This window comes from Peromyscus maniculatus, chromosome 6 (assembly GCF_049852395.1).
Source record: "Peromyscus maniculatus bairdii isolate BWxNUB_F1_BW_parent chromosome 6, HU_Pman_BW_mat_3.1, whole genome shotgun sequence".
Lineage (NCBI taxonomy): Eukaryota > Metazoa > Chordata > Mammalia > Rodentia > Cricetidae > Peromyscus > Peromyscus maniculatus.
This window is the reverse complement of record NC_134857.1, coordinates 4309523-4453701: the sequence shown is the minus strand read 5'-3', so window position 1 is coordinate 4453701 and position 144179 is coordinate 4309523. Positions and strand designations below refer to the sequence as shown.

General features: G+C 42.4%; 4 protein-coding genes and 1 pseudogene across 15 annotated transcripts in view; 2 read left to right on the top strand and 3 right to left on the bottom strand.

Moving 5' to 3' along the window:
- Positions 1-6017: 6017 nt before the first annotated feature.
- Positions 6018-51650, bottom strand: Mccc1 (methylcrotonyl-CoA carboxylase subunit 1). The gene is made up of 19 exons (XM_006971102.4): positions 51468-51650; positions 48636-48682; positions 47009-47145; positions 43028-43123; positions 40856-40977; positions 40194-40341; positions 39989-40110; positions 37833-37944; positions 36561-36642; positions 25611-25738; positions 22265-22448; positions 21513-21622; positions 19984-20200; positions 18298-18384; positions 14559-14608; positions 11215-11352; positions 9828-9935; positions 7088-7159; positions 6018-6329 (listed from the first exon to the last, which is right to left on the bottom strand). Exons 1-19 carry the CDS (start codon positions 51542-51544, stop codon positions 6219-6221), a joined length of 2148 nt encoding a protein of 715 aa, XP_006971164.1. The 5' UTR covers positions 51545-51650; the 3' UTR covers positions 6018-6218.
- Positions 51651-61213: 9563 nt separating this feature from the next.
- LOC102908704 (ankyrin repeat domain-containing protein 26-like) lies at positions 61214-98487 on the bottom strand. Of its 10 annotated transcripts, none has more exons than XM_076573852.1 (13): positions 98382-98487; positions 95901-96047; positions 94850-95042; positions 90607-90790; positions 88556-88693; positions 82384-82454; positions 81808-81901; positions 78247-78537; positions 77910-78155; positions 76958-77172; positions 75044-75272; positions 64269-64314; positions 61214-61491 (listed from the first exon to the last, which is right to left on the bottom strand). In XM_076573852.1, the coding sequence occupies exons 2-13, from the start codon at positions 96022-96024 to the stop codon at positions 61436-61438; spliced, it is 1887 nt and encodes a 628-aa protein (XP_076429967.1). In that variant the 5' UTR covers positions 96025-96047; positions 98382-98487; the 3' UTR covers positions 61214-61435. The 10 variants fall into 10 exon arrangements, with proteins under 10 accessions (XP_076429967.1, XP_076429968.1, XP_076429966.1 ...); XM_076573853.1 differs by having other exon boundaries at positions 95901-96151; positions 98382-98477; XM_076573851.1 differs by lacking the exon at positions 98382-98487 and adding an exon at positions 97446-97577.
- Positions 98488-108823: 10336 nt separating this feature from the next.
- On the top strand, positions 108824-133557 carry Acad9 (acyl-CoA dehydrogenase family member 9). The gene is made up of 18 exons (XM_006971101.4): positions 108824-109046; positions 112325-112418; positions 113701-113802; positions 115545-115651; positions 116438-116538; positions 117309-117387; positions 118296-118470; positions 120092-120165; positions 122208-122283; positions 123852-123922; positions 124153-124272; positions 128122-128250; positions 129595-129674; positions 130299-130425; positions 130651-130728; positions 131137-131265; positions 131894-131966; positions 132725-133557. The coding sequence occupies exons 1-18, from the start codon at positions 108858-108860 to the stop codon at positions 132823-132825; spliced, it is 1905 nt and encodes a 634-aa protein (XP_006971163.1). The 5' UTR covers positions 108824-108857; the 3' UTR covers positions 132826-133557.
- Positions 133558-142059: 8502 nt separating this feature from the next.
- LOC102907886 (protein yippee-like 5 pseudogene) lies at positions 142060-143187 on the bottom strand (annotated as a pseudogene).
- Positions 143188-143337: 150 nt separating this feature from the next.
- LOC102907590 (uncharacterized) overlaps positions 143338-144179 on the top strand; it is a 14853-nt gene continuing 14011 nt past the window's right edge. For 2 of the 3 annotated variants that reach the window (XM_076573841.1, XM_076573842.1), the window contains exons 1-2: positions 143338-143478; positions 144125-144179. The exon at positions 144125-144179 is cut by the window's right edge. The gene's annotated coding sequence lies outside the window, so the exon portion shown is untranslated. The remainder of the gene's footprint in view (positions 143479-144124) is intronic. The other variant, XM_006971100.4, reaches the window with a different exon arrangement.

Here is a 144179-nt window from a genome sequence, read left to right as displayed (position 1 = left end):
GACAATGAGTTCAGCTACAAATCAGCCCTTCTCCGCTGTCCAGGGAAGTAGTGATGTCTACCCACACTGAAGCCAGACACAACAGCATCCCTCCACTGAGAGCGATTGGTATGTTATAGCTAGCAAGCAGACAGAACAAATCCAGGCCCAGCCTTTGTGCCAGAGATGAGCTGCTCTTGGGACATACTGATACCCCTTCTGCTCAAAGATTCTAGTGACATGCCAGCCTGGCAAACACTGGGGGCTTTCCTAGAGAGACATATAATCTGCTTGTGGTTGGCAGATGTCATGGTGTCACTGGAATAGACTAGAGACAAGGGGGAAAAAAGGTGCCTAACCAACGCTCATCATCACCCAAGGCCGTGATGTTTGCAAGAGTAACCAGCTAAATTGAACTTAGCTCTCTTTCCCAACCCTGACCCTTCTTTCCTCTCTCTACATGAGACCCAGAGTCTTGTGCATGCTAGACTAGCACTCTACCCTGAACAACACCTCTAGCCTGGAAGAATACTTCTAAATTAAGGACTGGGTGTAATGTTTCAAGCCTGTAATCCTAGTATTTGGGAGATTGAGGTAGGAGGACTACTATGAGTTCAAGGCCAGCCTGGGCTACATAGAGATCCCATCACAAAACAAATATAAGAATGGTAGCTCATACCTGTAATGTTGGTACTTTCCTGCAGAGGCAGATGATTCAAATTTCAAGGCCACCTGGTCTGTGTTGTGTAACAGTTTCCTCGCAGATTGAAACATTTCAACCTGCAGGGAAGTTCTTTAAACAGGAAGGTTGCATAACTCAAAGTTAGCTTCAGGAAATTCCTGAAACCTATCAGATTCACGAGGCCCCTTCCTGCCAGAGTAAGCAATAAAAGTTGAGAGTTATTCTCAGACTGACTAAGCTAAACTGCAGAGACTCTCACACAAGCCAGTATGAAAAGAAAACTCTGAGATCAGACCAGCTGCCTGGAAAAAACAAACAAACAAACAAACAAACAAACAAACAAACAAACAAACAGGAACCAGCCTGGAAGGGGTTTAGACCAGAGTCACTTGGAAAGGACACTGTCCAACCTGTTGAGCTGCCTGCAGGCTGTGCAGTGTGCTCCAGGTCCCAGCTTTGTGAGCTGTCTGTCACCCATACTGGAGTGGGCTTTGAAGATACAGCGGTCTCTGAGTCATTTCTGCTCTTGGAAGTGACGCCTAACCTACAACTAACCCTCATTAAACTCACTGGTTCACCAATTGACTTTGGTGATATCTGTACTTTGGTCTGTAGTGAGTATGTGAGTTGGATTCCCTCAAGGAAAAATCTTGTCACACCACAGTTTACATAATGTGTTCCAGGCCAGCTTGTACTACCCAGCAAGGCCCTGTGCCAGAGAAAAATAAATAAAAAGAAGTTAAGGTGTATATATACCAAAGTTGGTCTTCCCTTCTCCCCCAACCTTAGGCCCTGCATTTGGTCTCCTCTGGACTGTCTCCACATTCTCCAGGGTGCACTCAAGATTGTGCACATTATACAACTTGCAACCGTCAGCTGTTAGGAAGTCTTCAGCAGCCCCCAGGCTCCAGGAACGGTCAGCAACACAAAAAGCCTTTGCCTTGGTGGGCAGCTGCTTCCTTGTCAGTTGTCCAGCCCATGCTGGAGCACTCTGCCCCAATACACTGTGGCTTTCCGGCCTTCTTCTTAGCCTCTGCTAGTCCGTATGCCTGAAGTGTCTTGGTACTACCCACCCACCTACCATCTCTCTTTGCTGTGTGGCAAATGGCCGTCCTCTAAAGCTCAGCTAGAACGTCACTCCCTCTCTTACTGTCTTGATCTCCAGTATGTTTTCTACTTCTTTGGTCCCCATAGCATCTAGTGCCCGGGTACTTCTTACTAGGATTGACTACCTTTTCCTATGTGGCTGCCTCCCTTCCATTAGATGGAGCCGGAACAGAAGCAGTTCTTCCCATCTTTGTTTCCAGGGACAGAAGCAAACATCAAATGTCTGTAGAGCTGACACGCATGCGTGCATGAGGGCTTGCTACCGGATCAAGCCTGCTGCTCACCTCACAGGGAGGGGCCCATTCAGTTGAGAGAGAGAGAACAAGAAAGGCAACTGTTTCAAGCTGACTTAATGGGAAGATAATGACTCCTGTCCCAAGCCCATCTTGCAGGAAGGCTGGTTTAGGAATGGTTTGGATGGGCAGAGGGTGTTTCCACACTGGAGGGCTGTCTTATAGCAGCCCAGGGATGCATACTCGATCTTAACCACCTAATTGTAAAGTGCTTTTCAATTCTGCAAGAACAAAGATTATATCCTTGGGTTTTTGTAGCACGAATCTTAGAAGGTCTTATTAATAAAAACAAACCTGGAGCCAGGTATTGGGGTGAATACTGGAAGATCAGAGAAGCAGAACAAGCCACAGCTTCCTCACCTTGCCAATTCCCCAGCTGATCTTGTTTCCTCAGATTGGAAGCTTCTGAGTTCTCATCCAAATGGATCTCAGCTGAACTGCTACTCAAAAGCCTAGAAGCTTAACCAGCCAAATGCTTCTAGTTTCTGGTCTTCACGCCTTAAATACCTTTCTGCTTTCTGCCCTCACTTCCTGGGATTAAAGGCTCACTTCTTGGCATTAAAGGCGTGAGTCACCATGCCTGTCTATTTCCAGTGTGGCCTTGAATTCACAGAGATCCATGCCTCCAGAAGGCTAGGATTAAAGGTGTGAGTGCCACCATTTTCTAGCCTCTGTATCTAGTGGCTCTTCTGTTTTCTGACCCCAGATAAGTTTATTAGGGTGCACAATATTTTGGGGAACACAATACCACCACAGGTTTTTCACCTTAAAGCAAAAACCATAAGGTTTCATTGTGTAGACCAGGTGGGCCTGCAAATCACAATCCTGCTTCAGAGTGCTGTAATTACAGGCATGTGCCACCACACCAACCTCCCCATCACTGATTAGTGCACTGCTATCCAAGTCCTGACACAACCTGAAGACTGGAGGAGTATCTGTCCCATGTCCCTTTTGCTGGTTGTCAAACTTGTACTAATAAAAGAAAAAATATACTTTTCTTGATTACTTCTCTCCAGCTCCCACCAAGCCCCGGCAGTCCCGCAGCCCACTTATAAAATAAACACACAGACTCTTATATTATTTAAACTGCTTGGCCTAATGGCTCAGGCTTCTAGCTATCTAGTTCTTACATCTTAAATTAACCCACTTCTATAAATCTATACCTTGCCACATGGCTCGTGGCTTACCAGTATCTTACATGTTGGCACTCATGGTGGTGGCTGGCAGCATCTCCTGACTCAGCCTTCCTGTCCCCAGAATTCTCTTCTCTGCTTGTCCTGCCTATATTGTCTGGCTACTGGCCAATCAGCATTTTATTTATACAGAGCGATATGCACAGCACTGCAGTGTCCAATGTGTGCCCAAACCATATTCTCCCTTTGTTTGCCAACTGATTGTAATGTGGCTATGAATCATGTGTGTGTGTGTGTGTGTGTGTGTGTGTGTGTGTGTGTGTGTGTGTGTGTTGACCTTGCACACACTAGGCAAGTGTACTACCAATGAATTTCAGTTTACTGTATGTCTAGTGCACAAGTGTATTTGGAGTTTTCTAGAAGTAGAATGTTAGATTATAGGGCATGGAAATATTTAACCTTATGAATACTGTCTGTTTCTCAGAGGGGCTCTAAATGCCAGATAGATTTTTCCCCCTCAAATATCACTGTGTTCTGTTAATCCCAATAGCGAGAATAAGACCACCACCACAATTTGAGCCAAATCTGAAGCAAACTTGATTTTTATTGGGGTGTACCCAAGAGCTGGCTAGCAACTGCCTCCTAAGTCAGGTTAGAGAGAGCAGCCCCGAATCCATCTCTTGGGCCCCTTTTAAGGAGTAACATCACAAGTAGTTTTACAGAAGGGAGACAATGGGGCCCTAAGTACATACAAAAAAATCTTTAAAAGAACATCATGTGGTCACCCATGTGATTAGGGAGGGTCAAGGAGGGTAAGGGTATTCTCAAAAACAAATCAACATGGGTCAGGTTCCAGGAACCAGAGAGCAACTCAACTCTCATAGTAAATAGAAACTTTTTTAAAATACAGTATAATGACTCCTGCCTTCAAAATGGAGTCAGGTAGGTTCCTTGCTAAAAAAAAGTAATTCTGTATAATCACTCCTCACCAGTTTCTCACTTCATGGCAGGATTTTTCCTCAGCCTCCATTGCACACCTTGGCATCTCTAATTGTGCAAACCTGCTCAGGCACAGGACACCAGCTCACTGTCCAGTTAGGCGCTGCTGCTGCTGCTGCTGCCACCTCAGACTTCTTAGTCTAAAGCCTCCACCCCCTGGGTTTTCCCTAATGCATCTTACCCTGGTCACACCAGCTCACAAAGCTTTCACTGAAACACCCATTTCCACACCAGCCAGCACTCACCTTCAATGACATCCAGGAGATGTTACCTTGGTGGACGAATGGCCATCCTAACTAGGGCAGATAATTGGACCGAGGGAGACCCACACTCCTGACTCTGCCACCGTTGTCAATACTGCCTTTGGAACCACTCCCTTGACGTCCAGGGCATACGTTTTGTAAATTCTGACATGATTATGCCCACCTCCGATTAGATTATTGACCAGCAATCCTCACCTCCTTAACACCCAGCCCTGTAGCAGAGTGCTTGCAGATGCCTCTCCTCCAGCCCTAATTCCATCCCCTAGGACTCCACAGAAGTTTGCTGCTCCCCAGCCTTCCTCCTTCCCTTCAGCCCTCCTCTCTAGTCCATCCCCATTCCTTTGTGTCAGCCATGTGTGTAGAGGCCTGAAGTTGATGTCCGGGATCTTCCTCAATTGTGCTTCCTCCTCACTGTGAGGCCAGGTCTCTCAACCAAACTCAGAGCTCACTGCTATGGCTAGTCTTGCTAGCCAGCTCATACCAAAGATCCGGTCTCCGCCTTCTGAGGGTGGATTTGCAGGCAAGATGGTATGCTTGCCTGGCATTTTCAGGGCACCCTGAATCCGAATTCCAGGCCTCTTGCTTTTGTGTAGGCACCTGAATCACTCTGCCATCTCCTTGGCCCTTTAGCCAATCTGTGCAAAACCATTTTTTTTTTAATTTATCCAAATTAAAGATAAATAACATCCGAGTGTGACACAAACGCTTTCTAAGATGCCTGCTTAGCGAGTGCAGTACTGCCGTGGCCAGCACAGCTCCAGGGGCAGACCTGACTGGGGTGGTAAGGGAATGAAGAAAAGACGAGCACCAGAGACACCAGGGAAGACCGGGACCAGATGGACTGGACTCTCCATCCATGGAGAAATCACATCACCTTGGATGCTCAGAGTGTTAATTACACCGAGTTGAACAAGGAGGCGAGGTTATTGTATACCAGTAAACAAGGAGGCAGCGTTTATGGTATACAGCTGGATCGAGGCCACAGGTTAGCTAATCTTGGTAGGAGTGGTCTCTGCAGGAGAGCAGGCTGTAAACATCCTGGGGTAGAAAGCTATGGTGGACAATGTTTGCACACAATATCAATATCTGCACATGAAACAGAGGAAGGCTTTGTTCAAAATTCCCCTGAGCCTCACCCCCCAAGGGGAATCTCAGGGTGGGGGTGGGTGGGGTGCCATTTTCCTTGGGTCTAAGGCTAAGATTATTGACATGGCCATCAACAGCACACATTCAGTCAAGATGTCATTCACTCGGGGCTTCCTGGGCTGCCCACAAATACAATGAAGGCAGAAGAATCTAAAGAGAAACTTTCCAAACACAAGGACTAGAAACAAGTGACACTCATGTCTTAAAATACTTAATTAAGTGACCCGTGGTTGAGTTCAGCTCTGTTACCCTGCCTCTGAAGTATGTTACTGTATTTTCATCAGGGGAAACTGGAAAGCCATTCACTTACATGACTTTTCCTTTTAACTTCTCTTTTGATCAAGCTGCTGCCTTCTACCCTTCTCCCAAGAGTAAACATACAAGATCTATGGCAAAAAAAAAAAAAAAAAAAAACAACCAAAAAACTCAGTTTTATTTCTATGAAATCTTTTGAGATAATTTGTAAGTATGAAAGGGTTTTACAATCACATGATCATTTATTTAATAAAGTTCCTCTTCCTGGGATCTAGAAATTCAAGAGGCACTTGCTGTATCCAGGTAGGTAAGATGCTGGGCAGCTGCTTTCTTTGATGGACACAGTTCATTACAACTTGAATTAGTCAGATTCCTCCTCAAACTCCACTAAAGGTGCATGTCTGTTGGCCTGGGCCCCTTCTCTGAAGAACACCTTTTTTATCCTGCCGTCCTTTGGAGCTTTTATGGTATGCTGTAGGGATATAAACAACAACGGTAGTCATGCTATTGAGGGCCATGCCCACACCAAGCCATGAGAGGCAGACAAAAATGAAAAAAACAGCTAATACTTTCAATGCTTTATGGTTTCTCAGTTTGTTTGTTTACACACATCACCATCCGCAGAGAAAATGGAGACACTTTTACAGCTGAGAAGAGTCAGTACTGAGCAGTCACACTATCAAGGACGAGACTGGGAAGCTCCTGTCTAATGAGCAATCTCAACCAGGTTTTACAGCACACTTCCATGTGGGAAGCTTATGTGAAGGACTAGGACTTGGGGTGCCACTGAGTGCCCACCTATCTGCACGGAGCCCTAGGATCAACCCCAGCATTGCAATGTGGCCTTCCTGCTGGAGGGCCCAGTTCAACTCTGGAGGCAGGTCTACAGAGCTTCCAAAGTGAATTTAGTACTTGGGAGAGCCAGGAGCTACTGGCCTACAGTCTAACACTTGTCATCCTTAATTCAGCTTTAGGAAATAGCCACAGTGAGTGTTGGGCTGCGATACTGCTGATGATAATTTCAGTATGTTCAGAATGGCAGGTATGGCTTCACAAGATAAAATGAATTTACTAGAAGGATGGTTGCTTTAGCTTTTGCAATTAATACTTAGAGACAGTTCATGACTCTTAGTATTTAAAATGTTATTAACCCATCAAATAACGCAAAGCACAGCTAGGCTGGGTTGCTCCCAAGGCTTACTGGGCAACTGAACTTGGGATTTCACATACCTCCATCTTCATGGCGATCATAACCATCAGAGAGTCTCCAGCTTTTACTCTGTCTCCAGCTTTCACAAACACCTAGAGATTGAAGGATGCGTTGAAACACAGGTCCTTCTTGTTCACAGAGCTGGTATGTGAACAAATGGAACAGGAGCACAGGCTTACATGTCGGGGTTATTTGCCAAGGACAGATGTACCAGGGAAACTGGAGTCTGCCAGGTCCACCCAGCACTGCTAGCACTGTTGAGTGTATGTGCTTAGTCTCTTTAGGTTGTGACCTAGCTTTGCTTGACTCAGATGAGTGGATTTTTACATAACTTTGAACTGTTTCGTTTTTTCATGAATATTATCAGGACAGACCTGACGTCTGATACAGGAAAATGTATACATATAAATGATACAGGGAAGGATGGATACCTGTAAATGTCTCATACAGGGTGAAGGATGAGGCTCTTGACTAGTTTTCTAGTTTGGGAGTTGCTTATGATGGCCTTTCAAAATGCTGAGTCTGTGTTACAAGTGTGTAACTAGTCCTCACGTGAGAACAGGATGTCCGTCCCTCTCTCCAGTTCTACCAGACTAATGAGCTGATGAAGACTAAGTGTCCTCTTAGTTAATACAGCTACTGACCAGTCTATAAAGACACCAGGGAGTTAGCTCTCACAGTCATAAGCAACAAGCATCTCTGGATGCTCCAAAGATCACCCAGTCCTTGGTGACACTTCTTCAGTACAGTCTCACAAAGCCACTGTGTGTCCATCTTCAGATGTAAGATGACTATTCTCTGCAGGCATCCCTCACTGTGGAAGGCTGGTGTGAATAGAGACTGACCAAGCTAAGGGCAGATCTAACTCTGTCAGCTCACACACTGGAGAACAGTGGGAGACTAAATAATTCTTTTTCTCTCTCTTTTTTTTTTTTTTTGTTTGTTCTAAGAATATACAGCTGAGTTTTACTTTTTGCAGTGCTGGTGAATGAACCCAGGACTTTACCATATGTGAAGAAGGTTTTCTGTCACAGCCACATCTCCAGCCACAATGGAATTGGTATGACTTAATGTATTGGGGAGACCAGATATCTACCCCAAAGAAATTAGATCGTCTTGTGCTACTATGTGAATGTCTATATCCTGCTGAAATTCATGTTGAAATATTAAACCCAAGGTTTGGAGCTAGGGTTTCTCCAAGGTGATTAATTAGGTCACCAGGGATCTGTACTGTCACTGAGAAAGGCCAAGAGAGGTCCTGTGCCCTTGGACATGTGGGGACACTGGGAGGAGAAGACGGTCTATCCACTGTGATACCAAGAAGCAAACTCACTAGTCACATGATCCAAGATTTTTCCCAACCTCCAGAACCATGAAGAATAAACTTACGTAGTTTTGTGTGTATGGAAGTGAGTGCCAAGTGGCAGCCAAGCGAGCGCCCTGGCTACATCCTTAGACTCTATCAGATCACGTGGTTTGCTGGGTGTGGAAGTGTGTGCTTGTCATTTCCTCACTCGGAGGAAGGGCAAGACAAGCGTTCCAAGTCTGAGGCCAGCCTGGCCACCCACTGAAACCCTGTCTCAAAGCCACAAAACAACTTCCTCTCCAACCTACACCCCACCCTGAGCCACGTGGGTCCCCAACCAGCCTTCCAAACTCATTTTAACACATAGGCAATGATGTCATTATTTCATGACAAAATTGTATGTTGTTAAATTTCACATTAAAACACTGACTTTTTAATGTTTGGTGAACACTCCATTTTCATTCTTAAAAATACATTCTGAGTTGGGGTTTGTGGCACCTGAGAAGCTGAGAGAGGAGGATCACTTTGGCCCAGGATTCAAGAGCAGCCTGGGAAACATGACACTATAAAGAGGAAAAAATGCACTGATCTGTCCTTTATCCACCCCTCCTATTCCTTCTCTCTTTCTTTTTTCTGGCACTGGGGACTGAAGCCAAGTCCTTGGGAATGCCAAGCACATGCTCCACCACTGAGCTACGCTCCTAGATGGTGTTAGTTGTACTTCTTTCTTTTCTTGTGACAGAGTCTTGCTGTGTTTGTTGCCCAGGCTGGCCTCAATTTCAGGTGACCCTCAGGCCCCAATCTGCCACGTTGCTGACATCACAGGCTCACGGAACCAGGTAGGACACACTGTACCATGAAGTAAACTCTTCCCTTCAGACACACTGTACCATGAAGTAAACTCTTCCCTTCAAAATAGTGGCCTCAGAGCTGCAGAGGTGGATCAGTGGTTAGAGCACTGGCTGCTCTTCCAGAGGACCCACATGGCAGCTCACAACTGTCTCTAACTCCAGTTCCAGGGGCTCTGATACCTTCTTCTGGCCTCTGTGGGCACTGCACACATGTGTAGCAGACATGCAAACAGGCAAAACACCTCCACACATACATAAAATTAAAATTATAAAACAAATAACCTTCCCCAGCAGTCTTGGGGTGGAGCTCAGGTGTAGGGTTTTCAACATGTATGAGGCTCTGGATTTGAACTCAGGCTCATGCATGTAGCACACACATACACATCTCCAAACAAAAACTCACTAATCTTTATCAAAAATTGGTAGTTATGTACATTGAAAGTTGAACCATTATATTTCATTCTTCTTATTTTCTTGAAGTGACTGCTTTCCAATGAACAAAATTTAGGAGAGGAAAGGATATACAAAGAAAGAGTACACCAAGCTCCAAAAGGACATTTATGAACCATTTCGGGCATCATTTCACAGATGCCCCCTAATTACCTTTTCAATGGTTCCAGTCATAGGAGCGATGGTACCGCCCTGAGTTCCTTCTGAGCTCGCTGAGGCCAAGTACTTGGGTACTGGAATGCCAATTTCAATACTTCCTTCCTATAGAAAACAGTGAACATAGAATCAGCATCTCATCTCTTTATGTTCAGTAGGACACCCAAGGGATTGATTCATGCTATTAGTGACTATTAGTCGCCACGGCCACCTGGGTTCTAGTGTGGTTTAGTGATCTTAAGAGGCTATGAAACCTCGATTAGTCTCATCTCCCATGACACAGAGGTCATGGTATAGATGCCTGGTCAGGGATTAAGAATTAAAGGACAGGACTGTAGGGGACAGGATGGTCGCTTTCTGGAAGTGATTTTCAGTGGCATCTTTACTGTGGAGAACATAATCTACAGTAAGAACTTTACACTTACATACACACTGTGCCATCACTTGTCTCGATTCTATAAAGTAAGTCTGCTAACTAGTCAAGGTTATAGACGGCAGAACCCGAGCCTGGAAAGTTTAACTGTACAAGGTCACACCGCTGCCGGGTGGCAGGGCCAGGGCTTGATCCAGGACAGCTTTACCCTCCAGAGCTGTTTGCCCCTCCATGGCCTGCCTCTCAGCCTGGCGCTGTCCTGGCAATGTTGGCTGCAGAAGGGGGCTGCTGGGAGAGCTGCGCTGTCTTTGACTTTAGGCACAGTGCAGTCACTAAAGCCATTTCCCCATAAACACCGTGGTCTTGATATGCCCCATCTCTCCAATGGACAGTTCTCTCCACTGCCCAGAAGCTCAGGGCTCACTGGTCATCAGGCTCTGAACCAAGGCCAAGCCAAGCTCGCCCTGACTCTCCTCTGAGCGCCAAGTCACTGCCACTAACCCCATCCACTTTCCTATTGCCACAAGCATCTGGTCCAGACTGCTCTCCCATGGTCACCTCGTCCCCAACCCCAGGATTCCAAGTGCCACAGGGATGGGTCCGAGCACAGTATCGGGGAATGGCCACGCCGAGAGCAGAGCCTCTCACAAGGAGAGGGCAAGCTTCATTTCTGAATTCTAAGAAGAAAACTGTCATGTGTAACAATGAGAATCTGCGGGAACAAAATAGATGAATAGAACTAGAGAGGTAGGACTGTGGCAAAGAAATGTGGAGAGGGAAACTGGGCAAACATGATCTCAGTGGCTGAAGGAAGTGGGCCTTTCAGTGAAATGCTTCTGGTTAATCAATTCCATCCCAAACCCCAAGAGGGCTATCATCAAACCCAGACATGGTAGCCTACACCCAATCCTAGAACTCGGGAAGCTACGGCAGGAGGATTTCCATGAGTCCTAGCCCAGCTTGAGCTGCAGACTGAAACCTCATCAAAACAAGACAAGAGTGAGACATCACCATGGAAAACAGGTAGATGGTGTTGTCCAGGATGACGAACTTGGATTTACTGGCTACTCCGTCAACAGAAGACTTCAGGTAGGTACAGCCTCCCTCACTGCAAAGGTCACCAAGGACTCGGAAGGTCTGATTTTCAATCTGGGGGGAAAAAGGTTTTAAAATGGATGACTATGTAGAGTTAATAAAGTCAAAATGTCTTCATCATTAGCAGTTTCAAAGGTATATTTTTCAAGGAACCATGCAGAACATGCCCCCAGATTCCTAACCAGAACAATTTAGATACAGTATGATAATTAAAAAAAAAAAAAACTATGTTATTCATATCAGCATAATGCCACAGATGAAAGTTCATTTAAAAATGGAAAGAATAGCATAAACATGTCAAATAAAAGTTCACATCGAAGGGCTAGAGAGATGGCTCAGCCGTGGAGAGCGTGCTGCCTTTACAGGACCTGAGTTCGGTTCCCTGCACCATGTCAAGCACCTCACAACTGCCTGTAACTCCGGCTCTGGGGATCCGATGCCCTTTTCTGGTCTCTTCAGGGAACTTCACCCAATTGAACACACTCCACCCTCTACATACATATAATTCAAAATACAACTAAATTAACAGAAACCAGACAAAATGATTCAATTCCCCTGGGTATATTACATGCTGGTACTCATTCCTGAGTTCTTAAGTTAAATGCAGTTTTCCTGTGCCAAGGTCAGCAATGAAACAGAATGAAACTAGACCCACACAGAGGGCACTTCCTTTATCTCAGCAGCACATAGGGCTGACTCCGTGGGCTCTGGTTGTGATTTGAAAGGACAGACGAGCTGGGGACTGGTCACAGTTGTCTTGCTCTCAGGGGCTATGTCAGAAGACAACTTATGTCTCAAGGGAGCTGGTAAAAGGACACATTTTCCTGTTTTAAAGACCATTTTCTTGAATATACATGCAAGAGAAAATTTCCCTCACACAGAAAATCCATTTAATCTATGTTTTTCTTTCCAATTCTCATCATATTAGTACAGAATCTGTATCTATTCTTCACAGATATGCTGCTAGGGCTAAAGTGAAGTAGGTTACATGGTGGAATCTGTATTTGTTCTCATCTCCCTTAAGTTAAACATGACACTGACTCCACCCTCCAAGCTACTAAAACAGCTATGTGAATATCTGTGAAATCTCAGGGTATAAAAGTTTTGTCTAAAAATTCACAAAAACACATTTATTCCCATGATCCAAGCAGGGAAATTGTCAATTTACTAGTCATCAATGAACAAGAAAGGATCCCCAAACCAGAGGCCGATATGAAGGAAACATAGTGCACGTATCCAAAGTGGGTGACTTCCCATGGCTGATCTGAAGCGCAGACAGAGGGAACTGCTGGGCCTCAAAGTGCTGGGAATTCTACCACATGTAACTGGTAAATCCATTCAGAATTGGAAATCCTTCAGTTCATATTAATGTGATATATTTACTGAACTTGTAGCTAAATTCCTACATTTTAACATCCTCTTAAGGAGCTAGGCAAGATGGCCCAGTGAATGGCGTCTACTACCACGCCTGAAGGCCTGAGTTTCATGTTTGATTCCTAGGACTCCGGGGAAACAGAGAACTGACTCCTGTGAATTGTTCTCTGACTTCCACACAGGCTCGAGACTCATGAGTAAGACATCCACAAATGAATAAATAACAATAAGAACCTTCTTAGCATTTCATTTTGCCAACAGACTTCTTTTAATTAAAGGCTAGCCTAAGCTTTACCCTGGAGTGACAATGACTTAGATTCCTTGAGTTTTCCAACAGCCATTTAGAGAACCTGCAAAATTAAACTGTTTTCATAATAGGACCAAGATGCTATCTATCTTTTAAAACATTTCCCCCCATAAGTATGGAGGAAAATTCTGTAGAAGCCACTGGACCTGTGAGAATATAACACTTATGATGGCTAATGTAATGGGTACTTGTGTGATACTAGATTTTATATTTTTTTCTAGTTTTCCTACAACTCAACAGCAACAACAAAATAACTGGATTAAAATACAGATAGGCAAAGGTTGCAGAGAGAAATTTCTCCCAAGAAGACATACCAATGACCAGCAAGTACACACACACACACACACACACACACACACACACACACACACACACACACACACACACAAGCAGCAGCCACCATCCTTATGTCATTTACAAATTAGAGCTTCAGTGCCTGACCACTGCCACCTATTAGGATGGTTGTTATTAAACTGGGGGGGGGGGGGGGGACACCACAGTACTATGGCCGGGATGCAGAAACAGTCCTGTGCGCTACTGGGGGGAATGCAAATGCTGCAGCTGCTGCAGGAAACAGCATGGTACTTCCTCAAAAATGAAAAACAGAATCACTGCATGATGTAGCAATCTACTTGTGGACACACACAATTAAACAACTTTGAAGCACTACCTGTGCACCTGTTCCTAGTGGCATTTTTCCAACAGCCATACCTGCACAAGGCCTGCACAAGACTGGTCTCTTTAACATTTCATCATGGATGGGGGAAGGCCTATGAGGCCCCAGGTCTACCAGGGGAGAAAGAGGAGGAGGGGGGAGAGGGGCGATTGGCAGTTAATGGTTGCTGGGAAGGGGTATCATTTCCTTTAGTGGTGTAAGCAGCTGTGAGTTGCCTCTAGCAAATAGCTCCCTACCGGTGCTTATACACGCAACCCTAACTAACTCAGTGGATTTAAACAAAGACATGACAGTTGGGGGGGGACTAGGTGGGAAGAAGGAAGTGTTGGCGGGTGGGGTGGAGGTGGGGAATAAGAGAAGGCAATGGAAGAGGTGTTCACAATACATTGTATTTATGATGGAAATTGTCAAAAACTAGAGGAAAAGATAGGAAAGTTTTTGTTTTATCTGTTGATGGGTGGTGGCAATGGTTATACAACAAGAATATATCTGTGCCAGTAAGCTGTACACCTAATTTTCTTAAGTTTTCTAATAGCTCTTTGCACATCTGACCTCTCAATAATTTTAAGTGTGTATTGGGTTCCTAATCTCAAAAATCTGAGTGCCGCTATTTTGGTGAAATGTGCACACATACCTGAGGGGCTTATTAGCTGTTTAATTCAAGGTTATTCTTTTTGCTAAGTTTTTATGCTTACAGAAATCATAGCCAAACTGAATAAACAGGTTAGAAACAATACAGGGGTGAGTCCCTCAAACTGCTCTGAAATAGAAGCACATGGCATTCTCATTACAGTTACAATGGTCAACGGCTTAAGGAAAACCTGAGAAGGAAAACCAACCCTACTCAGTATGAGAAAGATAGGATTTGGCTCTGAGCTACAGACCAGAACCAACAAGGCTTACCTGCATGTCATATGACCCATCATGGTTATACGTCACAGCTATGACTATATCTTTATGGAATAAGGGAAAATTGAAGAAGAAAAAAAAAAGAAGAAAACATTATGTAAACAATGGAGATGATGAACTTCCCCCTCTCAACTCTTAAGTTACTCCGGTATTGCAAGAAAAGGCACCATCTTAACTCCAGGGGAGACAATGTTTTCCTTAGCAGCCCCTGACCAGGCTCAGCACAGGTAGATTGGCAAACCATTCTCTTTTGAAAATGCACTTTTAGTATTTTATATATTTTCACCTGCACACAAAAGGTTATAGTGATAGTGCAGAAAATGCAATCAACTAGCAAAGAGAAGGTCTGGCTTGAGACCCAAACCTCCCATCTGATTGCCTCTGTGGTCTTGGCTAAGTCACGCTGTCTGTGTCCCTTCATTGTCTGGCCAGTAAGCAGGCATGGGAATGTTAACAATAACATTTTTGTGACTAGAGCTGTACACGTTAATAACATTTCTTTCCTTCTAAAACCTGTCCTATGAGTCTCCTCCTTGCCTTCCTGATGTCCTTCCTGACCTAGGCTGACTGGCTCTCAAGGCATCTTCTGGGCCCTCCCTGCTTCCCATCTCAACCCTTTCATTTCCATATTCAAATTACTGTCCTGGGAATTTGTAATTACCAGGAATTTTTAATTACAAAAATAATTCAAGCCAGGGTTCGACCCCACACCCTGAGGAATGTATACTTACATAACACTACATCCTGCTAAATTGCCACGCCTTGTTAAATGTATCACAAGCTGTTTAAGATTCTCTGGTGGGAAACAAAAATAACTGGAGTGGGGGAAATAACAATTTCACTCTGTGACGTTATCAAATCCTTACTATAATTCTGCTTGCATTCATGTCACTTAAACACTCTTAATGTTTTGTAATGGAAAGAAAATTGATCTGGTGTAATCGGAGGCATTTTCTCCTAAAAAACTTAAAGCATGTTCATTATATGTAGAGTCCGAAACTCTCAGCTTCGTTTTATACCTATCCTCTATGTGTGACTCAGCTCTAAGCAAATTGGAAAATGGACCAGTTGATACTCCCATATGCCTCTTTGCTCATGGTTCCTACTTCCCCATCTCCTCACATCACAGTGGTGTAAACTTATTTACACCAGGTTCACAGTAGTAGGTCTTTGAATTCACTCTTTTGAACATTAATAGACTTTTACCTATAAAACAGTTATGATTCTCTCTTCATCCCAGTTTATGAGAAATTTTCTCTTTAAAAAAACTGCAAAGTTGAAACTGCTTACAAATAAAGTCCAATAACCCCATGCCTGCACCTTCACGTACTACAACACCCACATTCCAACCATATACACTTCCTAATGGCAGAATCCTAGACACACACACACACACACACACACACACACAAACTAACTTACTTTTCTCAACATCTATCAGTTTAACTGTTTTCACAAGCTTTACACTGGGTGGGTGAAAATTCTCCACCCTACATATTATAAGCATGCTTTAAATTTTTAAATGCTTCCAATTACACCGATCATTTTTCTTTCCATTACAAAATATTAAGTGTTTAAGTGACATGAAAGCATATAGTAAAGGTTTGATTATAATTCCACAGAGTGAAATAGTTATCCCCTCCTCCAGTTACTCTTGTTTCCCACCAGAGAATCTTAAACAGCTTGTGATACATTTAACAAGGCGTGGCAATTTAGCAGAGTGTAGTGTTATGTAAGTATACATTCCTCAGGGTGTGGGGTCGAACCCTGGATTGAATTATTTTTCTATGACCTTTGGAAAATGATTGATACCTGAGTGGTCCTTGGCTAAGAAAGATTAGTTGTTGATAACGAAGGTGGCACTAGTAATAGCATGAATCTTATCGGCCTGTTCCAAAATGCAAATGAGATAATCTCAGGAAAATGTTTAATACTGTATCTGAAAACATTCAATAAATGTAAGCTATTATCATTATTATCGAGAGCCAACACTGGGTTCTGAAAAACATGGCCAACAGTAACAAAATAATATACAAAAATTCAGGTCATAAACATAGCATTGAAATACTTGGTCATTGTCTTTAAGAAAACTGAAAATTGCTTCTGCTTTAGATTCACAGATATGTTGGGGCTTCCTGTCTGGGATACTCTCCTGGCCACTGTTCATTAGCAGTTTTCAAGGACTCCTTAGAACGTTTCCAGTGAGTTATATTCAGAATCAGATTATCTTTGTGGAATAGTGGTAAAAGTATATAGTGAACAGCAATCATGTTGGCTTTTCAATTACATACTTATTTATTTTTAAATTAAAACATTTTTAATTCTAATAAAATTCAGCATAATTCAAAATACTACTCAGTGGTTTAATGAAGACCCATGCCAAATAGCACAGCTGGCTCATCTGAATTACAGTGGAATATGTGATTTGTCTGTTTAATTTAGGTTGCAAAGGTCACTGCAATTTTCCTCACTGATGTGTGCAGTCAGCATGCAGGAGTTGCTAACAAGACATCCTCAGATTTTAGAGGCTGCTTTTTAGGATGATATGAGTAAACACTCTAACCCAAGATGCAGGGATAACACCAGTTATGCTATGGAGTGGAGAGGTGTTTACAAACTTTCTTTGCGAAGGCTTGGAGATCACCCAGTATAGTTCTAGCAATGTCCACCTAGGCTGAGGGTGACATAATGGTCACAATGCAATCGCTTTGTGAAGAAGTATTTGCTACACTGTAATGATGTCTATGATATTTAGAGTCAAAAGGTCCTGCTCTCCTCAGAGAAGAGGGGGACTGATCTGCTGGAGGGAGCCGCTCTAGCCAGCTCGCCTGCTTTTTATGAGAGCTGCCAGAGCTCAAGGATACCTCACATCCTCGTATCCAGGATACTTTACCTACTCTGGCTTCTCATGCACACTGTCCTCTAGCAGAAGGGATGGTGACCGGCTATCACAGGATTAAGATCCTCTGTATCCTGCCTGGGCATGATTTATTAACCACCTTCTTCTGGCTTAGGTGCCACTGTCTTCTAACTTCAGTTAAAGTAAGTTAGTCTTTAAGCCTTCTCAAACGAGTACACAGAAAATAAAAACCAAACTACCTAACCAAAAACTGTTAGGAAAAGCATGGAGTCAGTTTCATAAGGAGTGGGCACCCATGATGCTCTGCCCTGCCTGGGCTTGCTAAGTTACCCTACTTCTGGACTTCAGCGTCACCATCCACATGTGAGCCGGGACACCCTTCGTTCCCCCTCATTATGTTGTGGTGAAGATAAACACTCATACAATGAGACATAGACTAAACAACAGCTCTTCAGTGACCCAGTCCACACGGATCTCAAGGCACTGCATGAACAGTGAGTGGGTGACCCTCTGTCCCCGACAGTTTTGAACACTGTTTTCTTATCTAAAAGCGATGTTCTTAGAGCAGAAAGCCCGCAGAGCAATAAAAAGTACCAAGAGCTGAGGAGAAAGGCCTTGCCTCAGATCAGACCCTGGTCTCCTCATTACTACTTTGTCACATTTCACTTCAGTTGTTTATTGGTATGACTTACGTCATATTTTTAGAATACTTAAAAGCTCAGAAGTAGGGAGAGAATGTACACCATTAACCCCATGACCCTGCCAATCAACTCCACTGGCTATTTAAAATCTCACAGCTGACTGAGCATGACCAGGCTAGAAGTGTTTTTGTGCTATGTTTCTACATTTCTCTTGTAATGAAACATTACTTACCATTTTTACCACTTCTCAGAATCATGTTTCTGGTGTAAGAGATATTCAGTCTTCTCCCACTGCTGAATGAAAACGGAGAGAATTGATCTAGAAAAAATTTAAAATGCAACAACAAAATTACAAGTATCAAGCTCCCAAGTATACTCTACAAAAGCAAATCTAAACCACAGGTCCTCAATTGGCAGCTCAGTTCTTACTATTTGAAATTTAAGGTAGATACTCTTGACTTACGTCTCAGAGACTTTCATATGACAAGTCCCAGCTTCTCTGGAAGAATCTGATTATTTGTAAGTCAGCTCTTGTCCTCTGGTGGCACAGCGGTCCCCACCCTGCCCCAGTCTCTAACATTCATTGTTTTCCTCTCACTGGGTCTCTGTGTCACTGGCTCAGCTCTATGTGCTGAGGTGTGCATGCTCTGCTGGATACAACCCAGAGACTGGTGTAACTAAACTGAAGCCATCTAGTGTGGAGCCTGTAAGTGTGATAATTATAAATTTAAGAAGTAAAGGAGCAAAGTAAGAATAGAGCAAACAAATCTAAAGACATAGCTGCATTCTTTAAGCTTTCAATACAATGATTTGAAAAAAATCCAAAATCAAAGATGCTAACAACAGAATCCGACAGGAGGCAAGAACATATAACAATCCCAGGGCTAAGAGACGGCTTTAGTGGTCAGCAGCAGCAGCTGCTCTTCCCAACAGCCTAGGCGGGATCCCACAGATGGAGGTTTACAACCATCCCTGAGTCCAGTCCCAGGGTCCCTCTTCTGGCCTTCACAGGCACTGTATATATACAGAGCACGGACTCAGATACAGGCAAAACACTCATACACATAAATAAAAATAAGCTAAAAACAAAAAATTTAATATAATAATTCTAATAATAAAAGAGAAATAGACTTAAAATTATGTTTAATCCAATGTTCAACATTATCCTGAGTAAATACTAGGGGAAAGTTTGAGAATGCAGATTTTGTATTAGCTTGGGGGTGGTGGGGGCAGGGGTTGGGGGACCTTTCAATGCAGAGCTGACTGGAGCTATAATACACCATCCTATGAGGCAACTAGTTGCCAGGAAAAGATTGGGCAACCATCAGAGCATGCTGGAGAAGGAAAGCATGTGACAACCAGGACAGATCCTTCCACAGCATATCTATCCTCTGACACCCTGAAGGACCGAAATCTCTATCCAGACAGAAATTTAATTATGGGATGGAAAAAGAGGAAGAAGAAACTCAATGAAACACAGCTAGCTCAGAGCAATCTGGATCTCCAGTGTTCCAGACTCGGGGCGACCAGGGGCTTTGCTGTAGGTACAGTGGGTACAATGGAGCAAACCACCCGGAGTGCTGAATGCAGAGTCAACAGGGATCAGAACACGATACAGAAAGAACCAGTGTTCAGTTAGAAAGAGAGCAATTTCTGCAATGTTAGGGCATTGTTCGAGCTACATCTACTGAGTTCAGTAGTGCTTATTTGTGCACTTATGATGTATGTACTTATGCTTATGATGCACTTGTGATACATGAAGAGTTCTATTCCAGAGTTCTTTTCCACACTGAAAAATATCTGCATATAATAGGATCAGTCAGTGGAAGCAGAAAAGGCAAGAAAGACACACAGAAAGAGAAGCATGTTTCTTGCTGATTCAGAGACTATAGCAAGGGAAGAAAAGTGTGCTCTGTACCTTGTGTGTGAAGTCTGAAAGCGCTGGTCATCTCTTTCTCTTGGAGGATGAGCCCCAAAGCTGCCTGGCATACAGCCTCTTTGGCTATGACGCTGTGGGTGGGCAGGAGTGTCTTGTGGTGCTGAGGGATGAAGTCAGTGTGCACATTTCCAGCTTCGAACTCTGGGTGGCCAGACAGCCGGAGCAGGAAGTCCACATTGGTGCGCAAGCCGACAATCTAGGAAGAGAAGCAAACTTGGGTCCTGCTGAGTGTGGAAAACAATATATCCAGAAAAGCATCTGCTCTAGGACCCACTGAGGTGTCACGTGGAGAAGGGTCACACTCAACTGTCACCCGATTTATCACTGCATATCTGGACTTACACTTCAAAATCCAGCTTAACAAGAGAAACAGGATGTGGGACGTGGGACAGCAGGGGTGTTTAATTGGCTCAGGTTAAACATTTAATTGGCTTAGGTTAGGGAAATGATGAATGTCAAAAACAGACATGGAATTTATTTTCAAGAGATCAAAGATTGTTATTTAGAACATTCCACAAAATAGGATGACTGCAAATGCAAATGCAATGTGATATTGGAGAGGAAACAAGAATAAACAGCTTGAAAGAAACTTCCTTCCAACACTAAAATCCAAAGTTCATACATGGATATAAAAATTTTAAAAAAGGAATATCATCAACCCTAATCACCTCCTCTCAAAAAGCAATGATAAGAGGATTCAAGGTAAAGGTGACTGTGGGTTCATGTGTTCATTCACTCAATCATCCATTCCTGATTTCATTTACTGAGCAGTTTTAGGTGCCAGGATCTGACACACGCTCTGGGGACAGTGAGAGAAAACAGTTGCAGCCCCTGCCTCCCAAAGGCTGCTACAGGGACCAAGGCTGGCCAAGGGGGCAGAGGACATCCAAGTGTCCTGCTCTAAACGGAACATCTGGAAATGGAGTCTGAGGAGTGAGCAGGACCGAGGACAGTCAGCAGACAGTATAAGGTAAAGACACGCCAAAGGGGAGGCAACAGACTTCTCCACACGGGGGCACTCAGGGGAGAGCAAGTATAGTCATAGTGTGAGAGCCACGAAAATTGATGCAGATTAATAACACCCAATAATTTTAAAATCATGTGTCATAAATCCTTCTATGAAGTGAAATTAATGGGGTTGGGACTTTTGCACCAGGAAAATTAATGTGATACAGAAAAACAAACTGTCAAATGGATGAAAGTAAGTATTGATTGTTTTAAAGAAAACTGACTACACTCACTTCTATAGTTGGCCTTATTTACGGATGCCTAGGATTTCACTAGAATGTAGCACTGACACTAATAGCTCTATGTCTATTATCCTTTTCCTCCTAACTGAAACAAAGATGTGCTCAAAGCCTACACTCGCCCTTGGGGACTTGCCCTGTGAAGACCTGTTTTGTGTCTGACATTGGAATGCAGGAGTGAGGTGAGAACAGGAGCCTCTGGGGAAGACAAAGGGTCACTCTGCCGAGGAAGGGCATCGGCACAGGCCTCGGCTCACTCACGTTGTACTGATGAAGGCTGTACCTCAGTTTCGACAGGGCTGACGGGCGATCTGCGGCCCAGACGACAAGCTTTGCGATCATGGGGTCATAATGCACGGAGACTTCATCTCCTGGAATTGAGAAACACTGTCCATGTCACCACTCAGGAATGAGGCAGGGCAGCACAACACATTCCTCCCATCACTTCACGCTCATCCTCACCAACTCCTGCATGGCAGGTGCCCTCAGCACAATCTGATTTCCAGGAAACCAAGGCTCAGGAGGATTTAAAAACTTGTCCAAAATCTAACAAGGCTTTATCATGTGCTTAAGTGACCCATGGGCCGGCTTTCCTCAGCCTATCTTTTTGTCCTTTCTCTCTGTGGAGGTCAAGGCGAAGCCCTACCCGCTCACATTAAACTTATTTCCACTCCTAGCTTCCAAGCCTTCAATCCCCTGTGCCCATAGGTAAGAAACCATTCCCGTATGTTGTCCCAGGGCCTCCACATGCACACATGGCATACATACAGCAACCCACCAAACCCCACAAAGTAATTAAATAAATAAAATGTAAAACATCCCCCCCCCACACACACACGAGATGATAATGCAGTTAAATCTGGGTATGGTGGTGTGAGCATTAGCAGGCGAAGGCAGGACTCACTTTAGCCCAGGAGTTTAAGTCTGGCCAACACAGTATGGCCTCATCTTAGAGAAAAGTAACTTACTGCGAATTTAGTTACAGCGATAGCTTTGATCTCACTTAGTGTTACCTTGCCTTACTCCAGTTTCAATCCTCGTAGACATGTCTGCCTGAGGGGTAGAGAGGTGAACCAGTGGTCCAGCCCCTGGCATAAAGCTATTGTCAGGGTCTTCTGCATATATTCTAGCCTCAAAGGCGTGGCCCTGCAGAGGAATTTCTTCCTGGCTCAAGGGAATCCTCTCTCCTGCTGCAATCTGGTAACAAAATAGAGCCTCTTGTGAAAATGCACGTTAGAGTTACTAACAGACTCACAGGTCAGTGGTCTTGCTTATACCCTGTGAAAATGGATGTCTGGATTCTATAAAGCAGTCAAATGAAATCTGTGCTGTCCATCCCCTTAAACAGAGTCAATGTAGGGATAATCTGTTAATTACCATGGGTTCCAGAGTTTTAAAGTAGAGAACGCCTAATTGAAGGCTAATTTCTAAGTATAAAAATCAGTGTTTAATACCATGACAACCTAACTTTCTTACTGGTAAGACACTGTTTACATTTACAATATAATACTCAGTTCCCCAATCATCTTTATATTTCACTCGGTGTCTGGAATTACATTCACACCCACAAAGAAAGTGTGAACAGCCTATCTACACTATTTTCACCAGCAAGTGAGTGACGAGTAAGGCAGAAAGAACAAGATGTTTGTGTAACTCAGATCACAAGATGGAGAACTATGATCATCCACTGTTACTATAATACTTATCATCTTGGCTCTTATATACAATTTAATATATTTTTACCCTTCAATTAGTATTACTTGGAAAAAGCTAATAGAGCAGTGGTTCTCAACCTTCATAACCCTGTGACCCTTTAATGAAGTTCCTCATATTGTGGAGCAATTATTTTAGTTGCTATTTCATAACTATAGTTTTGCTACTGTTATAATGTAATGTTATAATGGAATGTAAATATTTTTGGGGACAGAGGTTTGCCAAAGGGGTCATGACCCACAGGTTGAAAACTTATGTAATAGAGGATATGTGGACACATCCTCTCTTCAATTTCCCCCCAAGATTAAAATAATAATAATAATAATAACAACTCATGGAAGACACAGGAGAAAAGAGTAACAATATGATTCTGAACTGAAAAGGTAACCCCACAACAGAGATGAGAACATTCCTCAGAACAGAAAGGTCAGGAACCACACACAATACAAAACCAAAGTAGATTTAACTAAATCAAGTGTGTTGGTGGTGTTTCAGGCCACAGTCTCCATACCCACACTGCCTGGGCTCCATTGGCCCCACACTCACCCTGCCCAGGGAATTTTTCAAGCGTTTGTATTCAGAGTCTGGCTACAGTAAGAACCACAGAAGTCCTTGCTGGTGTCCTTTCCTTCTATGTTTCAAAATGAAACTCTTCTTGATAAGCTAGGGAGTTCTAATTGTCTTCACATGCCAAAGAAAAAAGTGTTGGCCATGCATTGCATCTTCTAGGATATAACCTTATTTCTTGTTATACAGACCATTTTCAAACTGGCTTATTTTTACTGGCTTTCTTTTTTCTTTTTTCTTTCTTTCTTTTTCTTTTTTTTCTGACACTGGCTTCCCATCAGAGTCCAGGAGAGACTGGTCCTAACCACACCTTCAGGTTGGGAATGCTGTGTTATTTTCATTCTCAGAGAGACACGAAGTAGCTGCAGATTTCCCAGCATCCCCCGAGTCCTGCTGGCGGCCATCTGTGCTGTAACCTGAACTCAGCTGTTGAATCACTGAGCCCTCTTTTTAAGAAGTCTCTGACTCTAGAGGCAGGCCTGAAGCCTCACTTCTCGACTCATCAACTGTCAAGGTCCCCTGCTTTCCCTATGTCCTTATGGAGCACCTCATGCCCCATGTCAGGCCCCAGTTCCTTCATTTCTGGAATGTGCTCTGGATGATGAAAGCTCGATTCCTTTTCTGAAACTCCTGCAATTTCCTAAGATCCAGAAAAAACATCCCTGGTTTTCCTTCTCATTCCTAAATGCTTAGGGACAAAGTTCCTCTATGATTTTAAAATCCTTTTAGGTGTCCAACGTTTTGACAATGCAACATGATGGTGTCATCTACTAAGTTCATGCCTGAGAACTTTGCAATGAAGTTATAATTAAAACAACAGCAGCACCAACAACCCCTCATAATGTTTTAAGTAACTACAATTTTTTTGTTGGGCCACATTCAGAAGTGTCTTCGGGTGCAAGCAGCCCATAGGATCACATGGTTACTGCATCAGGGAAAAAAATCCCTCTTCTTGATTCTAGAAACAAACACACTTGCTAGTTTTCTCCAACACTATTAATATTTAGTAGCTCATTGTGCCTGGATTTCCAATGCCACAGATAGACCCTGAAGGATCCTTTGGCTCAATCCAAACCACTAACCATTCACCAAAGAAACAGGATAATATTGTCCACAGAAGTTTTGAGAAGACAAAGCTACCCAAATGTCATGAGTTAATCATCAAAGTATGAAAAAAATACCTTAGACTCAGTACATGAAATGAACCAAGAATCCTCTGGAAATCAAGAATATTCACACTACTACTTTCATATTATTAGAACAGTTACAGATCGTGTGAGTGTGTGAGTGTGTATGTGTGTTAGATACATCAACAGTGTCAAACACTACAATACCTTCTGAACACTGGCTGTGAATGGCTACTACAATTGAGCGCCTACTCATGGGCTGACAGCAGTCTGCAGATGTACTGTACATGGATCACTCTACTGCTAGAAGACCATGCCCCTCGCTCTTCACTGCCAACTCCTTAGGTCATTTCATCCTGGCTAGCATGGCTTGCCTCTAAAATCTAACATGGTCCACAATGTTGCTGCCTTGGTAGGTTACAAGGCTTGGCCTGTGATCAGGACCAGATACAGTGATACAGCTCACCTGCCTATAGCCCAGGGCCTAAGCAGGGGATGAAGGTAATTGATAAATTTGGAATCTGTGTTCCTAAAGTGCCAAAAACATTGCAGCATCAGATGCAGTTTGTTTGTTTGTTTGTTTGTTTTTCAAGACAGGGTTTCTCTGTGTAGTCCTGGCTGTCCTGGAACTCGCTCTGTAGACCAGGCTGGCCTTGAATTCAGAGATCTGTCTACCTCTGCCTCCTGGGATTAAAGGCATGTGCCACCACTGCCTAGCCAGTTTTTTTTTTTTTTTTTTTTTTTTTAAATCTTACATTTTCCTGTCCTCATCCTAACCACAAAAAAATGAGTCATACCCAAAGTTGTTCACAGCATGATGTATTCTCAAGACTGATCTTATTTCTGGTAGTGCCAGGGACTGAACCCAGGCATCACCCATGCTAAGCAAGCACTCTACCACTAAGCTACATCCAGAGCCCACGACTGATTGTTCTAGGAAAACCATTCTTACCCTGAACTGCCACTCCACCAAGTCAGTTCCGGTGATCATTTCAGTGACGGGATGTTCTACCTGCAGCCTTGTGTTCATCTCCATGAAATAGAAATTGTGCTCTGAGTCCATGATGAATTCCACAGTTCCTAAGAGGTAAATACAGTTGTCATACCTCAGTGGTATATAATCAGCAGCAAATCAAGATGTCCTATCACGAGAGCTGGAAGACAGCTCAGTAGTGAAGAGCACTAGACCTCCTCCACAGGATTGATAGCACAGGCACACACACAGGTAAAATACCCATGCACATAGGAAAATAAAAATATCATTTAAAAATTTCATTAAAAAAGATTTTTTTACGATGCAACACATTGAGTTTTACTGCTGCAGACTTCATTTGTGGTATATGATTTGTATTTCATGAAGAAAACACCATATTTTGCAGCAACAAATGAGTCTCAGTTTAAGATAGAGAACTGTATGAAATGTAGCAATTGAAAATATCTTTGGAATTCTGAGCAAATGCTGAGCCCAAATTGTACACCAGTCTTATCTGCTGAGGTAATGAGAACACATTTGAACTGTGAGTTACTGTCCCAGCATCCCAACCCCAGAAGCCTCATACCATGACGCCCCAATTTACCTGAACTCTGGACAAAGCCTAACACTTCCCCCTTGATCCCTGTGGTTCCCTCTTAAAGTCCTTGTGAGGACTGGGGCTGTAGCTACATGGTAGATCTTTTATCTCAGATGCACTGGGCCCTAAGTTTAATCTTCAGTATTGTTCCCCGCTCCCAATAAGAAAAGTCCTTGTTGCCGGGCGGTGGTGGCGCACGCCTTTAGTCCCAGCACTCGGGAGGCAGAGCCAGGCGGATCTCTGTGAGTTCGAGGCCAGCCTGGGCTACCAAGTGAGCTCCAGGAAAGGCGCAAAGCTACACAGAGAAACCCTGTCTCGAAAAACCAAAAGAAAAAAAAAGAAAAGTCCTTGTTAGGAACACACTGAAAAGATTTTTTAGCTGTCCAGTATCTAAGCTGTACGCCAATCCACGTCTATTGGTAGTCTATTAAGATCTGCAATGCTCCTCCAAGCTTTTTCTTAGTAGTGCTGGGGATGGGTCCCAGACCCAAGTGCATGGTAGGCAAACATCCTTCAGTTTTATTAGGTTTAATTTTACACAATAGTTTAATTACCAGCCTTCTAGAAAATGTGTGTCTATATAGAGGAGGCCCGTTGGAAAATAAATAGGTGAAAGTAGAATGAATTCCTAGTTCATTTGCTTTAATTGCTGGCTAGGTGATTTAATGAACAGTTTAAATAACAGAAAGAGTGAATGTGACTATGTATGTCTCCATATATGTGCTTATGCAGAAAAAAGGAGAATGACAGCAATACCAGAAGGGACAAGAAGACAGTAGAGATACCTAACTATTATCATAAAGTACCTGCACTTATGACATGAAATGCTAACACTTGCTTTATTTATTTATGGTGTGTGTCTGTCCTTGTGTGCGTCTATAAGTAGAAGCACATGCACTCCATGGCACACACGTGGAGGTCAGAGGACCACTTCTGGGAGTTGGTTCTCCCCTTCCACTGTGGGTTCTGGGGACTGAGCTCGGATGGACAGGCTTGTATGACAAGTATCACTGAACCCAACAGATAACCTGACAAAACCCAGAAGCTTTCGAGAGCAAAGGATGAGAAAAAATGCTTCAGGCAAACACGCCACAGTGCATCTGGGGGTAGGGTACAGGTCAAAAACGAAGGACAGACGAAGAAAGCTCGGTTAGCACAGGCCTCGGCACTGGGAGGAAAGGCGGCTTACACACGAGACCTAGAATCTTGAATAGCACAAGACAGGAGGATTCCGCAGTGCAGTATCACTTGAGAGTATCTTGTCTGAGCTTACTGCATGGAGAGTCCTAACGGTTTTCTGAATCCAGGAACCCACACAAAGGTTATGCACACACCCTGGGCATCAGCCTTCAGAGCTAGTTTAAGAACAGGAGAGAGACTCTGAGGGAGACTGCTAAGAGGAACAAAGGTTGGGGAGGGGGGCACATGGCTGCATGAGAAACACTGGGAGCTACGTTTTGGAATATCAGAGAGGGGTTAGAGCTCCAGTGAAATCCAGCACAGCCCTCACTCTCCATCAAGTATGGGGGACTGACCCAATTCCACCATAGCATACTCTCCCTGACTCCACCTGTTCTCATTAGTTTTCTGTTGCTGTGATGAAACACTGTGAACAAGGTTCCCTGAACAGAAGAAAGGGCTTATCTGGGCTTACGGTCCCAGAGGGTGACAGGTGGCAAGTATGGCGGCTGGAGCAGGAAGCCGAAGGCGCACATCTGGAACCACAAGTGTGAAACAGAGTGCACTTGGAATGGCCCAAGGCTTTGAAACTTGAAAGCCTGCCCTTAGTGATATACTTCCTCCAGCAAGGCCACATTTTCTAAACCTAGCCAAACAGTTCCACCAACCGGGCATCCAGTAATCAAACATCTGAGCCTGTGGGAGACATTGTCATTCAAACCATCAACGAAGGTGCCAGAGAGGTCAGCTCTGCCTTAAGATGAACAGAGAAAGGGAAAGCAGTGGGGCCACCCAGAGGGGTTAATAACTGGATCTCCTCACAAACCATCCCCTTTGATTGATAGGTGAGCAAAACTCAAGAAAAGGAAGAGTAACAAAGGGCCTGTGCTCTCGTCAGAGGGCACGAAAAGACTTGCTCAACAAAGGCTGAAAACATCTACTTCTGATTTCTCAACTAGCCACCTTGGAGGAAAGGAAATGGGAAGTCTTATTAGATTTTGAGAGACAGTGAGCTCTCTTGTTCTCTCTCACTCACTCAGTGCTTACCTTAAAGAATCTAGGGTCACCTGGGAGACAGGGCCTCTGGGCATGCCTGTTGGGGATTACCTGGACTATAATTAACTGAGGTGGGGAGGCTTGCCCACTGTGTGTGGCGCCATTCCATGCCTGGTGTCCTAGACTGTGTAAGCAAAGAACGAGAACTGACTGGCGGCACAGGCATCATCCATCACTGTCTGCTTCCTGTTTGTACATTCAAGATGCTTCAAACTCCTACCCCTGCGACTTCCAGGCCACGGTGAACAGGAATCTTGAAGTGTGAGCCAGAACAAACCCTCTTTCTTAAGTAACTTTTGTTAGGTATTTTATCACAGTATCAGGAAACGAAACTACGACATCGCTGTTAAGCTTGATATATAGATTATATTAAATATAAACAAATACATGCTTCTGTGTAATATATGAACACATTTAAAATATTCTCTTTCTGTATCATTATTAAGCAACCCACCCGATTGCTGGTGAAACCCAGTCTCTGGAGGTAGCTACGCTGTATTCTGGATTTTCTGTATCCTGGATTTTCTATCAGTTACTGTCATAGCCCTGGCCTCAGCTGGAACACCAGCTCATGACGCCTCCATCCCTGCTTTTCCTGGAAATGCCAAGACCATCAGTGTGGGAGAGGAAACCTTTGAGAGAAGACGGCATTCTCCTGGTGGTAAAAACTCAAAGCTTTTTGATACAGACAGTAACCCAAAGCCACAGGCAGACTGGAGCCTGGACGGACCTCAATTCTGCTCATGCTTTTTCCTTTTAACATGTAATTTTTGCCTCTAAAATGTTATAATTGGATCATTTCTCCTTATTTTCCTTTTATAATCATCTTTCCTTCTCTCTGGAATGCTAACGAAGGATTAGGCCAAGGATAACATATTTCTGTGGTGTTTATATTTAATTTGGTCTTCTTTTTCTCTCTTTTTTCATTTATCACTTCTAAAATTTTACTTTCCAGCTTTGTACACCTTTAATGCCAGCACCTGGGAAGCAGAGGCAGGCAGATTTCGGGGGTTGGGGGTTAGCCTGGTCTACTTCTGTTTTAGGGTTTCTATTGCTGTGAAGAGACACCATGACCATGGCAACTCTTATAAAGGAAAACATTTAATTGTGGTGGCTGGCTTATAGTTCAGAGGTTCAGTCCATTATTGTCATGGTGGGAAGCGAGGCACCATGCAGGCAGACATGGTGCTGGAGAGGTAGCTGAGGGTTCTTACATCTTGACTGACTCACAGGCAATAGGAAGTGGGCTGTCTCAGTGGATACAGGAGACCTCAAAGCCCCACCTTCACAGTGACACACTGCCTCCAAAAAGGCCACATCTACTCCAACAAGGCCACACCTCCTAATAGTACCACTCCCTTTGGGTGTCATTTTCTTTCAAACAACCACAACACAGTAAGTTCCGGGCCAGCTAGAGCTACATAGTGAGTCTTGTCTCAAAAACAAACTTTTTTCCTCCATTTTTCATTTCCTTTCAAATGTTTTTGTTTTATTATTCTTTTGTTATTCCTCTTTTGTTACTTGTATTGTGCTAGTAAACACTTTTAAAGAGTTGTTGCAGTGTTTCTGTATCTGGATGTAATACGATGTCACTGTTTTCTTCTTTCTCGATGGTGATAGAGCTAGAGCCTGATGCCTTAAGCATGATGGAGGGATACTGTGGTCCAGAGTATACCCAGCCCAGCTTTAAGAACCTGTGCCTCAATCTAACCATGACATAGTTCTTCCTCAACCTTGATGTGTTCTTTACTTTCCTTGTTGCTGTGAAAAAAAAAAAAATCCCTCATCAAAGCAATCTAAGGGTTTATTTGGGCTCAGAGTTCATGGGGGATGGTCTGTCATGGCAGTAAGGCAAGACTGTCATATTTTGTCCAGAGGCAAGAAGAAGAGAGTACTGAATGCTGGTGCACTGACATGAGTCCTCCCACTTCCATTACTTAATCTAGATAATCCTTCATAGGCACATCCCTCTAGTCTCGCTGGTGATTCTGGACCCTGTCAAGTTGACAATCAATGTTAACCTTCATACTTGGCAGAGGGACTGATCATACACCAAGCCCCCAATTGATGACTGAGCCACACACAGTGAGCATAAGTAAGGAATGTTTGGGGCCCTATTTCTTCACCCCCATAGCAGCACACCAAGGAATGATCTAAGTTTAGTAGCTTCCATACACTCCAGACCACATGTGGCTGGCACATCTGGAGGAACACACACACACACACACACACACACACACTAAAGCTCTGTGGAGCCAGGCTTGGTGGCGCTCACCTGCAATTCCAGCAGCACCAAAGCTGAGCACAGAGGCTGAGCATGGAGGATCACCACCACATTAAGCTTGCGCTATACTGGGAGACTCTGCCTCAAAAACAAATACAAATAAGCAAAAACCCAGTTGAAAGAATCAACAGACGAGATCAAGTGAAGGAAAGGACACTAGGGCTTGAAGATTAGAACAGATTGTAATAAAGAAAACCAGCAAGAATGCACAGAACATGCAGGGCCACCGAGACACCAGAGAGAGGGTGACAGGACAACCAAGGAACCACGGTGGGTCTAATGCCACAGGAAACCCACTCAGCGAAGTAACAACAGAATTTCTCATGTCTTGGGAAACACAGACATCCAAGTACAGGAGGCATTTAGAACTCTATTAGACACAACCAGAAAGGAACCGCTCTATGTGTCCATTAAACTGCCAAAAGCATAAAGAACCTCAAAAACAGCAAGACAGAGAAGTACCACATCACTTACAAAGAGAAACCTGCCAGGATAACAGAGTTTTCTGCAGAAACTCTGAAGGCAAGGAGGGTATGGAATGCTGTATTTTAAACCCTGAGAGAAAAATAACAGCCAATGGAGAGCCCTGTCTAAAAGAACTATCCTTCATAATCAAAGGAGAAATAAAGGCTGTCAATACAGGCAAAAACTAAAGAAACTCATGGCCAACAATTCAGTGTTGTAGAAAATTCTCTTATTTATTTATCTATTTATTAATTTACCTATTTATTTGAGACAAGATCTCTCTACATAGCTCTGGCTGTGCTGGAACTTGCTCTGTAGGCTAGTTGGCCTCAAACTCACAGAGATCTGCCTGCCTCTGCCTCCAGAGTGCTGGGATTAAAGGTGTGCACTACCACACCAGCTTTATAGAAAATTCTTAAATGAATCCTCTATCCACAGCTGGAAGCAATATTAATAAGCATGAGAACAGGAGAAAGAAGAAAATTCAGTGAGAGGAATAATCAAGCAAATCAGGTAAGATTCAAACACTGTTAATTCATTAAACTAGAGCCCGTAATGCAACAAAGAGAAAGACATGAACATAGGCTACTGAAAACAATTAGAGGAAAGCATCATAATGACAAGAACTGGTACATGCCATTAGTAACAACCCTGAACATGAAGGATCTTAATTTACCAATGAAGATTGAGTGTTTGAATTAACAAGAACCACCAGTTAGCTGCCTACAAGAAACTCACAGCATCAACAAAAGCACATACAGACTAAAAGTGAAAGGGTAGAAAATGAAAGTAAGAAGAAACAGAATCAGAAAGCACACAGGAGCAACTATACTCATATTGTACAAACAGGCTTCACACCACAACTGCTAAGAAAGGATAACGGTAGACATATCAGTAAGAGAAACCATTCACCATGAAAACATAAAACTGTAAATATTTGGTACATATGCATCAGACATCAAAACATTCCATTTAAAAATAAACATGACAGAAAACTGAGGGGGAGGCAGACCCTAATATGTCACTTTCACCTAGTGCCAGTTAATTTTTGTCAACTTGACAAAAACTAGACTCACCAGGAAGAGGCAACTTGAGCTGAGGAGCTGTCTCCATCAGAACGGCCTGTGGGCATGTCTTTGGTGTTTTTCTTGATTGATGTGGGAGGGCCCAGCCCACCGTAGGCAGTGCCACCCTCTGGGCAAGCGATCTTGGATTATACAAGAATTGAGACTGAGCAAGCCAAGTGGAACAAGCCAGTAAATAGTATTCTCATATGGCCTGAAAGTAAGACTCTTGGGATGAAGAAGGAACTTAAAGAGGGGAAGAGGGATGGTAGAAGGGAAGGGTGAACGTGATCAAAGCATCATATGTGGGAATGTCACAGTGAAAATTCACTGATTTGAATAATACACAATAATTGCAATAATAAAAACAGACATCATATGGTATCTGCTCTCAAAAGACAGTGGCAATCAACTAGAAACCAGTATCAGAAATATACCTGAATACTAAAGAAAACTTTGGTATTTTATGAAAATACAATTAAAACGAATGGATGTAGCAGAGACAGTGAGACAGTGTCTATGGATTTATAGCTGCAAATGTGTAAGAAAGGAAGAAAGAGTATCAAATTAAATCTAATAATCCAGTAACAGAAGTCAAACAATACAAATCTCAACAGAGGGCTAGAGAGATGGCCCAGCAGGCTTGCTGCCAAGCCTGACAATCCTAGTTCAATCCCTGGACATCACATGGAAGAGAACTGACTCCCAAGAGTCATCTCCTGATCTCCTCTTGTGTGCTGTGGCACACCTTGTGCTTGTGAGCACACAGATACAACTACCTACTGATCTATGCTCATGGTAGCACTATTCACAGCAGCCAATCAAATGAGTGGTTAAAGAAAAGAGTGAGGCTGTAAAACGGGAATCAAAACATGTTGGGTTTCCAGTTCACCCCAATTAGACTGGCTAATTAAAAAAATACCAAAAAAAAAGTGCACACACATACACAGAGAATAAATGTAATAAAAGTTCTTTAAAAATTATAGCAGGCTGGGCATGTTAACACATACACTTAATTCCAGCACTTGCGAGGCAGTTGGAGGTCTGTGTATTCCAGGTAAGCCAAGGCTACATAGCAAAACCTTGACAAAATAAATAAATAATATATATCTAGAAATCAATGAAATAAAATCAATACAGAAAAATAAAAATAAAAAACAAAAACAGTTCCTTGAAAAGAACAATAAAATCAACACCATTTAGCTAGGCTGAGAGAAATAAACATAAATGGCCAATGTCAGAAATGGAAGAACATCAGCACAGGTCTCAAGGACATCAAAGGGATAATGTTGCCTTTTCTCTGTTTGCTGCTGCCTATTGAGCCCAGAACCTTCCATGTGGGAGGCATGTGCTTTCCCATTGACCTGCATTGCCAGATCTAAGGGAGTATTATCAACAACTCTTGGCTCATGAACTCAATGATATAGATAAAAACAGACCAATTCCTCAAAAGGCACAATTTGCAAATACACAAGAAACTGACATCTAACAATCTCAATCTCTCCTCCCCATACACACATACATACACACACACACACACACACACACACACACACACACACACACACACACACACACACACACCCATCAGGGGACAAGAGATGGCCCAGTGGTCAACAGCACTGGCTGCTCTTGCATGGGATCTGGGTTGGAGCCCCAGCACCCATATGGCAGATCACAGTCATCTGTAACCCCAGTTCCAGAGAATTAACAGGCTCTTCTGGCCTCTGCAAGCACCACACACACACATACTGTGCACACATACATGCAGGCAAACTATTCATATAAATAAAAATAAATCTTAAAAAATATGAAAAATCTGAATCAATTGTTGCGTTAATGATTCAGGAGAATAGCAAAGCTGGAGGAGTAACAGCACTCAGCTTTAAGACTTACTATAAAGGCTACAGCTAAACCAAGAGTGTATGGTATTGCTAAATGAGCAGATGAGTGGACAAGAAAAGCAAGCCTAGACGTAGAGTCACGTAAATATACTAACCTATGGCAAAGGGGCACAGGCAATACAATGGCACAGAGTCTCTCTATATTGTTGAGCTGGCTATTTGGGGTCCTTTGTCTCTTAATATAAACTTTGGAATTGGTTTACAGATATTCACAAAATAACTTGCTGGGATAATGGTACTTAAACAAAAACATTCAGAAGAAAAATAAGGAATCTAGACATAGATTTTATATTTTTCACAAGTATTAATTCAAAACAGACAACATGTCTAAATGTAAACTAGAAAGTGACATACAAGACTCTCTAGATAAACTGGGTATAACAATGACATTTACACACACACACACCAAAGGCACGGCCCATGGAAGAGCTGACAGGTAAGATTTCATCAAAATGGAAAACATCCCCTCTCCATAGACATCCTGAAAAAGTGAGTATTTATAAACCAAATATAAAAAAGACTAAAAAATAGATGAAAGACTCAGACCCTTTATCAAAGATATATAGATGGCAAAGAAGGATGAGATGCTTCATAAATAACTCAGTAGGGAGTAAAAATTAAAACAATGAGGGCTGAGATGTAGTTCATCTGTATACCCCTGCCTAGCATGCTCAAGGCTCTGTAGTTTATCCCCAGAATGCAAGATGAATGAATGAGTGAGTGAATGAATGAATGAATGAATGAATGAACAAATAAAGCAATGGGATAACAAATGGTCAACAATCTAAAGCACTGATATCCTAGTTTGCTCAGATGCAACTTGGGGAAAGGGTGTAATTCATCTTACAGTCCATCACTGAGGAAAGCCAAGGCAGGAGTTCAAGCAGTGGTGCTCACCATCTCACTCACTCATGGCTTGCTCACTTGCTTTTCACACAATCCAAGATGGCCTCCTCTAGGATGATACCACCCACAGTGCGTGGGCCCGCCTACATCAATCCTTAATCAAGAAAATGTCCCACAGACACGCCCTTAGGACAATCTGATGGAGGCAATTCCTCCACTGAGGCTCCATTTTTCCAGGTGACTGTAGTTTGTGTCATCATGACAAAGACTGACCATGCAAATGCTGCAGGAGATTGGGAGCAGGAACTGTAAACTATTAATGGGAATGTAAAAATAGTACTACATTTTGGAAGAGAGTTATTCTTTCAAAATAAACATGTGTGCCACATGATCTAACAATTACAATCTTTTCTGTTTACACAAACGAAATGAAAATTTATGTCCACAGAAAATTCTGTGTATGGATGTTTATAGTAACTCTATCTGTAATTGCTAAAAGTTGGAAGCAACCAAGCTTATCAAGGGATAAGTTATACAGACATGGAGTATTATTTAGAACAATAAGAAATGAATATCAAACTGTGAGATGACATGGAGGAAAGTTAAATAGAGAGGACTAAGAGGAAGGCGCCAATCAGAAAGGCTTTGCACTGTATGATTTCAACTACAGACATTCTTACAATGGTAAACCATGGAGGCAGGATGGAGATAGATGGCTGCCAGTATCTAAGGCTGAGGAAGAGCAGAGGACATCTACGTCAATGAAACTATTCTGTGTTACACTCCTAGTGCGAGAGTAGGTGCATTTATTACACATTTGTCAAAACTCGTAGGATGCATAATAACAAGAGTAAGCTCTAAACTAGGGGTAAGCTCAGCCCGTGGGTCTCCACCTCCTTGGGGGTTGAACAACCCTTCTACAGGTGTCGCACATCAGATATTTGCATTACAACCATAACAGTAGCAAAATTGAAGTTATGAAGTAGCAATGGAATAATTTCATGGTTAGGACTCACCACAACATGAGGAACTATATTAATGGTTACAGCTTTAGGAAGGGTGAGAACCACTTCCCTAAACTATGGACTAGGGTAGGGTGTGAACCATGTAGGTTCACACAGGGTATGACCTGGTCCAGAGATGCTAACACAGCTGGAGGCTGGGTGGGGCAGGTGATGTGTAAGTACAACTCCAGCTTTCTGTTCAGTTTTGTTGTGATCTGAAAGACTTTTGGGTGTATCTCCATGGTAACACTCTTGCCTAGCATAATGTGAGGCCCTGGCTTCAATTCTTAGCTCTGTTAAACAAAAACTATGCTCTAAAAATAAAAGTGAAAATTGATTTGTTTTATTTTGAAATAGAATAGGAAGTAGCAAACTTCCACGTATCTGATTAGGCTAAGGACTGGCTAGGAAAAGGTTTCTTAAAAGTGTACTTCTTACTGTAGATACAGTAAGAACATTTAGGGGGCCTGATTTATGTCCCTCTCATCTCCTGAAAGAAGAAAATTTTTGCAAGGAAGTTTTAACATACCTGCTCCCACATACTTGACAGCCTGAGCAGCCCTGACTGCGGCCTCCCCCAGCTTTCTTCTTACTTCAGGATTAATACCAGGCTACAGGAAGGTATTAAAAATAATTTCTATTAGTACTGATCTCTATACATTTCCACCAGAATGCAAAAACAATTAAAATGGACATTAGATAATAGTGTATATTAAATAACTGCATTAAAAGATAATATACCAATTTGTCTATCAATATACCAAAGTTTGAATGCTTCTGATAGTAATGTCTATGAACCACAGATATTATTCAGTACAATTACATATCTTTATCCCTTGTATTTGCATAACAACCTTCATAACTATATAAAAAATGACGAGTATTGAGCTGGAAAGATGGGTCAGCAGTTAAGAGTATGTACTGCTCTTACAGAGGGGTAGGGTTTGATTCCCAGAACCCATATCAGGCAGCTCACAACCTGCAGAGGAACCCAGGGAATCTGATGCCATCTGCTTCTACAGGCACTGTTTAAAACAATGTTCTACACAGAGACATTAGTAATCACTACTTAAAAACTGTCTTACTACAGTTGTTGACATGTACTTCAAATATCTCACATATTCTGCAAGCAAAATTATATTTTGAATAGTGTAAGAACTGGCTCACTAGAAACCCCAGACCCCTGATGTTTCAGAAATACATATAACACATATTTCACCAATGGCAGTTGTAAACTCAAAAATAGGAAGCCCTCACTTTGACCCTCATAGCAACCTGAACCAAGTAGGGGATAGAAACAGTATTAAGGGGAAGTTGGCAAATAGAAATTACATTTCCTCCACAGTCTAACTATTGGGCAAGAAGATGACTAATACAGTTTGGGAACATGCAGAAACAGTGGTTAAAACAAGACTCTTCTCTATGAAAAAGATGTCCAACAAACCAGATAATTCCATTTTATTCATGTAATTAATTCTAGTTAATGACAGTGTGCTCTAACATCACTGTCCAGTTGCTAACTCTTAGTCAGATACTTGCACCAAGGTAGATCTTTCTGGACTATGTCCAGAAGGAACATGGCTCACCTGTATCTCTGTCTTGTCCAGAACAATACCGCCCCCCCCCCACATCACACTCCCAACCCCCATGGATCCTCAGCTATGCACCAAAGTATTATCATTGCATTCCTAGTCAGATGCTAGGGATGGGAGACGTCAGCTTTACAGATCTGATGTGAAAATAGGATTGAGCAAGGTTTGCATTCAAGAAAACCTCAGAAATGTCCTTTCAGGTTCCTTACCGCTGGGGCCTCTTCAATGATCTTCTGATGTCGCCTCTGCACACTACAGTCTCTTTCAAACAAGTATACTGCATTGCCATGGTGATCACCAAACACCTGGACTTCCACGTGCCTATTTCAAGAAGAAACCAATATGTAAATATGCTTCAGTAAGGGTTCAAAGATTTCACATTTATCAACCCAAACTGTTGGCCAAAATGACCAAGATTCCTTCATTTTCTCTGAAGAAGATATGATCTTCTGGATTCCATGTTGTGGTTACAGACATAGAAGCATAGTTACCGTCTTGTAAAATCCAAGTAAGAGGGCTTCTACTTGGATGACAAACACCAGAGTAAACAAATGTACATGTCTGAAATGACTGTTAGGGAAGAAGAGTGAAAATACAGGAGATCTAAAATTGGAGTACATCACAAAGGAAAAAAAATCAAAGGCTGATAAACTTGTTTACAAAAGTTATTACAAACTATAGTTCATAAAAAGGTCAGCAATAAACAACTTTTTAAAGAAAACTTTTACAGTCAGACTCTACAAACATGGAAGACTGAAATCAAAATCTCATCTCTAAAGGAGCTAAAAAGTAAGTCAAACAATAAGTTAAAAATAGTAAGTCAAACAAGTACATTAAAAACATAGATCATTAGTATTTCAAGAGTGTCCTGACATTAAATCATGAAAAACCAAAAAGGCACTTTAATATTGAGTACAACATAAACAAACAAAACACCTAGCCGACTTCTGACACGCCACACTGAGAGCGCACATACGGAATGCCTATACAGTGAGGCTCACACATCACCTGGTCCTAGCTAGTGACTCAGGGCGAGTGAGGTCATGGGTCCTGGAGAAGAACACACAAGCGCCACTTTTCTAAACCAGTGTCTTCCCCAACAGCAATCGAAACATCTGCCTTCACCTCCACAGGCAAGTGTTGCTAGCCCTCCTCCCTCATCAAGAAAACTTCTTTTCGCAACAAATGGAGACCACTACAGAAAACCACAAATAAACAGAACACAAACTTGTGGATGCTATTCCCACATGGACACATCTACAAGTTACTCCTGCACCTAAGGCTCAGGGGACATTGTAGGAAACGGGGAGGGACGATGGCAAGGGGCAGAGGATCAAAGCAGCTGTGCTCTCCTAATTATTGATCTTTTCTGAATTGATTTATTTCTTAACAATCAAACTGCAATTAAATTTCATTTATTGTGTCAGGCTCAGGTAAAGTTCCACTATTGTTTTAAGATTTACTTATTTTTGTTTTATGTGTATGGGTGTTTTGCCTGAATGTATGTCTATGCACCACACGCATGCCTGGGGCCTGACCCACATAGCCAGAGAGGTCATTGGATCCTCTGTAACTTGACTTACAAATCGTTGTGAGCTGCCAGGTGGGTGCTGGGAATTAAACCCAGGTCCTCTGCAAGAGCAGCCAGTATTCTTACCTGCTGGACATCTCCCTCCAGCCCTCCAGTTCCATCTTTATAAGGTGTAAAACAAAACCAAAAACAACTCAGGGCCCTCTTTAAAGAGAAGATAACATTAAAGAGAGTTCTTCCTGGACTCTCTTCAAAAAAAGAACTTAGAGCTTCAAGTTCATTGCCTGCAAGGTAAAGCCTTTCTATGCATGGTTCACACATGAACTGTTGTTTCCACTAAAGTGTGTGTGTGTGTGTGTGTGTGTGTGTGTGTGTGTGTGTGTGTGTGAATATATATATATATATATTCATACTGATGTATATATACACATATATTATGTATATGTATACACACAGATATATACACACACACACATATATATTAGATACAAAAATCTAGGACATAGGAAATTTTACAATCATTATCTTATTTTTAAAAACAAGAAAAGCTAGGAATCTTTATGGTCCTCTACGGTGGTATCTAAAGATGCTCCTCAGTGCAGCAGTTTAGAATGTGAACTCTGGAGTGAAATTGCCTGCACTCAAATTCCAGATTTACAACTTAGCAGTTGGTGACCTCGGGCAGCAAGAGTTACTCTATTGCGTGGTGCCTTGACGCACAAACAGAAGTAGGAATACATTCCTGGGGTGGTTAGAATTAGGACAATAAGATCACCTAGAATAGGAAAACACACACACACTCCAAAGCCAAAAAACCCAAACCAGCAAGTCGACCTTGGGGTGTCCACGAACTTCTCGATCAACATAGCATCATCGTTGAAAGACTTCTTAGCTTCTCTCCGAGCTGATTCTAACTGCTCTTGGAATTCTTTTTCAGATCTAATGATCCTCATGCCCTAAGAAAGCAAGAATTGTGTGACCACGACATAAACACAGACCTCTAGTCGGAAATGGCAAGGAAGGGTACCCACAACCTTACTTTTCCTCCTCCACCACGGACAGCTTTGATCATAACAGGGTACCCGATTTTCCCAGCATGCTCTTTCAGGCACTGGTCAGACTGGTCCTCGCCATGGTAACCTTCCACGACAGGGACTCCAGCAGCAGCCATGATGGACTTGGATGTGCTTTAGAGTAAAAACACCAAGATGCCCCAGTTCTGTGATATCGACAAATCATAACTGTTTAAAGAATCATTGCACAAGAAAAGGAAGGACTTCAGCCTGGGATCAACCTTATAGCACACACTGAAACTCCTTGTTACACACTTGCCCTTATTCCCGTGGTAGCTCATCCCACCATCTTCGAACCCCAGACAGCTAATACATATTTTTAAAACACTAAGTACTTGTATGTTTTCCATAATTCAGTGGAATTTTCCTACATACCAGAAGAGTAACAACAAGAGTATAATTTAGAACACCTGTTAACAAAGCTGGCCAGATGGCTCAGTGGGTAAAGTGCGTGCCCTGCAAGCCGCGAGCTTGGTCCTCAGAACCCATGGAAAGGTGGAAGGCTTGCATGTGCATGCACACATGCACATGCACGCACACACACACACACACACACACACACAATAATAATTTAAAAAATATCTGTTGTAATAAAACAGACTACTTCAATTTGCCTTATGCTGCTTACCTCTTTATACCCATATCTCTAATTGCAGATGAAGGAGGGCCTATAAAAATAATCCCTTCTTGCTTACAAAGTTCAGCAAATTCCATGTTTTCTGAAAGAAAGCCATATCCTGGATGGATGGCCTATAAAGGAGAGAAAGTACATAACTTACTAGCTAGCAGGTGCTGGCGATGCGCCCTCCCCTGGGGAGATTTCTCCGGAGACAGCTGACAAGACACCAAGGGCTCTGTCCTTGTTCCCAGAGAGACGTTTACAGCATTCATGATGGAATATGAAGTCTATTGGCACCAGGAAAACCTGTTTCTTTCTTTCACCTGATGCTGCCTCACAGGTGCTAGGCAGTGGTCTACCACGGAGTCACACCCTCAGCCTTGTATCTTCTATTGTAGTGGTATATACGAAACCTACCAGGTACCAGTTCAGGCGATTTTAAGCATGTGATTCACAATGATGACGCCCTCCTATTGTTACCACCACCTATCTCCAAAATGGTATCACCATCCCAGACACCATTCCTGTGACCAAGCAGCCACTATCTTCTTTTCATTTCTATGAATTTACAAATCTAGGTATCTTCCATCGATGGAATGCTTGTCTGTGGCTTATTTAACTTAGCATGTTTTCACATTCTTTGGCAACTTGCACCAGAATTTCACTCATTTTTAAGGCTAATATTTCTCTCTCTCTCTCTCTCTCTCTCTCTCTCTCTCTCTCTCTCTCTCTCTCTCTCTCTCTCTCTCTCGGTTTTTCCAAGACAGAGTTTCTCTGTGTAGCTTTTCACCTTTTTCCTGGAACTCACTTGGTAGCCTAGGCTGGCCTCAAACTCACAGAGATCCGCCTGCCTCTGCCTCCCGAGTGCTGGGATTAAAGGCTAGGCTAATATTTCACTATCTGTAAATTCCACATTTGGTCATCCACTAATCTGTTCACAGACATGTGAGTTGTTTCTACCTTTTTTTAAATCTATAAATAATATGACTGAGAGCCTCGGTGTACAAGTGTGAGCCCCTAGTATAAATTCTCCACTGTACACTTGGAAGTATAATTAATAGGCTAGTGAGAGACTTCAGTGGGTAAAGTGCCCACAGGGAGCTAGACAACTTGAGTTTGATTCTGGAAGCCATAAAAAGGTAGAAGGAGAAAACTGACTCCACAAAGTTGTTCTCTGATCTCCACATTCACAAGCTCCCAACCCCCCATATCACACACACACACACACACACACACACTTACCAACATACATAAACACAGACACCCACACATATACACACACAAACATGCATACACACACATTTACAGACATACATGCACACATATATGCACACACATACATAAATAAATAAAACTTCAAAGTGGAATTAATGAATTGTGTGGTCATCTCTAGAACAATCTATCTTTATATACACATTAAAATTTTTTTTACCTTACACAAACTTTCTCAAATTTTTAACAACTGAACTTTGAGAATGCTTAAATCAAGAAGTGGCTATTATTTATTATAAATTAAATGTTAAAACATAATTAAGAAATAATTTTTCTTTTTTGTTTTAAGACATTTTTGGTTAAAAGAGTAATTGTTATGAAATAGTTGTTATTAGATCTCTTGTGTGTGGTGTGTGTGTGTGTGTGTGTGTGTGTGTGTGTGTGTGTGTGTGTTGTGGGGCATCCATGTAGAGGTCAGAGGACAACTTAGAGGAATCAATTCTGTCCTTCCACTGAACTCAGGTTGACAGGCCTGGCAGCAAGTGCCTTCACTGATGAGCCACATCCTCCGCCCTAGAAAAACCCACACTTTAATTTAGAACAGCACTGCTATTAAGGAGAGCAAAGGGCTATAGCCCGGGAGGGGGTTCTTACTGCTCTGTGAAAAACTGGCCTAAACCCAAACATCTGATGTTCCAAGCACCTGAAATTTGACGTAGAGGAGCTGAATTCTCTCTTAATTCTAATTTATAGTTTAGATTCTCCCTCCACCTACTTCCCAAAAGATTTCAAGTACAGGACCCAGTAAAATGGTTAAGGAAGGAGAAGGAATATATAAGTTTATGAAAATAACTCAATAATCACATGTAAAAACTCACTAAAAAGAGAAAATGTCTGCAAAGAAGTAATTTTGCATAAACTATACAAAATTTATTTGCTTTGCGTTGCAAATTTTTTCACAGTTCTTACCTGTGCTGCAGAGCTCTTGGCCACTTGAATGATTTTCTCCATTGCCAGGTAGCTCTGCTGAGATGGAGCAGGGCCGATGGAATATGCTTCATCTGCCTGTTAAAGACCACAAGGCTGGTTTGCACTGGTATGGTTACCTGCGGAGTAATGGTTTAACTAGGCAAAGATGTGTTACATTTGTTTACAAAAACATCAAGTGACCTGTCTATGTGAAGGTGTGTTACATTTGTTTCTGCTGCCTTTGTTAAATAAAGATGGAAGATGTGTTGCATTTGTTTCACCTCGCCTGCCTAAGGCACCTGACTGGTCAAGTGAAAAACTGAACCGCTAATAGTTAGGCAAGAGAGGGATAGGCCAGGCTTGTCGGCAGGGAGAATAAGTAGCAAGAGAAATCTAGGCAAAGGGGAAGAGAAGAAAGAGAACAAAGGAGAAAGAGAGGGACAGGCCTGGGACCAGAAGCTGGGCAGCCACCAGACGGCCGCCAGACAACCGCCAGACAGCCGCCAGACAGCTGCCAGCCCGCCAGACAGCCGCCAGACAGACAGCCGCCAGACAGCCGCCAGACAGCCTCCAGCCAGACAACCGCCAGACAGCCGCCAGACAGCCAGCCGCCAGCCAGCCGCCAGCCAGCCGCCAGCCTGCCGCCAGCCCACCAGCCAGCCAGCCGCCAGCCAGCCGCCAGCCAGCCGCCAGCCAGCCGCCAGACAGCCGCCAGACAGCCGCCAGACAGCCAGCCGCCAGACAGCCGCCAGACAGCCAGCCGCCAGACAGCCGCCAGACAGACAGCCGCCAGACAGCCGCCAGACAGACAGCCGCCAGACAGCCGCCAGACAGCCAGCCGCCAGACAGCCGCCAGACAGCCAGCCGCCAGACAGCCGCCAGACAGCCAGCCGCCAGACAGCCGCCAGACAGCTGCCAGACAGCCAGCCGCCAGACAGCCGCCAGACAGCCAGCCGCCAGACAGCCGCCAGACAGCCAGCCGCCAGACAGCCGCCAGACAGCTGCCAGACAGCTGCCAGACAGACACAAGAGGCAGTGAAAGTAAGACAGATAGAAAGAAAGACAGGAGGGAGGGAGGGAGGGAGGGAGGGAGGGAGGGAGGGAGGAAGGAAGGAAGGAAGGAAGGAAGGAAAAAAAGGTAAAAAGCCCCGAGGCAAAACCTTAATAAAGAGAAACATTAAAATAAGAGCTAAGATAAGGCCAAGCATTCATAATTAATAATAAGTCATGATTTGGGAGCTGGTTGGTGGCCCGAAAGAGAAAGCCTGACAGAGTTACTATTAAAAATGAAAACGCTGGGCACAGCAGACATGAATAGTATAAGAAGAAGAAGAAGCAGAAGCAGCAGTTTGGGACTCGATCCTGCATGCAAGGAGAGTCAAATTCAATTTTCCCAAATAAACCACAGTCTAGATTTAATCACAGTATTATAAAGATCGTAAATGTGTTTAATGCCTAAAGTTATAATCTGGAAACAGATACAAAATACATTAACTGAAACATGTAGCAAGAAAACATTACAAAGTTTATATGATCTCTCATAATTTGGGCATTATTCTACACTATCCTTTATATTTTTCATACAATCAAAGCATCCCTCAAAGTAGACCAAAATAGAAAGCATGAATTCATTTATGCACATGTGCCAAAAGCCTATTGTGTGCCAGGCTTTGGGTTGGGAAGTGTCCCTTACAGAGGGAAGACAGCCATCAAGCATTCACACACAAATGGGAACTGTGACAGAGGTCCTAAAGGAGAAGTCAGGGATATAACAGTAATGGGGTGACTGTCTCTGCTCTAAGGGTGGCCAGGATGAGCTAGCAGGGGCGGTCAGGGCAGGCCCCTCAGGGCTGGTAAGGACGTGGCCTGAGGATGGATGGAGAAAGTGGGCTTAGGAAAGGGACTGCAGAGCTTCCATGGACAGAACACACCTATGTGAAGGTCCAGAGGTGGACAGGAACCTGGTCTGTGTATGCGACCGAGGGTAACTCATGTGGCTGGGTCATAGTAAGTGAGTAGTCAAGGGACCAGTGATAACAGATTTCATGAGGCCTCTGGGAAGAAAAAATGTTTGGATTTTTTTCCTATTAAAATTCATAATGAGATTTGGAGAAAAAATACAAAAGCCAAAATAAATACCAAAAATTATATTTTAATTTCACAAAACACAAGTCCATTCTCATTCTGAAAAACATGGACAATAATACAATGGTAAATTGGCCTTGGGTACCACCCTTTCTTCACTACAGTCCTCTCCAGACATATTTTCCACCATAACCAACTTGGGACATTTTTTCATATCCATAATTGTATTTGTTCATATAAACATAAGCACACACAGTCTTAGTTTTATACAAATAGAATTATACTCTTTGCCTATCTTCTGGAATTGACTTTTGGGTGCTCCTTTGCTAACATACACGTGTACAGCTGTTAGAACAGTTGCACAGAATGGAGGTAGCACAGCTCATTTAATCACAAGCCTCTTCACATGAATTTAGGTTGCAGCGCCATAGCACTGGACACAGGCAAGACTGGAAAATTCTTTATATACCTCTATGCACATTTATATGTGAATGTGGCCCCTCTATCTTGGGGACACAGACCTGGCAGAATGTCTGCAGGACAGGGTTACAAATGTGTACATTTTAATAATTCCTGGTTCGTCAGCACTGGGATTTCGCTAACAAACATCTCCATCAAGACACCAATTATACCCATTCCAACCAACACCAAGTATTAGCTGTCTGTCTCTTAAAGATTTCCCAACTTGATGGATCATAAAGCAGTTAAACTATCCGAACAAACTTGGGTTCAGAACTTGGTCTGGCTGAAATGCAAAAAAGAGATCCTAAGAGGACCAGGAGGGAATGGGAAGAAGGCTCAGAGGCAATAGTAGCACTCTCCAGTCAAGACAAGACAGTGGCCTGACTTCCAGTGCAGGTAAGAGAAGGCAGGAGGAAGTGGGAGGAGTGTCTGGGAGCAGAAGTAGCAGCCCTTAGTGCTCTCTAAAAGCGAGAAGGATGACATGTATAAAGCGGGAAGAGGGGGGGGGAACATTCAAACATACTAGGTCTCTGCATCATTATTTTTACCAGCAAAGGTGTTGTCAGCTGGGAAGGGAAGTGTGGAAGAACATCAAGTTGAGTACAGATAAAAGAGCTGGAGTTCAGTGTCAGGACACAGTGGTTTGGTATCTGACAAATAGACAGCTGGTGTCCGCGGACACCCATGTTCAAAAGGAAGCCTGAGCTACAGACAGAAATTTGGGAGTTTTCCATAAAGCCAAAGGGCTAGGTAAAATGATCTAGAAAGGAGGGTCAAGACTAAGTCTTGACATCAGAACTTCAACATCAATGGTTGAATTCATACAGGTGGGTAAGGTCCAGAAAGAACACTGAGAAAGGGGGGAGGGAGGGAGGGAGGGAGGGAGGGAGGGAGGGAGGGAGGGAGGGAGGGAGGGAGAGAGAGAGAGAGACAGACAGACAGACAGAGAGACAGAGAGAAAGAAAGAAAGAAAGAAAGAAAGAAAGAAAGAAAGAAAGAAAGAAAGAAAGAAAGAAAGAAAGAAAGAAAAGGCAAATTTCAAAGGAGTTCAAAGGAATTGAGTATTTTTAGCTTGGATTTTACTAATGAACTAAAGTTCAAAATCATCAAGTGACCTGTCTAAGGTGAAAACGCTAACAGCAATTGTCTTGACCTTTTTGTCCTTGCATATCAGGGCCCTGGAATTAAGCAATCTTTGATGAGATCAAATACCTTGCATGTAAATCAGCTATGTGACTAAGCACTCTGGTTCACCCAGTGATACATCTTAAAAGTGTCTCCAAGAGGAGTGCTCAGTGAGTAGTTGGAACCTACTTACACAAACCTTGTGGAGACTTGCAAGCACCAGCTGTCACTGTAAGGAGCTAAACTGGACACAAAAGCAAACACATGCAATCGCTAACAAGATTTTGTTTCCAGCTTTTAACGACATACCATATCTACATGCATGGAATTCCTGTCGGCCTCGCTGTAAACAGCCACAGACTGTATGCCCATTCTTTTGGCTGTTCGTATCACCCTGCAAGCAATTTCTCCTCTGTTTGCAATGAGGACCTTGGCAATGCTTCTTCCTGTTAAGACACCACGAATTAAGACACAAGTGTTATTAGGAAATGAGAAATTAAAATACATTATTAGTCAGCTCCTGAGGGCTTGCTTTGATAAACCTGGCATACCGAAACCTAAAATTACCATTTTAATATTAGACAGTGGGTTTCTTTTCTATTCACTAAAATTCATAATATCTCTATCATTGAAAACTCAAGTTACTCAGTAAGATACAGAAAGCTTTAAAAAGACCATACTGTATGATCTTCATATGGAAGAGCTTAGGACACTGAAATCAAGAAACGCAGTGTGAAGGAGACATGATTAGGTTCTCAGTTTTTCTTTTTACTGTCATGAAAACGTCCTGTTGTTACTTTCAAATGCCACCCCTTCTATGTGGGTAACATCTGCACTCTCAGCGGCTCCAGCTCATTCATGTTTCTAGTTCTCTACAGTCAATTTCCACTTGAACGTCTGCTTGTCGACTTAACATCAGAGCATCTAAAATACAGCTTCTTGTGCTTTTTCTCCAGATCTTTCCACCAGCACGCTTTTCTCAGTTTCCAAACTCATGGAAAGTTATGAGTATCACTGAATTTTCCCTGGAGGTCTGTTCACATCCAGGCAGATCATGAGGCTCCTCAATGCTTTCCTGCACTGTTTCTTGAAATGTTGCTGGTTTTCATTCCTTCTCATTACTAGACTCCACCTTTATTAATCTAAACCTAATCAACACAGGTATTTCAACTATGTCCAACAACACGGGCCAATTAATTTCCAATCTGCATAGCTCTCCCAAATGTATTTCTTAAAAGGCTATTTATACTGGTTATGCCCTGTTCACCCACTTATGATTCATCCATGAGATAAACCTTATGTAATCATATTTTATAAAGAAATGATACAGTACAGTGGGCAATGATCAGTGATTTAATTCTGAGTGACTAAGAGATTCACTGTTCTCTTTTGTTTCAACCATGGTAACAAAACTGCCTGATCTAGAAAAAGAATAAGATAAACATTTCCATCATCACATAAGAGATAAATGCTGACAGTTTAAAATAAAGTTTTTTCTTAAAAAATAAGGTTTTTGGCCAGGCAGTAGTGGTGCACACCTTTAATCTCAGCACTCCAGGAGGCAGAGGCAGGTGGATCTCTGAGGGAGAGGCAGGTGGATCTCTGTGAGTTTAAGGCCAGCCTGGTCTACAGAGCAAGATCCAGGACAGCCGGGGGTATGTAGGGAGACTTTGTCTTAAAACAAACAAACAAACAAACAAAAAATTGAAAATGCTCTCCATCATTACACATCAAAATCCACACTCAATAGCAAAAAAAAAACAATTTGACATAAAAAGCACAGCTGGTGACTTAGTAGTTAATAAGAACATTATCACAAAAAATCAGAAGCCTGAAGGTTTATGAGAGCTAATTCTATTGTACACAAATTAAAGAGTAAACATTTTTTTTTCTTGGCTCATACCCTAAAGCAATGCTAAACAAAGTCTGCCAGTACCTGGGGTTGTTCCGTACTGCATGGTTCTCTGCTTCCAAGCCCATTCCCTATAAAATAAATCCAAATGGAAGAAAAAGTAATCAGAATATACTAGATCAGCTACTGCTCTTTCAAAACTTGTATAAACAAGTCCAGATGCGGTGGAAGTTCAACCTTAAGCCCATTAGCAAAGTGATTTAGTAAGACTCCGTGGAAAGAAAGCCCGTCTAGAGCCTGGGAGGCTGAGTTCTGGCCAGTCTCCCTTTGGGTTGAGGTCTCTGAATGAGTCACCAAGCCTGTTTAATATCTGAAGCTGGCATTTGGCCAGAGACACTTAAAAGGGTAAAGTGCTTTAAAATCTTCTGCCTCAGCTTTTAAAAACCTTTGGTTGGACTGTAAATAATAGTAAAACCCACCCAGCACACACAATCAGAACTGTCAAGGAAGATTACTCACTCTGCAATTTGATGTTATCTGTTCTGTCTTATTAAATCAAATATGCTAACCAAATTACACTTTGAAAATACAAATTGAAGCTGAGTAGTGATGGCACATGCCTTTAATCCCAGCACTCGGGAGGCAGAGCCAGGTGGATCTCTGAGTTTGAGACTAGCCTGGGCTACAGAGTGAGTTCCAGGAAAGGCACAAAGCTACACAGAGAAACCCTGTCTGGAAAAACCGAAAGAAAATACAAATGGAATGCAAACCTCTGATAAGACAGTTGTGACATTAAGCCAGAGAAAGTAAAGGAAGGAAGCTGAAATAAAATGAAACAAGGATAGCAGAAATAAATGTTGGCTATAGCCTGTTCCCCACCTGCTTCTCTTCAATACAGCTTGCCCACAGTCACATCACTCTACACTGGGGTTTCTCAACCTTTTTCATTAATACCCTCCCAATGAGAAAACTTAAATAGTAAGGAATAAATTTTACAAACAGATGAATTTGAGTTTTATAGGGCCACAAACACACGCTAGTCAAGCGCTTAACCTATAGTTCCTATTCTGTAAGAGGCACTCTTGAAGATACTTCTCAGTTTTAAAGTATACAATTTTTCCAAGCAAAACCACAGTTGTATATAGGAGCTTAGCTCTTCCACAAAGCACAAAGATCACAGTATACATTAGATATCCTGTAACTGCAACAATATGCATACACCCTTTGCATGTGACTATGCAACTATCAGGTCACTTGAGGCACTCTCTGTACTCACTATCCTGGGAGGCACACTTAATCAGATGCTGTCATTCTTGAAGCCTACTGGGAAGACATACATCTTTGGCATGAGAACTCTGCAGGCAGCTTCCCCAGGAGATGGGTGCTTTCTTAAATCTTCCCAATTCAGCCCACCTCATATTCTTGATCTTCAAGGAGGGAGACATTTTTCCTGATCTTTATGAGACATTTTCCAGCTTGGAGCATTGTCTTCCTTTGACCTCTTCAGGTAAGCTAAGGTTTAAGGCCTTTGCAGGCAGTTGTGTCTATGAAATGGCAACTTCCTATGGGACCACTTACAGCCCAAAGCATTTTCCTTTCAGCTAGTCAAGACTGAGACAGGCAGAAAGACACACCCCTTAGCTGTAATCCTCTATCCTCACAATGTTTTGATTGCTCTATCCTATTTTTTCCAGTTATTTTTGCCACGTCTTAAAACATTTAAACAAGATAAGTAAGTTGCTGCCATTAGATAATTACACTGATTAAGACAGCTTCTGTTCTCATGCCTAGAATCTTACAACTAGGGATTCTTTTCTCTGAGATATAAGAGGAATCATGGCTGGGGGAAAAAATCTCATGCTGGTAGTAAGATTTTTAATTCTAGAAACCATTCCAAGATGATAAAGTGTGGCAGTTCATCTCCAAAAGGATCTGGGGTACAAGTTAGTCATCTACAGACTTTTTCTACAGAAAATAAGCAAGATTTGAGAGAGGAAAGAGGAGAACAAGTCTGTGGTAGTGCTGTGAAAACCTAAAAAAAAAATTAATTCACAGGAAAGAAAATAGCATTGACACTATTTTCACCATCTTTCTTATTTAAAATATAGGGGTAAATCACTGACAATCCAGGATATCTACCACTGTTGGTTGAAGATTTGTAAAAGTGTTGATTCTTCAAAGTCCGTTTATTGACTAAACCATATGGACCATATCTGGTTAAATTTTTATCCACTTGTTAATTTGGACAAAAGAGAGGACTAGTATCATATTAACATTATCTCTGCTAGATACGAGCACCTTTACCATTTCCTAGAATGGCCAAGGTCAGACAGGAAGTGAGCAGCTAAGAGGGGACCCAGCCCTCTGGCCCCAGGGCAGTCTTGAGGCTGCCTTTCCAGAACGTGGGAAGGTGATGATAATGATGAAGCCATCTACCTACAGGACTCGGGTTTTCACTGCAGAAGTTACTGTCCCCAAGGCGTGGAGCTTCATCGCCAAAAGGATCTGGGGTACAAGTGAGTCATCTTATACAGCTTTGTTCAAACTTGTGAACAGTTTTCGACAAAACTCCTCAGCCCTCTGCAAGGTTGCTCTCATTACTTCGATTCTTTCACGAAACAGGAAAGATCTCTGGGAATCCTTTTGTGAACTGCACTCAAGATGGGGAAGCTGAGCTGAAAGGGACTTTGGGAAGGGGGTCCTGGCCCCTGTCTCTAGCTGTGCACTCTGCGGTTGGAGCGCCACCCTCCCACCCTCGGAGCAGAAACAAGCCAATGACAGAGGAACCACGGGAAGAGCCAACACGTAGAAGTGGGACAGCGCCCACCAAAACCTCACACACAGACGTAAAGGGCCGCTCACGTGACCCAGCGCCCCTCCACCCGGCCGCGCACGGACCCGCCGCCCCATCGTCACCTCGGCTGCAGCAGCAGGATCGGGACCCGCCGCCACTGGTTCCTGTCCACCACAGCCAGCAGCGCCGCCGCCAACATCCCCGCACAGCCGGGTCGGACACCAAAAGCTGCCTGGCGTCCGGGTGGAAGCGTCCCTCGCCTCGCAAGCCTCTTGTCCGCCCTCGGCCACCGTTGCAGCAAAGATAGGTGGGCGTCTCCGCAAGAGCCAATCACAGAACTGGGCATCTCGAAGGCACCGATTGGCTGATTGGACCATGTGCCGGGGCGGGAGTAGTGGTGGTGGTGGTGGATTGTGAGTCGCTGTGCTGCATCAGCTCCGCGCTGCTGGCCGGAGCCAGCTCTCCTACCTTTCTGGGAGGGCACCTACCCGGAGCTGGAGACGCTGGAAACGCTGAAGACATGGATCCTTTCCAACCACCACTCAAAAGAGCAAGCGTTTTCACCGAACATCAGGAAAAAGGGGAAGTCGAAACTGAGTGGCAGAATATCTAGAAAATAAAGACAGAGACAAAAATAACCTGTACATGGTTATTTGAGACTGCTGGAGCAGGGTTCATGGGGGGGTGGGGTGGAGGGGAAAACAGTAAGTTGGAGAGTTACAACTACAAAAATAAATCGGGCGTAGTGGCACATATTTACAATCCCAGAACTAAGGAAGCAGACGCAGAAGGATTGTGGTGAATCGGAGGGTCAAGTAGACACTGAGTTCCAGGCCAACCTGAGCAATACTTCAAGGCCCTCCCTCAAAAACCAAAATAAACAAAATAGATAAAGTGATCATGAATGTAGCAGGAACACAAAGGTAAAGGCGAATAAGTTAATGGATTCACAGAACTAATACCTTTGGACGAATAAATCCAGTGTGAGACCCTAAGAGATCCATGAAACAAAAATGCCTCTGATCTGCAAGCCCCTTGCCCAAGGACAGATAGTTCCTGAAATGCTAGAGGCTATTGTTTATGGGAGATAACAAGCCAAATTTTTTACTCCCCTAAACGTTTGTTTGTCCCTACACCAGATGTGCCTGATCACACGTGGGCAGAAGGCTCACAGCCAAAAATTACGTCAGGGTGTATGACTGGACCTGATGGATAAACTTAAGCCCTTGCAAACCATGACCCAGGACCATTTCCTGGGAACCAGAGGAACAGTTCATCAACCTGGCCAGTATTAAAGCTTGTTCCAAATTTGACTTTTTTTTTTTTTTTTCTTTTTTCTTTTTTCTTTTTTCGAGACAGGGTTTCTCTGTATAGCTTTGCGCCTTTCCTGGAACTCTTTTTGGAGACCAAGCTGGCCTCGAACTCACAGATCCACCTGCCTCTGCCTCCCAAGTGCTGGGATTAAAGGCGTGCGCCACCACCACCCGGCTAAATTTGACTTTTAACTGTGGTAGTGATCTTGTTCTCGACTGGTGGGAGAACACGTAAGTAAACAGTCAACCAGAAACAAAGGGGGCCCAGTGGAGGCAGGAGGACCAGGAGGTTATCCTCACTTACATAGCAAGTTTGGGGCCAGCCTGGGCTATGCCAGAGCCTGTTTTAAAATGTAAGATGCTGTCTTGAAAATTTTGAACTTTTAGAACTAGATCATGTGATCAAAGAACAACCCTTCCTACCATTCCACCCCTCTTCACCTCTACCCCTAAATGATGAAAAAGCCCCCCTCCTCCTGCAAAGAAATTCCGTATGAATGGTAAACAATGGTTCACTGCAAAGCTATTAATTTTTTCTAGAACACAAAAAGATGGAAAATTTTTGAAGTTCTCTTTTATGAAGATAACGATGATACCAAAATCAGTAAAACATGTACTTCACACACATAATGACAGTCTAATGTCACTTATGGGTATTAATGAGAGAATCCTATATAAATATTACTAAATCCCACAGTGACATATAAAAAGGTAAATTTTACTGTAGAAATGTAAGATTGGGTTGCTACTGAGAAGTCGCTAATTCAGTTGATCATGTTGATATTTGAAAGAAGAGAAAATATTCTGTTCATAGTTACTTGGAGTGTTTGACAAAACCCAGACATAATTCTTTATTGTAATTCAATAATCCAAGTGTTGGGATTAGGCTCTCTGGAAAAAAATGTTGGATCCTTATTCACTTTTCACACTCAACACCAAATAAGCTTTAAATGGACAAAAGCAAGAACAAATACACACACATACACATACATATATAACTTTTTTACCCTTGCCTCAAAATATTTTAATTCCCATAAATTTAATTAAAATATACATTAAACACATGTTTAGCACTCTAAACTTCCTATAATCTCAATACCACAGAATACATATAATTTGCTATATAGATATGGAAAATCTAGTTAGCATATAATACTTTGCTCACCATTAACAGCTTATTATGTGAAATGCACATACTGACTTAGAAATCCTAGCTTTTAGTTGGGCACACACCTTTAATCCCAGCACTCAGGAGGCAGAGGTAGGAGGATCTCTGTGAACTGGAGGCCAGCCTGGTCTACAGAGCAAGTTCCAGGACAGTCTAGACTGTTACACAGAGAAACCCCAAAACAAAAAACAAAGAAAGAGAGAAAGAAAGAAAGAAGAAAGATCTAAGAATCTGACACTTTCATCCAAAATTTAAATAATGTACTGAGATTTTTATTTGTTATAATACATTAAATTTCAGAGGTATTTAGAGACCCAAAATCTAGGATTTCTTTTTTTCTTTCTTTTTTTCCCCTTTAACCTACATTTCCACAACAAAATAAAAACACCAGAACATTGGATGTTCCTTTTTTCCCCTTTTATTGAAAATAGATTTTTTTTCTCATGTAATATATTCTGATTACAGTTTCCCCTCCCTCTGCTCCTCCTAGGTCCTCCCACCTCCCCTCCACTATGGATCCACTCCCTTTCTGTCTGCCATCAGAAAACAAATGGACTTCTAGGGGATAGTAATAAAATATAGTAAGATAAAAAAAAAAAACCTGACAAGTTGAAATTAGACCAAAAAAAAAAAAAAAAAAAAAAAAACCCTGAAGGAAAAGAGCTCAAGAGAAGGCACAAGAAACAGAGACCCACTTGTTTGCACACTCAGGAATCCCATAAAAACCCTAAACTTGAAACCGTAATAGATATGCAGAGGACCTGGTGCAGACTGGTGCAGGCCCTGTGTTTGCTGCTTCAGTCTCTGTGAGTTCACATGAGCTTTGATCGTGTTGACTTAGAAGGCCTTGTTTTCTTGGTGTCATCCACACTTTCTTTTTTCTCTCTCCCTGGTTTACTAAACACAGATTCTTTTCTCATACTATAAATCTGAAGTTTCTCTTCCCTCTACTCTCCTCAGTTCCTCCCATGTATAACATTTTTAAAAAGTTCTAGAAGATGTTATGGTAAATAGAACAAGGAAGGATTTTGTAAATACATCACAGCACTCAAAATGTTGACTCAGGTAATGCCATCTTGTCCTGACTCCATGCTGTGTTTACCTGTCAGCCCTCTACCCTCCCAACAGTCATGCCTGCCCTGAAAATGTGTTTGAGATTTGTAACCAAAGTAATTAATATAAACTAAGACAACTGAAGAAGGTGTAAGTCAAGAATAATCACCATGTTATGTCTGAAATTGTAGGGCCCTGGCCTTCCCATTTTGAGTAAGCCATTGCCTGCTTGCTGACCTTGACCAGATGTCCTCCCTATGCTAATTCCCTGCCAGTTTCCACCCTCCTGAATGCTTAAGGGAAGTTCCTTCTTTGTGTATCCTGCATATTGGGCATTAACAGCTTAGATGCCAGATTGTAAACATCAGTAGCAAACTTCTGCCCTCTGGGGTTCTCCCATTGTGCTGTAAGCCTGTATTTAAGGTTTCCTACCTCTTTCAATAATTGGCATTCGGCATTCTGCTGAGGCGAATGACCTGCTGTCTTTTGTCTCTGTTTTTCTATCCACAGCCCCTTGCTCGGACATGGTGAACGGGTGGTGGTAATGCGGGCGTTATTGCTACATGAAATAAATACTGTACTCTGCCAGGAATGACCATTTTAAGGTTCATCTGACTGGCCTCCAATGTTGATGTAAAGTATGGTCTTTAAAGGCAAAACCTGCTGTACCCATGAACTTCAGCACTGAGACATTCTGAGGTATAAGCCCACTTTGGGTTGTCAGATAATAAAGGACTCATACTTTTCATTGGCTTAATCAACATGATTGTCTGTGTCTTTCTTGTATGGATTATTACGCTATACAGAAAAAGCGAGAGAGCTAACTTTAACTATATAAAGACACTTAGAGCTAGTGTGATGACATGTGCTGTACTCTCAGCTATCCAGGAAGTTGCAGGAGGCTCAGCCTACCTCAGGGTATCAACCTCAACAACAAACATAGTGAGGATGTTGTTTCAAAACAGTTTTTAAAATTAATACATCAAAACAAACATATAGAGAAAAATTAAAAACAAACTGTGAATAATTTTTTAAAGTTTTATCACAGATATATGATTACTGTGGAGGTTTGAATGAGCAAGTAAGTCTCAGTCATTTGAATACTTGGTTCCCAGTAGCTGGTGCAGTTTGAGGAGGTAAGTAGGTGTGACCTTGTTGGAGGAAGTATGTCACTGAGGTGGGCTTTGAGATTTCAGAAGCCAATGCGATTCCCAGTTAGCTTTCTCTGCTTCCTGCTTGCTGTTCAGGACGTGGCGCTCAGTTGTTGCCGCCGTCAGATCGGCCACCTGCTGCTGTGATTCCCCACCATGATGCACTTTTATCCCTCCGGAACCATAAGACCCAAGTCATCACTTTCTTCTAGAGAACTTTCTAGAAGACACTTTCTTCTTGGTCATGGCATTTTACCACAGAAGTGAAAAAAACCAATACAATAATTATATACTTTCCTTAATATATAAAGAACCTCAGATGAACTAAGGGGGAGAAAACCTCTAATGCAAGAGAAAAGATCAAAAATATGTAAAAACTATAAACACTATTTATAGTTTGTTGTTGTTGGTTTTTGTGGGGTTTTTTGTTTGTTTGCTTTTGTTTTTGAGACAGGGTTTTTCTGTGTGGCCTTGGCTGTCCTGGAACTTGCTCTGTTGACCAGGCTGGCCTCAAACCCTTGCCTCTGCCTCTGCCTCTGCTTCTGAAGCGTGGGGATTAAAAGCATGCACCACCACTGCCTGGCTACACTATTTATAGAAATTGTCAATTTATAATTTAACCTACCAGATTATTTCTTGACACTCAGCACACAGAGAAGACAGTAGCCGGCCACATGGGAATTATTCTGAGCTAGTGACCTGTGAGGCAGGCTGGGAACCTTAGAAGAGAGGGTTGAGCCCCACTAATGTCAGCAGAAATTCAACTCAGCAAGGAAGACTGAGACACTAACATGTGAGTAGGTACTGGAGACAGCAGCATAGAGAATAATGTATGAAAGAAGCTAGGGGACAAAAATTAAATCGAATATGCCTGAGAAAATCCTGCATACAAATTCAAATGTGGGCGAGACATGAAGCTCTTGACACCTACTAATCCCCCAACAGTTCCACCAACTGGGAAAGCAAATACTGGGGACTCCGGGTGTTATGCCCAGATTGTGACCCCCCAAAGAGACCACCAAAGACCTTGGATGTCCAGAATGCAACAGCAGGGTTTATTCTGTAGATACAAGTCTAGACAGGGAACTCATTCCTAACCCAATACAGTGAGTCAGGGAGGAGGAATTGCTCTTTCTTTGTGTGGCTAGCTTTTTAAAGGCAAAAACCACAAGCCCTTCAAGGGGTTGGGAGGGGTTGCATGGGTGCAACTTGGATTGGTTTATTTTTATCTCTGTTCTCTTTTAATTGGGTGAGGGTATGTAACCTTTGAATTTACTGGTTGGTGGTTACAATTATTACTTTGGGGGCAGTCCAGCACAAGTCCCAGGCTTTGTCCTTGAGCCACCACGGGGGCTGGCTGGCCTAGCATGGTACTGACTGTGGGGGCTGGCTCGGTGGTCTAGGCTCTGTCCTTGACTCATGCACATAACTCTAAGTTGGTGAGGGGTCCCAGACAGTAAACATCTGGCTGAACTTTGAGCAGTCAGAGTACGTGCAGAAAGGGAGCTACTGCAAGGACTATGTCTTTTGTTCATGGCCCTCCCAGGGACTGCTTGCTCAGTCTCAGGAAACGGAAATTGAGGCCTGATCTCTGAGAGAAGACTGAGCAGCCTGTTATGGCTTCTGCTTGGTCCTTTCACGGGGACATTTCTTTCACAAACCACTGCACTTGTCTGTTGGTGAGAACGGGGTATGGAAATCACCCAGTCTCACTGTGCTGGCATCTCTGTGGTTTTAGATCTACTAGTCTTTCTTTTATGAAGTGAGGTGCTCCTGTGTTTTGTGTGTATGTGTTTAGGATTGTAGTATCCTGTTGGTAGATTTTTTTTCTTTAATGAGAGTGAAGTATCCCTCCATATCTCTTTTGATTAATTTTGATTTGAAGTCTGTTTTGTCAAATGTTGGAATATGTTTGTTTTTTATTACATTTGTTTTTTTAGAGCTATGTTTCTTAGAGGCAGAAAAAAATGAATCCTATTTTCTAACCTGATTTTTTAGTCTGTCTTTTTATTGGGGAATTGAGACCATTAACACTAATAGTCCTTGAAAAATCAAGGTCCATTTCTGTAATTTTATGGTGTTTTCTCATATCTCTTTGGTTCCCAGTTGTGGTATTGTTTGTTTCATTTCTGTGACTCTTGGATATGGGTCCTTCTCTTCAGACTGAAGTACTCCTTCTGGCATGCTCTGTAGATCTGGTTTACCTATTCTTAAGTTTTTATTTCTCCTTCAACTTTCAGACATAGTTTTTGCTGATTATAACAGTGTGGTCTTTTACAACTTGGAATGAATCTTTTCTGACCCCTCTGGCTTTAAAGATTTCTGCCAATAACCAGGTGTTATTCTAAATAGTCCTGCCATTAAAAGTGACTTGACCTCTCTCCCTGTGCCTTCCAATTCTCTTTTTCTATCCTGTGTTTTTAATATTTTAAATAGAGCATGCCATAGGAGTTTCTTTGTGGTCCTGTCTATTTAGTGTTCTGTAGGCTTCCTGCACATGGATAGGCATCTCTTTCTCTGGGTATGCCTTTACTGTGGTTTTCTTGTCGCTCTTCTGTGCCAATAACCCAGGCAGTTGGCAGGGCTAATAGTCTCTGGCCTTTTCCTGGTGTCTCCAGACTCTCCCACATTCCATTCATATGGAATTGAATGTTTTTAAAGTTTCTTTCTCATTGACCTTTGCAGAATGAGCCAATTCCTCAATTTTCTCTTCCATCCTCAACTTTCTAGTTTTTGTTTGTTTGTTTTGTTTTATTTTTTATTTTTTTGGTTTTTCGAGACAGACTTTCTCTGTGTATCTTTGTGCCTTTCCTGGATCTCGCTCTGTAGACCAGGCTGGCCTCAAACTCACAGAGATCCAACTGCCTCTGCCTCCCGAGTGCTGGGATTAAAGGCGTGTGCCACCTGGTAACTTTCTGGTTTTGATATGAGCAATTCTCTTGGTAAGGCTTTCCACTCAGTTCCGTAATTGGTTTACTGAGTTTTAGATTTCCAACACTGTTTCAGTTTGGATTTTCATTAAAAATTAAAACTTTATTTTCATGTATTGGATTGACTTATTTCATTTAGCTCTTTGTCATATTTGAATTGTTTGAGCATGCTTATAATCATTCTTTTGAATTCTTTTTCTGGAAGTTCTTCCATGTCATTTTCATTCTGGTCATTACTATGGGACATGTATTTTCAAAGGTGACATATTTTTTCATATGGGGCCTGTATTTTTAGAAATTATATTTTTTATGTTTTTATTTCCTTTTTGGGATTTGCACAACTTTAGTTTGTTGGTTGAATTTTTATCTTTTTTGTTCAAATGACTTTCTTCTTTTAGCAGTGGTGCTCTCAGTGTTCAGGAGGGGTCTAATTCATATCAGGACTGCTCTGTTTAGGTCAGTTTGCTCTGTTTATCATGGTATTTGAGGCAACAACCTCTATCTTATGTCTTCTGTTCTCTGCTACAGTCTGATGCCTTGTGCACTTTGGTCAAGAAGTCCAAAACACTTTTTCCCCTGGCAGTGTGGACTGGCCATGGGTCTGTAATTAAAACATCCTAGTCAGACAGCAAACAGGGCTTTGAGTCTCTTTTTCACATTTGGTGGCTTCTGGTCTCTGGTGGGGAGTGGACTTGTACCTGGTGAGTTCAACAGGGAGTACACTAAGACATAGGGTTGTTTCTCCCCTTGCAAGCTGCTGCAGGGAGTAGTCTGCCCTAATGGAGGGGAGCTGTGGCAGGAAATGAGGTAGGCTGGGTCCATGCCAAATGTGGAAACTAGAGTGCCCCGGTAGTGGATGGGCTGGGATCAGGCTGGTCCCAAAGCAAGGGAAAGTACCCAAGAGGCGAATGTGGTGTCTGTCAAGCAGTCACAGTACTTGGGTGACCAGAAAGGAGGAGGCTGAAGAAACAGAGCATAGGTAGCCTGACTGGGTGTGCACTAATTGGGATAGCTAGATGTTGTTCATTGTTTTTACTGCTCTTTTGGGGGCCTACCACCCAGCTCCACACAGAGGCTTTTTCTTACTTATGAACACCCAGCCTTAGCTCGGCTTGTTTCTTGCCAGCTTTTCTTAATTTAAATTATTCCATCTACCTTTTGCCTCTGAGCTTTTCCCATTCTCTTACTTCTGTATATCTTACTCTGACTCCATGTCTTGCTGTGCAGCTGAGTGGCTGGCTCCTGGAGTCCTCCTTCAATATCTTCTCTCTGCCTGCCAGCCCTGCCTATCCTTTCTCCTGCCTTGCTATTGGCTGTTCAGTTCTTTATTAGACCATCAGGTGTTTTAGATAGGATCAGTAACACAGCTTCACAGAGTTAGACAAATTCAACATAAACAAAAGGAACACACCTTAAAATAATATTCTACAACAGCTAGAGAGTCCCTGGTAGCAAGCAGACTAGGATGGGGAGATTCTGAAAGGCAGGAAGACTATTTGAGAGGAAGTTGTGGTCCCTAACAAGTAGGTGTGGGACTTGGGTGATCTAAATCTCATTGAAAGTTCTTGCATCCATGTTAATTAGAGACATTAGCCCATAATTTTCTTCTTTTCAGTGGGGTGTTTGTCTGGTTTAGTATTAGAGTACACTAGCTTTTAAAAACAGAATTTGGAAATGCTCTTCATTTTCTGCTTTATGGATTCCCTAAAGCAGTACTAATGTTAATTCTATTTGAATATGTGGTATAATTTTGTGCTGAATCCATCTGGCCCTGGGCATTTTTTAGTTGGAAGATTTTTAATTACCATTTGTAATCCATTGGGTGTTGTATGTCTATTTAGATCATTGCTTTTCATCTTTATTTAGCTTTGTTATCCCATACATCTCTAGAAATCAATCCATTTCTTATAGATGCTCTGGTTTGGTGGAACCAAGACTTTAAAAGCTTGTCATTAAGACTGAATTTTCAGTGTCTGTTGCAACATCTCCCGTTTTATCCCTAATTTTGTTATGCTGGGTTAAAATGTGTTTGCAATGGCTATGATACCAGTATATCAAGATGATATTTAAACATTAGTATATCAGGATTGATAAAAATTGACAAATAAGGCATCAAACCCCACCAAAGTATTAACAAGTTGTTTCTTTGTGTGCTACTGTAACAACTCACACTGAAGTCTGAGTGCATAAAACTCCATGATACATGTGTTCACTTGCAATACTCACTTAAAAATTAGCTACACATCCCAAAAATAGTTTAAAATATTTAACTTGTACTAATAATCTCTGATATAAAATATTCTTTAATGTTTTACACATATTGGAAAATAATCAAAATATTTTATGAACAGCTAAATAACATATTAAAGGTAAAATTTTATATTTCAAATTATTGATATACATATATAATATATACATATATTTATTAAAATCTCTACACATTCTCCTAATAGGTCCTTTAGGAAGATTCTGACTTCACATATGAGTAAATTTTAGGGAAGAAGTTCTATGAAGTCCAGATTCAGCAGTAGCTGCAAAGAAAAAAAAAGCTCTGTGTCAAAGACTTTAGTGAATTAGCCATGAGTTAGTTTTAAAAAGTTCAAACAAATTTATCAGTGTCACTGAAGAGAAACCTAGTATGTCGCGCTGGTGCAATAGCATGACTGCTGAGGAGTAACCAGCCAGTTTCTGATGGATCTGAGGCTTGTCCATACAAGGAAATTCAGTGCCTGTACCGTAATCTTGATCAAAAACCACTGATTGGCGTCTCAGTTAGGCTTACTATTGCTGTGATGAAACACCGTGACCAAAGCAACTCAGGGAGCAAAGAGTTTATTTGGCTTATGTTTCCATATCACTGTTTACCACTGAAGGAAGTCAGGGAAGGAACTCAAACAGGGCAGAAACCCAGAGGCAGGAACTGGTGCAGAGGCCGTGGAGGAGTGCTGCTTACTGGCTTGCTCTTCATGGCTTGCTCAACCTGGTTTCTTATAGAACTCCAGACCACGAGCCAAGGGATAGCAATGCCCAGAATAGATCAGGCCCCCTCCATCAATAGCTAATTAAGAAAATTCCCTACAGGCTTGGATACAGCCCAACTTAGGAATTTTCTCAATTGATGCTCCCTCCTCTTTGATGACTATGCCTTGTGTCAAGTTGACATAAAACTAGCCAGCAAAGCTATGTAGGTCATAGGCTGGAGGGTAGAACCTACTATTGTTGTTGTGCTAATGCTCATGATGCCTATTACCTCCTAAATTGTTATGTTTATGCCCACAGACCTGTGCTGGTCTCAGCACTCCTCAGAGAAGCTTCTTTCTGCAGGGGGCAGGGAGCACGGGGCAATGGAGAGATGCAGAAGTGGTCAGAGTGCTGAGAATAAGAGACCAAGTGCTCAGTTCTAAACAGGACAATTCCTCCAGCCAAGACTCGGAACAGTGCAGAAAAGGAGGTGGAAAGAATGTAAGATGACAGGATGGGGAGGAATGGTGTCTCCTGGGCATGAAACAGCCATCATACTCAGGAGCTCACAGCATACGTGGTCACCTGCACAAGACCTACAGGAGATCAACATCTGGCACAGATGAGGCTAAGGCCTACATGAGATCAACATCTGGACAGATGGGGCTGATGACTTCCAGGCTCCACCCCTTACTGAGGAGCTATTCACAGTTGATAGCTGCTGAAGGAAGAACCATTCCTTTGGGGGAATGTGGCCACCACTAGGATTCTCAGGCTTCAGTGGATGGTTCCACACCCATGCACATATGGGCAGCACTAATGAAGTTGGTGAATTAAAACAAAGAGTGGAGATGGAAGGGGGCATATTGGAGGAAATATAAGGGGAGTAGTTGGAGGAGGAAATGAGGTGTATATATTGTATTTCTTGTATACCCATATGAAATTCTCAAGAATAAAGAAAAATTAAAAATATTACAGTGCAAACTACAAATACAATTTGGCAGTAGTTGCACACTGAATAAATTGCCAGTGTGACTAACTATCAGTGAATCTGGTTTTCCCAGTCTTTATGTATTCTTCCAGAGCCATTTAATAAGGAGTTGTGACGAGCACAGGTAAGACAGGTGAGGATTATGTACTTTGTTCTTCTGCACCTAATACTACAATGCCAAGTTTGAACAGGTGAACAGACAATTTCCATGTAGTCACAGATACTTTGACAGGTACAAAATAGAAAACTACCAGAACAAACAGAAGGGACTCTTAGGCCTTTTGTGTCAGTATGGCTTTTTGGTGGAGGTGATCAGAGTTGAAATCTGGAGGATAAGAAGAAGGTGAGCACAGAAGAATGAGAAAAGTGCAAACAGTTGAGGAAGAGCAAGTGGGGAATTATAAGCAGTCTGATCTGGCCACAAGGGACAGCCAACGGGCAGCACAGGACTTCTGTGCAGACGTCTGAGGTACTGTTGAGAAGAAAGTTGATTTGGATATTTTTGGTTCATGTTAAGGAAATTTAAGCTTTCCCTGAGGATGAAAAGTAAACAAATAAAGAAGTAAATTCTGGGAGATTTGAAATGGCATTTGTCAAGTGACAATTTATGAAGTATGTTTTTTTGTTGTTGTTGTTATAGTTTTGTTTTTTGGCTAAATTTTAGTAAATAAATCTTGGTTTCTTAGTCATAAACTGAGAAGATCACCATGCCATTGCATTTTTATTTTTAATTTTTTTTTCTTTTTGATCTTATAATCTTATCACTTCCCTCTTCCCTTTCCTTTCTCCAAATCCTCTCAGATACTCCAATCACTCTTTTTCAAATTCACATCCTCTTTTTTCATTAATTGTTGTTACATACATACACACATTTATGTATATATTTCTAAATACATAAATGCAACTTGCTTTGTCTGTATACTGTTATTTGTATGTGTGTTTTCAGGGCTGACCATTTGGTACTGGATGACCAATTGGTGTGCTCTTCCCTGCAGTAGATGTTTATTCTGCTCTCAGAATTCCTTAGCTGCCTGTAATCCAGAGGGTCTTCAGAGTGTGCCATTGTCTTTAAGGATAGTTTCACAAGGATGGGAGAGGTGAAGAGAACGGGTGCCAGATAATGAGGTACAGAGGCTTTGAAGAATTTAAAGTGATAGGAAAGGAATAAATGATGAGTACATGTATTTTTTTATTTTTCATTAAGAATGCTTATGTTTTGCACACCTTTCCCTTTATTTTGTAAGAACAAATAACAGTATAGAAACTACCAATGAAAGAGATACTATTAGCTATTAATACTTTATTTCAGGAATTAGTTAATTAACCCTAATTTAATGAATAAAGTTTGGCACCTACCTTGTCTTAATTCTCTAGTTACACTTTGTTCCCACTCCTGCAGCACCTGAAATCAGTCGAATGTTATTTATAACATTTAAATTAAATAAGAGACATTATGATGGAGATTGGTAACACATGCCTGCAATCCCTACTTACAGGACACTAATATAAGAGAAAACCATGAATCCCAGGCCAACCTGCGATCATAGTGATACAAAGGTCAATTGGATTACATAGTGAGGCTTTGTCTTTAAAAAAATTAACTACTCATGCAGCTACTCATTCATTTATTTTAAAATGTTTATAAAAACAAAAGGAAAACATTACCCTTAATTAAGACTTTTAGGGGGGTATTCAGCTAGAGGATTTCTTTAAAGTTTAAACTTTAAACTGAAGTTCCACTGTGTCCTGAGTAAAGTAATAGAGACTACATTCATACTTGTTGTGTTTCTAATAAACATGTAATCCTTACTTACTCTTCATCTTACTCTTTATCTAGTTCATATCCACATTTCAGAAAACTTGGGTTTTTAATATGAAGGTTAAGCAAATCAACTCATATTTTAGGCTGATTACATTACTTTGTGACTCTTACCAAAATGCTACTCTTTATAAAAAAGAATATCTGCTTAACCCGTTTTTTTGTTTTTGTTTTTGTTTTTGTTGTTGTTTTTACTTGAGTGCTTTTTCCCTTAAAAAGAACTTTACATTTCTTACCATTAGAAAATTAAAAACTGAAGCTATTTGGGTAAGATGAGGAATTAGAAGCTACCTCCATGTGATGCAGAGAATGAAGAGTCAGAGGAGCAGGAAATAGACTATTCCAGAGACAACAAGATTGTCAAAGCATTGGAAACCACAGAGACGAATCTTGAAAAGTGTAGAGAAGCAAAAAAGTGTCAGGGGCAAAGGAGTCATGATCCCACACCTCCCAATTTTTAGGAAGAGGAGGACATTTTTTTAAAAAGGTAGACTATGTGGCCCTAGAGAAAAGAGCCCAGCTGCCCAATGCACATGACAAGTCATGTTTCCTGAAAGCTTTGAGTTTCAGAGAGACAATCATTCTTCATATATGTCTTCAACTGTCGAGAACAGTCTATTTGTCATTCCCCAAGTCTCAGAGAGCTGTGATAGGTCATCATCTTGAGATGGAATCTCATTTTTAAACATTGAAATTTCCTTGGGTCCTTGTATAAGGGTACAATTTCATGTGCAGAATCCTTGAGCCAACTTAACACAGCCAAAACGTAAGACACAGAGGCAGGAGGGAATCATGGAGAAAAGTTGGGCAACAACTATAACTTCATGTTTAGCTGTTTGCAAAAACTCTGCCGCTCTGCTCAACACTATGTAATAAACATGCTGAGCTTCCAGGGTGCTGCAATTTCTCCATTAGCCAAGTCCACCCCATTCCAGCTATTTCTGTCTGTCTGGGTGTTCACTTGTTTCTCTTTTCTTCATTTCCTATCTTTCAGGTCAAGTACCTGGAGCCTAAACAAGGATTCAACAGTCTTGGCTCAACAGCAGTGCTTAATGCTCAGTGGGGTTTGAGAGCTGGAGAGTAGTGCTTTTGTGCAGATCTCAGAGTTTTGCTTGATGCTCCTGCCCCCAGTGCTTTTGAGACAACCCTGATACCATCTCCACCAGCTAGAATACAAGCCATCCTAGCAAACATGAACCAGGGAATCTCAGAAGAATGAGAGACCTACTCAGCCCCTAAAAGTGATGTGGTCAGCAGAGGCTTTTGGAAAGCACAGAAATTCATAAAAGAAAGGCAGGTCTGATGGATGTCTGACACTTGATAATTTGGGGTGAGCATAAGCATAAATGTGAGAAAGTATAAGAATCTTCAGTTTCAAGCTCGCTCCACACCCCAAGTTTGGAAGACTTAAGTTTTAGAGGTCTCTAATGTTCCAAGTGTACATTTAGAAATGACGAGGGACTTCTAAGAGGAAACATATAAGCAATGGGATGAAGTAAGGAAATCGAGATGTAGAAAAGAAAATAACAAAGTAAAAAAGACAGTAACATGGTTGAAAAGCTCATCAAGGAAACATATTTTCAAAAATTATGTAAATGAGAAGTTCAATTAATCAAAAAATAAACACAGTAAATAATTGCTAGTTAATAGCCAATGGAGTAGGAAATTAACATAAAAAGTTATTTCAAGACAAACACAAATTAAGTTGATTCATGACCACCAAGCCAGTACTGCAGAGGATATTGAAAGAAATTTTAGACACAGAGGTGTAGCTGATGTATACTTGTGTCCACCCAGCTCCTCCCATTTCTACTAATCTATAAGTTGCCACATGGTTTGTAGTTTACCGGTACATTTCATCTTGCTTCTCATGGCGGCGGCAGCTGGCAGCATCTCCTGACTCAGCCTTCCACTTCCCAGCATTCTCCTCTCTGCTTATCCTGCCTATACTATACTTCCTACCTGGCTACTGGCCAATCAGTGTTTTATTTATCAATCAATCAGAGCAACACATTCACAGCATACAGAAAGACATCCCTAGCACTTCCCCTTTTCTTTTTTTCAAAAAGGAAGTTTTTAACTTTAACATAGTAAAATTACATATAACAAAATAATTATCAAGCAAGAATTACAGTTAGAATATCTAGTCTATTTATAATATTTAGTCTATTTGTATTTGGCAAAATTAAAGAAGATATCCTATCTATCTTGTATTTGTAAGTCTAAGGTTTTATATCTAACTTATCTTTTATCATAACTAAGGAAATTATAACTATCTAGTCTTCAATTACATCAAAGACCTCAGAAGGATATAATACTACCTAAGTAAACAGGAAGTGCATTGTAAGCAACTCCCAGAAAAATTTAGAATGACAGAGACAGCTGGCTGCCTGGATAGTCACCCAAAGTTCCTCTGTAAAGTTGGGGCATCCATCTTCAGCCCACAGGCCTAGAGTCTCTCAGTCACTTCTCTCTGTGTCCTGTAGAACATCTGGCAGTTTCTTTTGTGAAGCAGGAACATGAAGGACCATTTTGTCTTGGAAAGTTCAGTGGTCACCTTCCTATGGCTCCTGTATGTCCAGTTGATGTAGCATTTTTTCAAGCAGTCCAGGCAAGTACAGTTTCTTGCCCAAATGGCTATTTTTGCCAAAAAGAAGATAAATTCATATAGAGTGTCTTTGATGTCCATCATCTTCCTTGACGTATTTGGTCCTGCCAGGAGCAGATGAGTCTCATTGTCCAAAAAAGTCTAAGTTCTTAAAACATTTCAAATGCCATATTCTGTAGGTCTTTGAAGTGTTTGAAGATTACCTATCTATTCGAAATATATATATTTATATAAATATATATACACACAATATAACAAAATTAAGTTTAAACTTGTATCAATAAACTAAAATCCATAGCAATGTAAAACATTTCTAAACACAAAGAGGGGAAAAAGAGTGTCTTGATTATAAAGAGTACAAGAAAGTATAACTTTCACAAGAATAGATTAATGTTCTATTGCTATGAAGAGATGCCATGACCAAGGAGACTATTATAAGAGAAAGCATTTAATTAGGGGCTTTTTTACAGTTTCAGAGGTTTAGTCTATTATCATCATGTTGGGAGCATGGTTGCATGCAGGCATGTGTTGAAGCAATAGCTGAGAGCTATATCTTGATCCATGGGGGGGGGGACTGGGCCTGGTGTGAGCTTTGAAACCTCAAAGCCACCCCAGTGACACACTTTCTCCAACAATGTCACACCCCCTAGTCCTTATTATCCTTTCAAATAGTGCCACTTCCTGGTGACTAAGCATTCACATATATGAATTTATGAGGCCATTCATTTTCAAACCATCACATTCCACTTCCTGGCCTCCAGAATCTTGTAGCCATATCATAATGCAAAAATGCATTTAGCCCAACTTCAAAAGTCCCCATAGTCTTTCACAGTCTCAATACTGTTTACAAGTCCAAGCTCTGTTTGGAGTCTCATGGCAATCTCTTAACTGTAAACTCCTGTAAAATCAAAATCAAAATGCAGATCACATACTTCCAACATACAATGGCACAGGATATACATTAACATTCTAAATGGGAGGAAAGGGAGTATAGTGGGGAAATACTGGGTCAAAACAAGACCTAAAACAAGCTGGGCAAATGCCACACTCTGTATGTCCATGTCTGCTGTCAAAATGTTTTTCAGATCTTCAATACCTCTCAGCTTCGTTGACTACAGCATACTTCTCTCTGTTGGGCTGTTTCCACACCTGGTCTGCAGATTTCCTTGACAATATCCCATGATGCTGGCATCTTTAATATCTTGGTGTCTCCAGTACAGTCCAGGCTTCACCGTCAGCTTCACACAGCAGCCTCAACTGAGTCTTCATGTAGGGACACCCCTGATACACACCTGGCCTCATTGGCTTTCCTTAGTTGGGGAGGAAGATTCCAAAACCCCTTTGTTATCCTTGACTCTAAAGCCAGAACCACATGGCCAAAGCTACTAAGTTCTGCTGCTTGCTGGGACTAGAACATGGCTCCTTTGTTCAAATAAATTTTCAACAACTTTCTGTAGTTGATGGTTTCCTTAACTGCTTAAGATTTTCTTTAGTTCCTTTTCACAAGTTTGAAGCTTATCTGGTGGGGTCTTGTCTTGAGATTACCACTCCCTTTATTCCATTTTAACATCAGGCTTTTCCTTAGACTGTTTAGCTCCTTGAACACAAGACTTAGCTCATTTCCTGGTGCCCCTTTCCTTTTCAAACTTTACATTTTGTATTTTTCCTTGCTTAGCTTGCTCCTTTTCATTATAGATTTGCCATAGAGTGACTGCTAGGAACCATGTGACACGGTCAATACTAGGCTGTCTTGAAATCTCCTCTGCCAATGCCATTGATCCAAAACTCTCCAATTTAGCTTCCAACAGATTTTCTGGACAAGAGCAGAAAGCAGCCACATTCTTCGCCAAACACTGAGATCACAGTCTCCATGTCACTTAATAATATCCTTCCCTTTTGAAACTTCTTAACCTGGGCTCCTACTATACAAATCACCTTCAGAACTGTCTTCCATGCTCCCACTAGAACGGCACAGTAAGCCCCTGTTTTTCTAGTTCAAATTCCTAAAAATCTTCCATATTTCTCTAATACATAGCATGGCCAGGCCTATCAGAGCAACACCCCCATTCCTGGTACCAACTTCTATCTTAGTCAGTGTTCTATTGCTGTGAAGAGACACCATGGCAACTCTTAGAAAAGAAAGCATTTAATTGGGGGCTTTCTTACAGTTCAGGGATTTAGTCCATTATCATCACAGGGAACTTGGTGGAATGTAGGTAAGTACTAAGCGGTAGCTGAGAGATACATCCTGATCCATATGGAGAGAGAGTGACAGAGACAGAAACAGAGAGACAGAGACAGAGACAGAGGCTGGGCCTGGTAAGGACTTTTGAAACCTAAAATCCCACCTCCAGTGACACATTTCCTCTAACAAGGTCACATCTCCTAATCTTTCCAAAAGTACTACTCCTTAGTAACTAAGTGTTCAAATATATGAGCCTATGGGGGCCATTCTCATTCAAACTACCATATATATTAAGCCAGAAACCTCTTGGTAGCAATATGGGACTGACCAACCACAACAAATCCTGAACCAACAAACAAACAACTTATGAAAGTTGTTATGAAACAACAATATTACAGGAATCAGAAAAGCCTCTTTCAATAATAATTCTCAGTGTAAATGGTCTCCCCCCACAGACAGGGTTTCTCTGTGTACTTTTGGTGCCTGTTTTGGATCTCACTTTGTAGACTAGGCTGGACTCGAACTCACAAAGATTCGCCTGGCTCTACCTGCCGAGTGCTGGGATTAAAGGTGTGTGCCACCATCGCAGAGCATGTAAATGGTCTTAACCAACCAATTAGATACAGAGTTTGATTGGTTTAAAAAACTAACTATTGGCCTGGCGGTGGTGGCGCACGCCTTTAATCCCAGCACTCGGGAGGCAGAGGCAGGCGGATCTCTGTGAGTTCGAGGCCAGCCTGGGCTACCAAGTGAGTTCCAGGAAAGGCGCAAAGCTACACAGAGAAACCCTGTCTCGAAAAACCAAACCAAAAAAAAAAAAAAAAACAAAAACTAACTATTGTCTACAAGAAAAACACCTTTCTGGCAAAGACAAACTGAGAGGAGAGGATAAAAGTAAATATGTAAATATGTAAATTAAAGAAACGTAAACCCCAGACCAACAGGAGCAGCTATAACTATAGCTGATAAAGTGGACTCCAACCAAAGTTTATTCAAAAGTGACAAAAATGCCACACATATTTCTAACATTTTTTTCTCTATTTTCCCATCTCTATCCTCACTCCAACTCCCTTTTTCTTTTAAATTCATGACCACTTTTTCTTAATTATTTTACAAATATTTAAATGTAAATTTATAAATACAACCTGCTGAGTCCCTTTAGTGTTGCTCACATGTGTATGTGTTTAGAGCTGGCCATTTAGACTTAGCTACCTTATCGGGGGCTTGTCCCTGGAGAACAATTCTCCCTCTCTCAGCAGCCATCTATTTATTCTACAGCTCTTCAGCTAGAGGCACGCACAACCTTGTGAGATTTTCTCTATCCACGTTGGCATGCTAACGGGCATCATTTTCAGGACTTGTTAAGGCAACTACACTATTGAGGTTTCATGGATACAGCTTCTTGTCATATAGAAGACAACCTCACAACAGATGCCCCTGTTCTCTGGCTCTTACAGTCTTTCTGCTCTCTCTCCTATGATATTCCCGGAGGCTTTGGTATAGAGATTTTGATGTAGATTGGTTATTCTCTACATTTTACAAGTTGTGGGTTTCTGTAATGGTTTCTGTCTGCTGCAGAAAGAAGTTTCTTTGATGAGGCAGTGAGAGTGACATTTATCTATAGGTGTAAGTGTTTAGAATGCAGTTAGGAATTATACTTCATCATCCCTGAGTAGTGGGCTAGGTTTCCATTACCATGCACGAATTTTCTCCTATTTTGTAGACCTTAAAGTCCAATTAGATAACCATTGATGTTGCTCCTAGGATATAAGTGCTACTGTTTATTACACCTTGTGATGATTTGAATGAGATATCCCCCATAATCTTGGGCATGTGATGCTTGGTCCCCAGCTGGTGACGTTGTTTGGGGAGGCTTAGGAGGTGTGGCCCTGTTAGAGGAAGTGTGTCACTGGGGGTGATCTTTGTAGTTTCAAAGACTCTTAACATTCCTAATTCACTCTCTCAGCTTCCTGCTTGTGATCAGGATATGAGCGCTCATCTTATGGCTCCAGCCATCATGCCTGTTATCATACCTGTGTATCCCTGTGCTTTCAATGAGGCATGAATACCTACATTCCTCAAATTATTTCACAAATAGTAAATGAAAAAAGATTTCTACTTTTTAAATGAAGAAAGCATCCACTACTATCAAAACAAAGACTAAACAAAAAGAGAAAATTATAGGCTAATTTCTTTTTTTTTCCTTTTATTTTATTTTACAATACCATTCAGTTCTACATATCAGCCACGGGTTCCCCCAGTCCACCCCCCATTCCCACCTCCTCCAGGGCAAAGCCTCCCCCGAGGACTGCGATCAACCTGGTAGACTCAGTCCAGGCAGGTCCGGTCCCCTCCTCCCAGACTGAGCCAAGCGTCCCTGCATAAGCTTCAGGTTTCAAACAGCCAACTCATGCAATGAGCACAGGACTTGGTCCCACTGCCTAGTTGCCTCCCAAACAGATCAAGCCAATCAACTGTCTCACCTATTCAGAGGGCCTGATCCAGTTGGGGGACCCTCAATAGGCTAATTTCTTAAAAGATGAAACACAAATGGCTGAGAAACACTTTTGAAAATAGTTAACATCCTTAGCTATCAGGGAAATAGAAATTAAAATTATATTGAATGGCTAGGATCCCAAACCCAAATGTTAACAAATGGTGACATGAATGAGGTGAAATGGGAACACTTATTCACTCTTGTTGAGAGTGCAAACTGATGCAGTTCATATAGAAATTAAGGTGGAGGTTGTTTAAAAAGCTGAAAATAGATCTACTACATAGCCCAGCTATACCACTCTTGGACATATATTCACAGGACCTATGTCCTACTATAGAGATACTTGTGTGTCCATGTTCACTGCTGCTCTATTCACAATAGCCAGGACATGGAAACAGCCTAGATGCCCATCAGGTTGTGAATGGATAATGAAAATGTAGTATGTAGTATATTTACACAATTAATATTAATCAGCTATTAAGAAAAATAAATGTGTGACTTTTTATTCGCAACTTTTTTCAAATGAAATTCATCCAGAGTGAGGTAACACAGGCCCAGGAAGGCAAACACCACATTTTCTTCTCACTTGTGGATGTCATCTTGAGTCTTTCAATATATGTGTTTCATTTGGAATACTCATCAAGGTGAAGAAATTACTTAGGGCCCATGGAGATGCTTTCAACAGAGAGGATATATAATGCAGGTTTATGAAAGGTTAAGAGGCAATTATGGAACAGGAAGGGGGTTAATTTGGATGAAACAGAGAGTAAGATAAAAAAAAGAAATTGGGAAGGATAAATAACACTAAAGACTTCAAAAAAGTCATATGGAAACCTACTAATGCAGATACTAAAGTATATTTATACATGTGCAGAAAAGAGTCAACACTGGGAGATATTCTATAACATGGCAACAGTGCCCCTAACTTGATACCACAGTCTAACGAATAACAAAAAACCCAGGCCCAGGAATGAGTTATTTCTCTATGAGTTGTTGGTCATTAAGTTTCCAAAGAACCCAACATTACAGATTTGGACACTGATCTTGGTTATCTTCAGAACTAGACCCTATTGCTGAAGACAATACATACTTGAGTCATAGAGCATGGAGAAATCAACCTGGTACTGACATGGAAACTTGATTCATACTGGCTAGCTTTCATAGTACTGGAACATGGAATGTCTGCTGCTAGAGGAAGAAGGTAATCATCAGTTTTCCCCTGGTGTGAAACCCTTTGATGCACATTGTAACTGGCCTGGCAAGATATTATTCATCAGTGCAATCGCAGCACAAACATTATGAGAGTAACCAACCACTTTCTGATTGGATTTAAGTACTGTTAAACAGGATAAAATCCGTATCTGCCACCATTATTGGCCCAAGAACCTGTGGCTAGACAGGTTTTGAGTCCTAGGAGAGAACCTATTATTCTTCCGGTAAATGGATACCATGTTAAACTGACTTCTAATCAACATATAGATTAATGCATCTCCTCAACCCTCACGGAAAAGCTTTATATTTGCTGTAGATAGCAATTAACACAGAGACTCACAACAGCCAAGGGTCATGGAATAAGAGCCTACAGAATGCTCAACCCTAAATGGCACATTTATACTGCACCCTCTCCTCCCATGGCTAAAGAATCATGGCAGAGGGACATAAAGACTGTAAAAGCAAGAGGAGATGAATGAATACAAGGAACCAGTATTTCCCAGACAAAGCAGCCAGCAACACACATGAATTGACAGTGGTTATGACAGCATACACAAGACTGGTGGACACTCCAACCACAAGAAATATCATGGCAATGGGAGAGGGACATGAAGTTCCACCTCTAGCTGTTGTAGAATATTATTTTAAGGTATGTTACTTTTGTTTATGTTGCATTTGTTTAGCTCTGTGAAGCTGTGTTACTGTACCTGTGTAAAACACCTGATGGTCTAATAAAGAGCTGAATGGCCAATAGCAAGGCAGGAGAAAGGATAGAAGAGAGAATATATAGAAGGAGAAATCTGGGAGGGGAGAGCTAAGATGTAGCAGCCAGAGGAGGAGGATTCCAGGGACCAGCCACCCAGCTACACAGCAGGCCACGAAGTAAGAGTAAGATTTACAGAAGTTAGAGAAAAGGAAAAGCCCAGAGGTAAAAGATAGATGGGTTAAGTTAAGGAAAGCTGGCTAGAAACTAAGCCAAGCTAAGGCCAGGCATTGATAATTAAGAATAAGTCTCCGTGTGTTTATTTGGGAGCTGGGTGGCACCCCCCCCCCAAAGACCACCACCAACATCTATCAGAGAAACTATTGCAGTTGATAATTGCTGAGAGAGAGTCAGTTTTCTTTAAGACTATTGCCCCTGATACATTCACCACACTACACATTCATGAGTACCTGGGCATTGAAATCAGACTTGATGGCTGATAAAAGGGGAGGAGCATACAAAGCTGAGTGGGCAAGGAAGGTGACGGTGGAGAGTTTACAGTGAAACATTTAAAGTCGCAAAGAATTAATGAAGGCAATAGGAGACGAAAGATGTCACAGGGCTTACAGGTCACCAGGATTAATATTGTGAATTCGGCCATGTTATGGAAAGCAAACCATGAGTCAATGCAATTCCATTAAAATTCTAATGATATTTTTCACATAACAAAGGAAAAAAAAAGCCTGAAACTAACATAGAAGCAGAAAGTAAAATCATTTACAAGGAAAGCCAAAGCATTTCAAAACAAACCTTCAGTGTTTGGCTATCACATTCATTTTCTAAACCAGCGATCTAGTAATCTTAAAAAGAAGGTGAAAATATCTACCTGTTAGTTACATCTGAAAACTCAAGTTAACAAATGAGTGCTGTTTGTGAATGAGAGCTTCTGAGCTTTTGAAAATGATCAAATTTCTGTTTTCTTTCTTCTTGAGCGTACATTGTGGTGTTCACTCAATATGCACAAGCCAACTAAATAACAGTAGTATCTGAAATGAAAAAGAACTATGCCAGGGATGGTTCTAAAGGAAGTAAGAAGATAAAACCGACCTTGGTCTTGCAGTTTTCCGTGGTCTCAATTGAATGCCAGAGGTTTGAGGTAGGAACCATTACATTTTCTCCAGAGAAAGTTCTTGGAATGAACAATCTATTACTAAGGTCTCTAGGACAAGTGGACTCCAGGACAGATCTTGTGTCAATGGTGCTGTGTTGTGAAGCCCTGTTCTGTTTTCTCTCCAGGAGAAGTTTGGTCTTGACCTCCGCTAGCTTTTCATCTGTTCTATGAAGAGTGCAAAGACAAATTATTCACACCTCACTTTCCTAAGTGGATCCTAAATAATCCACATTTTAAAGTGGTTAATGAAATTCCTCAGTAAGCAGTATCTTAGTACCCAAACTGTGTCAGAGCATATACACTGTATCTAAATACAGGGTTTGAACTGCTCTAAAGAAGCATATGTATTTCTAGGGGAATTTCTAATTAGCAGACAATTCAAACAGTGTAGAAGAGAGAGACGTCTATTGATGATTCATGGCCCAATGGGTGAGACCGCAGATCTGGAAAAGCCCTATGCACAGGATTCCTGATGTCACTAGAAATACATGAATATTTAACAGCAAAATGATGAGTAAGTTAGTTTGCCTGGCTTTAGTCATCAGTCTACTTTGTGAGAATGTTGAAGGTAAGAGAGAGAAAGTCAGAAATACATGTATTTAGTAAATCAACATAAAGATTTAAAAAACATCCCTTAAAGGCATTTTTCTTTTACCATATGCACATTGTAAGTGTGTGGCAGTGAAAAACAACTCAGAGGAACAACTTCTAGAAGAGAAGAGATGGCTGAGACAGAGACCATGCACCGCTCAGGCACCTCAAAGGACAAAGCAGCCATCACACTTACCAAGACCTTAGAGGTGGACTCTGCCCTTTTTATCTCCACTCAGCCCTACACTCAATCAGAAATTACATCTTCTCACTTTCCAAATTATACGTTTCTTAATGTTTTCCTGTGACTATGCTTTTGGGTACAATAGAAAACTCTAAAAGACAATATGTATCTAGGACCCTCAAGTGGAAATAGCAAAAAACCTAATCAAGGAAAGTTCATTTCCCAGAGACTAGGATGTGCCCAGTGCAACAGTAATAGTATGCCATGACCCATGGGCTTAAGCTGTTATTTTCCAACCTTGTTTTTTTTTTAATTTATTTATTATGTACACAGTGTTCTGCCTGCATGTATGCCTGCCAGCCAGAAGAAGACACCGAATCAAATTATAGATGGTTGTGAGCCACCATGTGGTTGCTAGGAATTGAATTTAGAACCTCTGGAAGAGCAACCAGTGCTTTTAACCTCTGAGCCATCTCTCCAGCCCATTTCCCAACCTTGTTAATGGTTCTTTTTTTGAGGATGCTAACCAGGGTGTTATGAAATACAGAGCTTTAGAATATGCCAGGTTAACTATATAGGAGAGCATTAAGCAGGATAAAAAGCCATGTAGAAAGAAGAAGAGGAGATATAAGTTGACATGGATGAAGTTATTAGAAGTAAATTTCTAAAAAAGGATTAGGTGTGTGCTCACATGACTGTAGGTGCTAGCAGAGTCTGAAGCACTGACTCCCTGGAGCTGGAATTCCAGGTGCTGTGAGCTGCTTGATGAGGATGCTGGGAACTGAACTCAGGGGCTTTGCAAGAGTGGGATGCATTCTTAGACACTGAGCCATCTCTCCAGCCCCTTAGGATAAGTTTATTTTGCTGATTTTATTTCCTAAAATTATATTTTCTTTTCCTTTGTAACTTTTGTGGGGGAGAGGCACTGCCCATATGAGGCCAGCACCAGCCTCCAAATTTACATCCTAGAGTTCCTGTTCACATTCCACCAATTGCTGTAACTGACTTCACTAAAAACTGTGTCGTAGGGTCAAGTTAATGAGCTTGATTTATCTTCCATGATGTTCTGACTTACTTGCTTAGTTTATTTGACAATGATTTTCTAATTTTGACTTCTTCTAGGTAGAGATGCTTATAGTTTTCCATTTCTATTTGATTACAATCTACTTGACTCTTCATTTTAGAGAATTCGGACTCCAGGTCCCGTATTCTGAGCTTCATTTGCGTTCGTACCGAAGCGTTCTGTTTGTGCCTCAACTTCTCCAGCTTATCTTCATAGGCGGCTTGTGTCTACAGCAAGTGGAGAGGAAACAGGTTAAAAGTCACTATTGCTCACACAGTTATTATATATCTGTTTCCTTTAGTTTTGACCAATTATTTCACAGATCGTACTTTAAATATATAAAATGATGCTAAATTCTAAATATTTTTCATTCATATGAATTACATCAAATTTGAACTTAAAAATGGAATCATTCATTTATGTGTTACCATTATAATTTTTTGTGGTGCTGAGCATTGAATACATGTGCTTAAGCATGTGCTCTAACAATGAACTATGGTCTCAGATCAATACTATTCACTTCATACTCACACAATCTGACAATTTTTAAAGTTGAACAAGGTAACTTAAGTACAATTCAAAGTGCAATTTTGTGCCATATTTTTTTCTTCCTAAATCATATTTTATGTCAGCTAGTCTTAAATACCAAATGATTCTCTAAGAAAAATAATTTTGCGTAGTCAGTTCAGTTACATCAGTGGAACTATTTCAAGGGAAAACAGGCATTATCTGCCTTCCAAAATTTCTAATATAACATTTGTATTCTTTGAGAGTTTCATAGAATGTATTTTTAATGTATTTTATCATATTCATCCCCTCCTTCCCTTCAAGTGCTCCTACATCTAATTTCTTATTATCTTTCTTTTCTTAAAAATAAAAATGTACCAATTTGTGCTGTTCATATACTCATGTGTGTCAGGGCTATCTACTGGATCATGATTGACTATACCCTCTAAAAACCTACTCTCTCTTCCCTAGAAGCCATCAACTGTCCATAGTTCCTTAGTTGGGAGAGGAACTGAAGAACCCCATCCCACTTCATTTTAAATGATGACTGGCTCGATTTTGTCCATGTCTTTTGCAGGCTATCACATCTGCTGTGAGTTTGTGAGTTCAGCTGTCTGGCTGTGTCCAAACGACACTGTTTCAGTCTGGTCCTCCCTAACCTCTGGCCTTTTCCACATTTCTTAAAAATGTATAAAACAGATTGCTACAAAAGAAATAGAAGGAACACATACAGCATATACACCCAAAACATAACTTGCAGTAAAAAGAATTAAGACATATTGTATATAATTAACCTGCAAAAATAGGTTGACTTGTTTTAATTTTTGCACTAACTCCTGCTTTGTTTTCTCTTCAATTTCCCATTTATACTGTTCTATTTGACCACATTCTATCATATTCTTTTCCATGTGACTTTTGAGGTTAACTATTTCTTGTTCTAACTTCTTTTTATGCTTCTTTAATTTTTCACATTTCTTTTGTATGGTTTTCATGGACAGTAACTCCTGCTGAAGCAGCTGATTTTCTTTATGTAGATGTTGACATTTGGAAGATGCAGTTTCCAGTTTTGCAGTAAGATCATCATTCTGTAGACATAAAATAATATGCTTTGGTGCTGAGGCAAGTGGGTTGAGAATAGTCTAATAGAAAACAAGTAAAATCTGACACAGTTTTAGTTGGGACAAAGTACCATTCTAATTGATTCTTTCAGATTTATTTATTTATTTATTATGTATACAGTGTTCTGTCTGCACGCATGCCTGCAGGCCGGAAGAGAGCACCAGATCTCATTACAGATGGTTGTGAGCCACCATGTGGTTGCTGGGAATTGAACTCAGGACCTTTGGAAGAACAGCCAGTGCTCTTAACCCCTGAGCCATCTCTCCAGCCCCCTAATTGATTCTTACAACACTGTTGTTACTCAAAAAGTCAACAAGGAAAAAGTCACCAAAGTCACAAAAATATGGTCTTCATATCCATTATCTTTGTTACAAAAATGTTATTTTTCTACACTTTTGTCTTAACATGAAGTTACCCCTTAGAAGAAAGCTTCTTATGGCATCTATATTCACTTTTAAAGAAGACAGATCCATTTGTCAAAGGTGCATTCCTGGTGACCTTATTTCCTCCAAGTAGGCCCCAAATCTTTATACCATATTCAGCTATGAATCCATGGATGCATTAATCTATTGTTGATTTTAGTACCTCTATGGGCCAATCATTGATAAGTGATTGGACCCATCAGCTGGGGCACAAGCCTTTAACATATGAGGCTTTGGGAAATACCACCTATCCAAGCTGTAATATTCTCCCTCTGGGCCCTAAAGACTCATTCATGGTCTTGTCGTAATGCAAAATGTATTTTGTGTACATTCAAAGTTCCAACAACTTTTTGTTGACTAGTTGGGTTCTAAGTTGCAAGCAAACTCATAACTGTGAGTTGAGCATCGTGTAAGGAATTCTGGGAAACAATATCTTAGGCAGCTTTGTGTCAGAAGTGTGTCAAGTCGTCCTCAATTCTCAAGCCTTTTAAACATGAACTTACCCTTTTGTAACCTTCACCCACTTGCTGCTGTGGTGGTTTTGCTGATACCTGAAATGACCTCAAGATATCTTTCTGACTGTCCTAGTGAAAAATACTTGGCTTCTTTTTTTATATAGTTGTTTTTGTTTGTTTGCTTTTGCTTTATTTTATTTTATTTTATTTTTAAGATGGTCTGACTATGTAGCCTTGGCTCACTAAATAGAGCAGGCTGGCCTTGAACTCATAAAGATCTGCCAGCCTCTGCCTCCTGAGTACCGGAACTAAAGATGGGTGCCACCATGCCCTGCTCACTGGCTTCTTTTAAACCAGTGTTTATCTCTGCAGATATGATGCCTTCCTTCACCCCAGCTTTACACAGGCATAACTACAAAATTTTAAAAAATTGTCCAATCATATTTTTGCTCCTAGCTTTTAGTAAACACCTGGTTAAATCCAGCTAGCAACAGTGATGCAACAGCCTGAATGTCAGGCTGCCTAGAAATTTCTTCTTCCACCAGTTAAATTAATTTATCACTTTAAACTTAGTGTCATACAGTCTTAGGCCATGAACAAAATGAGAACATGCTCTTTGTAAGGAAAAAAAACATGAATGCCCTATGAGTCTAACCTACAATGGAGTCCTTGTTCATATTGGAAACTTGAACACAGCTTATACTCTTCACATTCTAGTCTTCTGAGCTCCCAGACAAAAGTTCTCTCAAAGATTCTATAAGCTGCTTTTTCAAATATTTCCAAATTCTTCACACAAACTGGTTCCAGCACCTACAAACCACATGGTTAGATTTTTGACACAGCAATCTCTCTGCTTCTTGGTACTAGTATTCTACTGGTCAGGTTTTTCTGCCTCTGGTACAGTTAATTGGGAAAAAAGAAGATAGATTTATTTTGGAACATGGTTTCAAAGGTTTTTGTCCTTAATCACATGAACCTATCATTTTATGCCTGGAGTTAGGCCAAATGCATGGTGGCCTGAATATATTACAGAGGAGAAACCTCACTTAATAGAAGCCACAGAGCAGAGAAACAATGTTGAGGCCAAGGACAGATGTGCCTCCAGTGACATACTTCCTTCAATTAGACCAGCCATGAATCATGAGTGTGTTAGTCCATGAATGAAATTAGTGCCATGATGGCCCACTTCCCTCCAGCGGCTGGATCCATCAGCTGTCGATCAACTCCTTAGCATGTAAGTCCTGTGTGCAGTGGATGGGAGCTGGGAGAATGACTCCATATCCAAACCTATCGCTGTGATAACTGTAGTCTTATAATGGAATTGTACGAACCTAGTAATTGTGACTTTAAAAACCACCCACTGGGAGCAACTACTTCCTTGTTTTAGTGTTTATATTGCAAACTTATGATCTTAAGGTCTACAGGTGAGAACTTAAGGGCATGTATGACAGAATTCTGTTCTTCTTGGGAAACAGAGTTTTTAATATACATGATTATATTGACACACTGAACATCTTTTTTTTTCTAAGATTGGACAGTTAAGTCTTTGGCTAATGATCACCGATTAATATAAAAATTATTTTCTAAAATCCAAAGAGCAAATCACTGCCCTCTGGAAAAAATGTTTATATAATGACCTAGTACTCATTCCTGATGATATATAAATTATAAGAAATTCATTATCAAAATTTTGTGGGAAAGGCTTAGATTAAAATAGATAACTACAAAATTTAGTTAACCCAAATCCTAGATCAAATAATTACTTTATTATAATTTTAAAAGTTGTTCTAAAAGTCAAGCAGAGATTCAAGCACATACTTAGAATGCATAGTTTAGGCTTGGTATGTAGCTCAGTGCTAATAATACTTGCTTTGCATCTGTCAGGTCCCGGGTTTAATCCTTGTGCCACAAAAGTCATAATAACCATAGCAATAATAGCTACATTAATAAAAGAAATGTATTCCTCTTGTACATTGTACCTAAATTTTACACATTATTTACAAATCAACCTGGTAAGAGAAGCATTATCAGTAATAATCAAAACATGGAATATCAATAATCAAAACATGGAAGACGCTGACCTGTCCTTCAGGGGGTGAGTGGCTAAAAACATACAGCGTACAAATTGGCTTTAGACTCTCACAACATTTTTATTTAAAATTTACCACCCAAATCATTAATGTTATGATGTCAGAAAACTTCCACAAAGAATACTATTTGTGTTACTAAAATAATTTTATGTATTGGTATGAATGCAAGTGTGTTTACCAATGAAAATGCCCTACTACCTAAAATATTCCAAATACTAGAGAAATAAAATTTTCTTTTCAGTATTACAAGAAATAAGAGAATAACTTACCAAAATTTCCCTTAGTAGGTTTTCCTTTAATTGTTCAATTTTCTCTGCTTGTTTTCTTGCTGTAGCTTTTAACTTGCAATTTTCAAGCCCAAGTCTATTATAATGCACATTTAAAAATAGTTACCCTCACATGCCAATTTTAAAAACAACTCACAATTTCTCAACAAACATCTTGAATAATAATTATTTAAATTCTTAAAAATTAAAAAGTAACTGGAGGCAGAGGCAGACAGATCTCTATGAGTTCAAGGCCAGCCTGGTCTACAGAGTGCATTCCAGGGCAGCCAGAGCTGTTACACAGAGAAATACTGTCTCAAAAAAACAAAAACAAAACAAAACAAAACAGAAAATGAAAAATAAATGTATCATTTTTCTAGCTATGTTTTGTAGATAATGTGCAACACTTAGGTAGTGTGCAAAGTTTATTATGTTGCTGAAGTGCACCCCAAACCTCAATTGTGCCCTTCAAGTAAATCAAGACTAAACCTCAGAAACTGTCATGACCGGTCTAAGTCTCAAACCATACTATGTATTTGCTTTGTAAATACTCAAGCCATTTTGCATGCTGCCTTGTACTTCTGAATGCAGTCGTGCATCTTCTTAATGCATTGTGCAGGCTCTATGTGTTGGTCCAGTGCTTCTTGCAACTAAAATAAAGGAAAACATCCTTTACTAATCATCAGGGGTAAATATGCCCATTCTGCGTTTTCAGTGTAAAATTTCAGTTGACACTGTAGCCTTTTACCCGAAGACTGTGCATTGCTACTCTTTTGTTGTTGCAACTGCAAAATTATCCAATTTAGCACAGATATATCCAAAAGAATTCCTCACAACAAGACAGAGGGAGCTTATGATTTACAGAGCCTAAACGATGCTAGTAGTCCTTTAAAACATTTGTTGATACCTGAACTAGGACTGAAAAGAACCACTGTTTTTGATTTATATATTATCATGTTAGTTACTTTTCGTGTCACTCTAGCATAATACCTTACAGCAATAATGAGGAGGATTCATTTGGGCTCACTCATGATTTGAGTAAGGTATGTGGCGGTGGGTGGGAGAGGCTTACAGCTGTGGTGGAGGAGCCTGAGGCAGCTGCCCACAACCTGGCCGACCCTGCAGCCGAGGGACATGCTAACACTTCATTTCCACGCTGGGATTCTGGGGGCTTGATCTTGTGAGGCCTTGTGGATGGGGTCACTGACTCTGTGACTTCATGTGTGCAGTGGCCCTGTCATGTCTGGCCAACACTGTTTTGCTGCAGGCACTTAACTACCATGGCTCTTACAATTTTCTGTCCCCCTTTCTGCAGTGAACTCTGAACCTTTGGAGGACAGAATGTGATATAGATGTCCCATTTAGAGGTGAGCACCCCACAATCCCTTACACTACGCATATTGACTGGTTGTGGGTGTATGTATTTATCATCATTATCTACTGAAAAAAACAAACCCTACTTACAACCTTCTAAGGCTTCTTTATCCCTGAGCTACAAATTCTCCAGCCCCACTTCTTGGTACCATTTTTCAGTGTTAGTTTCTTTCCTCATTGCCGTGATATAAAACCTGCCAAGAAGTGACTCAGGAGGAGAGGAATTTATTTTATCTCAGTTTTATGTGGGGAAGGCGGGGCAGCTGGGTACATGCTGGCAAGAACTTGCAGCGCAGTTTGCTACATTTCTAAAAATCAGAAGCAGAGACTAGACATGAAGCAAGGCCAGCCGATATGCCCCAAGACCCACCTCCCTGCAACCCACTTCCTTCATCTAGGCCTCACTTCCTCAAGGTTCCATAACTTCCCACAACAGACCAAGTTTTTAAACACATGAGCCTGTGGAAGACATTCTGCATTCAAGCCTAATAACACTGACAACAACAAAATGGATAAAATGGAGGAAAACAATACATTCCCCGTGGTGAAAATTGAAATCATTGTGTTCCAAAGGCCACCTCATGTGTGATCTGAAATGCCCATACAGATATAAATGAGTGTAACTATTCCAATGATGGTAGTAATTTAAACGATACGTCCAGAGTCTACACCGAAGTCTAAATGCTGAGTCTGAAGGCCAGATTCAACTATTACTAGCTTTGTGATACCAAGTAAGTTATCTTTCCATGTCTGTGTCTTCTCTGTAAAATGGAGACAATACTAGTAATTACAGGGTATACATAAAGAACTTAAACAGGTTGATAAATTATTATTGTACTTTATGTTTATTAAAACTTGATGTTCGGGCTGGAGAGATGGCTCAGAGGTTAAGAGCACTGACTGCTCTTCCAGAGGTCCCGAGTTCAATTCCCTGTAACCACATGGTGGCTCACAACCATCTGTAACAAGATCTGGTGCCCTCTTCTGGCCTGCAGTCATAATAATACATAAATAAATAAATAAATAAATAAATAAATAAATAAATAAATAAATAAATCTTTTAAAAAAAATCTTGATGTTCTAGGTAAGTGGCATGCCAGTGGAAGAAATAATCTATGTGAAGAGGACAGAATCATTCTTTCCTTCTAGGAAGTGCAAGAAATGGAGACTATGAGGCCCAGGATACATTCTTAATACCCCATGAAGCCATTAACAACACTAACCAATGGTACCTTTGTCCACTTATCATTATTTAAGCCCATTTGTTCTCAGGCCTCCTTGGTGGACAGCGATGATGAAGAACAATGCAAACGCTTCCTCTTGGGTTTAGTAGTATGCAAGTGGCATGATCATCAGAGGTAAGCTAGAGCCAATGGCCTAAACATATTAGACTGCGGTAAGATTCCTGAATCATTTCATTCCCAGTCACTGTTCGTGCTGGGATGCTTTAGCGTGACTCTGATGAATACTGAAGACTATATGAAATGATGGCATATCAGAAAAGTTGTATCCAGAGCATTTTAGCTGGTAAATTACTATACAGCTATAAATCCCAGCTCCAATTGCATAATGAAGAATGATGGCAACTCTCATTCTTTATCCATAGTGAGAAAAATGCAAAACAATTCTTCACTGTTAAAGTGAGTGCTATTAATTTTATATTTAATTCCATAACATTTAAAATGAGAACCTTATTATGTCATTGTCTTAAATAAATGATTGCTATAATATGAAGAATGTCATTTATTTTGTCTTTTTCTTTTATTAGCATAATTTCACTGTGCATAGTGGTGAGTTTCAAAAATACATTTTCATCTGTGTATATCATATGCTTTGACCACATTTAACCCTAGTCAGTGTTCTTTCCATCTTTCCCCTTTAGGCTAGGGCAGCTCCTTCACTTCCCCTAATAGTCTGCCTACCACTTTCATAACATTCATATGCACCACATGAATATATATTTTGTTCTTTTTTATGGCATAATAAAACTCCAGTGTGTAAAATGCCATTTTCCCCTTTATTCACTGATGTATTGATAAACATCTAAGATGGTTCCTTAAGTTGACTGCTGTGAATAATGCTACAATAAATAGGGCTCTGCAAGCATCTGTGTAGTCTGCTGACTTAGATTGGAAGAATTAATCTTATCCTAACAATTGTTAAGTACATGTATTTACAATTTATTTAACAATGAGACATCTAGCCTTGTGTGGTAGCTTATACCTGGAATGCAAGTATTTGGGAGGATGGGGCAGGAGAATCACCACAAGTTCCAGTCCTACTCAGCCTATATATCGATTTTCAGATCTATCTGGGCTGCAACATAAGACCTTGTGCTCCCAAGCAAGCAAGCAAGCAAGCAAACAAACAAACAAACAGAATAGATCACCAAGAACAGAAGAAGAGAAATGGTAAAGCCAGCATATACAACTCTGAGAATAAAATCCAGAAGTAGGGAGATATGCATATTATACTTCATAAATGAGAGCCCATGGTAGCATTCTCAGTAATAGCCAGTTTGGTGGTTTGAGTGATCTTGTGGGCCACAAGAATATATTATAGAGATTCAGCTGTGTATTAGAGCTATACTTGGACCGGAAAAGGGTCTGTCAAATGGAAAGCCACTTATCACGAAATATTTGGTGTTACATAGCTTTAATATTTAGCTGCATCTTGCTATGAATTCCTTGAGCTCATAATTCTCCCAGAATGTGTGTATGTGTGTGAACCTCCATCTTGGGCATTACACTCAAAGTATTTGGATAAAATCACATAGGGGGAACCTTCTGGCTCTGAGCTCCTGACTCCCTTTTTAGCATTTGAATTGGGTATCTGCCTTTTGCAAATATTTCCTTTTAGCCCCATCCAAAGATAGGACCAGCCCCAAAGAAAGCATTAAAAGACAAGAGAGGAACAAAACGCTACCAGACCACCTGCTAGACGCCTGAAGCCCCTGAACTAGGTGAAACATCCTTTCAGAGACAACATGGCTCCCAGGCCAAGTGCCTGGCTCTGAGGTTCACAGCTTTGCTTCCTGTGCCACTGCCCCATAGCAACTTCTTAGATCAAAAAGGTTTCCTCTCACCAGGTGCTTCAAGCTGTGATGCAGATTGACTGGCTATCAGTTCTCCTCCCCCGCCCTGTCAGAAAACTGGTAGCAGATAAAAACAGTGGCAGTTTTATTTTTAGTGACTTATAGATTTCTTCATCTTATCACCTGTAAGTTTATAATTTGAGCACATTTATGGTAGACTCGCAACGTTTCCACCTAACCACAGTAAGAATATATTCCTAGCACATAAATTCCTTCTCTGATTTATTTCAGCTCCTATCTAACTCTGCCTTTATTCTCTTCCCCTTTGGGGGTTGCAATGAAGTTGCCAGGAAGCTTCTGGTAGGGACCTTACAATTCTTATGTGTATTGTAAACATGAAGGTGTGCTGGCTTGGGAAAGACACAGACAGGTCCCAATAGAAGCCGGCGGAATGTTGGACAGAATGATCATGGAGGACGAATAAACGAGTTGGCGGAAAGAGCTCCCTGTATCTAGATTCATTCCCACACCCCTGGCAGCATCACTTCCGGGCCCCTGGGATAGTATAACATTAAGGCTGGTCCTATAATATTATACCAAAGAGTGAGAACGGCTCACATATTTAAATGCCTGGTCCCCAGTTGGCAGAACTGTTTGGGAAGGATTAGGAGAAATGCTACTCATAATTAGTCTCTCTCTCTCTCTCTCTCTCTCTCTCTCTCTCTCTCTCTCTCTTTCTCTCTCTCTCTTTCTCTCTCTCTCCCTCCCTCCCTCCCTCCCTCCCTCTCTCTCTCCCTCCTCCCTCCCTCCCTCTCTATCTTCTTTTTGTGGGTAGGGGTGTGAGCTCTCAGCTACTACTTCAGCACCATGTCTGCTGCCATGCTCCCCACCAGGATGGTCATGGACTCAGCTCGGAAGCTGTAAGCCCTACTAAAGTCTTTGTTCTGTAAGGTGCCTCAGTCATGTCTCTTCCCAGTAAAGAGAAGTAACTAAGACAGCCAGCAAGTGGAGCCTTGGCATCTCCCAGCCTATGGATGGATAAGTGGTGCAGACCCACAATAAACAGAAGGAAAGAAGGGCTGACGTTTGGAATAACACAAGTCACATATTTTAAGATAAATAAGCCACACAAAAGGACTATATATGGGACTCTGTGTGCTGAGAAAAAGGAAACTAAAGAGACAAGGAACAGGTTGGTGGGTTTCCTGTACAGGAGTAGAGGGAGGGACTAGTCCCTAGGGGGTTCCCAGATAAGAGTGAATGGTTTCTTTTTCAAAGTAATAAAAATGTTCTAAAATTGCCTATGGTGCTAGACGTGGTTATGAAACTGTGTGTATATTAAGAAGCAGTGAATTCTATATGTTAAATGTATGAACTATTTAGTGTGTCTGTTATATCTAAATAAAGTTGCTTTTAACACTCCACTGACAAAATCTAGATAATTTTCTCATTGATTTACCTTGAATAGAAGTACTATACTTGTTCCTCCTATTTCTGTGCTTTAAAGATATGCCTAAAATGAAAGGGAAATGCCTCATCTTTCAAGTGCTTTAAATACTTTTTGAGAAAGCTATAATGGCCTTTCTGTAGAGTCATCTTGAAATACGTGTCTGAACTAAATATGTCCAGTTCTGAGGTTAGGAATATGGCTCACTGTGAGAGCAACTGGACAGCATGTGTGAAGCCCTGGACTCCAGCCACCGCTGCGGAAATCACAACACAGAAACAAAAGCCTTTGTTCTGTGTGAAACTTAGTGGTAGCATGGTTCTCTGTCTATGTTACAATATATCATTGCTGTCAAAAGCTCTTTGTACTGAAGTAAAGAATTAGAGAAAACTGTCACTCTTCTGAAAAAGAAGGAAATGACATCTAAAATATGATCTCCCCTGACTGTGCTTTTTCTCTTTACCAAGAGTTGGAACAAATAAGCAAATCTCTCTATTACCAGATCAAGAGGGAGAAATCACAGTCCCAAAGCAGATGATACATTGTTACCAGCAAGGCTTTTGTGACCACATAAAAATGAATTCTTATGGGAAATTCTAAGACCCATTCTTTGGATGAGGTCATTGTGAAGGACGTTACTCCAGGCTATCTAAAATTGACCTGGAAGAGGCCACTGTGAATGTCATTACTATGTTATAGACAATTGGACTTGAATTAACACTACTTAATCCAATTTGCTGAAAAAGCTATTCTCACATCAAAGGATGCATATTAAGTATATCCACATAGGATTTTGAAAAGTGCTCTGTACCTTTCATGAGCCCTCTAATTGTTTTTGAAAACCATGTACACATACAATTCCATACACAAGACTTGAAAGTGACTGAAGAAAATACCTGAGAACTAATTTTCTCTTGTGCCATTTTTAGTTCCTTTTGTTTGTGAAGGTGATTTGCCAGGATCTCATCCTGTAAGATTCTGGCATTCTGTTCTTGCAAAAGCTGCCTTTCAGTGCCATTTCGTTCCTCTATAGCCTAGACACATTTAGAGAAGTTTTATTCTTATACCACTTGGTAAGATGGGGGGGGGGTGTCTAAAACCATATTAAGAGACAAACTTTGAAAAAATGTTTAAAGAGCAGATAAAACCCACAAGAACCTGCCTCCCACATGAATTACCCAACATTTACTTCATAAATGACAGCCAGCTTTTTCAACAGTAAAATCAAAACCTTGGTGCTGGGGATACAGCTCAGTTGGCAGAGTGCCTGCCTGAGGCCCTGGGTTCCATCCGGAACACACTGTCAAATCGAGGACTGTGGAACATGCCAGTAATGCAAGAACTCAGAGGCTAGAGGCAGGAGGATTAGGAGTTAAGGTTGTTTTAGGCTACATGGTGAGCTCAAGAATGTCAGTCTCAAGTAAGATACTTGAAGATGATACTGGAGGAAGAAAGGTGCAAGCTGAGTCTAAATGGACCCAACAGAGGTCCCCAGGGTACTAGGGCTCCATAAAACCACCATTTAAGTCCTAGATAAGTAACATTGCTTCATTATCCTTACTGCACCTTCTACTTGGACTTTGTATGACCAATAGGGGAGCAGGGAGGACTTAGATGACCATGGACTATCCAATCCAAAGCCTATTTAGGAGACTTCCAGCCTCAGGCCCCTCCCATCTCAAGGGGTTGCTTTTTGCCTTCTTGTTTTCTCTATTGCTTGGTCTTTTGTTTTTTCCTAGATGCTCACTCAATTCTTTGTTAATCCCAAGGAATGAGCTTGCCAATCCCCTAGATGACTACCAGCACTCTCATGGACACTATTTTATTTAAAACATAAATAGCATTGTTAGTCACAGACCACATAAGAGGCAGGAGGTATGGTGGGCAACCAGCTAGTCATGTACCACATGTGACTTCCTTCCTTGAATGGATGAAAAGCTCTTTGGTAGAGCCAAGACAGTATGCATAGGGCATATAGCCTTCTCATTAGCTAGGCCCATTATGCGCACAAAAATGACCAATCCCTGTAGAGTGCTGTGGGATAATGCTTTTGTATACTGGTTTAATAAAACGCCAATTTGCCAGTAGCCAGTCAGGAAGTGTAGGTGGGATAAGCAGACAAGGAGAATTCTGGGAAGAGGAAGAGCTTCCAGGAGTCACCAGCCAGACATAGAGGAAGCAAGATGACAAGGCAGAACTGAGAAAAGGTACCAAGCCATGTGGCTAAATAAAATAAGAATTATGGGTTAATTTAAATGTAAGAGCTAGTCAGTAATAAGCCTGAGCTAATGGCCATACAGTTTGTAATTAATATAAGCCTCTGTGTGTTTACTGGGGTCTGAGTGGCTGTGGACCAAGCAGGACACAGGAAAACTTCCAACTACAGTAGAACTACCCCAGGCTCCATTGAATTCTCTCTATAAAATCCATGACAGACAAAGGCAACACAAATGGTCAGAGCAATACAAGGGCATTTCTCATGTGGAGCCTGTCCTATTGTGGATTCATTCTCAATTTTCCTTAATGAATCTGTATTTTCCTTAATTTTTTCTGTGTCTACATTTCCTCATTCTTTGTAGACATGAAACAATGAACTTGGAAGCTACTGATTCAGAGTGGCTGTGGACACAACTGAGTTTGCATGACCTAAGCCTCCCTAGTAAGCATAAAAAGAGAGCCAAGAAAGTCTCCATTGCTCTCAAAGATGCCACAAGAATAAGATTTTATTGCCTGGGTGAAGAGCTAGATGTTCTATACTTGTGTGAGTGCACATTTTTGATGATTGTGGATCAATATGCCAAACATATTTCTCAGATCATGCCCCCATATGTAAATAAACATATGATTATGTATGTTTATATTCAATATACTCAAATGAATAAGCAATATTATCCCTTTAAAAATAAAATAAAAGCAAAATATAATTTTAAATGTATGATTAACTTACTTCATTAAGATTGTTTCTCACAGTCTTCAATTCCACATCCAGTTCCCTAACACGGATTTCAAGTTTTTGTTTCATTTTAACTTCTTTATTACATTGCTCTTCTTTTTCTCTCAGCTGCCCCTTAATTTTTTCATAAACCCAGTCAGCACTTTTTCTCTTCTCCACTTCTTGTTTTAAAGCAAATCTGCAGTATAAAAATGCTTATGTTAGGAAAGCATTTTGTTAGAAAATGTTTGTTTTGCTGGGCTCGTTGTATATTGATTTATCCTAAAGTATCTATTTAACCCTCCGCTGAAGTACTCTTGCTTACTGTTGCTCTTTCTGATGTCCACTCCTCCAATTTCAAACACACACAAACTGGGCACAGGTTTTCAAGCAGTTAGTGACCCCAATACTAGTCAGAGAGAATATCAAGTGAGACACCAGCAGAGGCAGACAATGCTGTCACCTTCATCAAGGTGACACACTCATGAATACAGACTGGCACACACTTGCCACCTTACAAAATTTAAAGGAATCAGAGAGGAACCTAAATCAAGTGTTCTGTCTCTTATAGCACACCAAAGTGTGGGGGGGATACTTGTCCTTGTGGGCCTTTTTGCAACGCACAACCCAGTATATATGACTCATTTGAACAACTTTATGTAGGTCATAAAGAGGAGGTGCTTTGGGCCCAGCTAGTTGTCATTGGACTCCACAGCAAATTTCCTGTCTAATGTAAAGCACTGGGTTTTGTTCTACACAGAAGCAAATCACACACACACACACACACACACACACACACACACACACACGTGCACAGACCTCTAGGCGTCCACAGGGTCCCCAATCCTCCTAGTCCCACCACCTCCTCCTGTACTACGGCCAACATCTAGGCTTCCACCAAGACCCACTCTACCATCATCTGCCCACTGGACCCTTCATGCAGCCTTCACAATGCCACTCCATATGTAGACTACCCATGTCCTCCTCCAGGGTCTATCCAGGTGAGTACTCATGCCCTCTTCATCCACACCTTTTCTACAGTAGACTAGATTTATCCTTGCTCTTACAATGAGTGCACCAGTCTAGCCAGGCCTTCCCTGCCTTCACTGCAGAGGAGTTCTAGGCTTGGCCCAGTATCCTCCATACCTACCTGCCACACAACAGGATTCTCCCAAGTTATGGCCAATCTTCCCACTCAGACCTATCGATCCTCACACTCTCATCTTGGAACAAGAAGTACATCCTGTGTACCAGGCTAGTCTCCTTTGCCCACCTGGCTGCCATTTCTAATCTCTAGATTCATCCTGACCCAACATCTTTTCTCTTCCCAACTCTGCTCCATCCATAACAAACTTAAAGCTAAGAAAGCAAGTCTATATTCCCAGATCTCATCTAAGGAATACTAACAATATAAAGGATCAAGGTGATGTCTTCTCTCCAAAATCTACCAGTCCTGTAGACATGTTTGCCAATGAGATTTATCTAGAAGAACTCCAAGACATAGAACAATTATAAACCTTCTCAGAGAATTCAAGCAGTTTAAAGACAACACAAAGAAACAGTTTGGTAAGAAAAGAGCTTAAGGAGAATAAACACCTGAGTGACGCCCAAGAAAACACAAACATAAAAGGCTGATGGAAGTGAAAGCAGCAATCCAGGACTTGAAAACGGAATTAAATAAAGAAATAGAAACATTGGAGAGGACGCAAGCTGAAATGAAGATGGAATTGAAAGCGCAATAGCTCAACCAGAGAACTTAAAGTAAAGCCTGTTGGGGAATATTATTTTAAGGTGTGTTACTTTTGTTTATGTTGCATTTGTTTAATTCTGTAAAGCTGTGTTACTGTGCCTGTCTAAAACTCCTGATGGTCTAATACAGCTCTGAATGGCCAATAGCAAGGCAGGAGAAAGGATAGGTGGGGCTGGCAGGCAGAAAGAATATATAGAAGGAGAAACCCTGGAGGAGAAAAGAAGTAGTCAGAGAAGGAGGAGGACTCCAGGGACCAGCCACCCAGTTACACAGCAAGCCACAGAGTAAGAGTAAGATTTATAGAAGTAAGAGAATGGAAAAGTCCAGAAGCAAAAGACAGACAGGTTAATTTAAGTTAAGGAAAGCTGGCTAGAAACATGCCAGGCTAAGGCTGTGCATTCATAAGTAATAATAAGGTTCCATGTGTGATTTATTTGGGAGCTGGGTGGCAGACCCCCAAAAAGTAAAAAGAGAAAAAACAAACAACAACAAAAGTCTAACAAATAGAATGAATCAAGTAGAAGACAGAATGTCAGGTCTGGAAGGTAAAATAGTGGATCTAAACCAAATAAACAACAAACATGAAAAAATTAAAAACAGAAAAGGAACACACAGGAAATGTGGGGCACCATTTTAAAAAAAACCTTTGAATTATAGGGCATAGACAAGGAAGAAGAATCCCATCAATGGCATAGACTATGTCTTCAACAAGATCATAGAAGAAAATGTCCCCAAACTAAGAAAAGACACACTCATATGAATATAAGATGCACACAGAACACAAAATAAGCAAGAACAGAAAGAAAATCCCCAAAATCCCCAAGCATGCCATTGTTAAAACACGAAGTAACAAAGAAAGTGTATCAAAAGCTACAGGAGAAGTAAATGCAAGTCAGATACAAATGAAAATCCATCAGAATACAGAATAGAATTTCTCTATGAAAACTTTGAAAGCCAAAAGAGTCTAAAGCAATGCATACCAAGTCCCCCAAACTAATAACAGCAAACCAAAGTTTAATATACTTAGCCAAAGTACCTACCATGATTGAAGGAAAAGAAAAACTTTCTACAATATTGACAGCCTAAAAAATGTATATCCAACAAGCCAAACTTGAAGAAAATATAGGAAGCATTATTTCAGGCTGAAGAGTATGAACATAGGAGAGAGACTATAAAGAGGAATACAAAGCCATAATTGCTAAAACAAAAAAAAATGCTGCTGAGAATACAAAAAAGACCAAAAATCAGCAACACAATCACAACTAACACACATTTCAATAATAACTTGAAATATCAACAGCCTCAGTTCTCCAATCAAAAGACGCAGACTGACTGGATCCAGAGACAAAACCTACTTATCTGCTGCCTATAAGAAGCATATCTTAGTTTTAAAGACAGGCACTGCCTTTAAAAACAGGGTGAAAGACTGCACCAAAGTACTGCAATCAAATGGGATCAGGAAGCAAGCATCTGTCACTATCTTAATATATGACAAAACTGACTTCAAACGAAACCAGTCAGAAGATGTAAAGAGTATGGAAACTTTATCCAATCAAGGGAACAGATAAGCAAGAAGACATTACTATCCTAAACATATGCACCAAATTCAGGGGTGCCCAATTTCATGGAAAAATCTACAGCTGGAATTAAAGACATGGATTAGCATCAATCCATTAATGGTAGGTGATTTCAATAGCAGACACTTCTCTACTTTACATATCTGTCTACTTAATGTCCCCACCAACTGGAGTGAGGCTGTCTCTGACTCTTGCCTGCTCATGGGACCCTTTTCCTCCTAGTGAGTTGCCTCGTCCAGCCTTAATATCAGAGCTTGTGTCTAGTCTTATTGCATCTTGTTATGTCATGTTTGGTTGATACCCATGGGAGGTCTGATCTTTTCTGATGGGAATCAGGGCAGCAGTAGATCTGGGAGGGAGGGAAGGTTGCGGAGAGAACTGGGAAGAGTGGAAGGAGGGGTGGCTGTGGTCAGGATGCATTGCATGAGAAAAGAATAAAGAAAAAATACCTTAATTTGTGACTTCCTCCTTTCTTTTACTATAAAAAGTCCACAAAATTGTGACCATGTTGGTATTTTGGCCATGGCTATTGACATTTGGCTCCAGAATAAATTATTCCCTTTGAGATGATTGCTCACTTTTTGTGTCAATGCCAAAAATTTCATATTTCACAAGACTACGAAAGCTGCTTTTTTCTTCTTCCCCCTCCTCTCCTTCCTTCCCACCCTCCTGTCTTCCTTCTCTTCCCCATCTTCTTCAACAGTGTTTCCTTATGTAGTCCAGACTGCCCTTGGCCTTGAATTTGAGATTCAGTTTCCCCTGATGTCCAAGTGCAGCACTACTACAACCAGCTCAAAATTTGATTCCCTACCCCCGCCTATCGTAGCCATGGGGATAAAACCGAGGGCCTTACCGATGCTAGGCAAAGTATTCTACCACTAAGCTATCCCCTGACTGACCCTCAGACAGTTTTAACATCAAGGTGTCATACCGTAGGTTGCAGAGTTCTTGCTCCTGCTTTATTTTTTCATGTTCTGCTTCTGAGAGCTTCTTTTGTAGTCCACTCACTTCATTTTCCATAGTTCCAAGTTTTGCCATGAGTGCTTTGCAGTGACTATTTTTAAGTTGTATTAACATTTTATATGAGTGAACTGTATCTCGGATTTTTAATAGGCTACCAGAATCTGAGTCAGCAAGAAACCAATATGAAAATAAAGTATATGAGTTTGTTTTGTATATGAAGGACTGTAAGCTGTCACATTTACTCACTCTTACACTGAGCAAATATAAGGCATGTAAAGAGGCACTAAGCAGCTGAATGAGAAGAATCACTTTATGACCACATAGCACAATAGGATAGCTATGCTTAACATAATTAAATATTTCAAAATAGCTGGGAGAGAGAATCTTCAATGTTCTGACGGCAAAGGAGTAGCAAATACTTGAGGTTATAGATGTACAAAAGCTATGTTTTGGTAATTATACATTGTGCATATGTATTAAAATGCTACACTAAGCCCCATAAATATAAGTAAAGATACTTTCCTATGTGTTAGTTAAAATAAAATGCTACTTTACAAAGTGAATATTATTTTATCAAATATATGAAATACTGATAAAAATAGAAATATCCATACACATGAATATGTGTGTGTGTGTGTGTGTGTGTGTGTGTAGTAATAGACAGATAGATGATAGACCACATATATATAATGCACAAACACATGGAAATTTTAATAACATAAAAATATAAAATGTTACCCATAAGAATAAATGCAGTTTTCCAGGTAGAGACAAACCTGACCTATTCATAGTAAACACTCAAGAGAGAAACAGTGGCCTTAAAAAAGCAGGTGTGCCATTCATTCATGCTGAGGAAAATACAGTAGGAACAATAAAGTTCCTGGCTAACTGTGCATGATTCTCACTCTCCTTACACGTATATAGTGTGCCTCTGACGTGCACTAAGACGCATCAGTGCTCTAGGGAGCTGTGCTAAGCAATGTGCACAGCGGCTGCTGCTGCAGACAAAGCAGACTTACCTTTGCATTCCAGGCTCAGATGTTCAATTAGCTTTAATAGATCTTCATAATTGGGGGAAGGAAACCTGCTGGATGCTGAGGCTGTTTCAGACGATTGGGTTAAATCATCAAACTCTTCCTCCATAGCAGGTGGGTTTTCTTTTTGATCTTTAAAATAAGTCACACCAATTCCAAATGTACTTTAGTATTTTTACCACATTGTATCAGCACAGAAAAGGCAAGTGTCCATCCTTTTAGAAGCACAGAGATTTCTGGAAAGAATTGATGTTTTTGACAGAAGGAAACTACCCATGAGACAATGTTTCTTAATCTCATTTTAAAAGTTAAATGACTTCACATAACAACAGACTCTCTTTTCACCTTATATTTTATAATGTATCTTTTAATATTGCTATATTAGTATACATTAGCAGTACAAAATGAAGGGGTTCATTATGACATTTCCACACATACATATATATACATGTATAATATTCATCCACTCTATACTCTTTTATCCTCTATCCCTTTCCTTCTTTTCCTTCCACATTCCTGGAAGCTTCCCTTTATTTGACAAAAACAAAAAACAAAAAACAAAAAACCATGACTTTGCATTTTATAATGTATTTACAAACTATTGAAAAACAGCAAGGGTGATATACCTGTAATGGAAAGAGCCACATTAAGGGACAAAGGCTAGTATTACTAATAACATAACAAATTTAGACCAAACTTTCAGTCTAAGCAAGAGGAAGACAACATCACCTTCACTGTCAAATAGACAGAAGCCAGGTATTTAGTTGTTATTGTCATTTTTAGTAAAATAAGCTTTCATGAGAATTAAACTCAATTTGGAAAGTATTATTTAAATCCTTATATGGGGGAAATATTTTTTTAACTGACAGCTTTCTCAGGACCTACTTTGCAATTATTATATTTTATTATTCTAAGCACTGGGCATGTGCTGAATTCATTTCAGTCCTCATAGAATTGTGAGGTAGGTTGCACATTAGTTACATTATGAAGAAATGAATTAGAAAGATTCCTGGGGTCCTGGGCTAGCCAGATGGCTTAGCAGGTACATGCACTCACTTGCTGCCAGGCCTGAGGTCATGAGTCCAATCCCCAGAACCCACAGGATGGAAGGGGAGACCTGACTCTACAAGTTGTCCTCTGACCTCCACACATGTGGCATGTGGCAAGCACCTGTCCCTCCATCAACCAGTATAAAAAATAAATAAATAAAAAAGAGAAACACTTGCTTAATTAAGCCACTCAGCAGATCGGTGGCTAAACAAGAATTCGAACCTAGGGATTCTGCCTCCACAGCGTGTGTTTTGTAATATACTGTGAATGTAGTATCTCCAACCGTGTTTAATTTCTTGTTAAAATCAATAATTTCTGAATCTTGCAAATATTTGTGTATGTGCACATGCACATGTTTGTGGTGTATACACATATATGAGCACATGTGAAGGCCAGAGGTCAGTCTGACGGTTTCATATATTGTTCCCTACCTTAATTACTTAAAAATATTTATTTTGTGTGTATGTATGAGTGTTTCACCTGTATGTCGTGTGGGCATCACATGTGTGTGCCTGGTGCCTGCAGAGCCGGAAGAAGGTGTCAGATTCTCTGAAACTGGAGTCAAGGATGATTGTGAGCAACTATGTCAATGCCGAGAACCCAACGTGGGTTTCCTGGAAGAGCAACAAGTGCTGTTAACCATCTCTCCAGCTCCTTTAATCATTTTTTAACTTTACATGTATGTGCGAATGCCCGAATGTAGTCTGTGTACTATGTGCATGCTTGGTGGCTGGAGATCACAAGAGAGCATTGGATCCACTGAACCTGGAGTTACAGGCGGTTGTGAGCCGACAAGAGAATGCTGGGAACCAAACCCCAGTTCTCTGCGGCGACTGCACCAAGTGCTCCTAACTGCTGGTCTCTCTGAACCTGCTACCTATTTTTAAGACTAGACTTAGCCTCTGAGTCTGAGAGCCTCCTACCCAAGCTTTCTAGTGCTGGGACTACAGCAGCATCGCCATGCCTGGTGTTTTTATAAGGGTGCTGGACCCAAACTCAGGCCTTTACGCTTGACAAGCAAACACTTGACCTACCGAGTAGTACCCCCACCCCCGAATCTTGAAAATATTTTAAAAAATAAAGTAACAATAAATATAGGCAATTTGTGGAAGCTCACTTTCTCCCCAACCCCAAAGAAATTCCTCAATGGGCATGTTTTTATCTGCTTACGCATGCACCTACAAACACTCATCGTACAATCCAAGTTAGTGACACCTTTGGTACTTTGGATCGTGTAGTCTATGATAGAGTTACTTTTTTATTACACATTAACACCCCCCCCTTCCCTTAGAGTCTGAACAATGGTTAAACTGATACGCCTGCATCTTACAGTGACTGACGAAATCAAAAGTTTGAATTCATTTTAGTGCACTTTATAAGTTTTTCCAAAACCATATAGCAGCTCATATTTCTCACCTCTTCACCAAAAAACACAAGAGCTCACAGTGGCTTCTAGCCCGGTCCTCCCGCCGGGAGAGTTCAACCGTCCTGTGATGGCTGGGGGAGGCGGGGGCTGGCGGAGGGTGGGCTATGGCTGGGCGCAGAGGCCTCTGGGAGTTCCGGGCAAGGTTTGTCATGTGGTCCTTGGTAGTTGCTGCATCCGGTGTTGCAAGGAGATTAAATACATCAAGTTTGTGAAAATTCTTCAGTGTTTTTTTGTTAATACAGATATTCACTGCATGGGACTATTGTTTCTGTATATACTTGAGCTGTGTGTATGAAATTGTTAGTTTTTTTTTTTTTAGCACCAAGCAGTATAGTGTTTTTTGCTAATTTCTTAGTGTGATTTTTAACAAATAAAAAAATAATTGAAATAATTCCATTTATTGGCATATTATAGTGGAATAAATCTAGAAATCAGCAACAAGAATAACTATAGAAACTTAAAAACACAAACTGGAACAATATACATTCAGAATAAATAGTAGTTCTTGAAGAAAGCAGGGAAGAAGTTTTAAAAATTCTAGAGTTAAATGAAAATGAAAACAGAAGCAGATACAGAACAGTCAGTTCTAGGTGAAAAGCTCATAGCTGTGGTTGCCCATACTGGAAAAAAAAAAAAGAAATCTCTAACGACTTAATGTTCCTCCAGATCAATGGTTCTTAACCTGTGGGTCGTGACCTCTCTGGGGGTTGAATGATGACCTTTTCACAGGGTCACCTAAGACCATCTGAAAATAGATATTTGCATTACAATTCATAAGAATAGCAAAACTACAGTTATGAAGTAGCAATGAAAATAACTTTGTGGTTGGGTCACTACGACATGAGGAACTGTGTTAAAGAACACAGCTTTAGGAAGGTTGAGAACCGCTGCTTCAGGTCCTACAAACACAAGACAATACTTAAAAGGTAGAAGCAAGAGACTGGGGTGTCCTTTTCCTGATTCCATAGTGATTTTGAAGCTAGGCTGAGCTCCATGAGAGGCTGTATCGAAAGCAACAAGAAAACAAACAATAGAAACATAAGGAAAAGCAGAAACTAGCAGAATGAAAGTAGTAAAGATTAGGGCAGAAATTAATGAAGCACAAATGAAAAGAACAAAATCAAAGGATCAGTAAACGCAGATTTGGTTCTTTGAGAATATAAACAAGATTGAGAAGCCCTTCATCAAACCAACCAAAAAAGGAAAAGCTCCATTAATACAATTCGATATAAAAAGGATGACACCACAGTAGACACTAATGAAATCCAAAGTTGTTGTTTTCAACTTGACACAAGTTAGAATTATTGCCAGAAGAGGGAACCACAATTGAGAAAATGCCGTCATAATATAGGTCTGTAATTAAGCCTGGGAGGCATTTTCTTCATTAGTCCCAGCTCACAGGAGGTGGTACCACCCAAGGGCAGGCTGTCCTGGGTGGTGTAAGAGAGCAGGTTGAGCAAGCCAGTAAGCAGCACTCCTTTATGGCCTCCACGTCAGCTCCTGCCTAGAGGTTCCCGCCTTAACTTCCTGTTCTGACTTCCCTGGGAGATGGACTACAAGGAGTAAGTTGGAATAAACCTTTTCCTCCCTGAGTTGCTTTTGAGCATGGTGTTTTATCACAGCAATAGAAACCCTAACTGAGACACTTAGTCTCTTTAAAATACACAAAATATATCTAAAAAACAAAAAAACCCTAAAGTCTCTCTTTTTTATGGTACAAAAATTTATTAGTGCTATGTAAATTTTTCTTTTTCTTTTTTTTTTTAAGATTTATTTATTTATTATGTATACATTGTTCTGTCTATACATATCCCCACAGGCCAGAAGAAGGCACCAGATCTCATTACAGATGGTTGTGAGCCACCATGTGGTTGCTGGGAATTGAACTCAGGACCTTTGGAAGAGCAAGCAGTGCTCTTAACCTCTGAGCCATCTCTCCAGCCCGTAAATTTTTCATTTATTAAATTTATTACTAAATATTTGTTTCTATTGTTTAATTTAATTTAAATCATTTTTCATATGTTTTGATAATGTTTTCCCTTCCCCCAGTTCCTTCAAGATCATCATCTTCCTACTCACCCAATTTTATGTTCTTTTTCCATTTAAAACAAATAAAAAAATAAGAAACATACAAAGCAACCCACAAATACAGAAATCAAAATAAATAAGCGAACAACCAATAAGACAAAAAAAGCCCAAACAAAGCCATATGAGACAAAAGTTGACAAAAATAACCATTTAGTTCATTGTGTGTTGGCCAACCACTCCTGAGCTTAGAACCTACCATGAAATCTGAATAATATATCCAGTGAGACTTCACTGAAGAAAACTGATTTGTCCTTCACAGGTGGGTCTCAGCTGCTGGTAACTTCTTGGTGAGGAGTGGGATGTCTGCTTCCCCCTCTCAGTGCAGGGACTCTATCTAGCTTGAGTCTCTGTAGGCCTTGTATGTGCTGCTACAGTCTGTTCATACATGTGTACTCCTGTTGTGTCTACAGCACACTTTTTTTTAATGACCCATCACCTCTGGCCTACAGACAATCTGATGGAGGCATTTTCTCAATTGAGGCCCCTCTTTTCAGATAACTCTAGCTTCTGTCAAATTTTAAAAAATCACTAAAAAATAGAAACAAATGAAAAACCTATTTGTAGTAATACTTTCTCATTGGGACTGCCAGCCTGCAAATAATGACAAGGAGACTTTTTATTAATTATAAAAGTTTGGCCTTAGCTTATGCTTGTTCCTAAGTAGTTCTTGTAACTTAAATCAACCCATATTTTTTTAAATCTATGTTCTTCCATGAGATTTGTGACCTCATTTCCATACTGCCCATCCTGCTTCCTTTGTGTCTGGCTGGTGACTCTGTCTTTCCTCTTCCCAGGGTTCTCTCTTTGCCCAGAACTTCCACCTATACCCTCCTGCCTAGCTATTGGCCAGTCAGCTTTTTATTACACCAATCACAGCAATACATCTTCACACATTGTACAAATATCCCACAACATGAAGTTGTCAAAGTTAAAAATAGAAGATAAAAATTAAACAAAATATTCAAAAACTAAATTTATCAACACACTAAAAAAAAAATCCATACACTATGACCAAGTTGCTTTCATTCCAGAGATACAAGGGTAGTTCAAAATATACAAAACAACAAATGAAGTATATAGTTACTCTCAAGTACAAAAATCATATAATCATTTGAATAGCTATAGAAGAGAACTTTGAAAAATATAACATTTCTTTATAAGTCTTAAAGAAAATATCAGCAAGAGAAACATACTTCAACGTAGTAAATGCTATATACAGCAAACATGTTAAATGAGAAAATACTGAAATCATTTTCTCTAAAATCAGCAACGAGTCAGTGACATACTCTTTCAACTCTTACTCAACATAATGTTGAGGTTTTAGAAAAAGCAGTGAGGCAAGAGAATGACATTAAAGGGAGACAAATAGAAAAGGAAGTAAAATTACCTCTACTTGCAGAAAATATGATCCTATACTTTAAAAATCCTCAGGACTCTAACAGAAAATTCTTTCATTTGCTAAGCACTTTCAGCAAAGTAGCAGGATACAAAACCAATATAAGAAACCAGTGAGGGTTTTTCTTTTGAAAAGCCTTTTTATTTATTGAAAATTTCATTCAATACATTTTGATCACATTCTTTCTCTTCTTCCAACTCCTTCCAGATTCCCCTACCATGCTATGTACCCAATTGCATATTCTTTCTTCCTTAAAACAAACACAAAACCATGGAGTCTGGTTTGTGTTGGCTGACTACTCCTGAGCAGGGGGCCTGTTCTGGAGTGTGGATGACATACCATCATCAAGTCACTGAAGAAAATGGATTTTCCCTCTAACAGCAGCTATCAATTGCAGATGGCTTCTTTATGCCCACTTCCCTATTTCTGTGCTGAGACTTTGTCTGGCTTGAGCTTGGGCAGGTCTTATGCATGCTGACACAATTTATGTGCATCAGTCCTTGGAGTTGTTCACCACCTCTGGCTCTTACAGTCTTTCCACTTCATTTTACACATAGATCTCTGAACCTTGAGGGGAGGGGTTTGATAAAGACATCCCATTTAGGGCTGAGGGCTCCAAAGTCTCTCACTCTCTGCATGTTGTCCACTCTCTTTCTTAATTTCCATCTCTGTAAGCTGCTTCTCTGGTGAAAGTTGAGTGATGGATACAGCTATATGATCTATGGATATAGCAATATGTCATTGAGTAGTTTTATTACTATGTTCATTTAACTGTATAACAGTCGTAAGTTTGTGACCCATCTAGTCTCACATTCTTGGCCTGATTCACAGTGTCAGATATGGGTTACATATAATGAAACAGTTCTTAAATCCAATCCCAAACTGGTTGAATCTGCAGATTGTTTTTGATAAGATGACTGTTTTAATAATATTTATCCTTCTAATCCATGAGCATTTCCATCTTCTGATATCTTCAATTTCTTTCTTTTTTCCTGTTTTTTCAAGACAGGATTTCTCTGTAGCATTGAAGCCTGTCCTGGAACGCACTCTGTAGACCAAGCTGGCCTCGAACTTACAGAGATATGTCTGCTCCTGCCTCCCAACTGCTGGGATTAAAAGCCTGTGACACTACTGACCAGCTGACATCTTCAATTTCTTTTTCAGTGTTTTAGAGTTTCACTGTGCAAGTATTTCACTTCTTTTCTTCAAAAGAAAAAGAGATCCAAATTAATAAAATTAGAAATGAAAAGAGACATTACAACAAACACTAAGTAAAGATAAAAATCTGTATTCCAACAAACTTGAAAATCTAAAAGAAGTGGATGCATTTCTAGACTTTAACCCTAATTCTAATCTAACCCTAACCTAATACTAATACCCTAATAATAGCACCTTTAAAACCTTAACCCATAAAGGTTATGGATTAGGACCCTGTCTTAGATAGGGTTTTTATTGCTGTGGAGAGATACCATGACCACAGCAATTCTTATAAAGAAAACATTTAATTGGGATGGCTTGCTTACAGTTTCAGAGGTTCAGTCCACTATCATCATGGAGGGGAGCATGGTAGCACATAAGCAGACTTGGTGCTGGAGCTGAGAGTGCTACATCTCACAGGCAACAGGAAGTCAACTGACTGTCACACTGAGGGAAGCTTGAGAAGAAGACCTCAAAGCCTGCCCCCACAGTGACACACTTCCTCCAATAAGGACATACCTCCTAATAGTGACACTCCCTTTGCGGGCCAGTTTCTTTCAAACCGCCACAGACCCCTAACCCTCTAACTCCAACCCTCTAACCCTCTAACCTTCTAACCCTAATTAACCCTAATGCTAACTCTCTAACTCTTATTCCGGAGAGGAGCAAAGGCAATTGGAAATTCCCAGCCCCAAGTCAGCCATTGCCTTCAGGAGCCTGATCACAAAAACTTAAACCTGTCAACTGTAATTTATGCCTTCAAGAAGTGAAATTCCAGCTGGCAGGTTTTGCTTCTGCCTGGAAAGCCTACTTCCTTACCTACTGGCCCCATCTTGTGGTTTAGAGTATAAAAGGAAAATGTAAATTAGACTCAGAATGAAGCCTTCCGGGAGCTATGCTGGCTTCAGTCCAGTAGTGACATTTCTCTTCCATTTGCATCAGTATCACGGTGCTGTTTACAGAGAGATTCCAGCAACACAGGAAAGCAGGTGGATTTCTGTGTCAGAGACCAGCCTAGTCTACACAGTGAGTTCCATGCCAGCTGGGGCTACACAGTGAGACCCTTCTAAAATCAAACAAAAACAAAATCTCTGTTGAAGATTTGTATAAAGAATCTTTCATTTCCTTCTCATGCTCTTTCATGTGTTGTTCAAGAAATGCAGAGCAAAGTACTGTTTTTGTTTTTTTTTTTTTTTTAGGAACAGGCACAGATTCAGACACATACAGAGACACAGAAGAGACATCTGCAATAGAGACAGAGCAGATCACACACACACACACACACACAGAGAGAGAGAGAGAGAGAGAGAGACAGACAGACAGACAGACAGACAGACAAAGACAGAGAGACAGACACTCAGAGACTTCTCTGTAGTTATCTCTAACTGATTAACTGATGTACTATGATGCTAACATGAGATCTTGGAAACAAAAGAGGAGAAGCGATGGTTTGATATGCCTGTGTCAAGTTGACAAGGAGTCAGTTGTGCTTGCTAGTTTGTCAACTTGACACAAACCAAGATCACCTGAGAAGAGGTAACTTCGACGGAGAAAACGCCTCCATCAGGTTGGCCTGTCGGCAAATCTGTGGGGGAACTTTCTTGATTAATGATGGATGGCCTGCTTAAGTTCCTGCCTTGGCTTCATTTAGTGAAGAACAGTGATTAGGACACATAAGACAAACACTTTCTTCCCCGAGTTACCTTTTACCAGTGTTTTATCACCAATAGAAGACCAGACTAAGGCAATGATGATCAATTAATCTTCTAATACTACTTCTCAACTGATGGTGGGCAGTCTCTTAGGAAAACCCCCAAACTCCCTACTTCATCCTTTGAAGAGGAGGCTTCATATTTCCAGTAATAATAATTAGCTGGAAGACCTGTCATAAGGAGTTTGAAACCATTAGATTTCCAAGAAGACATAAATCTTACAAGATTAAAATGCAAGGTTTAAGCAAGAGTAACAGTGTCAATCAGTGACCACAGGAAGGATGAGAGCAAGGACAGCCACAGCCATGCTTATTTTAGAGGAATCATCCCTTGGGCGTGCATCACTTGGATTGTGTTCTTTTTAAATCGCATTGGTAATTGTGGTAGTTATTGGGGCCAGTTCACCCATACCCGTCAATAGGTCAGCTCTGCTGAGCTGCCCAAGCAGGGAGCAGGGCCGGCTTTCCTGAGTGCAGCGGAGTGCTGCAGTTGGTAATGGGGAGGGTCAGCACCCTCATCTGCTGCAGGTGCCTGGGGTGAGGGGTAAGGAGGGACATCTCTCCCCCGTCCACACCGACAGTTGACAGACTAGCAGTGGAGACAGCTCTCCCAAGCTCACATCTTCGGGGCTGGCTCACCCACACCTCCAGGGCCAGCTCTGCCGTGCTGTCCAGATGAGGTGCAGGCTCCATTCTCCTGAGTGTTGCAGCTGGTAAAGGGGAGGCTCAGCTCCCTTGCCAGCTGAGGGCAGCAGGGGCAAGTGGGAAGGGCATCTTTCCCTCACTCCCACCACCACATCTAAGAAGAGGAAGGTGGTACCAGATATGCCCACTAACGTCCTCAGGGCTGGCTCACCTGTGCCCTTGTCAATGCTACTGTGTTGCCCAGGTGAGGCTCAGGGTCTGCTCTCATGAGTGCTGCAGCTGATGAGGTGTTGGAGCAAGTCTCCCACCTGCTGCTGGTAGCGAGGGAAGAAGGGCATCTTTCCTTTGCCCATGCCAACACAAGCAGGTAGGTAAGACCTGCTTTCCCATTCTCACGCCCTCGGGGCCAGCTCACCCATGGCCCTGCAAACAGGGTCAGCTCTACTGTGCTGCCCAGGTGAGGTATAGGACCCTCTCTCCTGAGTGCTGTAACCAGTGAGGGGCAGCCCAGACCTCCCTAGTGTTGTAGCCTGTGAAGGGCCAGGCCAACTCTGTACAACCCTATCCTCTCGGCCTTCCTTGGTATCGGAGCCATGTACATCAACAGAGACTACTGCTGAATCAGAGCCATGAACGCAGACATGGGCCCCAGCAGCAGTCCAGGACCAAGACATCACCATAGCCTTTGGTGGTAATGAAGCCACCCACCTCAGCCTGTTCCTCACTTATTTTGCCTCTTCAGATATGCCCCTGTTCACAGGATATGAACCATCTGGAAGCATTACAGCTCTGGAGGGAAAGGTATCCTGACTTATCAGGAAGCCAGGTTATACTTAGAGCTGCCATAAGACTGCTCTGGAGGCTGGAGTCACAATAGGACAGCTTAGCCTTGAGGGAAAGGTACCTAACTTGCAGGGAAGTCAAGTGATATCTGAAGCTGGGGTGCGGTGGGGGATGGTCTACCCACAGGATATAGCAATCCTGCTCATCTCCTGGACAGAGCCCTTATAGCTGAGCTTTGCTTCCCCCTCCCCTCTAAAGGGGGCTTCCCAGCAGAGCTCTGCTTCTCTCTGGCCTGAGATGTTGCTTCTGCTTCATTCTGCTAAAGGGGAAACCCGAGCAGAAATGTAGCAATCTCCTCTGACTCTGGCAAAAATTTGTTACTTTTTTCTGCTCCGCCTTGCTCAGCCCGCTTAAGGAAAAGTCTGTCTCAGCAAGGTTCTTTTGTTCTTGTGCACCTTGCCCAGCCCCCATAAGGGCATGTCTCAGCAAGGTTTTTCCTGCTCAGTCCCCTAGGGGAACATCTCATCAAGGTTATTCTATTCTGCGCAGGCAAATGAAGATCTTCACCCAAGACTTTTTTAAGAAAGAGATTTATTTGGGAAGGAGGCATCCAGGAGAGTGGCTGCCTCTGGCAGTGTGGGAAAGGACAGCACCCAACTGAACAGGCAGAGGGGCTTATTTATATAGGGCTTCTTAGGATTGAACTTTCTCCATGGAGAAGGTTTTCTGCTCAAGGGTTGGTTAGTTTTCCTGTCCAGGGATTGGTTAGTTTTGTTGGTCAGGAGCTGAGATGGCTTTGATTTCAGGTCCAAACTGTGTTTCTTTCACTTGTCCTTTTTAGTCTTTTGGCTCTAATTTTAGGGCCAGGGTGTATTTCTTTCACTGGCTCTGATTCTAGGGACAAAGTGTGTTTCTTTGGCACTGGTTTTAGGGTCAGGGCATATTTCTTAGGTTCTAGGTTCAGGGCTAAAGCACTTCTTTCACTGGTTCAGGTCTCAGATTCAGGGTGCTTTTCTTTCACTAGCTCTGGTAGGTTTCTTTGGCTGGTTCCTTTTCCCTACAATCTCTCTCCTCCCCTTGTGTGTGCGTGCGCGCGTGTGCATGTGCGTGTGTGTTTCCCTTCTTTCCATTTTGCTAGTCTGAGATTATTTACTTCTTGTGTTCTCATTCTCAGGTCCTCAGGGACAGCTTGCCCATTCCCCTGCAAACAGGGTCAGCTCTATCGTGCTGCCCAGGTGAGGTATAGGACCCTCTCTCCTGAGTGCTGTAGCTGGTGAGGGGCAGGCCAGATGTAGTTAACCTCTTTAGGTTGGAGTTTTCCTTCTAGCACCTCCTATAGGGTTGGATTTGTAAATTGATATTGATTAAATTTGGATTTATAATGGAATGTTTCTTCTCTCCATCTATGGTGATTGAAAGTTTTGCAGGGTATAGTAATCTGGCCTAGCATCTGTGGTCTCTTAGAGTCTGCAGCACATCTGCCCAGGCCCTTCTGGCTTTTAGAGTCTCCATTGAGAAGTCTGGTATAATTTTAATAGGTCTGCTTTTATGTATTGCTTAACCTTTTCCCCTTGGAGCTTTTAATATTCTTTCTTAGTTCTGTATGTTTACTGTTTGGATTATTGTGTGCTGAGGGGACTTTCTTTTCTGATCCAATCACTTTGGTTTCCTGTATGTTTCTTGTACCTTGATAGGCTTCTTATATACATTAGGAAAATATTCTTCTATGATTTTGTTGAAAATATTTTTGGGGGCTAGAGAGATGGCTCATTGATTAAGAGCACTGGCTTCTCTTCCAGAGGAATGGGGTTCAATTCCCAGCACCCACATGGCAGCTCACAACTGTCTGTAACTCCAGTTCCAGAGGACCTAACACCTTCACACAGTCATACATGCAGTCAAAACACCAATGCACATAAAATAAATAAATCATTTTGTAATATTAAAAAAACAAAATATTCTCTGGGCTTTTGAGCTGGGTTTCTTCTCTTTCTTCTATTCCTATGCCACACAGTTATCACTCCATTAACATATTTAAAAGATTTGGTAGAGGTGGGCTAGTAAAATGGGGCTCTTGTTTTATTACATTCATTATTCTAAGTCCCGTGTTAAGTGACATGAGAATACAGAATGGTTGTGCCTCTAAGTCTATTTGCCTAAATCAATTCCTCTACTTAAGGGACGTGGTGAGAATAAGCACACAGGCTCCAGGACCATGTTTTGGGAGCCCAGCATCTGAGTATTGCCTTCCGAGTGTATTTTCATTTTCTTATTGGGACAATCATAACAAGAAAAAAAACACAAACATTCCTAGCCTGTTCGGATGATTGAAAGAATTTACAATTTTAAAATTGCATACTTAGAAATTACATATAGCAGTGCTTGGCGTAGAAGACATTAAACGTACACCGGAACCAGCGGTCCAGCAGCCTTGGTGAAGGTTTCCTCCAGAGGGCCTCAGGTGCACCACCAGGCGGCGCAGCGCGTGCATCCCCCGGCGGCGCGGGCTAGCTTCCGGTGGCGAGCTAGTTTAGGGCGGGACCTTGGCTAGCGGCCCGCGGAGGGCTTATCGGACGCGGGTGGTTTGCGTCATCAGGAGTGCGCGGCGGCACTTCCGGTGACTTGAAGCCTAGTGTCAAGAACAGCATGTCTGGCTGCAGACTGTTCTCGCGTGGAGCGGCGGCTGTGGCTGCAGCGGCGGCGGCGGCGGCGGCGGCGACTGCGGCGCGAGCTTCCCGGGTGCTAGGGGTCTTCACGACGACGCACCGCCCGCTGCACACCAGTCCGCAGAGCTGCTCTTTCGCCAAGGAGCTCTTCCTGGGCAACATCGAGCGGGTAAGGCAAGTCCTGCCTGCCTGTCCCCTGTGTCCACCTTTCCTTGGTACCTGACCGGAGTCCTTAAAAGATAAACACCGGAGAGGCTGGGCTCAGGGAAAGGTGGCGTAAATGGGGTCGCAGAGGTTTTTGCTTTGCTTTGTTTTGAGACAGGATCTCATTAGTCCAAGCTGGCTCTGGACTCACTCCGTAGGCCAGGCAGGTCTTGAATTCGTGATTCTTCTGCCTCGGTCTCCAGAGTATTGGTTTACAGTCGTGTGCCATCACACCTACCTTTCCAGCCATTCCTTGCCCGGGGAGTTTGGGGAAATCCTGTAAGAGTTAATTACGAAGATATCTTCTTGTTCTGGCTAGGAAGTATGATTTCTAAACAGCTCATTCTGTGCCGCTTCTCTGGCTTCCCTTCAGCTTCGAGACTTCCACCAAGGTTCTTTTCCCTTTTCAGAACTCCACAACCCAGCTTGTAGCACCCTTTAGGCCATCACGTTAAGAGTGAGAAGGCTTGTCAATGAATTTGAGTTCGCTTCTTGTTAAGTTTGTTCTCTTTAGAACAGCCTTCTCACATTGACTGACTGCGTTATAGCAGAAGCCAAGACTAGGGCTAAGAGTGGCTGCCCCGCTGGAAAGTTCAAAGCTTTGTTGAAGTGTGGAAACCATGCGAAAGAAAATTCATCACTTTCCCTCTTTCAGTCTTTAAATCTTCCCCCTCATCACATCCCTTTTGCTTTCAATTTTACGTTTATGTAGTTGGGGAGAATCTCAACTGTTAGCTGTCCTTCCCGGTGTCATCCACATCCTACTACCATAATCAACTGTCCACCTCTAGCAAAGGCTGACCTGGTCATTAGAGCTCAACTTTCTCACTTATTCAAGGATAATTCTGCGTCTTGAACCTGTTCCCTCAAGCTTTGTCCCAACAGCCAGTGGTGATCTCAACATTGTCAGATCTAAGTGATTGCTTCTCATTCCTATTCCTACCTGATCTATCATTGGTATCTGATAAGATAAATACTCAATGTTTGATCTGAATGCACTTCAGCCTTCAGGCTTCTGAAAAACCATTTCCTTCATCTCCTTTTGTTAATTCTTTGGCTTCTCAACTGGTAGACATTGGCAAGTAGCCCAGATGAAGTCAGAGGGAGTTTTGTTGTTTGTATTATTTCATCCTTTTTTTATGTGGAGGTGGTGGTTGTGTTGATGGCTTGTTTTGAGACAAGCTGTTGCTGGAACTCAAGATCTTCTACCTCTGTCTTTCTTCCTGAGTGCTAGTATGCCACATGCAGCAAAGCTTAAGTTTCCTAAAGTTCAAGTCTAAGGCCCCCTCTTTTCATCTACAGCCAGCCCCTTGATGAATTCAGTGTCCTAGCTTTAAATGCCACCTCTGTTCTTATGACTCAGATTTCTTTTTCAACTTAGAGTTCTTCCCTTAACTCCAGACTTATGTCTTCCTTTCTGCTCAAAATCTCCCCTCAGATGTCTAATAAGCATCTTTGATAAACTTATATGAAAATTCTCTCCTGGATCCCACTCAGTCTTGCTTTTCCTAGCAGCCTGTTTACCATAGATAATGGAAACTGTGATTGGACACATTCTTCAGTGACATCTTGATTCTTTTTATTCTCATAGTCCACATTGAGACCTATTAGGTAAATCTCCCTTTGTCTGTCTTCAAGTTATATTCAGAATCTGACCACTTTAAAGCAACTTCACTGCTACTTCCTGGATCGGTCAAACACAGTTCTCAAAGCATTTCTGGGTCTTGATTAAGACAGTGGCAGTGATACTTTAGAGTCTCGGTGGAGAGAGTGTCCCAGTCACCCATGCCAGTGGCTGCCACAGGGGCAAGTGGGAGGTTGAGTGGTGAGGTTTGTGTGACATTAGCAGACTTAGTTACAGCCACTTGGCTTTTATAATTGACTTCTGCAGTAGAATTACTTGAATAACAGGTTCTGTTGCTTTACCAACCTGAAAGATGCTAATTGAAATTAAGCTCCCCTCCCTTGGTGTGCCTCATTCCTTTTTTGTCTCTCCTTACTAGAGGATGCTTTCCTCCTGGTCCCCAGAATCTCCCCCTGAAATTTTATGTTGTTCATTTTGGTTTTATTGGTGTTTTGTTTGGGGGAGATTGTATTTGTTTGGCTGGGTTTTGTTTGCTTGTTTCTTGTTGTTGTTGTTGAGAAAGATTAGAAGCCAAGTCATTCTCCAGGAGAAAAATGTGGTGGTTTGAAAGAAAAGGTGCCCCCCTAAGGGAGTGTCACTGTTAGGAGGTGTGGCCTTGTTGGAGTACATATGGCCTTGTTGGAGGAAGTGTGTCACTGTGGAGGTGGGCTTTGAGGTTTCATATATGCTCAAGATCCCACCCAGTGTGACAGTCCACTTCCTGTTGCCTTCTGATCAGATGTAGCCAGCACCGTGTCTGCATGCATGCCACCATGCTCTCATCATGATGATAATTGACTGAACCTTTAAACTGTAAGCCACCATCTCAATTAAATGTTTTTCTTATAAGAGTTGCCATGTTATGGTGTCTCTTCATAGCAATAGAAACCCTAACTAAGACAAAGAGAGTGGGCATGAGAAGAGCTGGAATCTTACACAGACATGGTTACTTCATGTTCCAGGACTAAGTATGTCCGTTCTGACCTTCACAGCTATTGTCTCTGATGAATAGGATTGTGTGTAATATAGGAGAAATCACACTAATAGAAGATGTGACAATTGCTCAAATCTAGTCACACATGTGAAGAGTGCCTGAGCCCAGATTGAATTCTTTGTCCTCTGACCCTGCTGCCTCACATGTTCAACACAGGAAGCCAATAGCCACGACATAAGAAGCAGCTGCTAAGGATGCGGGGGGGGGGGGGGGGGGGGGGCATGCATGGTGTTACTATTGGGAGCATTTGAGCTCACACAAAGATTGATGTCCAGTTTAATGAAGAATCCTCATATCCATTGTCTCCACAAGTCTCAAAGGAACCTTGAGGAAATGTGACCTGCACATTGTTGGTGTCCTAGGCTCCTGTTTATGGAATACTCTGCACCCTTGTTATTGATAAGGAAACTTGAAAATTAGGATTTCACCCACCTTATGGGTTGAATGGAGAGGAAAATAAACACAAATAGAGTCTTAGCCTGAAGTATCTTGTGAAGTTATCCTTCTGCCTCTTTCCTGAGACCAGATGTGGAATGTAACACATTTCCCTCTTCCATTTTGATAAATACTACAATGAGAAGTTCCTGAAAATTAAATTCGTCATACTTGTTTTTTTCATTTTTAGAAAGGAGTTTTCCCGTTTCCAGAGGTTAGTCAGGATGAACTTAGTGAAATCAATCAGTTTGTGGGACCATTGGAAAAATTCTTTACTGAAGAAGGTATGTATGGTTTTCTTTTTCATTGCCCGTTTCCATTACACGGTTAATTGGATTGCGTGCATTAGGTGCACTATAGGGAGAGGAAGCTCTTAGTGTTGTTATTAAGTTACAGAGTTTCTACTCATGGTAGAACCTTCGGAATCACCAGTTTCTGCTTAGTTAAAAGACACTAATTCAGTGTTCCTCTTGTCTCTTAAATGTTTCTACACTGCAGCAGGCTAAAACTTGTGTACAACATGATAGAAGTGAGTTCCTAGACAAGATGGAAATAGCTGAGGCCAGGTAGTTCAAACTTGTTAATCACATACTGTGGCAGAGGCTGTCTGAGATGACATACATGTTTCTAAAGTTAAGTCTAGATCTTTGTAGGTGTTTTATGAACCAGTCATGATCTGTGGTCCAGCATGTTCAGAACCTGTGTAGTGGAGTGTAGATGTGGAGGCTCTGAACACTGGGTAGAAGTAGGCCCAGACACTGCACAGTGCTCTGTGTCCTAACACAGTGTCCTGTGTCCCATTGCAGTTCTGAGAGCTGTGACTTACTTTCTAGTTATTGAGAAGGTACCATAGTTAACTGGAGATCAGCTGAGTGTGTGTATCACTTGCTTCTCTTGTCACTCTAACAAACTTGCCTGTAAGAGGCAACTAGGGAGGAAGGGGGGTTTGGCTCGTGTTGTGAGACTGAGACTATAGTTCATGGAGGTGAAGGTCTGGTGACAGAAGCAGGTCTCAGCTGTGACTGCTCACATCTCACACCCAGACAGAGCCAGGAGAACAGATGGTTCTGAGCTAGTGCTCAGCTTGCCTTTTCTTATAACCCAGGTCTGCAGCCTACAGGATGGTGCTGCCTACAGGGGAGGGTCTTCCCTCCTCAGTTAAACATCTCTGGAAACTCCCTCAGAGGCACACCCAGAGGGTTGATTCCTAAGTCATTCCAAATGCAGTTAAGTTGACAAATACTGTGAACCATCATAGTATGCCTCCAGGAATCTGTGTCATAGAAGTCCGTGATACACTGCTGTTTTACATGACCCTAGTGACTAATGCCAGGTCAGGAGGAAGACTCACTTGGCACCAGTGACTTAAAAATACAGTTCTTAGATGCCTAATGGTATAAATGTCAGCCATGTGCTGGGAGGCCCTGACTAAACTTCAGATCTTAGACATCTTCTGTCACTGGTATTGGTGTACTATACAAAATCCATTCTGTATACTTCTATCTATATGAACATTGCTTATTTATTTATTTTGTCTTGCCTAACCAAGATATTTGTTTTTGTCAGTGGACTCTCGGAAAATTGACCAGGAGGGAAAAATTCCAGTTGACACCTTAGAGAAATTGAAGAGCCTGGGACTTTTTGGGATACAGGTCCCAGAAGAATATGGTAAGTTAGACAGTGGCCGCTCACCAGGCGATCCAGCTCTTCTTCAGTACGTGCTTGTCCTGTGTGCATGAAGGGCTTCTTGTTGAGGAGCACTGGCCTTTAAATGCCATCTTCCATAGTCTTAAGTGCCCAACAATAGATAAAGCTGTATTTCTTCAACTTTCACCTGCCTGTGCTGTGGACCTTTGCCAGGGCAGCCTCCAGGTATGGCAGCTGAAAGGTCCTGGAGATGTGGGGGAGAGTGCAGTTGGAAACACTTCTCAGGGTTGGACAGCTTTCCTGGCTGTGAGCTGCAGATTTGGAGATGTGCTATTTGGCACATTCCCCAGCCACAACCAATGATGCCATTACTGAGGTTTTACACTGCAAACCATAGCAAATGGGAGCTACTCTTGGTCTTCTAGTCCCTTGCCTGGTGTGTCTGCAGATAATAAAGTGTAAATCCTTTCTACAGTGGAAAGTGGGCCCTCAAGTATACAGAAGAAGTCCGTAGTAGTGCCAGATCTGGAGCTGGTCCAAGCTGAGGCACAGGAAAAAAATCTAAGGAAAATAAGAGTGATGCCTAATTGCCTTCCATGGCGTCTTAACCTGGTTGAGTGAAGGGTTTAAAACTGTTAACTAATGTGTCACTTCTCAACCACATGACCACTTATATGAAAACTTGACTGTCTGCAGACTGCCTCAAGTAATGCCCGATGCTGCCAGACCCTACGTGTGGCATCAGCACTCTATTTCTTCACAGAAGTAGCTCACTTGGCCTCTACATGAAGCTGTGGGAGAGGCATACTGGGCATCAGGGTTGTAGTTCCAAAGGGACAGGTGTCACCATCTTGTGCAGCCCAGTAATAGAGTCGAAATAAGGCGGGGGCACAGCAGCCCCTCGCTGCATTTAAGAAGAAAAGGCAGAAGTGTTCTGATCAGAACAAAGGTGGAGAAGGCTGGGGTGGTGTGGGGTGGAGGGTCCGGGAATGGGAAGGCATGGAGGCCTGACGGCATCAAGATCCTATACACCTGCAGGGCTAACTTCCCTGGGTGTGTAGGCTGCCACCCCTCCAGTGGACCGTGCGCTCTATCCTCACTGGGCAGCTTTGCTGTTTACTGTCCCGAGAACTGTAGGTCTCCCTTCTATCAAGTGGACACAGATGCCTCTGGGATTTGGAGAGGAAATGTGAAGTGTGTGAGTTCGTTGGTGTTTTCAGTCCTTTTGTCTTTTATTGCTAGAGCAGTGATTCCCAGTGAGGACCAGTTTTGCATTTCAGGAAACATTGGCAATGTCAAGACACATTTTTGGTTGTGGGAACTGGGGCATAGGGCTGTTTGCTATGACACCTTGTGGGTGGAGGGCAGAAAGTTGCTCAACCTAGTGCAATGCACAGGGCGGCCTGCACAACAGCAAGTGAACACCAGCCCAGGTGTTGCAGCTCCAGGCAGAAGAGCCTGACCTGGTGCCACCTGGACTGTGGATGTCTCTCTGCTAGAAGGGATTTGCAACCTACTCAGCAGCTTACTGTTTGTGCAGATGTCTGTATTAAGTTCAGCTTCATCTATGTCTCCTTGCCTCAGAGAAACCTGAAGATGTATACAGAACTACTCTGGATAAGATAATAGATGATAGTTTCCTTATACCATTCTGTGTTTTAATTTTTTTTTTAATGGTTTCTGCTGTTACTTTAAAATTAGAAAAATAAAATGCATCCCTTTCTCCACTTGGAAAGTCAGCTAGTCTGGTCTGTCTTTCTTAGGTGGCCTGGGCCTCTCCAACACCATGTATGCTCGGCTTGGGGAGATCATCAGCATGGATGGGTCTATCACAGTGACCCTGGCAGCACACCAGGCTATTGGCCTCAAGGTCAGTTGTTTGAGGTCCTGTTCGGGACTTTCTAGAGGAAGTAGGGGGGACAGGGGACTGCTTCTGTGACATGCATGGGTTTATAGCTCAGGGTCTAGAGGAGAAGCCTAGCTGTACTTGCACATGAGACATAGGTTAATGCTGTCTTTGGAAATGAATCCTTTCCTGAGCTCCCCTGTCTGTACACATACCTTACTTGCCCCCTGAACTTAAAGCATGAGGGGCAGCTTCAAAGGCACACGCTCCTCAAGGGTTTCACATTAGCCAGCTCATTTCTGCTGTATACAGGTGAAAGGCAGTTAAATGGACTCGGTGTCCAGCTTTGCAAGCCAAGATTAGGTAGGTGACCAGTGTGCAGCTATTTTCAGCAGGGTTGGAGTTGGGGAGCACAGCTCTGAAACTACATTCCCAGACTAGATATAGTTCTAGCACCCCCATGTATTCACACTCTATCGTCCAAGCCGTCCTGTCCATAAAGGACAGGTCCTCAGCTTGTGAATCATGACGTGGAGACTTAGAGAAGGGCCATAGCTGACCCAAGAATGCACTGGTATAGGTAGGGATGAAAATCCTAGATGTTGAATCCAAAGCTACCACTGTACCTGCCCCTTGTGCATGAGTAGTGGGCCTTCCCTCAGCAGATCAGCTGTCCTTGCCGTGTCTGAGGCTGCTGGCTCTGAACTCACTGTTTTCTCTTGAGTGAAATAAATATTGTCAGCAGAGGGGCTGTCATAAAAACACCTCACTCATCTTCAATTGGTCAACTGGTCTGTGTGTTTTATTTAGGGAATTATCTTATTCGGCAATGAGGAACAGAAGGCCAAGTATTTGCCTAAACTGGCATCTGGAGAACACATCGCAGCCTTCTGCCTAACAGAGCCAGCCAGGTCTGTCTCCTCAAAATCATCTGTATACTTGACACTGTCCTAGCTCCCTGGGACATGGTGCTTGTGTGGAGTTGCTTGTTTGTATTTCCTCCTCTGATGCCTTCAGAGAATCAACAACTGATAAGATATTATCTTATCTCTGGTCCATGGTCACTTACAGGTGACATTCCTACAGCATTGACTAGGTCAGTGTTTGTGGCTCACAAGCCTCTTTGACATTCAGGGATGCATTCAGACTTCAGTGAGTCTTTCAGGGCACATGGGTGGGTGGTGAGTCTGCAATTCCAGATTAGCAGCTGAAGTTCAGGGAAGTTGTAACCAGTCCAAGGTTCCACAGGAAGGACGAAGCAGGCCTGGGCAAGACTCAGATTCTGATGCGAGTCCAGCTGGTACCTGTTTAATCTTGCTCCCCTTCATTTGAAATCCTGAAACAGGTTTCCTCCTGTTGTGGGCTGAACACACAGGGAAACTCTGATAAGCCCTTGTGGAGCCCACATTCCCATGTGGGAACTTCAGCCCAGACCATGTCTACTGCTGCTTCTTTATTGTTATCCACACCCATCTCTTTAGTATGAGTCTTACTGGAATGTTCCCGTCTGCTTCCAGACTCTGGCCACTTTCCTTGGTCAAGCATCAGAGTGAAGTGGAAGAGACTTGTATGTTTTTGTCTGCCTCGGTATTTTAAAGGCCTATCTTACTTCTACACCCTCAGAACCATTCCAGTCTTGTTCCCAGTGTTCTCCCTCAGTCACACATCTCCGTCTTTGCAGTGGGAGTGATGCTGCCTCCATCCAGACCAGAGCTACATTGAGTGAAGATAAGAAGTATTTTGTCCTCAATGGCTCCAAGGTACAGTGTGACCTCATTGCCCTGTCGGGTTCAGTCAGTCTTCACTGCCTCCGTGTATCTACCTTCTGCACACTACACGGGTGTGCCACTCCTTTATCAGAACAACCCGAGGCATGGCTGGGTGGCAGAGCCAGGACTGGAGCAAGGCAGTCTGACTCCACAGTCTCCTGATTCTGTGCCTGCAGCTGCTCCTGTGGGCTTATTTTCAGTTCTGGCTCCACACCATTTCAAAGATGCAGTATAGTACGGTGCACTTCCATGGCCCTGGCACCCACTAGAGGAGTTACACACTCGTGGCTCGTAGTCCTTCCGCTGTTGACGTCACCACCTCTGATGGCATCTTTGAGATTTCATCCAGGATTGCTTCAAGATAGAACACTGAAATGCCATTAGCAAAAGGGGGAACGAGTAGTGATGGCCTCTTACCTAGTTAGCATCCAGATTTCCCTGCTCATCTCTTACTCTTTTCCCTGATCAGTTTGTTTGCTTGAGTCAAAAGTAAATAATTCCCATCCATTGCAGTCAGTTGAGTACTCACTCTTTTTCTCATCCCCCATTTTTACTTTTTTCGGTTGATAAGAAAACACAGGACATAAATTTGTACGTTTGTATTTGTGCAGCCGTGATAAAAAGGCTCCCTCGTACTGTCAGCGGTGTGGTAATGAGTGGAGCTCAGAGGCCACCTTAGTGTCATTAGCTGTGCTCTATCCCTGCCCTGCCCTTCTCTCCTGAGAACATCCCTGCTCTGGAGAGACTTAGTGTGTCCCCATGCAATTTTACACAGGTTTGGCTTATGTGGAGCCTTCTCCATGTCCTGCCAGCTGTGGAGCATCTGCATGTCTGGCCTGAAATCCAGTGGCTGGATAGAGCTGAGTGCTGTCTCTAAGGATCTTTTGGTTTTTCCTCAGGTTTGGATCACCAACGGAGGACTGGCCAGTGTTTTTACTGTGTTTGCAAAAACCGAGGTGGTTGATTCTGACGGTTCAGTAAAAGACAAAATCACTGCATTCATAGTAGAAAGAGACTTTGGCGGAATCACTAATGGGAAACCTGAAGATAAACTGGGCATTCGAGGCTCCAACAGTAAGTAGTGTGACAGATGTTCATATGCCCGAGTGTGACAGAGAGACTTGAGAGTCAGGTTCACTGTCCACTCTGACAAGTATAATGGAAAATGCCATTTAGTTACTTGTGGTTTCAGTGAAGCATTTTAGCAAAGTCAAAATAAGAATGCAGTCACAATCTATGCACCTTGGTGCATTCAGCGCTGCTGATTCTAGGTAAGTGAGGTCAGTTGGAATCTCAGCCTGGGTAGGGCAGTAGTGGGCATCACACAAGCATAGGTGTCTTGGGTAAACATCCTGTGGTGGGTCACCCCGTCTTCTTTCCTGGAATCTCCTTTCTCTTTCTTCCCACCGTCCAGACCCACCTTTCATGTCCTGGTTAGGCAGCCGCTGCTTCAGTGGAGGCTGGCGTCCCGTTTGTTGGCCTCGGTTCATCCAGTCTGACATGGCATTCTTACAGTCATTCTCTTGGTGTAGTTTAGAGTGGCCATCCTACAGGGACTGTGTTCCACTCCCGGCACATCAAGGTGCACATCTGCGTACCCTGTCTTTGGAGCTGGGCATGTCAACAGTGTCGTTACCTGTTGACGACTGGGAGGCTGGTGCCCCAACAGCATGTAGGACCCCAAAAGAGGGTCCAGGAACATCAGATCAAACAGGAAGATATATCCTCCCCATACCCAGTCCAGTAGCCTTTGAAAGAATGACCAACTACATAGGTCCTCTAGCCCATGTAGCCAGCCCTGAAATATGATCAGCAGACAGAGAGGTCATGTTTTGTGGCATTTCACCCCACACATTGCCAGAGCAACATTTGAGGGAAAAATCATCAGGTCCAGCTTATGACACTTGGCCTGACTGCCCCTTGAGCCCTAACCTTCCTTATCCTAAGTGTCTTTCCCTGGTTCAACATGCCAGGAGTTACGCTGTTTATGTAGAAAAACATGCAGGGCTGCAGGGAATGTCGTTCAAGGGCGCTGTTCCAGCCCTGCCTCGTCCTGTGTACCTTGCTTTCTCACTGTTCACTCACACTGACCGATGGAGCTTGTATTTCTTTCATGATTGCTGGTGGTCCCTGGCTACAGAAGCCCTGTCTATCAGACACCTTAGGATTTAGCTTACAGCAGTTGCATTTTATTTCTTATGGTTTGGGGATGCTTCAGCCTGAAGGGTGTTGATGAATTGACACCCCATCCAAGCTGGGAAGATGTTACCCCCCCGGTATGGGATATGGCTATGTTAAACATAGGGAACAAGAATCCCATTGACCCTAAGGTCTGAGGAAATGCTGGTGCTCTCCATTTGCTTTTCTGTCTTTGGCTATTTAGGTCCTTTTGGCTTTTGTCAACTGTTGCTTTACAAAAGCCTGGCATAGCCTTTCAGAAGAATGGCACCTTCCCTTGCAGCCCCATCTCTCTCTTTACCGTGCTGTTCATTCCATCACGGTGCTGACCGTGCTGCCATGTCCTTGCACTTATGGTTTGTCTTCCTGGCCAAAGAATGAGCTCTGTGAAGGCAGGAGTGTGTTCTTCCCTGATCTTCAGGATGCTAAATGAGTGAGTCAGTCAGTCACAGGCCTGTGGGTCAAGAGCAGAGTGGGATTTTTGGTGGTCACGATTTTTAAATTCCATGTGTTTTAGCATGTGAAGTCCATTTTGAAAATACCAGAGTGCCTGTGGAAAATGTTCTTGGAGAAGTTGGAGGTGGCTTTAAGGTAAGTTGAAGGCCAGTCTCATTAAGTGCTGGGCCATTTCACATGTGAGTCTCGTGTTCTGCCCTAGCCTTTCTGCTAGCAGGCTAGCCTTTGCTCTGTCTGTGATTTTGTATGGCTCTCGGGCATAGGAAGTGAGCACTGTAGAGGCTGGAGAAATGGCTTGCCCCTAGAGGAGGGAGTCTCAATAGGATGAGGAGTCTTTCTTCCCCTTGGAGACCTCCTCTTTTCTGAGTTAGGAATGGAGTTCCCCTCCCCAGTGAGTGTAGAAAACAGGCTAGTGGGCTGGCTCCAGAGAGGCCTAAATTCCAAGAACCCAGCACCCTAGGTTGTAACTCCCTGCACTAGGCTTTCCCCCATGTCATCAGGTTTATATTTTAAAGATTTATCTTTCTGAGATAGAATAGAGCCTCACCATGTAGCTCTGACTGGCCTGGAACTCAGTTATAATAGACCACACTGGCCAGAGATCCACCTGCCTCTGCCTCTCTAGTCCTGAGATTAAAGGCATAGACCACTTACTCAGCTGAATTGATTTATTTCTATTTTATGTGTGTATGTGAGTGCCTACATTTGTGTATGTGAATTGCATGTGTGCCTGGTACCTGCAGAGGCCAGAAGGCGTCTGAGCCTCTGGAGCTGGAGTCACAGGCTGTTGTAAGCCCCAGTGTGGGTGCTGGAAACTGAACCTGAGTCCTCTGCGAGAGCAGCAAATGGTCTTAGCTGCTGAGCTGTCTCTCCAGCCCCAGATTTATATTTTATTGAGAAATGTTTTATGTGATATTTAGTTTACCACTTTAAAATATCCATGTTTATCATTTTTAATATATTGTCTGTTATGCCATCATTCCTTTTTTCAAATTTATTTATTTTAATTTTTTTTTTTTGCCATTATCATTTCTAATTCCAGAAATGTCATTCCTCTAGTTCTGCCCCCATCTTTTGGCAACTGCTGTTTTCTTTTGTTCTTCTCTGGGTTTGTAGATGATGAGCATTTCATCTGACTAGACTCGTGTACAGTGTGAGGTGTTTGTGACTGGCTGCTTTCACATCGTATTCTCAGCCATCATCCATGTCACAGCATGAGCCAGTATTTCATCCCCTTGTATGGGGAGATGAAGTTCCACTGTGGATAAACCACATCTGACTCATCAGTTCATTGGGTCGAGTTGTCACTCTGGGGCTTGTATCAGTAGCACTGTTGTGAGCTTTCATCGTCAAGTTTTTGTTTGGAAAGTATGTTCTCCATCCCTTTGGGGGCAGTAATAGAATCGCCAGCTATATGGAGACTACTGTACTCTTTTGAAGAACTCTTTCCACGTGGCTACAGTGTACGAGGGTTCTGCATCTTCACCAGAACTCGTGGTGTTGTTCATTTTTAAATTAACCCTGTGGCTCCACGCAGTTTCTCACTTGAGCCCTCTGGTTGGTGAGGAGAACCCCTGACTCTGGATGAGCTAGCACAGCATGGGAACCCGAGCTGGGTGCCTGTCTGGCTCCCAGCTGTTCACTGTCCTGGAGCAGAATAAAGGGCAAGCAAAGAGGCAGGGTGCTGGCCCAGCCATCAGATACTGCCATAGGCACCTGGCTGCAGTCAGTAGGGTCGTCTCTGTCTGCAGGCTTGCCTGTCAGTCCTGAGGAAGTCACGACCCTGCTGCTTCATCTGTAAAATCTGGGTGCTGATCCCGAAGCACAGCTGGAAAGTTCCTGCTGCTTGTAGCATTCTTAGATCAGTCTTGGTGTCTGTCCCTTCCACAGACGAGGAGTACTGACAGCTACTCCTCCATTTAGAGTAGGAGCAGTGACTTGTGTGTGCTCTGAGTGAGGCCAGTGATGTTGATGGAAAGGTACAACAGTGACTAAGCCTAGTTTGAGGGTTAGAACTGCTTGCTTCTGGCCTGAAAACAGGCAGGGTGACTAACTTGGCCTGGACGCTGGCATGGAATTCAGTAGACATTTGCCTTTGCCTTCATGAAAACAAGTTGGTTTGGCTGGGTCCCTCAGCCTCCTTCAGTGCCTCTAGACCTATTCCACTCTCCCTGCAGGTAGCCATGAACATCCTCAACAGTGGGCGATTCAGCATGGGCAGTGTTGTGGCTGGGATGCTCAAGAAACTGATTGGTAGGTATATGGATACTTACTCGTTCCTATGACAAAACAACCTTAGGAAGGGAGGGTAAATTTTGGCTCACAGTTTGAATGCTTGGTTCATCTTAACAAGGAAAGTGTGGCCAGGAAACATCTCTAGCTGTGGCTGCTAGAATGTGGAGCAGTTGGTCACATTGTGTATGAAGTTGGGATGCAGAAAGAATGAATGCAGATGCTCCCACAGCTTTCTCCTTGTTTAGTCAGTCTGGAACCTAGCTTATGGGCTGATACTGCCCATATTCAGGGAGGCTCTCCCCAGTTAAACATTTCTGGAAACTCCCTCACAAACAATGCCCAGAGGTGTCTCCTAGTGTCATGGTTCGTGGTTCTAAAGCCAACAGGTTAACAGCAAAGATTAATCTCCATAGTAGGTAAGTCAGGAGCAGGAGCCCTTTGCAGCACTGACTACGTACCTAGAATGTCTGGGTTATTTCTGCCGGGCGGGCAAGGCTGAGCTAGGCCACTTGGACAGACAGCTTAAATTCAGCATCCGGCCTTTGATTAGGACCAAATGTACTCCTTCCCCAGAGCCTAGTATATTTCAGCATTCTTCTGCTTTATTTATACACCAATCAGGCATTCTGTCAGAGGCATAAAGTTTCTGCTCTATCCATGACAGACCTGGCTCTCTTCAGTCCATGAACCAGGCACTCAGAAAACATTAGCTCTGATCTCACTCAAGTCCTGTGGCTCTTTGGGCATGGGTGTGGGCTGTGAAGTGCTGGAAGCAGATACATCCCTGTGTATTTCGTGATTGCTGGAGTTTACAACGATGTGGGCACACATTTGGATTCTTCCTCTATTTGCTTAGTAGAGAAACTGAGGCCCAGAGAGGGTGGTGGTTTACACAAGCCATGCATCATGACCTAAGGCAAACCCGCCTGCTAGGCTCAGGCGCCTTTCAACATGCTCTGTGGCTCTCATCAGTGAGTATTCTCACAGTCAAAAACATGTGAGTGTAGGAACCGTTGGAAACCAGCTGCATCTGGATCACAGCAGAGGACATATTTGGGAAGCAAGGTTCAGGCAGAGCTAGAAGTGCTAGTGCCACAGTAGAAGGCTGTGTCCCTCTGAGGCTCTTAGACTCCGGCGCTATCCACAGCCGTGCACATGAAGGCCCCAACCAGAGCTCTGCCACGAAGGTACCCTCGTGTTGTGGTTGAGTATCAGTAGGCCCGCTTCTGCATCTTTCTTGGATGCCCTGTGCACCTGGCTTATGCTAGCTGCCTCCAGCCTTCCTCCTCTTTGTAGCATCATTAGTGTGTTGAAAGAGGTAGAGTGTTTCCTCCACACCCATACAGCTGACTCAGCATTCTGTGTTCTTAACTCCCTCCTGGCTGCCATGAGGACCAAGAATTCCAGAAAGTAGGAACTCGAGCTCCAGGGCTTCTCATCTCAAAGACAAGGCTCTCATAGTTCCTTCTGGGTATTGAAGGGTCATCACGCTGTTCTTAGGAAGTACTTTTCCAGTATTCAAAAACCTTTTGTTTGTTAGTTGATTTTGTGTTTTTGTTTGTTTTGACAACTCTGTTCTTCTTTAGAACTGACTGCTGAGTATGCCTGCACGAGGAAGCAGTTCAGTAGGAATCTCAGTGAATTTGGTTTGATTCAGGTACTGAAGACTTTGCTTCACTGGATGGGAAGAGGTTTTCAGTTGTAGCTCTCTGTACTGTGCCTATGGGCAGGGACATAGGAAGAAAACTGTACAAGGCATTGTTGTACTTTGTTGCCACTGGGATAGCAAGGCTCCTCGTGTAATTTGCTTCTCGGGAAGAGGGATAGGAGATTTAAGCCTATGTATGTGCAGATCGCTTCTTGATTTTATTTTTCTGAACATTTCAGGAAAAGTTTGCGCTAATGGCTCAGAAGGCTTATGTAATGGAGAGCATGGCCTACCTCACTGCGGGGATGCTAGACCAACCGGGATATCCCGACTGCTCTATTGAGGCGGCCATGGTGAAGGTAATCCCAGCTCAACTAGAGCTAGCACTTGGGGGAGATACAGCCTTTCTGATCCATGGCATTGTCAGCCATCCTCTTGGTAGATGATAGAATGACTTGACCTATGATTTGTACCTGTGCAGCTTTCTGGGTTAGCAGGGCCCTAGGGAGAAGCTGGGAGAAGTAATGCAGAATTATTTCATACTCACTCATGTGAGTCTACAGGGCAGCTCACTGCTTCTCAGTACGGATTGTGCCCATTTTTACTGATTGATTCTAGTCTATAGCAACAGGACAAGACCCAGACGTCAAAACTTTATATGTATGTAAATTAGCTGGGCTCTTCGAGGAAGGAATGTCATTATTTTCAGAGTTGATAGCCTTTCCTCTAGATCGGAACTTTCTTTTATAACATGTTTAATGAAATAAAAAGAGGTCACTGGTTACAAGAATTTGATTTCTTTGGTGTGTAAAAGGGCCAGATTGCCTCTTAGGCCATGTCCTGAGTCGCCCAGTATTGCTACTATCTATCTTAAAGGGTCCAGAAACACTGCATGTAGGAAATGCTCTAAAACAAGCTTTAGAGTCTAGAACAGGCCCAAGTTTATACCCCTGTCCTGGGGCTTCCTCACCCCGTCGTTCTCAAGGTGGCTACTGACTTTGCTGCAATAAGGATTCCCCTAGCTTTGCCTCTGGGCCATACCTTTGTCAGATAACAGCGTGGGGTAACAGTGGTACTGCTGCAGTTGGATACCTTAGGGTTAAACAAGCAAATCTAGGGTCATGAGTAGACAGAACCTGGCCCACAGCATACAGCAGTCACCGTCTTTACCTCTGTGGCATTGACTGTTTCCCACTGTTCTGCTCTCCATCATAGCCACCTTTCTGCCAGATCCATTATCTTTGAGTCATCACTGTCAGGTGGAACTATTTCCCTGGGCTCCACGGAGTTCTCTGATATACTTAATTTAATAGCAAGAGCCTCTAAGTTTATTTTCACAACCCTCTGTTTTTGTTTTGTTTTTTAATTTTTTAAATAGTTTTTTAATTTATTTTTTGAGAATTTCATATAATCTATTTTGATCATATACTTTCGTCTCCTTCAAACTGCCCTAGATCCTCCCCCACTTCCCTACCCACTTAACTTCATGTTCTTTCTCTTCTTTAAAAACAAAAACCCACTCCCTGAAAAAGTAATCATGGAGCCTGGTTTGTGTTGGCCAACTACTGAGCATGGGGCTTGGGTGGAGGGTGGGTGATAGGCCAGTGTCGTTCCATTGAAAAAAACTGATTTCTCCTCTCCCAGCAGCAGTCAGTTGCTTCTTGGCTAGGGGTGAGACTTTGTGCCCACTTTTCTTTCTCCATGTTGGGATTCTGTCTGGCTTGAACTTACATAGGTCTTGTACATGCTGCCGTAGTCCCTGTGAGCTTATTATATGTATATCAATCCTAGTGGGTCTGGAAGCTGTTTTCTTTGGCTCTTATAATCTTTGTACTTCCTCTTCCACATTCATCCCTGAACCTTAAGAGTAGGGCAATGGTAAAGGCATTTAGGGCTGAGTGCTCCAAAGTCTCTCACTCTCTTCACATTGTCCAGCAACCCCCACCCCACCCCTTCTTATTAATAATCAGTGAACTGGATATTGCATACTACAGAGGTAATTGTGGCTCTATTTACTAAATAGTTGACTGTGGAAAGCTGTATCTGAGAGGCTAAAGAGATCAGTTGAGGGAGACTAGCTCCCTCTTTTTCCCCCAGGGTCTTGTACATGCTGCCATAGTCCCTGTGAGTTTATATGTATATCAGTCCTCTCTTGAGCAGGGAGAAATGAAGAATAGGTAGATAGAAATATAGAGGAGAGAGACAGAAACACAGGATAGCCTCAGGAGGGCCTGGGTCCAAACCCACCAGCCCCTTCTGTCTCTACTTAAGGGCTTTTAAAGGAATGCCAAGGGGTGGAGCAAAAGACCTCCTCCAGCACAGCCAAGTGCAGACCATCCCAGATACCTGGTGACCATATATGTGGTCCATCCATCCCCTAATGCAGTCCTGCTGTTTAAAGCAAGCTCAGATCTCACTAGGAAACCTTTGTGGGCTCCCACAATCAGTCATCTTGGGTTTCCTAAAACTGGGCATCTTCCAAGGACATGGGAGTGTTGAAGTCAGGGAAGACCTGGGAAAAGCACCAGTTGGCCATTACATGCAAAACAGCAGAAGTAAGCTTTGGAGCCTGGACTCGAATCCTGGATTTGCTATTTCCTAACTGTGTCACCTAGAACAAGTCACTTGATATCTCTCAGCCTCCACTGTTTATCTATAAAATGGAGATAATAAAAACACCAACATAAAATTTTTATGAAAGCAAAAGGTGCTAATAAGCAGCTTACAGTACCTAACATGTCACCTATTATTGGTTAGTTTTATAATATCAAGGTACAGTCAAGGTAAACAGTAAAATTCCTATTGAACAAGCACAGTCAAAAGTATATGTATGTAGATATCTGTTTCCTGCTGCTTCTGTTTGGGGTCCTTTTTTGGAGATGGAGAAATTTCCTTCAGTTTTGTTGAAAATACTTTCTGTGCCTTAGACCTGGGTTTCTCCTCCCTCCTCTAGTCCTATTATTTGTAAATTTGGTCTTTTCATGGTGTCCCAGATTTCCTGGATGTTTTGTGCTTGAGTTCTTTAGATTTAACATTTTCTTTGACCATCTTCTGCCTTGCCTTCAACGCCTGACATTCTCTCCTCCATGTCTTGTCCTCTGTTAGCGAGGCTGACCTCTGAGGGTTTGTTTGACTTCCCAAATGTTCCATTTCCAGTTTTAGTGCAGTTTGGGGTTCTTTAGTGGTTCTATTTCTACTTCCATGTCTTGAACTGTTTTGTTATTTTGTTCCACTATTGTAGTAAGGTTACTGGGTTCTGGTGGGTACACACTGTCTTGAATGTTAATGTTTGCATTTTTGTTCCGGTGTCTGGGCATTTGTAGTTATAATAGTTGAGATAATTGTAGGTGTTGACATCTGGTCTTGTCTTTGTGGGTAGGTATTCTGTTTCTTAGTTTCCTTTGCCCTCTCCGGATCTTAGGAAAGGACCTTTAGGCTGCCAGTTGCCTGATACTGAGTGCTTCTGAGTCCAGGTCCTGTGTGGCCACTGGGCGTCTGGAGTAGAAAGTGTTTCTAGGAATTGGCAGGTGACTTAAAGAACTTGGAGTAGGCTAGAAGGTGGGGTTGAGAAAGGTATTTTTTTTTAAGCTATAATACAGATAACAACTCAACTTTAAACTGGCCTCTGGACTTGAATTCTTAAGAGGAATGCTGGAAGATGTCACAACCTAGAGAAATGGGCATTGGAGAGTCTGAGGTGGTCCTGCTTAAGCTTAGGAACAGGGGCAGCTGTGTGCTGGGTGGGATTCATTTCATTCTCATGTTCTCCTGGTAACTTCCAGCTACTGACTGGTACCCAAGAGCTGACCCCCTTCCACATGCTAACTATAGGATGTTCAGTAGAGAGTGGTCATCAGAGCAAAATGGAAGCCCATGTGGATGGCAAGAGTGGTCACACTTCCTAAGAAAGAGAAATCTGGGTGACTTACAAAGCACAGGAGTTGGCACAAGAGGCATGACAAGTCATGTTGGGGAGGGAACACACAGGCTGGTCACCCGTCCAAGAAGGCAAAAGGACTTGCCTGTGCTTACCTGGAAAGTTCCTCCTGGAACCAATCATCTCCAAGCTCAGGTTTTCCACACATTCTCCAGCCGCATCCTGGGCAGCAGCTCTTCATAGCTTAGGTCTTGTTCTTAGAAGACCCAAAGGGATGACTTGGTTGTGGAGCACTCCCACCAGGCTGTAACCTTGTCTGGATCTGTGGCAGGTGTTCAGCTCTGAGGCTGCCTGGCAGTGTGTGAGCGAGGCTCTGCAGATCCTTGGGGGCTCAGGCTACATGAAGGACTACCCCTATGAGCGTATACTGCGTGATAGCCGCATCCTCCTCATCTTTGAGGTGAGTGTCTCTGCTGACTGTACTTCCCTGTACACCCTCTTAGTGATGTCCTGTGTTTCTCCCAGCCTTCCTAGCCTGAGAGCGGCTGCTGAGTCCCCAGAATGATACAGGGCAAGCAGGCTGTACCTCTGGTCGGACCCTCCTAACCATACACCAGTGCTTCCACCCTCCCTTGCTATGTAGAGGGAGCTTAGGCTGGGAGAGCCCAGACAGCCCCTTCAAGTCACACTCCTGAAGTCCCTTTCCACTGGGCCGTAGCTTCCCAGTGAGTGCTGTGCTTTTGCCAAGTTCCTTCTGGCTGGGCAGGATTGGACACATGTGGGAGAGTCGGGTTCCGGTCCCAGCTCCCACTCTGCTTCCATCCTGTACTCACTAGGTTATGATTTCACTCTCAGTAAATTAAAGTTAAGCTGACTCTTGTTGGCTCCAGTCGAAGGTCTCCTTGGTCCTTTGGTCCCACTCGACATCTCTGCCTTATCAGGCACAGCCTAATAGCAGAAGGGTTGGCTCTCCGAAGAGTCCGGCATGTCTACGTCATTTTGTCTGGGAGTTGCCTCTCTATTGGCCCTTCCTGCAGGGAGAGGCCTGGATTTCTCAAAGATCCTGGCTAAGGTGGTGTGGTCCAGCATGGTTTGCTCTTGAGGCCATAATTCATAGACAAGTGGGGAAGTTTTGATGTGAGGCCAACTTTGTTTAGAGCTGGGGGCAGTATCAGAAGAACCTCCATGCCCAGCTTTTCCTCCCAGGGGATCTTCTCTCCCCTTGGTGCCAGTCCAACTACAGGATGGTGCTGGCTGTGAAGCCTGGGTCAGTGGCCTACAGCTTCCTATTCTATAGTAGAATCATGAAGAAGGTGTGTGTGTGTGTGTGTGTGTGTGTGTGTGTGTGTGTGTGTGTGTGTGTGTGTGTGTGTGTGTGTGTGTTTTCCCCTGAGGAGCTTTCAGATACTGATACTCAGCTGTCTGTAGCTTCCCTGAGAATTCTGGTCTAAATGAAAGCCAAGGATTATCTGTTCCACACTGTCTGTGTCCTGGTCATCACATCCCTTTATCACCCAGGGAAATCTGGCTTCAGTTTTAATAAGGCTTCTGGGACCTAAAGAAAGGTATGGACTATGCAGGACAGGCTATGAGAGGTAAAAGTCCCAGTGGGAGGCCATACATCTGGTCAGCCTTACTACCCTTCCTGTGTGTTCCCTAACACCCGGCCACAGCCTGCCTCTGTGTCTTGCTCTCACGCCACTTCAGTGACAGCCTCTGCTGCGTGGACAGTGGGGAGTGGCTGGGTTTGTCAGGCACAGCCTGCGCTGCTGGGCTGCTTTGACCTTCACACTTCTGGCCACAGGGAACCAATGAGATTCTTCGGTTGTTCATTGCCCTGACAGGCCTGCAGCATGCCGGACGCATCCTGACCTCAAGGATCAAGTAGGTGCCATTTTCCCACCGGTTATTGGTCCCAGTCTTGGAACAGTGGGTGGGGAGTGCAGCCTGCACACAGGCTCACTGCAAAGCTGCACAAGCACGTGCACTGTCTCTGCACAGTGGTGACAGTGACTGGAAGCCCACACCTCTAGCTTGCCCCTCACCAAAAGCAGCAGGGAGGGCAACCTGCCCAAGTTGTCCTCATTCCACCCCCTCTCCCCCCGGCTGATGCTCATCTCCCACCCTGGAGGGCACCTGGTGTTTGAAAATGCTTGTTACGTTGGCTGGATTGCTGAGACATCCAGAAGCCATGGAATGAGAGGTGTCCCGCTAACAGGTGGCAAGTTTGAGACTAGTTTCTCTTCTCTGCCCCTCTTTATCTCCTCTGCCCTCATTCCAGGGCAGAGCAATCAGATCCCTGCTGGAGCCCACAACAGGCTGCTAATAGGATTAACTGTTTGGAAGCTGACCGTACAACAGGCTTCCCTCTGCTGGGAGGAGAAAGCCACCCTGCATGAAACCCACATGCTCAGCTCTAGAAAAGCACAGAGTTCCATGGTGCCATACTCTTGATCAGTGGGAGCCAGCTGTAGGGTCTTAAGTCACAAGACTGTGAACTTCCTGCAGAGAGCTTAAAAGAGGCAATGTGACCACAGTCATGGAAACAATTGGTCGGAAGCTTCGGGACTCGCTGGGCCGAACTGTGGACATGGGACTGACAGGCAGACTTGGCCTTGTACACCCCAGTCTTGGAGTAAGTATGCCCAGCACCTCTACCTCCTACATTTGGGTCCCCTCCTGCAAGGTATTCCCAATCCAGAAGGATATGACTAGCATCTAGGATCCTCCAGGAAAGTTGGGAACACTCAGATTCCCCACTCTATCCCTGTCCTATCTCCCTGGAGCTCCAGACTGAATATTAGGTGGGTCAAATGGAACATTCTGGAAGAGATACTAAGTCCTTCTTCTTCACTAATAGGACAGTGCCAACAAGCTTGAGGAAAATGTGTATTACTTTGGTCGGACCGTTGAGACCCTGTTACTCCGTTTTGGAAAGGTAAATGGGTCCTGTCGGGTATGGGATACTGCCTCCCCTACTGGTACTCCTGCCATGGGACTACTTTGGGCCCATTGTCCACTTGTGAGTCCAGGCTTAGAACAGAAATCTTGATCTCCATGGGGCTGGAATTGCTAGCCAGCACTGCCCATGGAGGAGCCCTGCTAGGTGAATTATCCACAGTGTTCTAAGCACCTTCCAACCAGAGTGGCTCTCTGGAATACCTGGAGGGACTACTTACCTGGGGCTGAACACAGGAGCTAATCTCTGTGGGGAGTCTTGCTGAAGGTGACATTGAGCACACTAAGCATCGGACAAGTTTCTGAGACCTGTTTAAGCCTTGACATGTGTCCAAATATAAAGAAAGGAAAAGCATCATTGTTCTCTACTCTGAACCTCTGTCCTCAGACCATTGTAGAGGAACAGCTGGTGTTGAAGCGGGTAGCCAACATCCTCATCAACCTGTATGGCATGACAGCCGTGTTGTCACGGGCCAGCCGCTCCATCCGAACTGGGCTTCGGAATCATGATCATGAGGTAAGTGTTGCACAGCCCTATGTGGGAAATATTAAACAGAAGCCATAATGAGTTTGTCAAGGTCGTGGCTACTGGGACAGGCCCTTTATCCACTGCGTTTTAATGAAGCCTGGAGCTGAGGAAGGGAGAAATTGGGTAGTGTGGCCTGTTGGAGAGTCCTGCACAAGAGAGACTGAGTCTCCAGGACCAAGGGGTAGTTGCAGAGATGGGTGGGTGAGTTTGCTGTGGCATGGCCATGTCAGTGCTGTTCCTGATCCTGGCCTTTAGTCTCTTACAGGAGACAGATGAGTGACAAGCCCACCCTCATTCATTACCTGCACTACACTCTTCTCACCCTTCAGGGGCAAGCAGGTTTAGTCACTAGCAACTCATGTTTACCAGCCTCTTGATACATGTCATTCCAGAATAGCCCATGGGTGCACACTTCACAGAGACAGACGCCATCTCGGAGATCCTGAGGGGCTTGCTCCTGGTCAGCCTGCATTTGATCAGGGTGCTGTGTAACTTCTGAGTCAGTCTTTTTTGCCCAAGATGTCATGCCCAGTGTGGCAATATGCTGGGATTCTTTGAGTTCAAAGACCAACTTCAGAGCTCTCAGTTGCTGTCCTTTCTGAACTTGGTTGTCTAGGTTCTGTTGGCCAACATGTTCTGTGTGGAAGCTTATTTCCAGAATCTCTTCAGCCTGTCTCAGCTGGACAAGTGTGAGTGAGATGCCTACGGGAAAGCAAGCACCCAGGGCCAGCCATCATCCATAGCTGTCGGTGCCTTACTTCCTCCCAAAACTTGCTGCCAGGAAAGTGGTTTGGGCTCACAGTAGAGGGCTTGCCAGATCAGGTACATCCCTGCGTACTAAGGCCTCCTATGTAGGATATGCTGGTGTCTGTTTTGGAGAGGTCCCAAAAGAAGGAAACGGCATTGTGCCTGTCTCTTCAGCTGCAGACTCTGGCCAGAATGGCATATGGAACTGCCATGTGCCATAGAGGTGGTGAAATGGCTTCTCCAAAAGCCTTGGCCTTATGGAAATAATAATGAAACATACTACTTTAGGCCAGCTTTTCTATCTGAAATGCCTTTTCTCTTTTGTAACTGCTTGTCCATGTTTTGAAATAGAATCAGGTTCTCCTTGACATGGCAGTCTGAAGAGGCTGGCCCTGTTACTAGTTATGGTGGAGAGGGCCATTACAGTCCTTACTGAAGATGTATGGCCTGCAGCTTAGAACCCAGCCGAGGGGCCGTACATGGCTTGCAGGACTGTGGTACACTGTGGAGGGTAGTGAAACAGCCTTTCCGGGAGCCAGTTACCAAGTAGGGCCTTGCCACATAAGACCTGGGGGTCTAAAGGAGGGTATCCCTGGGTATAGCTTTCCAGTGGGGAACTAACTTAGGTAAAAACACTCCTTAGACCTGTTTGCATTACCATATTGCAAAAGGATTACCATGCCTTGTTTTCCTCTCACAGATGCTCCAGAAAACATGGATGAGCAGATTAAGAAAGTGTCTAAGCAGATCCTTGAGAAGCGAGCCTACATCTGTGCCCACCCTCTGGACAGGACATCGTGAGGCTGGGACAGTGCCCCTGTACCTACCACCTAGCCCAGGTTAACATAATTCAGCATCTTGAGAAGACTGAAACATTGGAGTCGTCTGTGTAGACTGTATGCCATTTGTATACACTAAAGCAATAGTATAAACAACTATTGCTCTGCTGAAAGATCAGTAGTTAGGTTTTGATCTGTAGGCCCTGCATCTGAAGAGATCCCATCAAGGCAAGGAAGAAAGGATGGACGGACAGACGGAAGGGAGGGAGGACCAAATTGTTGAAGAAAGAAAGGAGGGGAGAGAGAGAGAGAGAGAGAGAGAGAGAGAGAGAGAGAGAGAGAGAGAGAGAGAGAGAGAGAGAGAGAGAGAGAGAGAGAGAAAGAAAGAAAGAAAGAAAGAAAGAAAGAAAGAAAGAAAGAAAGAAAGAAAGAAAGAAAGAAAGAAAGAAAGAAAGAAAAAGAGAGATTGCTGGTGGCTACAATGATCAATGATCTCTGTGGAAATGACTCACTTCTGTGGCCCAAGACTCCCAGGGATCTTAGGTGTGGGTAGCCATCCCTACTAAACCACACACTGACGGAGCATCTGGGAAGCTGAGGCCATACCACCTACTAAAACTGCTTATAGTCTAGGTGAGGATCCATTTGGCAAAAAAAAGAGTAAAAAATATCTCAGTTCATGTCCCATCTAGACTTCATGTTTTTCCAATCCATGACCATGAGGGATCTCAACAATAAAATTTCTTCTTGGATATCTAAAGTTTGTATTATGGAGATCTTTTACTTCCTTTTTAGGATTATTCCAAGAGGTTGGGTAGTTTTGTTTTATTTTAATAGAATGTTGTCTATTCTTTGATAGTTTCCTCTGTGTAAGTAATGTATCTTGGTCATATCTACTCGCAACCCCCCCCCTTTTATTCCTCTAGCATCCCCAACATGCTCACCTCCCTACTTTTTTTTTTTCCCAACCCACTGCGTCTAATTAGTGATGCGTGGCTTGCTCTTGTGCATAGATTGTTTCCACCCTCTCTTTAGCAGTGCTCTCTGGGCCTGGGGAGGCGGGTGACGTGGCTGTCCTATTGAGAGCCGAGGACCCAGCAGGCCTTTCTAGCTGCCTGAGTGCCACGGGTTCTCCACATTCAACACTCAAATCTAAGTCAGTGTTATCTGCCATTGTGTTGATTGTGTAGTTCAGTGTTTTTCTTCCTCTCTTGCTTAGTGTTACTGTAGCATGGTTTACTCTTTCCTGAGGCCTCGTGGATTTGTTTTCTTTTGTCTGAAGTATTCCTTCAAGTATCTTCTGTAGAGCTGGACTGTGGTCATAAATTCCTTTAGTCTATTTTTATCAAGGAGTTTTTAAGTTTTTCTTTTAATAGTGACTAGTTTCACTCAGTATAGAATACTGGGTAGGCAGTTCTTATCTTTTAAGTATTTAAAATACATCATTCCAAGATCATCTGGCCTTTAAATTTTCTGTTGAATAATCTGGTGGACCCGCCTTTATATATGTCTTAGCGTTTCTTTCTTGCCACTTTTGACATACTTCTTTGTTCTGTACATTTATTGTTTTGTTATAAGGTGACAGCAGATTTTTTTTCTGGTCGTTTGGTGTCTGAAATGTCTCCTGTGCTTAGATTGGTATCTCTTTCTAATTCTGGGGAATTTTGTGTTCCGATTCCCTTGGAAATGTTTTCTGTGCCTTTAGAATCAAATTCTTTTCCTTCTTCGCCTATACCTCTGTTGCTGAGACTTCCCATAGAAGTTTTTATTTGACTTACTTTTATTTCCAGCACTACATGTTAATTCTTTAGTATTTCTATCTCTTTGTCACTCACTCTCTGTCGTATCACCCATCACCTTCCTTATCTCAGTCAGCTCTTCGTATCTTGACCATACTTAAAGGTTTTTGTCGGGCTTCCATTTGACTCCTCACTAGATGCCACTGTTGCCAGGCTAGTGATTTTGGAGGAATTCTGCTGTCTTGGTTTTCATGTTTCTTATGTTACTCTTTGGGATTTCTACATGCTGCTTTGTTGATTTACATTTTTCTTAGTATTTGCAGTGTGCAAATGAGACTTCAGTGTAGTAGCAGTGTGTAGTTAGAAAATAATACCTCAGGCCTGGAGTTCACAGTGCCTGGTATAAGCCCCGTACTGTTCCCTGAGTGGAGCATTAACTAAAATCAACCACTGTGCAGCTGCCATGCTATCCATAACAGTGGCCCCTGTGACTTCAGTTGTTGTTGGAGAATAACCGACCAAGGGTACTATGGTGGTGTGTGCTCAGACTTCAGTTAGGAGTGGGAGGGAAGTAGAGTGGATTCAGCAAGGTTAAGGGGCTGGGAAGATGGCTCAGTGGTTAAGGGTGTGGATTGCTCTTGGAGAGGACCAGAATTCAATTTGCAGCACCCATGTCAGGTGGACCACAACCGTCTATAACTCCAGATCCAGAAAACATTCTCTAGCCTCCTTGGATGCCTGCGTTCTCATGCACATATGCACATACTTAAAAATAAAACGTAAAGAATAAGAATTAAATATTAAATCCACTTTGAAAAAAAATGACACGGGTAAAGTAACTAGGAGGAGAGCTCAGTGGTTAAGAGCACACACTGCACTTGCAGAGAACCCAAGTTCAGTTCCAGCACTCAGCCAGGCAGCTAACTACTGCCTGGAGCTCCAAGGAGTCCAGTCCCTCTGATCTTCACAGACATCTGCGCCCATGTGCACAGCCACACATGCAGACACATAACTTATGGTCCCCGAGTGTGGCAGCACACACCTTTAATCCTTTGGGAGGTACAGGCAGGTGGATCTCTGTTTGAGGCCAGCCTGGTCTACCGTGAGAAACCATGTCTCAAAAAATAAAAGTAAAAAACAAAGAAAAAAGCAGAAAAGAAGAAATAACAAGAATCCTTACGAAATGACTTGCTGGCACAGCTGCACTGAACTGAAAGGTGCGGGTCCCTCTGGCTCTAGGAGTGTCTGTGTGGTCCTGTCACATGGAGGTGAGAGTGGGAACCAGGGAGTGGCACTTTTAGGAGGTGTGGCCTTGTTGGAGGAAGTGTGTCACTGGGGGTGGGCTTGAGGTTTTAAATGTCAAGCTAGGCCTAGTGTCTCTTCTTGCCTACTGATCTGGATGTAGATCTCTTGGCTCCTTCTCCAGCACCATGTCTGCCTGTGTGCCCCTATGCTTCCTGTCATGATGATAATGGACTGAACATCTGAACTGTAAGCCAGCCTCAAGGAAATGTTTTTTCTTATATGAGTTGTGGTCATGGTGTCTCTTCACGCAATAAAACACCAAGTTTTCTGCTGCTCTTAGGAACAGCTTAATTTGGCTAACTAGTAGAATAGTATGGTGCTGGCTGGAGAGGGATTCTGTCTTCCTTCCTTCCTTCCTTCCTTCCTTCCTTCCTTCCTTCCTTCCTTCCTTCCTTCCTTCCTTCCTTCCTTCCTTCCTTCCTTCCTTCCTTCCTTCCTTCCTTCCTTCCTTCCTCCTTCCTTCCTTCCTTCCTTCCTTCCTTCCTTCCTTCCTTCCTTCCTTCCTTCCTTCCTTCCTTCCTTCCTTCCTTCCTTCCTTCCTTCCTTCCTTCCTTCCTTCCTTCCTTCCTTCCTTCCTTCCTTGTCATGAGTAGGATTCTTTCCCTGGTTACTTTCTCAGTGTTTTTGTCATTGTTGTGTAGAAAGGCTACTGAATTTTGTATATTAATTTCCTATCCTGTCACTTTGGTGGAAGTGTGCATCAGTTCTTCCAGGGTGTATGGAGGAGTCTTTATAGTTGCATCTAGAATCATGCTGCACATAAGGACGCCCTAACTTCGTCCTTTCCTGCCTGCAGTCGGTTCATCTCCTTTACCCCGTCTGGTCTCCAGTTGGGGCTTTTGGCCCCGCCCAGTGAAGCTCACTTCACCCTCTGAGCCGTCACCGTCTTTGTTGCTTCCCTGACTTGGCTTCCCCTGGATTATTCCTTGGAGATGACAGCTGATCATGCTGATCATGCTATGATGTTACCATTTGGGTCCTTCAAAAAGTAGTATTTTGTTTGTTTTTAATGGTCAAGACATAGAAAAGGAGGAAGAACTATCCTCAATCCATTTTATGATATAATGTCAAAGCTTAGTATTGCTGAGAAAGGATGTAATTGCATGTGCAGTACATGGTGTTGTGTGTCGTTACAAACTGCTGACTTCACTGACTTTCTCAACAAAAGAAAAAACTGGGCTAGAGAAATGGCTCATTGGGTAAGAGCACTTGCTGTATAAGCATGAAGACAACTCCAAAAGTATGAATAAAAAATACCTATGTCTCTGATCACTTACACACACACACACACACACACACACACACACACACACACACACACACACACAAGTAACTCTAAAAAATGAATAAAGGTACCCATGTAAAAGCCAAGCATGGCCTTGGATGCCTTTCTGGGGAGCAGAGAAAAGATTGCTGGGGCTTGTTGGCCGGCCAGCCTACTCTCAAAATGGTGAGCTCCAAGTTTAATGAGAGAACCTATCCTTATGGGGGTAAGGCTGAGAGTGATAGGGAAGGACACCCACTGGCCGACTCTAGCCTCCACATGCACACTGTAACACGTGATACACCATGCATATGTACCATATACCATACAAATGCAAGTTGATGGATGGAGTTCCAAGAAAGACATGGAATGAACTTGTAATGAATTCAAGCTGTGGTTGAAATAATAGCATTAAATTCTAAATACCTACTTTAAAAATTTTCAACATTAAATAAATTTAAGAAAAAAAAAGGGCTATGAAAGCTAGTAAGTGAGGCTGGAGAGAGCTCAAAAGATAAGAGCACATCCTGCTCTTCCCAAGAACCTGAGTTTTGTGAGCTGTGGTTCTTAGCACCCACATCAGGCAGGTCACAACCACCTGTAACTGTAACCCCAGTTCCAGGGAACCTGACATCTCTCCTGGCTTCCAGGGACACACACACACACACACACACACACACACACACACACACACACACACACACGACATCCATTCACACAGGTGGCAGATTGGATGCTTTTCCTGAGCTGCATCCCAGTAGTTCAGACGTTTCGAGGGCATCTCCCAAAACCTGGTCTTGAGAAGAAAGTCCCTGTCCTTCCAGTAGGCCCAGCAAGGTGTGGTAGACCAAGGCTTGTAGGCACAGGAAATCATCTATCTCGACAGTGTTGGTGGCACTTTCCTGGCATTGTGGAGAACCTCTGAAATGCAATACTAATGGTTGACATCATAATTTTGGGCATTCACAAACCATTGGATTGATGAATTATCTAAGAACATTATAAAAGGAGCTGTCAGTCATACTGGGTCTCACTGTGTGAAGCCTAGCACTACCTCAGTCCACACTAGTAAAAAGACCCATAGAAGATGCAGCCATTTCAAGCATCCAGAACAATAACGTTTATTTTCTTGATACTTGGTCTCAGGAGTGAAATTACAGCAGTAGAAAACAAACCAAGACAGATGGAGGAAACATGAAGCAAAGTAGATGGTCAATAAGTGAAAGTCAGTTGGGGTCCTACAAAATTGAAGTAATAAAGAATATGTCTTAATGTACACAAATACATATTCACAGCTCCTTGAGGCATGGCTGAAAGAAACAAAGAATATAAATAAATATATTTCTTGTTCTGTGGTACAATCATTATTAAGGTAATAAGTCTTTTCATCTTCATCTATAGACTCTACAAAACACCTGGTACTTGGTCACATGGGCATTAGACAGCCAGTGAAGTCTGGTGTTCCTCAGAAGAGAGCCTCAACTACGTGGGATCCTGTGAATATAAGATCCTAACCCAGGCCAGGCAGTGGTGGCGCATGCCTTTAATCCCAGCACTTAGAAGGCAGAAGTGGGCAGATCAAAAAGATCCTGACCTGGAGTTAGTTTGTCTGAATAGTGGCAGATACCACAGCACTTAGACAGGTGGGCCATCCCATAGCTACAGGGTCCAATTGTTTGAATGGGTACACACAGGGTACATCACAGGGCATCCCCATGGCCCACCTCCAGAGATGACAGCTAGGCAGCTCTCACTAAGGGAAATTTAGATAGGGGTGTTAGAGAGGCCTGGACTGCTGCAAGTGTTGACATCTTCTCTTCTGGAGCCAGCTCTGGGACATCTTGGGCACCCCTGGGAGGAAGTCCACCCCCCAAAGGCCCATGTGCAGACCTTGGCGTTGGTCAACGAGAGAGAATCTTGAAAGGATATCAGTGGGACCTCCAAATGTTGTGGGGTAGAGACCCAATGACCACTCAGCACAACCAAAATCTGAAATGAGAATCTGTATTAATCCATGGTGACTTCCTGAAGAGAAACACTTCTCACGGAGCAGCCTGGAATGTATCTTACAGGGAGCTTTTAAAGGCAAAAATCACAGAAAAACTACATCCTGATTGCCAGTTGCAGGGGGAAATAGAGCAAGGAGGCAGTTTAACAGGAGCCAAAATCAATATGCAGTTAGCTGGGGCATGTTGACCCTGAGTGACTAGAACAGGGTTGCATACTTTCCCATGGGACTTTTCATGGCAGGGTTGAAAATGGGGGTTAGGGGCCACTTTCATGTTAAACCAAAGATGGCTCCAGCTGAGGCAAGATGGAGGGAACTTTGCCCTGCCACATAACTCAGGTGTAGAAAAAGACCAGAAATAAGACTGAATAATAATAGTGATAAATCTCCCACCAAAGAAAAGCCTAAAATAAAAGGTTTTCACTTGTAATTTCTCTACCAAATACTTAAAGACTTAACTCCAATCATTAAACTCTTAAAAATAGAGAGGAAGATTGTCCATGAGAAGAAAGAGGGAAGGAGAGCAAGAGAGGAGCCACCGACCAAGAGAGGCAGCCAGGGCCATGAGACTGGAGTGGCCAAAGTGGCTGACTTATACAGGGATCAGGCAGGGGAAAGGCAGTGGGAGACCTATCCGTGGGAGGGAGAGGATTAGGGGAAGGGGAGGGGTGAGGAGTGCTGGGAGAACTGACCAGTGTCCCCTTTGATATGTTAGTAGGCACCTCAGCTAGCCATTTGTCCCAGGTTTCTGGGACCTAACAATGCCCTCTTCTGACTTCTGAGGACACCAGGCATGCATGTGGAGTTCAAACATATGGACAAAACACCCAAACACTATGTATGTATAAATAAATACATTTATAAAAAGAAATACTTATTTTATAAGAACCAGCAATACCTCATTTCAAGGCAAAATTTGGACAGTACAAGAAAAAGTTAGAGACTAATCTTTTTTTTTTTTTATTAAGAGCTTTTCTATTTATTTTACATATCAACTATAAATTCCCCTATCCTCCCTCCTCCCACCCCCAGCCTTCCCCCCCACCCCACCTCCCCATTCCCACCTCCTCCAAGACAAGGTCTCCCATGGGGAGTCAGAAGAGGCCAATATTTCTAATGAACCTACATTAAAAAAAATCCTAAAAAAAAAACATGGTAAAGTTTGTTCAACAGAACATGAAATGGATCATCAACTGTGGGCTATTGTGATGGCTCAGCAGGTGAAGGCACCTGCCACCAACCCTGACAACTCAAGGTCAATCCCTGGGTCCCACACTGAGAGTAGAGAACTGACACCCACAAATTGTCCACTGACCTCCACATGTGTGCCATGCACACATGCACACAAATAAATAAAAATAGATAAAATGTAGTGAGGTTTTTTTTTTTTTTAAATCATACATGATGATCAAGTATTTGTTTCTGGGATATAGCAATGGGTCAACATATGCAAATCAATAAATATCCCACACAACATTAAGAGAATAAAGGCCAAGTTCCTGTAATCATTTCATTCTATGCAAAGAAGCATTTGACAAAATATCTCCCCTGCTAAACTCATAATACAAAGATTGAATGATTAAGGAATAAAATGAAGAAACAGAATGAACAGAAGTTGATCAAAAGTTTTGAGAATGAAACCATGTAGATAAAAAGATGGAATGGGCTGAAGAGATGGTTCGGCAAGGGAGAGTGCTTACTGCTCTTGCAAAACTGGGGGATAATTTTGTTGATCAAGAACGTTCCTTTTGATAAATTCTACAGTAAACAAAAATTCTCAGTAATTTGCAGGTGGAAAAAGGCTAGGGCAAGGCTGGCTAGGGCTGCTGCCAGTCACTGCAAAAGATGCCCAAACTGTCAATTTTATCTCAGTTTTGATTTTGGATAAGGATGCAGTCAAAATCATAGTGAAAAGAATACTGACTGCCATGGAATTTTGTATAGACTTATTTATTTTAAAGTTTAAGTCCTTTAAGGATGTGATTTCGGGAACAAATGAAGCTTGTCATTATTAATATAAAACATTTTTTCAAAGGAAAGCAAAAGGTCAAAAAGCATGATGGAAATGGTATTGGTGGGACTGTAGAAACAATCTAAGATTTTAGAGTATGGATTTATGTGTCTGCATGAATATGTATGCATGCTTAAGGTACAGAATATAAAAGAGCATCTAAAATATGTAAAAAAGCATATAATGAAAGCAGAAAATTTAACATATCTATCAAATTAAAAAATAAACTTCGTCTGACAGTAATTATTCAAATTTAAAAGTTCACATATAGTACCAAGTTCTGGTTAAGGCAGACAGCAAACCATACAAAGATATCTTCTCAGCCTTTGGGAGGAATCTTGATAGAATCTATTTCAATGTGAAATAAGTGAAATTTAGGTCCTGATATCAAACTACAACTTACTGGAAGTGGAGGTAACTTGGACACCTACAGAGAAGCCAGTATGCTGTGAAATACCCAGCGGAGCATGTATGCCATGAAAGCAGGATCACCATCTCCAGATATGGCTGTGCTGTGACTAGGCTACCCATTTAAGTTGACCTCCAGTGAAATTCAGGAAATCCTTAGGACATATGTTAAAAACATATATTCCACTGAACTGTAAAATGTAAAAGAAAAAGATATATTTCTAGATGCATATGACTGACTAAAATTAAACCAAGATGAGATAAATAATTTGAACTTATCTATTTCAGCAGACACTCCATATGTCTTTAAGTCACTTGTTTTCATAGTAATATGTTGTTTCAGATGTAGTAATTTCATCCTGCCTGAATCAGAGACAAAAATATCCTACAAATACCAAAAAAAGGTGAAAAGAATTTTCATGTCTCTGGGATATATTATACATGTCTTCAAATTTCTCTTGTGATGGGACATAAAAAATGTATGGTTGGTGCTTGATTTCCCCAGTTTTTCCCCCACACTCTTTTTTTTTCCAACTATCACTTTATTTATATTACTATGCTTAAGTTACATGGGAAAGACAGCCAAGCAGTTCTGCCCCATTTCAGAAAGTTTCCAATCAACACCAAGTACATGGTGACAAGGAGCTAGGGAAGGTGACATCTGTGGGTCAAGTCTGACAAGGAAGAATGGGTTCTGGTGCTACAGTTCCTCTCCAACAAGAATATGGCACACTGGCCAGCACAAGGCATGTTAACACTGAGCCTCCAGTGCCAGGCACAGATTCGGATCTTTTCCTGAAGCTAGCAAATTAAGTGAAATAACTGGGTTTAAAAGAAAGTTTAAAATGAAGCCCAAATAAGTTTAAAAACCATGCTCTTGACATATTTTCTACTCAAAATGTACACAAGACACTCCTTTTTCACTCTAGGAGCCCCAATTTTTCCCCCTCATATAGCCCACCATGTAGCTGCAGACTCTTATGCCTCAAGATGTAAACATAGGGAAAAAATTAACGGCATCTGCAAAATATTCTCTCTACAAATTGCTGTTGGATGGGAAATACAAAATTAAAAAAAAAGAGAGAGAGAGAGAAAGAAAGATTCCATCTCAAGATTCTCACACCCTCTTGTTCCGCAGTTCATGAATCCGACGCTGATGCTAAGGTGACAGTGTATGTAAGTAGATTTTTGTTTTCAGTGAAGGAGACCTGGGAAAAGATGGATTTATCTTTCTTCTTCAAGAGTTATCAGATGGTACATGCTCCTCAAAGCCTTCACTCTCTCGAACTAGTGCACGTTCCAGGATCACACGGCCTTCCTTATAACGCTGGCTGTCTTCAGTAGCAAACTCATAGATCCAGCCCAGTTTGCTATTGCAGTTTTTGCAGCTCACATCTCTAACCATGTGGCAGCCAGTGAGCATGACCCGATCTTGAACTTCACTGTACTGCAAGTTAAATACCTTGTTAAAAAGAAATGCTCTACCAGTGGCGCCTGTGAACCTCGTAGAGATGAGTTCTCAGCGGTTGGTCAGGATCGTTATCACAGTTTGCACAAGAAAACAGACGGGTACCACCGATATGGTCAAGGAAGATTCTGCCCATTTTGAGAGCTAAACTTCTACAAACCAATATTTAGCGTTGTGCTGTTTCTCAATTTCATTGGTCTGTAACCTTTTACTAAATTGGGAACGTCCAGAGAGAAGAATTCACATTTTCTGGCATCTCCTTCTTACCTAATACACTATAATATGCGATTCTTAGTAAAAGAACCCATCAAGGCACTTCACATCTGGCACAAATATACACCCCAGAAACACTGAAGAACTCTGTCTTTCTCTATGCTGGAATGCAGCTGCAACCCTGTCTCTGCAGCCTGAAAAACTGACTCCTATTATGCCTGCTACTTCACCGGCAAGTTCACTTATTTCCCAAACCAAGGTAAGCCTGGGCTTACTTTCACCATTTTTCCATCTGTCAAAGGACATCTGCGCACTGGGGAGATCGGCGCTGCCAGTGGCTCTTTCGCTCCTCAGCTGGCACTCTTTTTCTTTTGAGGAAAACATTTCCCCTCAAACATCTCCCCAAATTATTTTAGGTCCTTGGCAGAAGCTATAGAAGTATTCTGTCAAAAAAAAGATCATTCCCAATAATGAAGAATAGTTCATGGACACAAAGCCTGCTCTTTTGAGTAAGGTTGCTATTCAGGTCCTAAAAGGACTATATAGGTGGGGTGAACCACAAGTTCTAGAGTCAGTGGTTGGACTTTGAAAGTCAGGGAGACTTGTGGAATTCCAGTCTTGTTTTGGTAAATTCCTTGACTTGGAACAGTTGAACCTTATTAATAAGACAAGACATAATGATACCGAACGCAAAAATGTCAGCATGTCTTTGTTCTTCCCTGCATCCAATGACCTAGGCAACACGCTTTTTCTGTTGCTCCCATCACAGGTGGTATCTTTTTCTATACTTTGCAACTGAGTTGACCTCATTTGGCCACAACTCACATAACCTTGTGTCTCTTAAAGTGCATTAGTCTGATACCTGGGCTGAAAAGGTCTTGAACGTTTTTCCTTTCTCTTTCAAGACACCTCCATTTCTATGAGAACAAGTTCACAGTAGCCTGCTGCAAAGATGAGATA

Excerpts from the sequence above, each read along its gene's own strand:
- Mccc1 (XM_006971102.4), bottom strand. The coding sequence starts at position 51,544 with ATGTTGGCGGCGGCGCTGCTGGCTGTGGTGGACAGGAACCAGTGGCGG. Across the intron at positions 37,945-39,988 it reads AAGTTCGTGGACACCCCAAG|GCACGTGGAAGTCCAGGTGT; the intron begins GTCGACTTGCTG and ends TTCTTGAAATAG. Across the intron at positions 21,623-22,264 it reads TGAAACTGGAGTAAGGCAAG|GAGATGAAGTCTCCGTGCAT; the intron begins GTAACACTAAGT and ends TCTCAATTCCAG.
- LOC102908704 (XM_076573851.1), bottom strand. Across the intron at positions 81,902-82,383 it reads ATGCACGACTGCATTCAGAA|ACTTGGGCTTGAAAATTGCA; the intron begins GTACAAGGCAGC and ends GCATTATAATAG. Across the intron at positions 64,315-75,043 it reads CGGAAAACTGCAAGACCAAG|GTGCTGCAGGAGTGGGAACA; the intron begins GTCGGTTTTATC and ends GACTGATTTCAG.
- Acad9 (XM_006971101.4), top strand. The coding sequence starts at position 108,858 with ATGTCTGGCTGCAGACTGTTCTCGCGTGGAGCGGCGGCTGTGGCTGCA. Across the intron at positions 109,047-112,324 it reads TCCTGGGCAACATCGAGCGG|AAAGGAGTTTTCCCGTTTCC; the intron begins GTAAGGCAAGTC and ends TTTCATTTTTAG. Across the intron at positions 131,266-131,893 it reads TTCGGAATCATGATCATGAG|GTTCTGTTGGCCAACATGTT; the intron begins GTAAGTGTTGCA and ends TTGGTTGTCTAG.